Genomic DNA, 121896 nt, shown 5'->3' on the forward strand with positions numbered 1-121896 from the left:
ATCCATAAATTAACAGACCAATTTACGGATAGGAGTGGCATCAAGCTATTACAGAAATTCAAGTTTGATCAAAACAAGACTTGTGTAGCTAAGTTAGTGGATTTTTCCACGGAAATGTTTAACCAATCCCAGCTACAATCCACTGCACTAAATGCTAAATTACTGGTGATTGTGAGCGATGGAAGGGGTGTATTTTCCGAAGGAGAAACTTTCGTTAAACAAGCTGTACGTAGGGGGAAACTGTCCAATATATTTATGGTATTTGTGATTATAGACAATCCAGAAAATAAGAACTCTGTGTTAGATATAAGAATGCCCGTATTTAAAGATGGAAAACTTCAGGAAATTCAAAATTATATGGACGTATTTCCATTTTCGTTTTATATTATTTTAAGAGACATTAATTCTTTGCCTAGTGTTTTAAGTGACGCCTTGCGACAGTGGTTTGAAATTGTGTCAAATTTAGATAAGTAATGATTTTTGTTAATTTATTAATAAAGGATGTCTTTAATAAACAGTAGTTATCAATTACTCCTTGAGAAATCAAAACTCGGGAATATTTTGACAGATTCATTGTTGGAAACATGAAAACATAAAAATCGCTACCTAATTTATAATAATAACCACATACTATTCGCTCCGAGCGTTAAGAAAGTGTCAAAGCAAAATCGACCGACCTGCTCATGGTGGCGGTTGCTTGAATCTTTGTAAGGACGCTTTATTGTATGTTTAAATGGGACATTTTTGAAAAAAATGCCATATCACGTTATTTGTTGTGTTGTTCACTGTAAAAATACATGAAAAACTAGTGATGTGAACAGCCCCGGCGCTGGGGTATATCGTGCCCGCCTGCAGAACTTGCACAGGCGCCCTTCGGGTTTTTTAATTCAGGTATTTTGTGTAACACCTAACACCAACACAAAAAAAGCTCATTTTGGCGCCCCCCAAACAGAGGCGCCCGCCTGTAGTGCATCCCTTGCAGGCCCATTATCGCCGGTCCTGGATGTGAAATACTTTTATTTTCCTCATTCCAAAAAAAAAATTAGATCAAAGAATAAAATTAATTAACGCTGTTATAAGGATGAAGTGAGGTTAACTTTTTCTATATATACAAAGGATGTGGCAATGTACACATGATATAATAATATTTACGTTTTTATAAGTTTTGTACATATTACATACACTTTTTAGCTCTGATAAATCCGAATTGACTCCAAAAAGTACGGATACGGTATGTCCTATATAACCTCACTATCGCAAATTATGTCAATAAATCTTTATTAACGACAAAAAATATTTTTGTTGAACTATAAATGACATTATAAAAGAATGACTAATGAATTATAACAATTTGTATTCGTTTATTATCACTAGAAAATAAAATATTCAAGTTTAACAAAATAATCTCATAAAAGTCAATACTAAAACGTCCTTACAAAACCGACAGCGTGTCACGTGACTAAATTTCTGTAAATAGAGGGGAGACGCACGGAGCCAATAGACATAGACTATAATACATCCAACTCCGACAGAAAACTGGCAGCACGTTGCTACTAGCGCCTCTGCCGGCTAGAGTTGTTAACTACGTTTTCTCGACGTAAAAATAAAAATTTAATTTTGTTAATTTTCGGATAACTAGCTAATCTTGGTAAATTGTGTTTTTTGTATTTTTACACAAAACGTCTTATAAAATGGGTTCGGTAAAATGGATTCTCAGCAAATACCTAGGATGGCACCAAAATTAACTAAAAACTTTACTTTGCCCCCATTCACTCCGATGAGAGTGTGTTTAGCTGTAATTTCTTTTCACAAGAAGGCTAACCCAATACTGTATAGAAAATTTATTTTCTATTATTAGGGCTAAGGGTTTTAATAATAATACATCTGATAGTGTGAAATTTAGGTGTAACTCGCGATCTGCCATGGCAAATACATTATTGCAACCATCGACAGACAGCAACAGCAATATTGATTCTTGTACTTTTTTAATCCAAAAAAAAAAAGAATGCTCAAAAACCCAATTAAAGTATTGCTACATAATCCTATCGAGCATAGCACTAAAAACGACGAAGTGATGACAATTACGATGTGATCGAAAAAAGTTCTGATACGAAAGTGTTAGGATGGGTTTGCAGTCAATTGCCTCACGAAGAATGTCTAGAAATGCATTATGCAACTCTTTTAATAATTATGCTTTAGATATATACTTACAAGGTATATTTACTATTAATTAACCAGATTTAGCCATACGGCTCACACTCCCTCTAAGGGGAAAATTGACTCATCCCAGATACCTACGGTATCAAAAGGATTGAGCTCTGGTGGGACTCTTTCCATGTTATCGAGCCCTAGGTGACTTGGTATGCAGGTGTATCTCCCAAAAATTTTCGCACACTTCTGGCCGTCGCGAGTAGTACAGTTTTCTACATGGTCTTATAAAGGTGTTCATTTAGACCCAGCTTTTTTGTTTTTGAGGAGGGTGTTCGGAATGACTCCAATAGTAGACATAATAATGGGTTTTGTCTGGGTACTTTTCATTCTCCATTGTCTTCGTATTTGAATTTCCAGATCTCTGTAGGTGATCTTTTCAGTAAATTTACTACGTAGATTATTGTTGTTAGGTATCGCCACATCAATTACTGTTGTTTGTCTTGTTAATTTATTAACTAGTACGAGATTTGGTCTATTATGTGCCACTGTTTGGTCTGTGAGCACAGTGCGGTCCCAGTGTAGCTTGTAGTTGCCACCCTCAAGCATGCTCTCAGGAACTTATTGATAATATGGGAGATAATCCGTTTGGAGAAGTCCCAGTTTGATAGCTATCTCTTGATGAAGGATCTTTCCAACTAAGTCATGCCGTTCCTTGTAATCAGTTGCAGCAAATGCCTGGCAGCCCCCGGTAATATGTTGGATGGTTTCTTGGGCTTGACATCCATATCGGCATCTGTCGTTTTGAACCTAAGGGTCTTTGACGATATATTTCAGGTAATTTCTGGTTGGTATAACCTGATCCTGAATGGCCAGTAATGATCCCTCCGTTTCAGAGAACATCCTTCCTGATGTCAACCAATAGTTCGACGCTGTATTGTCGACATAGTCTTGGCTGACCTCATTGGGATGTCGCCCGTGTAGAGGTTTACCCATCCAGGTGCGCATTTTTCGTCTTTAGTGAGGTGGTTTATGCGCATTTCTGGTTCCCTCAGTTTGATCGGTTTGTGTCATCTACTGCGCAGATAGCGCGATGTAGAGTAGATGTCTCAGCCTGCATCTGAAAATAAGTTAGCAATTTGTTTGTCTAATTGCTCACCTATATCCATAAGTCCTCTTCCTCCTAAATTCCGTGGTAATGTCGTTCTTTCTACTGCACTTTTGGGGTGGTGTTTTTGTCCACTTAACAATGCCAAATGAGTAGCTAAGCGCGGAACATGCGTAGGTGTTTAGTGCCTTAAACAAATTTCTACTGTTAAGGTGTGAGCGAAGCAGCTGTTTTACCCTTCGTATAAACTCAGTAGTTATCTCTGTTTTCATTTGTTTATGGTCAATTTTCCGCGCGTGCTTTACTCCAAGATATTTGTACATATATCGTTTTCACCCATGACCTCGATGTTCTGGCCATTTGCATATCGAATCCTCCGGGCTGTACTTTTCCTCTGACTATATTTAAAATACGGCCCTTATCTAGTGCCGTAAATAAATCTATTATCTATTCTAATCTATTATCGTAATAAATCTATTAATTAATTATTAATAAACTGGTATATTTATCAATAAACGATAATAAATTAAATAAATATGTACAACATCGAATTAAAGTGCGCATGCGTTGTCGTGGGGTAAAAGTCACCGACAGTGTCCGCGAACTAACATATGGACACTGAAATTACAAAAATTCGCCAAAAATTGTCATATTTCGCCGCTACGGACGCTGGCATAGTTTCGTGTATTCCCACCATGATCACGCACGGAGCGAATAGTCCATGAAAAAATTACGGTATAAATTTTTTTGTAGAAGATCTACCTTTTTTAGAGATTATACTGTTTTTCAAGGGAAAAGCAATGGCTTTCATCAAAAAATGACGGATTAACATTTTATCGATATTTTACCATTTTTAATGTTTTTAAAATATGGCAAACATACAATAGATGCTAAATAGAAAAAAGAATGGAATAACCACATAAGCAGAATGGGAAAAACCCGTGTGGTCAAAATAGCAATAGATAAATCACCAATAAGAATCGGACGACCGCGCAAAAAATGGAATAACAACCTTACATAAAGGTATTAATCATAAAGAAGCAGAATTGCTTTTAAAGAGGAAGAATAACTCTCTGTTATATTAAAAATATAACAACACGATACAGTTTTATACCTATTTATTTACATATTTTAACTTTTCCGTAAATAATTATCTTAAAAACATCAATTTCTCTTCTTTCTTCCCTTTTTCGATTTTTTGCCCTTCTGTTTATTTTTCTTCTTTTCGGCTATCAACCTGGCTTTCACAATTTGATCGGACGATTTCATTTCAGATTTTCTTTGTTTCATCTTAACTTTTTCATTATGTTTTGCCCAATGTACATGAGGATTTCTAGGAGGACCTAAAATACGTAAAAGGATGTGTAAGTTGTTAGTTTTAAAAAATTTTATATTAATAATCTCACGTTTTTGAGTTGGAGCATCATCTTCGTTGCCATCGTCATCATCCTGGTCTATTTTCGTTTTTTCTTTCCATTGTTCATATCTATTACTCTTATACGTAGCTGATATCCAAACTCCTGATTCGGTTTTTATTTTACCGGCTCTAAAGTCCTACAAAAACAGATTGTTCATTTTAGCATACATATTTCTGACAAAATATCTCATAGGAGCACGAGTTATCAGTCTTTGTGTTTCAATTGGTAACAGAACCGCACTTTGCATTTCGATATCATTAAATCTCATCAGGTACTGATATCTGAATACAGACTCAAACCCAAAGGCCAACAAACGTCTCCTGAATATTTCCCACTCAAGTGGTAAGCGTATAAAGGTGCCATCTACTTCGATATCTATGAACGAAAACAACTAATTAATTACCATTATTATTACTCTTACCACTTGAGTAGGAAACTGAAAATATCAGGAGATCCTTGAGAATACTTACCGGTGCAGCAACCATCTTCTTCTTTTTCCTGTCCCATACCTTCAGTTGTTTACCCATTCTGATAGCTTCATTTGAATCGCCGACTAAATCTAATTGGGCGTTCATGGCTTCTTTTTGGAAATTGTTAATTGCTAAGCTGAAAAATTCACCAGATATAAGATAAAACTTTTATCAGACTACATGAATTGTCTATACTAAAATTGTCTGATGTAAATTAAAAAAAAAATCCACAAGGAATTTAGTAGTAATTTATTATATACATGATTTTTTGAAAAGCTGAAGAACAGAAAAGCTGTAGGTAAAGACGAAATACCAAACGAATTACTGCTATGTTGTATAGCAACAATAACAGAGCAGTAAACAACATTAATTAATAAAATTATAAAACACAATAAAATACCGGAAGAATGGAGAAGGAACGAACAAATTCTACTATTCAAAAAAGGAGATAACAAACAACCAGAAAACTACTAACTACCAGCTTATTAAATACTACCCTAAAACTTACAAACTAAAATTTTACAAGAACTCATGAATCAGAAGATTAGCGGATGAAAATAGGGTTTTCTTACTGAAAGATCATGTACAGATCCAATATTCGTCATAAAGCAAATTACTGAGAAATCACTAGAGTATACAGTCCCTGGCCATATTATTATGACCACCTATGAATTTTTACAAAAAATCAACTATTCCACTAGGTAAGTTTTGTTTAAAATATTATTTTTAAATTTAGTTTTGTTATGCAATGTTAATGTTATGCATTAACTATAATATATTTAATAATAAACAACAATAAAATATTTGAAAATATTACATATTTATATTTTTTTAATACTTTGTTGAACTTCTGACCTTAATCAGATGGAAAATATTTGGGAGCTTTTAAAACGAGAAATTTCCGATGAAAAGGTCACTAGCGAAATTGTTTTGATTAAAGAACTAATATTTTATTGAAACCAAATGACAAATTAAAGCAAAAAAAATTTAACTGCATTCAAAGTATGCCAAGACGGGTACTAGCGGTAATCAAAGTTAGAGGGGGCTCAGCAAAATATTTAAAAAATGCAATTATGCGATATTTTCAAATGGTTTATTGCTGTTTATTATTAAATGTATTATATTTGATAATAAACACCAATAAAACATTTAAAAATATCACATATTTTTATTTTTTCAATATTTTGTTGAGCCCCCTTTAACTTTGATTAGCGCTTGTATCCGTCTTGACATACCCTGAATGCAGCTAATTTTTTTTTGCTTTAATTTGTCATTGTGGTTTCAATGATATATTAGTTCTTTAATCAAAACAATTTCGTTAGTGACCTTTTCATAGGAAAATACTCGTTTTAAAAGCTCCCAAATATTTTCCATCTGATTAAGGTCAGAAGTTCAACAAAATATTAAAAAGTATATAAATATGTAATATTTTCAAATGTTTTATTGGTGTTTATTATTAAATATAATATAGTTAATGTATGACACTAACATTACATCACAAAATTTAACTTAAAAATCATATTTTAAACAAAACGTACCTAGTAGAATAGTTGATTTGTGTAAAAATTCATAGATGGTCATAATAATATGGCCAGGGACTGTAATAGACCTATAATAGCCCTATAATAGTATGTCTGATTGACTTGATGAATGTAAATTAGTAGTGGACGACCATATCTATAATCTAACAGGTAATGGATTGTAGATACTTGGGTGTGGAAATATCTAGCGACAGGCATCTGTGGCAAGAAACAAAACAGCAGGCAACGAAAGCAGCGAGAATATCTGGTTTCCTGAGGGATACAATCTGACGGATTAAATATATGAGCACCGAAAGCAAAGTCCCCATTAATAAAAACATGTGTTAAACCCGTACTGACATACGCAGCTGAGACAAGGGCCGAGACAACAAAGTCCCAACAAATAATGAGAACAACAGAGATGAAAACGTTAAGATCCATAAGAGGTATCACACTCAGAGATAGAATACGAAACTAAGACACATTGAGAGAGCTAAGTATGGTGGTACTCCACCCTCAGGAACGTCCCATGTTAGTTGGGGTAGTTACCTCCTATGATGGGGGTTGATGAAGCAGACACTATTTGTTAAACATGTTTTTATTCACCAACTCTAAATGCAACAGTAACTAGCTGGTGAGCTTGAGGTCTAAATATCGAATACGAATGATGAATAATGAATCACGAATAACGAATGATAAAAGAATGATCAGCGCTTCGTCTAAATCTATAAATAAACTTGTAAATGTTGTTATTTAGATTACTGACACGACTAGACCGTGAAATATTAATAACATCGAATAGCTGACAAAGCGTTCTTGAAAACTAGTGCACTATGTTGGGTAATCGGTGTCACCTAATTATTTTACAACAACCGGCGATGTTTGACTTTAAGATATTTAAAAGTTAAATGAATATGAATTGCTTTTATTTTGGATGCTGATATAATCCTGTAAGACGTAGTAAGATGAACAAGAACACGACGACGCATATGGAAAGACCACGTAGATCGGATGGACCCTGAACGTACGGCGAAATGAAAAACAAGACCGGTCACAGCCACAACACAAAGACTACTGAGAAGAATTAAAGGAAATACTCTGAGAGGTTGAGGTGAAGACACTGGAAGAAAATGTAACGTACAGTGTATAAACGAATGGACACTAAATAGAAAAAAAGGAATAACCACATAAGAAGAATAGAGAAGACCCGTGTGGTCAAAATAGCAGAGCAATCACTGATCGGCACAAGAAGTAAAAAATTGAAAAAGATTTTGGATTTATAAATAGAAACCAAAATCTCTTACCCTTCTTCCGTGTGTTGATCCGATGGGGCATACGGAATATAATTTTCATCTTTAACCTTGAGTTTTTTATTATTTTTATACAAACTCTCCATCTTCCTCTTTTTCGGCATAACCACAGTTGAAAAGGCGTCCGTAATGTCTTCGTTAGTGCTTTTTTGCAAAGTCTCCTCATTGTTGTTCGCTTCTAATAATTCAGCATGTTTCTTATGGGCTATTGATTGTTGGTGAACTGAAATTTTATTTTCGTGGAAAGCTCGTTTTTTCTTCATGGTAACGTACTCTTCGGATTTATTTTTACCGCAAATTTCAAATATTGTCTAAAAGAATTTATTATATAAGTTAATAATTTGTGTAGGCTCAGTGAAGATCAGAACAATTTTATACCGAATATTTTCGAAATAGCATGAAGGCAGAAAGATACCTATAATTTTTAAATAATAGATTGACAAATTTTTTTCATGACAATATCTTGATGACGACATTACTTGAAAGACAAGAAATAAGATACCAACATGTGGCAACACAGAGTGAGTCTCAATTATCTCTGAAACGGCTTGCATGATTTTTATACGTTTTAGTGAGTAAGGGTCTTGTGATGCAGCCGATATCATAATGGTATTTACATTGTTGTCAGATGTTCCGTTTTTCTGAAAATATAATGAATTTTCTTATTTAAAATAGAACACCCTGTATATATTGTTGTAAAATTTTATGGGAAAATTTTAGAAAATAAATTTATATCAGAGACCACGAGATCATAGATTTCCATCGCCCTGTATATGACCAAAAATTGTAAATATTAAAATTTTAGTTAGTAACCAGTGTTTTCGCGGAAGGTGAAATCGTTAAGTGATTGTTAATGTTTCTTTGAACGGATATACAATTATGCGGTAAAAATTAGAAAGTACATTTATTTCGCGTTGGAATCGACAATAGGACATTTATAAATGTTTTTCTTATAAGGTTAAGCGGTAAACAAATTTATTGAGTTTAGAATGTAAGGCTTTTTGTTTAGCATTTTGAAACAACGAAAAGTAATTTGGTATCTCCGAGAATTTAACAAAATGGAAAAGTTTTGTACAAAATAAATGGGTTCTTAAGAAATGAAAATAGGTATGTAGTGGGTAGACAGGATGTTTGTGAATGGCGGAGAATAATGGATGGAAGGGATGAGAGTGTTGAGTCTGATTTTGAGGAGAGAAAAAAATGATCTCTTTGTAATGAATATCTGGAGACAGCAGTCCAGTTTTTGAAAAGTGAGAAGTCAGTGTAAAGTGGTGAAATTGGCCTTTGCGAGCAGAATGAAGTTGAAACGAAATCGTTTACCGGTTTGAGAAGATAATTTTCCTGTGTCCGAGGAAGATTCCTGTTTCTGTCTAGAACGAGCAGCCGATTGGTATCTATTTGCACAAGATATCGAGCAGAGAGAAAACTGAGTCGAGAATTCGAGCAAGTCCTGTTTGTTTGTTTGTGAAGCAGTTTGGACGAGAGGGACCTTTCGCAACATCCTAAGAGTATGTGTGGGATAATCGTGGACGACGCAATCCGGGAAAAGAAATAGAGAAGAAACAAAAAGGTTAGTCAAATCATTTGTGAAACTGAGAGAGTTTGTTTATATCCACAGCATATTTGCTTAATTTTTGTATTGAACAGTTCTTTAACATAATTAGTCATTCCAAATTTTAAAGAAGAAATAAGTAATCAATTCAAAAAGAGAAAAGTAAATTTTACTAAATTTTGTAAGAATAAATAACGAATTATTTAAATATTTTTTTAACGGAGGAGATATCGGAATTAAAGCTTAATTTAGTAGATGAGAAATAGTTGCAACAAATTTAGATTTTAGCATATTTTCTAAATCATATGTTTATGGTATATTAGATAAATAAATAATATTTTTAACATTTATATGACATTGAGTGTGTTTAATTTCCCTGTTTTGTCCTGGATGGAGTAAGCAACTAGAGATACCAGAAGCCACAAACCAAAGGTAAAGCATCAACAATAAAATAGCCCTGAGAATAAAGTTTATTAGAAAATTTAATTTAAATTTGGTTTTGTTTTACATATAAGCAGTAATTAAAATAATTGAGTAATTAATTAAATTAAGAATCTGCTCATCAATCTCATAAAAGAGAGAAATACAGAGCATAACAATATATATATAATCTTTTCTATATCTAAATGCCGCAATTTCTGAGTTATTTGTTGAACATTTGTTGAAAACAATTTTTTAAAGAAATTTTAAAAATTTTTGGCCCGGGCAGATATTATTTTGAGGATTTTTTGGAACATTAGGAACAAAAAAGCTCTTTTGTACCTTTTCTCTACAGTTGATCATTTCCGAGTTATAAACAATTTAAAACTGAAAAAAAAAAACAATAATGACGAATTTCACGGACAAGAACACAAGTAAAAAATATTATTTTTGAAATTACGAAGAGTCTAAATTCAAGTTCAAACATTATTCTTATACATTGTATTACAATTATTATAAAATAGTTATTTATGTACCAAGTCAGTAAAGTGACTCTTTATCGAACGAGTCTTGATATTACGAGAAGAGCGAGGCGAGTAACAGACGAGTTCGATAAAGAGTCTTTATTGACGTGGTGCATACAAAATTTTATCGCCAACATAATTTGATTGGAAGTCAACTTGGAATTTGATTTTCGATGATTCGTACCTTAAAGTTGACTACGTAAAAGTTTGGGCTCTGTAATTATTTAAAAATAATATAAGATTTATAAAATAAATTGAATAAAAATCTGTCGTTTATTTAACTTCTTTAAAATCTCATTATAACACTATGTACACCATTTTTTAAATTTGATTATCTTCATTATTTCATAAAATTAATCATCTTTAATTTTAATAATCCCTGAATGAAAAACTGGAAAATGAAGTACTGAAAGCTGGATAATGCCAAAATATGTTTTATCTAAAATTTCACTTTCTACAATAATTTGATATTGGTTTTAACACTTACTTGCAATTTACAATTTAAGAACCTTTGAAATTTTAGTCATAATAATTGCATGACAGTGATGACAGATAACTTTTGCAAGATGGCCGCTTTCGATTTTTAATCGATAATTATCAATATTAAATAATGACTAAATCGGTAAAGTTCTAATTTATTTTATAAGAATATATTTACAAAATACTACAGAATGTCAGTTTTTGACATAAATTTAATTGATAATAACGCAAATTGTGTACAATATTTTTAATAATTAAAGTAAATAAATTTTAAGTTCACTCAAATTCTCGCCATTGATTATTGCCATCGACCACTTACATTCAAGCTGGGTTAATTTTATTAATCGCGGCAGGTAAAGTAAAATTCTTTTTTCAGTACAATAAAGTGTTACTTTACTGCCGCAAATGGCGGCAAATGAGTACAATAATGAATGACTTTAGTGACGGTTTTCGATAAAGGTATTTTTTTAATGTTTTTAGGTTGTCCAAAAAAATTTTATATTTAGCATCTTGAATAGTAATATGAGAGAAAGTCCTGGGATCCCCAGATACTCTTTCAATCAATACCCACCACAAATAACGTATAATATGCAATATTTTACTTCCTGCACTACATGCTATGCCAACAACTGTTTGGCAATTCGGTATGAAACAAAGAAAAATATTTATTTTTGCAAATTTATACTTTACCCCATTAGGTCTGTACTGCTTCATTTTATCTAAAAGATTTTCCCTCTCGTTCTCATCATCTTCTTCGACATTCTTGAAAATTGGATGCACCCAACACGAAGACAGTGGTAATTCCTTGATTCTTCTGTTACTGTCTGCTGAAGCATTGGGCCTAGATCTGATATATTGTTGGTAACCATTCTCCGACACTTTTTTTGTTGATGTCTAACAAAAAGAATAGTCATTGATTATATTATAGATTATGTATTGATATTATATTGGGGGGATAATAATATAATGTATGATTATATTATTATCCCACTACAGAATCACTATGTTCATATGTTAGTTAAAATCAAATTTTTATATAAAGGACACCGCACACATCTTATGGAAAATATAATGTCACTCAAATTCAATAAAATTTACATGAATAGATGCGTCCTGAAATTTCAATAATTTGATACCATTGACCATTGCGCCAATTCTGTATTTTGATTAACAAGAGCGTAAATTGATAAAAATAAATCTAAAATCAAATAGGAATGTACGTGTGTCAAAGAGAGAAAAAAGATCTTGTTATTCGCTTACTCCATAAATCTTTCTCGAGAGATAAGAGGCTTACTCTTATCTTTTCCTATTATTAATGATAATAAAGTAGGTATATTTTGGTTAGTTGTACCGCCTCTAATCGGCTTAAGCTAGTGGTGAATAGACTGTATTCAATAACCGCTAGACTAATATTATTTATGAGTGCCAGTTTTATGGACTTCAAAATGCGATTTCGATAAACTTTAATTACAATTAACGCACTAATTAAGCAAAATTCAGATTTGGCGCAATGGTATCAAATTATTGAAATTTCAGGACGAATCTATTCATGTAAATTTTATTTCATTTGAGTGACATTATATTTTCCATAAGATGTGTGCGGTGTCCTTTGATAATAGGTTGCCAGTCAAAAAATGGACGCAAATAGTTTTAATTAAATTAATAGTAATTCATTTAAAAAAAAAATCAATAGCGATAGAAAGAAAGCTAGCGCGTAACGCCACTGGTTTAACAAGGTTGACAACGTTTGATGTAGAATGCGAGTTGTTAAAGCAGTCATCTTGTCAAACCAGTGGTATTGCATGCTAGCTCTCTTTCATTTTATGTCCAGAGTGGTCCATAATGGTCCAAAAAATCTAAACAAATTTGTTCGGACCAAAAATAGTGATTTTTGCAATTTGTTTAAAAAAATTGTTTAAAAATTTGGACCACTTTTCGCGTGGGCGACTTCTTGAACCTTATTCTGGGATGTCTCACGAATGTGCAAAAAAATCTCATGGGAATATTTTTTCCAACAAACCCGGCCGTTTTCTCCTTGTCTAGATTGTATTATCCTATTCTGAAATTTATATAAAAATGTGATTTTAATTAACTAACTAGTGATTCATCTGCAGTGGGATCTCATACTATTATCTTTTTTGTTGAGAATTTATAGAATGTCATTCTTACCAAGTCAATATTATTATTATGCATGGCCAGTATGTGACTATGTTGTTCTTCAATAAGTGACTGAGGAATTCTTCCCACAGTTCCGTTCTTGTTTGAAGCGTTTGTTAAGGCAAGGGGACGTCCTAAAAATAAGTGTAAATCCAGAAGATAAGCAAATTCGTCTGGAGAAACCAAAGAATAGGCTGTTCCACTTCTCCCTGCTCTAGCACAGCGACCTGGAAAAATAGTATTTGTATATTTCTAACTGAAATGCCTAGTACACCAATAAGATTTAAGCCAGAAATTCGCTAGATGATCTAGTCATCATAGCCAAGAATTTTAAATTCCGAAAAAAATGTTATAAATCACAACAGAACATAATTTAAAACATGTATCAAAGATAAAAAAGTTTTGTTTGGCTTTCGTTTGGCCCCTAAAGACGATTAAAAATTCAAATTATACGAGCCAGCTTAAAACGCGTTAAAAGTAAACAGAATTTTAAATCAGATGTTATAAACGTCAGTAGAAAATTCATTTAAGTGACGTTACAAGTGTTTTTGATCATTTGAACTATTCATAGAAAACTTGTACTTTTACAAAATGGTTTTATTTTCCGTAGTAAACCTTCTTTCCTTTCCTTCAATAACTATATCAAACTCCAATGTCAACAAACTGGTATATATTATTACAATGACATACGATAAATGTTAATTGAATATAAATATTTTGCCTTTATTCCGCGACGAGGTATACCCAAGTAGGTGAAGGCCAATAAACTAAAGAAGAATAAGAAGAAGAATATACCTAATTATATCCATAAACGGAACCATATAGTTAAACTGTGTGACGTCACGGGTCGTTTGAACTATTTTAAAATACAGAAGACTTTAAATTTGTACTTCTAAGTTATTATGAGTTTTTGAAGCGTAAAATTTTGGAATCTCATTTTTATACAAAACTGAACATTATTATGTAATAAAAAAAGTGCAAGTTCCCTATTGCATAAACCAACACAAAACAAAATACATCACGATAGGAAATGACGACATAACAACTCAGAAATATCTAATAACACAGAAACAAAAATTTGAAACTGTATCCGCCTTGAACTATTTAAGAGTAATAATAGAGAAAACAGAAAAAAGAATTCTACAAGGCAAAAAAACATATGGAATGAATAGAAATCTGACCTTAATAAAGACCTTAATAAAACCTGTTGTTACATATTATGGGATGGAAACAACTACTATTAACAAGAAAGAGGAAGATAGCCTTATGAAATTTTAAAGAAAAATAATGAGAATTATACTGGGCCACAATGTAACAAGAAAGAGGGAAATAAGAATGAAAACCAATGCCGAAATTAAAGACAAATTAAAGGGAGGAATTATAGTCAGATAATAAAATCTCTTTGCTTAGAATGGATAGGACATATACAGGACGCCCACACTCAGATATGCTGAGAAGGATAACTAACTGGACACCATTATGACCTAGGTGTAGAGGAATGACTAGAAGAAGATAGCTTAATAATGTAGAAGATAATAAGAACGATGGAAAAAGACTAGAAAGTTCAGTGCAAGGAGAGGAAGGAATGGAAAAGAAGCGCGACACATCAGCAAAGACACACAGCAAACTATAAATGACATGGAGGGATAATCCACATCATCCAAAGTTAGGATTTTGAACGCCATGGCATTAGCTATAATTCATAGAGATTGTAATGCTTAATGAATGAAGCAATTACTGAATAAATTCTCTAGAGTTTTGTTGAAAAATTTGAATTTTTGTTATTCTTAAATGAATGAAGCAATTAATGAATAAATTCTCTAGAGTTTTGTTGAAAAATTTGAATTTTTGATATTCTTAAATAAATGTTTATTATTATTTTATGAATTCACTTTGTTAATGCTTAACTTCGTCTGTTCATCCTGTATTTGGAAAGGCCCTCAGTGGTATTAATGTAATATGTATAAAAGAAATCTTTTTCGTGATCACACCACTTGAAATTCACGAAAAAAAGCCTATGATCATAGATACATGTTAAGACATTTTTCTTACCTACACGATGTACAAATAGCTTGGATTTGGCAGGAAAATTAAAGTTTATGACATTATCCAATTGTGGTATGTCTATACCTCTAGCGGCCACATCAGTTACTATAAGTACTTTGACTTTACCCAAACCGAATTTTGCTGCGTGGATTTTTCTTGCTGAGGGGTCCAAATTTGAATATATGTATGTGTTACTTACTCCCATTTTGTCTAGTACCTGCAGACAAATCACAATTAAGAAATGATATACATAAATAAATTCAATAAACATGCAAAAGTTTATATTTTAATTATTAAAGATTTTTGCACTTTTATACAAATTATAAACAGGTTCAGACCAAACAAGAATTGAAAAAACCAAAGAAATATTAGAAATATTGCATAAAAACAACAAGAACAATTGCATAAAAAGTTTAGGACACTGAGAAAAGACAATAAAATATGTAGACCCAATATAAATAAAAAATTGATAGTCTTCTAGATTCTTCCACTTTTTCCGGTATTTCCCTTGTCCCCTTTAATCTTTTGTTCCCATTTCTTCTACGTCAGTCCGGACAGCATCAAACCAGTGCCCTCGTGGTCTCCCTCTTCTTTTCTTCCCCTGTTCCCCTGCTTGCAAAACTTTTATAACGTTTCTCTCTTTTGCCATTTGTAAAACATGACCCACCCATCCAACTCTCTGTGCCCTGATTTTCTGTGTTATTCTGGGTCTCTTGTACATCTCCATTACCTCTTGGTTTGTTCTTCTACATCATTCCCTGTTAGCCTCCTTTATATCACTAAAAATTTCTTAAGAGTTTCCTCTTCCAAATCTCTAGTTTTTTTTATTCCTTCTGATTCATATGACTCGTAACTTAGCCAACATAAGTTTATAAATATCTTTAAATGCAGTGAAGGTGTTAAAGTCTCTCCTGTAAAATTGTCTGTAAAATGACATAGATACAAGGTTTTCATACTAAGTCATCATTATGCTATACTACTACTTACCATATGCAAATATTCAACATGATGTTTGGTGGCCACAAAAACTACTGTTTGCTGATTAAGATCTATATGGCTCTTTAAAAGTACTAATAAAGCTGACAGTTTCTCTTCCGGTCTGACAGTGAAATACCAGCATACCAATTCTTCAGGTAATTTGGACTCAATATCTAATCTGAAAAATTTAACATTTAAGTATTACTTAGTAACAATGTTCTCGAATAAAGAGATAGGAGTGAATAAAACAGATAGAATCGGATAGAACATCACCATCGATGTTTAACTTTGAGCATGACAGACAACAAGAAAGAATCTTAGAACAACAATAACTGAAGACAATTACGGATCACAAGAAATATACAACAGGATACAAGCTGGCAGCAGATATCTTTATGCCCTTCAAACCCTTATAAAATCTAAACAACGAACAACACGTTCAAATATACAACTATATAAAACAATCATCCCGAACATCCTATTCCATAGGAATATCCCGAACCCAAGAAAGAAACAACTGGTTCGACCAAGACTGCAAAAAAATAACAGATGAGAAGAACGAGGCATTTAGGACCATGCAACAACGGAAAACTAGGACAACAATAGATAGATACAAAAACTTAAGGAGAGAGGAAAAACGCATACACCGAAAAAAGAAACGAGACTCGGAAAATGACATATTAGAACGGCTCGAAAGCCATATGAGTCACGGAGAAACAAAAAAGTTCTAGCATCAAATAAATATTATTAGAAAATAATTCAAACCGAGAATCAACTATTGTAATGATAAGGAAGGTAACTTACTTACCAACAAAGAGGATATCCTGTTACGATGGGTAGAGCACTTTAGAAAGTTACTGGAAGGGGAACCTACTAACAATATAGAGCTGGAATACCGAAATGAGGAACTCGTGGAACCCCCCTCGGTAGAAGAAGTGAAAATATCTATAGAAAAACTAAGAAACCACAAATCTCCAGGCAGCGATGGCATCCCAGCAGAGTTATTTAAGCACGGGGGAGATCAGCTCGCCAAGGTGATGCGAGAAATTGTGTGTAAAATTTGGTCTGAGGAGCAAATGCCTGAAGAATGGAGTTTAGGCTTAATATGCCCGTTACACAAAAAGGGAAACCAACTGGAATGCAATAATTACCGCGGAATAACTCTCCTAAATACAGCATACAAGATATTGTCAAACATTTTACACGAGAGATTGAAGCCCTAGACCGAAACGTTTCTAGGAGAATATCAGGCAGGATTCAGGCGCGGACGTTCAACCATTAACCAGATCTTTACACTACGACAGATCCTGGAAAAAGCGCAAGAGTTTAACATAGATATGTACCATATTTTTGTCGATTTTAAAGCTGCATATGACAGTGTCTTAAGACCAAGTCTCTACAACGCTATGAATGAGTTAGGAATTCCAAAAAAACTCATATGTATGATAAAAGTGACAATGGCGAAGATGATATCAGCAGTAAAAATTCAAAACGACTCGTCAACCCCATTTGAAATACATAGGGGTTCAGGCAGGGAGATGCGCTGGCGTGTCAACTTTTTAATGTAGCATTAGAAAAGGTCGTACGAGACGCTAATATAGATAGCAGGGGAACAATATTCAATAGATCTGTTCAAATTCTAGAATATGCAGACGACGTGGACATTATAACAAGAACCAGAGCGAGAACTGCGGAAATCCTAACCGAGCTAGTAGCAGCAGCAAAACGAATGGGGTTATATATAAATCGAAATAAAACCAAATTCATGGCGACTAACACAAACACAAGAGCTGGAAATGTTGACGCAGATCTAATCATCAATGACCAAAACTTCGAAGCGGTCAAAGAGTTCATATATCTAGGGACATCGGTTACCCCCAATAATAACACATCAGGGGAAATAAAAAGACGAATAATAATTGCAAACAGGTGTTATCATAGTCTATCAAAGTACTTAGCTAACAAACGTCTGTCTCAAAAAACTCATAGAAGGCTGTATAGAACATTGATAGTCCCCGTTCTCACATATGGATCAGAGGCATGGACGCTAACTAAAACAGATGAATCCGCTCTATCGATTTTTGAAAGAAAGGTGCTACGTAATATATTCGGAGCGGTCTGTGAGAACGGAATATGGAGGCGTAGATATAACGTTGAACTGCAGAATATCTACAAGCATACGTTTGGTGGAAAAGATATTATGACTATAATTAAGCGAAACCGCCTGCAGTGGACAGGACATGTAGCCCGGGCCCCTGAATCGAACATGATAAAAAAGATTCTAACAGCGCAACCCGTAGGAATGAGAAGACGGGGTAGACCAAAGCTGAGGTGGATGGACGGGATAACACAAGATGCCGAGAAGATCGGAGTCGGCAACTGGAAAATGCAAGCAAGGGACAGAACAGAATGGCGTAGAAAGCTTGAGAAGGTCGAGGCCCTCTAAGGGCTGTAGCACCAATATGATGATGCTGATAAAACAATCATACAACCTGTAGTAATGTATGGTAGCAAAACATGGACAATAACAAAAACAAATGAAGAGAAACTAGGTGTTTGGAAAAGAAAAATCCTAAAGAAGATCTTTGGGGCTGTGCTTGATGAAGCAACAAGACAATATAGGATAAGGACTAACAAAGAGCTCCTAGAACTATACTCAGAGGCCAACATTATAAAAGAAATAATATCCAGTAGATTCCAGAGGGCACGACAGCTCAGAAGACATTCTATTTTGTTTTATTTTATTTATCAACGGGCAAGCCCAATTACAATAATGTTAAACTCTAAAATCCTAACACTGACTATATCTACGGTTACAATATAACAAGTTAATCTGTATTATTATACAAAGCAATAGAAAAAGTTATCTATATCGAATGCAATACAAAAAGTTATCTATATCCACTACTCAAGTCAAGAGTACACAAAACCTGACGCAAGAATGAGCCAAAGGTTGCAAAGAAATCTATGTAATCATGTTGATTGGCTAGTCTGGCAGTTCTTGAAATGAAGTTGTTAAATCCATAGTTAGTGCGATGTATAGGGTAATGGAAACTAGCTACAGATCTGGTAGGTCTAGATGGAACATGTATATTAATTTTATTGAGCAAAAAAGAAGCAGCAGCTCTACCATGCAGAATATTGTAAAAAGTAATAAGATCTCTCTTCTTATGATGCATAGAGATGGGTGGCATATTTAATGTAGCAAGTAAATCTGCATCATTGTAGTTGTCCAAGATGTTTAATTTGAAAGCAATCTGTTTAAGGAATTTATGCTCAACACGACACAAGGTCTCAATATGCACACCATAAAAAGGTGACCATACACAGGATGCATACTCAAGATGGGGAAGGACAAGAAGAGAGCAATAAAGCGTCTTTAAGGCAGTAATCCCAGTAAAATCCTGTGTGCTTCTTCTGATAAAGCCAAGCATCTGAAATGCCTTGTTGACTACATTATTTAAGTGATCAGAAAATTGTAGAGTAGCATCCAAAGTAACACCAAGGTCCTTGATAAAAGGTACAGTATCTTGGCAATGCTGTCCAATCTTGTATTCAAAATGGATTGGGGATCTAGATCGAGAAAATGTAATGGCTTTGCATTTAGATGGATTCAGACTCATCCCATTTCTTGTACACCAGTCCAACAAATTGATTAACTCATATTGAAGTTTATCACAGTCATTGGGAGATTTATTCAGACAGCTCAATTTTAAGTCATCAGCAAACAGCAAAAAAAGGGAAGAAGAAAAACATTCCTGAATATCGTTTATAAAAATGTTAAACAGAAGAGGCCCAAGATGTGATCCTTGAGGAACGCCTGAAGGAACAAGAATTGATTTGGAAAGAAAATTGCCAATTTTTACTATCTGTCTACGATTAGACAAATAGCTGCCAAACCAAGAAATCAAAGGTTCATCAACACCGATCATTCTGAGCTTATGGAGCAACATACCATGAGACACCCTGTCGAACGCCTTGGAGAAATCAGTGTAAATTGTATCCACTTGATACCCCCTCTCAAGGGAGTCAAACAAAAAATCTACATATGTTAATAGGTTAAGCTCAGTAGATCTATGGGGTCTAAACCCAAATTGTTGATCGATAAGTTTAGACTCAAGTAAAGGAGTTAAAAAGTCACAAACCAGACTCTCAAACACTTTGGGTATCACACTAAGGACGCTAATAGGACGATAATTATTGACGAGAGATTTATCCCCGTCTTTAAATATAGGCTTAAGAAAACTTTCTTTCCAGTAATCTGGAAAAACACCAGTTTGAAGGGAACAATTAAATATGTAATTCCTTTAAGAACAAAGGAGGTATACCGTCAGTGCCTGGGCCCTTATTGATATCAAGAGAAGAGAGTTTGGTGTATATTTCTGATATTAAAATTTTATGATTAGTGATAAATGAGTATTGGATGAAGATAGTTCATGATTGGGCATATTGAGATTACTCTGAGAATAAACTGTGGAAAAATAATCAGCAAACAAATTTGCAATATCTTTGCCTGAGGTACAATATTTGTCGAGATATTTAAGCCCATTAGGAAAAGCACTATTTTTTCTTTTGTTATTAACAAAAGACCAGAATTTCTTGATATTAGAAGATATAGCTGTTTCAGTAGACTGAACATATTGTAAGTAGTATTCCTGAGTCAGATCCTTGCACAATTGTCTAACCCTAGAAAACTCCCAATAGTCATTCAAAGAACCAGTTGACTTATATTTTTTGAGTAATTTTTTCTTTAAGATGATAAAATTTTTTAGATCCTGAGAGAACCATATTGGGAATTTTCTGGCTGAAAACTTCTTCAATGGTACAAATTTATCTATAGCTATAAAAACAATTTCATAAAATATATTTAACATAGACTCGAGATTTGCGTTAATAAACAAAATGTCCCAATTAAACTGGTCTAGGAATAGGGAAATATTCTGATAGTTTGCAGACCTGAAATCTCTGTAGTAACCATACAACTCGAGTCCAGATTCATCATAAGTCAGGTTACATTTAACGACAGGAGGAACCAGAAAAAAGTCTGCTGGGTGGTCATTTGTCAAGAAAAGATCTAAGAGACTGTTGTGTATTGTAACATGATGATTACATTGGAAAAGGTTGTGGATTACGAAAGAACAGTCAGACTGGAAGAAGACCACGTGGATATTCTTAACTCCAGTGGCAAGATAATATAGCAGGAGATCTTAAAACTATGGGCGTGGAGTAGAGTAAGTAAGTTCTCAAATCAAATACCAAGAATCGTCTAGTATTCAATTCCTGAAAGATCTGGATAGATCTCGAGAACTTAAACTGAAGTAGTCAGTCAAAAACAAAAAGAAAAAAATATATATATTTCTAACAATTTTAAAGCTACTTGGTTCTCACCAAAGCCATAAATTTCAAAAAAAAAAATTTAAAAATAAAAATAATTAAAAAAATCAATAAAAAACTCCTATGCTTTACAACAATCTTCCTCGAGGCACTTATGAGTGGAAAGTTATGTTGCAAAATTTTTCATCAAATTATCACGAAAAAGGATAATATGTGAGATTTTTTCTATTGGCGCGACTGCTCCCCGGTTAATATACTCTGCCTTGGTACTAGGATGTCAGCAGCTATTTTTAGATCATATTAGTGGAGTTAATGAAGTTAGTTTTGTAAACAATATTTTTAGAGACCAAATAATAAAAAAAAGAATGTGTGTGTACTTTGTATGCATGTAAGAAGTTATACTTCTATTATATGATTTAAACGAAATTAATATACTTTTTATTTATATTTTATTTAAATATTAAACTAATTTATACTTACTACTTCTCAAACATTTTTATAAAAACAGTGCCAAAAATTAAAATAATAAAAGAATAAAACACACACAAACACATTACAAATGCCACAAATGATTTCTGAACATTAATTGTCAGAAATTTTTTTAACTAAATACATATTTTCTGAAAATAAAATTATATAATAAATATACTTACAATCATAAAATGTATAAAAAAAAATAAAAAAATAAAAGTTTTTATTGGGATTTGAACCAGCTATCAGCTCGGTTGGTATATTGGGGTTCATTTGCCTTAAACGCTTCGCCATGGAGGCAATGTGTCATTATGTGTGAAGATCGACTAACTAAATGGATTAAGCTTTTCACATTTTTGAATTAAATTAAATTATTTTGATTTTGAATTGAAATGATTTAGAATTGAAAAAATACAACAAAACATAGAGTAAGAAAACAATATATTAGGTGAACATTGATAGAAATTTTGATGGTAATCAAATTATGTAAATAAAAGTATTACATACTATGTATTTTGGTAGGTTCAAATAGGTAGGTACTTATGATACATTTACAATTATTATGTACCTGTTGTTTTTAAAAACTATTTAAATGTCACTACAATTATAAACTTTTTTGTTTCTGTTCTCACAACAATAAAACAAATATATTATACATTTGTTTACCTTCATATTGAACAATTATTTATTATTGACAGATCATTTCAACACCCAATCAGAGCCCGTATAATGACTAATACCATACTGTCCGTGTGCGCATGCTCGCAGATCAATATAAATTCACCCTCAATCTCAATCGCGCCTAAAGAAGTATAACTTTAAAAAACTACTACTAGTACTTAGTTAATGGTTTTAAAACCAACAATATTAAATATTGTTGGTTATTTTAAATCAACTTTAAAATGAATATGGTTCTTGGTCCACGAAAAAGTTCTCAATTCTTAGAAGTTCTCAATTCTTAGAAGTACTGAGTTCTCGATTTTTGAATATATTAAAGTATTAGTAAACATTTATAAAAACTAACCATACAACACATTTAAGAAGCACAAACCTTATTAGAACTGGATCATTTAAACCTGCTTTAGCAAATTCAACTAAAACCTTAGGTAATGTAGCTGAAAATAGAACTGTCTGTCTTGTATCTGGTAGTCTTCTAATGATTTCAGTCAACTGCTCTCCCAAACCCATTTCAAATAATCTATCTGCCTCATCGAATACTACATACTCCACGTTATTCAATTTTAAATCCATTTCTATACATACATGCAAAAATCTACCTGGAGTAGCAACAATAATATCTGGATTTCCATGTATTAACGAGAACTGATCATCCATTGAGTCTCCGCCTAGTATTACTGCTGCTTTTAGATCTGTAAAACGGCCCAGCTCTTTTATGAATTTCAAAGTCTAAAAAAAAATAAAAAATGAACTGTTTAATTTTATTCTTATAAGATTACTATCTATACAGTAATTGAATAATCTTTATTTACCTGTAGTGCCAGTTCTCTTGTAGGAGACATTACAAGAGCTCTAGCTCCTGTTTTCGCTGAACGTATTTTCAGTTTCTCAAATAGTGGTATTAAAAAAGCAGCTGTCTTACCACTACCTGTCCTAGCCATAGCTACAACATCCTTGCCTTCCATAATTACAGGTATAGTCTAAAAATCGACACACATTAGTACTGATGCAGATAATAATTCACATGTAGTAAACATTACTTTTCTTTGAATAGGTGTGGGCTGTTTGTAGCCCCTTTTTGTAATCCCTTTAAGAACATTGTAATTCAAATGCATAGACTGGAATCCTCCACCTTTTTGGTTTTTCTTCTTTTTGGCCGTATCATCCTGGATGTTAGTTTCCTTTATATTATTTGGATCGGAGAACCCCGGAATATCTGCCATTACTGCGAAATATACTGAAACAAGTTAATTAAAACACCGTTAAAGTAAAATATTTAGGTTTTGAAAATGTTGTTTTTAAAAGGTTTTTTTAGGTTAAATTATAACATAACCTCTAAATTTGACAGATCGCGACAGCATGGACTTTCTTTTTTTTTTCTAGAAATATGGATGTTAAAATGACGTAAAATATAGGTTATTTAAATATAATGGTAGGTGTTTTATTGTTTTAATTAATCCATTCAAAAATTAGATATCATTTAATACTTATTTTTCCTATCTAATCGCTGTGGCTGATGATTACATAGAAGCAGTCAAGGGTTCTGACAGTTAGCGCTTTAAAAAAGAAGTGCTTGTCAACGTCCAGTCCTTACGTCACATACGTCATTTTCTTAGGTGTACTTGGGTGACGTGTAGTGAAAAATAGAAAATAAGAAAAATAGTCAAAATGGGCAAAAGTGTACCATATTTCTCAATAGCAATATTTTTTATTCTCTTTGAAATCTCTTCGGCTTTATATTTCCATATTGGAGAAACTGAACGAAAATGTTTTATAGAAGAAATTCCAGATGAGACTAATGTCATAGGTAAAAAAATAATCCACTGCATTTTATTTTTCTAATTTTCCAGAGCAGATTTCAATTTTTTTATCAACTTATTGTGGCTCAGCTGTGAAAATTGGCTAGCTCTTTTAGGCAGTCTTATTTCTAAGTATGTAGCTCAAGTGTTTATATTTATTAGAATATCATTAGTACCTAAAGCATATGCAAAACAAAATATAATATTTGTTAATTGTTTTTAGTAAATTACAAGGTGGAACTGTACGATCCAAGAAGTGGAGGTTTCATGCCTTCTTCTACTGGTATTGGTATGCATGTGGAAGTCAGAGATCCTGATGATAAAATCATATTATCAAGAGTATACAGTGCAGAGGGCAAAATCTCCTTTACTTCCCATTTACCTGGTGAGCATGTCATTTGTATGTTCTCTAACAGCACAGCTTGGTTTAGTGGATCTCAACTAAGAGTTCACTTGGATATACAAGTTGGTGAACATGCCATTAATTACGGAGAAATCGTACAAAGGGAAAAACTTTCTGAATTACAATTAAGGGTCAGGCAGTTGATTGATCAAGTGGAACAGATCACAAAGGAACAAAATTACCAAAGGGTAAGGAATTTCACCCATTCTTGGACACAACTGCACATGCAGACACAAAGGAAAATTAGTGTCTGCATATGAAGATGTGTCCACAAATGTGTTAATTGTAGTAAATATAGTAATTATATGAATTACCATATGTTTACTAATGATTTTCTTTTCTGTTTAGTACCGTGAGGAGAGATTCAGACACACTAGCGAAAGTACAAACTCAAGAGTTCTTTGGTGGTCAATCACCCAAACTGCTGTGCTTCTAGTTATGGGAACCTGGCAAATGAGACACTTAAAAACCTTCTTCGAAGCCAAGAAACTTGTTTAAATTCTTAATTTCTTTGTTATTATTTTATTTAAATAAATTTTTTATAGAAATTTGTGTTATTATAGAAATAATAATCTAACGGATGTAGATACTTATTATAGGTCTAATATAGGTTCAGAGTTCAGACCACTTCTTGGTAGCTGCAAAAAACTAGAAAAGTACCAAAAGTAGCTTGAAAATGAACTCACAATAGAGGGAATTTTACAGTTAGCAAGTAGTGGGATTTAGCATGTAGAAGAACAATTAAGAAAGCAGCAAATGACATCTTAGAACCAGAATAACCCACTCCACACAACACAATGATTGGTTGGGTAGGTGATGAATGTGAAGATATCACTAAAAGAAAAAATTAAGCAAGAAGAACACAGGATAAGAAGTAAATGTATTAAAGAACTTCAGAAGGAGGAAAACATGTGCATTGAAGGAAAAAGCGGACCTTGGAAAACCAGATTATGCAAGAGCATCGATTGTTAAAGGGACAAAATGAAACTACAAAGTTCTAAATAAGATAAGAAAAGAATTTAAAGCATGGCTGAGGATGTGTAGGGGTAAAAACAGACATATAGTTAGTACCAGTGACACAGTACAAACTAGATGAGTCAAGTGCTTTTAAGAACTACTTGGTACCAAAGTAGGAAATGATGAGTCACCCCAAAGACCAAAAAATAACACCCTCCTTCAATATATGACCTCCTAGATCCTATAAAATAAAACCTCCTTCAATATTGGAAGTGAGAGATACAATCACATGCTTCAAAAATAACAAGTCCCCAGGAGTCAACTGTATCCCTACAGAGCTCATCAAACATGGGGTAACAGCATTGTTATACAGTAGAGCGTCGATAATCCAAACCCTGGTAAACCGAACGATCTCTGATCAGAACGCAAAAAAAAAAATATAAAATTAAAAAATATGATCACGGACCGAATTTTTGGATTTAACCCTCCGTTACTCGCACACGGTGTGGGAGACTGGGCCTGTAAATAAATTCCTGTAACTCTGCTTGTAGTGGGGATTTTGAATGGCTACTTCGTATACCTCTTCAGTGGTCAATCAACTGTGGGTAAAGTCAGTTCGCAGTGTAAAAAATAGTACTGTCTTTTTGTTATTACGCAACACGGTCCGTACACCGTGTGCGAGTATTTGTGCACCAATTTTTGTGTTTGGATCACACATCGATATTTTTAATTAGTAAGGTAATTTAAGATCTTTTCCTTATTTTCAATGTTTATAGATTAGTTTATTTATATTTATATATATAAATATATAACTTACCCAGAACCATCAGAATGAGGTTTAGGGAGATATGTGGTTTACCAACAGAACAAGTACCAGTCGTAACACCAGGAACTTCAGATCGCTGTGCTGTTTGTGATTGGAAGAAAAATAGAAAAACAAAGTTTTACTGCCAAATATGCTCAAAATATCTGTGTTTGGAACACCATTGTTCCATTGAATGTGACACCATTGTGTATTTCATGTTTTAAAAACGTTAATTAATTTTTATAACTTTTTTTGTTACTACAATTACTCTTTATTTTTAATTTTTTTGTGTATTGAATTAAGATCTAAAGTTCTTAGTAAACAAATTTAACCATATTCAATTTTTTTTCACTTCCAAAGTTTTTGTATATACATATAAATGGATAACAATGAAAATTATTAAATTTTTGATTAAAGTAATATAATGTGAACACAAACGCATATCTACAAAATTATATGATCATATATTCATTAAATAATTTAATCGTACACAATTTTGCAAAAAAAAATAATTTTAAAACACTGCTGACCCATATTTTTGGACCCGGTCTCCTGCACCGTGTGCGAGTATCCGATCACAAAAAGTTGACGCGAGTAACGAAAGGTTAATGACAATATGGGCAAAATATGACCGCGGATTTTTGTTTTATTTATGCAGAAAAACATACAATATATTTGTTTATTATGCAGGTGTTTTATTCCTTGTAACTAAAACGTATGTACATAATATATGTACTATGTTTATGAGCTTTGTATGTAGAGAGAGAGACATACTTTATTGATACAATGTACCAAAAGGCCATCGACCGAAGTCTTTCAGCCAATTTACACAAATAATAAACATTAATACAGTATATGTTTTTTGTTATAATTAATACAAGACAATAATTAAAAAAAAAATATTTGTATGTGGCGGTAATCACAATATCACTGACAATTAGTTACAATACAGATGATGATTTAAATAGAGTTGTTTATTGTCTTGATGTGTAGCTTTGTATGTATTTTGAACATATCGTCGGTATACTACGAAAACCAGGTAAATGTTGAAATACCGAAATCAAGAAAAAACGTTTTTAAAGTTTAGTGCTTTATTTTGAATTAAGCGGATCATTTGTGTTATGATATTCGATATGCTAGTGAAAGATGCATATATCAGAAATAATATTCTATCATTAGTTTGAAAAAGTTAAGAGACCTAGCTGATTAAACCTAAGTTTAAGATCCAGGTGCAATCACTTACCTGGTTTTACCTGTAAATCAAAATAAATCACACTGTATTAAAGATCACCTTTTTACTGAATATGGTAGATATACAGCAGTAGAAATATATTATTGTCCGACAAATATAAATGTGCGCTTAGTTGGTTTTACATGCAACAGAACTTTGATTTTTTATGGAATTAAGTAGCGATATATTGTTTTATTTGAAAATGAAAAGTTGGTTAGGTGTAACTTATTTGTTTATTACACAAATTATCTGCTGAATGGTAAGTTGTATCATTTATGGAGTTTTACCTGTATGTAGAGCATAAAAAGCTGAGAATTTTGGTATACTTAACTCAACATTTTAAAATTTGTCATTTATCTGGTTTTCGCAGTATACCGACGATATGTTTGATAATCCGAACAATTTGATAATCCGAACTACCCCTGTACCAATTAGTTCGGATTATCGACGCTCTACTGTACAGCATAATGGTCAAAATTTGGGAAGAACAAATGCCAAAGGAATCTTCTTCTTCAAGTGCCATCTCCACAACAGAGGTCGGCAATCATAATAGCTATTTGGACTTTGGAGACGGCTGCTCTGAAAAGTTCATTTGATGTTCATTCATACCATTCTCTCAGGTTGCTCAGCCACGATATTCTGCATCTCCCTATGCTTTTTTTCCTGGAATCTTTCCCTGCATAATGATTGGAGCAAATTGTATCTCTCTCCACGTGTAATATGTCTAAGATATTCCAATTTTCTGGTTTTGATTGTATTTAAGACTTCCATTTCTTTATTCATCTTTCTCAGAACCTCTTTGTTTGTGACATGTTCTGTCCATGATATTTTCGCCAAAGGAATAGTGTACTGTCATTTTATAGCCCCTGAACAAAAAGGGAGATTTGTTGAAATGTTAAATAAAAATGGAATGAACAAATAATGTTATTTTGGACTAAACCAACAGAAATTTAAACCAAATGAACAATATGTTATAGAACACTCATACTACCAGTGCTGACATTTGGGCCAGAAACATGAACCATTTGCTTGTCTTTGAAAGGAAGATACTAAGAAGAATCATTGGCACAATCTGTGAGAATGGTATTTGGAGAAGTCAATATAACTTCGAATTTTATTAGAGGTATAAAGAAATATTAAATGGGAGAGATGTAATATCTTCCACAAAAATATATGGACTGGACATAATGTGTCAAGAGCAAATGAAAATTGCTCACCCAGATGGACTCTATTAGTGGTACCAGTAGGAAATAGAAGTAGAGGTAAACTAAGATTGATGTGGACGAGGAAGATTGGCAATGATTAGTGATGAACAGAAACAACTGTGGAAGGTTGAGGTATAAAACCATTTAGAATAATATGTAGAGAACAAAATCAACTGTTGACAAAGAGACTAAACTATTATGAAAAAATTGGTAAATTTTAGTGCTAGGAATCTAGGATGCAATGCTGATGACAATTCCTTGTTTAATTCAAACAAACTGCATGTCCAAATACAGCATTGTGAATTTCTTACATTAAATTTAATAAAACTATCATGTTAAGCAAATCCCATACTTTTATTTAAATAAGTTGAAAATAAAGTTCTATCAGCAACCCCATATGGTTTTAAATCCGAAAAGTTTTTGTTTAACATCTCATTGAGTGTATCACAAGTACAATAATATAAGTAGCCACTATCTTGAAGCTGCCCTGCTAATTCTCTTTGATGATTATCCATTAAGTCTTCGTTAACTACAACTAACAGATGTTTTCCTTTCTTGAGCACTTCCAAACAAGTCCCTGCACCTGCATGACTAATTACCAAATCACTCTTTACTATTTCTGGTTCGAAATCTTCGAAGTATGAATCATATTTGATTACCAACTTGTCTTGGATTTCTATAATAAGAGACGTTCCTTCTTGCTTTATTGTGTGGGGTAAATCAATAACTGGTGGTTTGATGGCATCTTTTCCAGTTTGAATTTGAATATAATCATACCCTAAAGATATAAAAGAACGAATTACTTGCTCGTTAGTAATTGTATTAATTAGTTTTGGGAATTTTGTTGTTCCTACAGTTACAAATATTCTCTTTTTCATCTTATCTTTATCACAACAATCACAGTATTTTTTTTATCTTACTCAGTTCCAATGATGACCACAGTACATGACAGAATTGTACTGTGATGATGACTCAGTTCACATTTTTAGGTTATACACATCAACTTCTTCTTTGTAGTTTATTGCCATCCCTCCGCCCTCCAGCTGCTTTCGTATTTGGCCAGCTCTACACAGGAACTTCATGGGACACATTTTCAAATGATGTATTTTCACTCTCACTTGGAATTTGCTGCCGCATTTTTGCATTTATACAAAAATGCATCCACAAAATATTTTCTGTAAAACCGATCACTTGCTTTTCTCGTTTCCTGTGGGAGCAGAGGCGGATCCAGGGTGAGAGCGATCCCCCCTCAAACCAAGTGATTTATTTTTTAAAATTACATAATATATTAAACTTTATGCTAATCGGTCCTCTCTCTTAACTATGCTGGATACGCCGCGGTGGCGGGGCATTTTTTTACTTTCCTAATATTCCGGCTTGGTTTTTGTGACTATTTGCTATTTAATTCTCATTTTGCTTGTTTCCATTTTTGAACTTATACTACTTTAGACGCGATTGAGAGTAAAATTTCATAATACTGTGCGCATGCGTACACATACAGTATGCCGTTTAGGTGCTGAATCTTTCAAGTTATGTATAAATAATATATCAGTGCAACAAAAGGTGTGAAAAGAATATATTAGCGTTTTTAGTAAATGTATTATTTATTATAATTTTTGTGTCTTTGGATTTGTCTTCCTCGAGAATAAGATATTTTATAATAATAGTAAGTATATTTAAAGTAATTTTGTATTAAATTTGTCAGTATGTATCAGAAATCTTGTAACCTGTCAAAGCGAAACGGATATAGCTCAGTGGTCGAGCGTGTGATCGGAGATCAAGAGGTCCCGGGTTCAAATCCCGGACGATTCATATTTATTTTTTTGTATCGTTTTAATAAAATTTTTTTAAAAGTGGTAGGTAAAGAAAGTTAGTTTAATATTTAAATAAAATACAAATAACATGTTAAGTATATTAATTTCGTTGAAATCATAATAATAGAAGTATAACTTCTTACGTGCGTACTAAGTACACACGCATTTTTTTTCCTTTTGTATTTGTTTTTCATCTGTTCTGATTTTTATACATAGGTACTCGTTTCTTCTCTTCTTTTGCATTCTTCTTCATTAAACACTTTTTTAACTTGGGGAAAGATGGAACTGCATTGACGACCAGTAAAAAACTAAGAAACGTGAGTAATGGATTTCAGTGAAATGGAACTAGTGGAAGAATACTCAAACATCGAAACACTAGACCAGCAGTTCTCAAGCTGTGGTACATATTACATATTTGCGGTGGTACGCAAAAACACAGCCAAAATCAGCATTACTATTTAATTATAGTTAATGAGATTACCTCACTTGGGTGGTACCAAAAAACTCAAAAAAGGTTGAGAAACTAGACAAAATACCAATTTTAAAAAAATGTTACTTCAACAGAAGATGTAAGTAATAGAAGAAAAGACAAGTAACTAGAAGAGGTTTGTGAAGAAGCAAATTAATGTTAATGGCAAACTTAGCTTCAGCATCACAAATATCACCAGTACAAAATTCGGACAAAATAACATGGTTTTTTCCAGACCGAAAAGAATGCAACCAGATGGATCGTGTAGTTATGTATTTCAAAAAAATGGCTAATATTTATTTTACGGATATACCATTTTTATAAAAACAATGTCAACCTTTACAAATACAAGATATCTGATCATACTGCGGGCAAACACTTATTCACACCACAAGCTAAATGAAATAAACAGAAAACATAGTGAAAAAAAGGTGGAATCTAACTGGAACACCAAAACAAGCGTAATAGAGGCAACAGAGGAACAATAGAACAAAGGCAAAAGAATAATATACAGATTCGTAAAACTTTTTTAGAGATGTATAGGAAAAATTTAGATTCCTGTTGGGTTGAATGTAAGATCTCTATAATACCAGACACCTATTGTGTTTGCCCACATCATTTTTATGAGAATAACATTAATTTTTTCCATATTTATTTGCAGTGTGAAAATTTAAGAAGCTATTTTGAAAAAGCTATTCTGTTTATAGAAATAGAAACAGACTGTTTGACTTGTACACACTTCTATATAAATCAAAACAGGAACTGGTGTATGTTTTCAAAGACTGATAGTGTGTAAATAAATTTATTAAAATCAGCTGTGTACTTTCAGCATTTTTAATGCCATCATCAGAGCGATAGTCTTATAATGGAAACTACCTCAAATGAAGAGAAAACTTTGAACAAACACATTCTCATATTAAAAATTAACCCAGGGATCTAACCACTGGTCAGGGTAAAAACCCTTAAATGTATAAAATATTCACATGTATTTTAAAAAATGGCTACCATTTTTACAATCAGTAACAGCGGTTGATTGTAAAAATGGTAGCCATTTTAATACATTAAATGTGAATATTTTATACATTTAAGGGTTTTTACCCTGACCAGTGGTTAGATCCCTGGGTTAATTTTTAATATGAGAATGTGTTTGTTCAAAGTTTTCTCTTCATTTGAGGTAGTTACAATTATAAGATGATAGCTCTGATGATGGCATTAAAAATGCTGAAAGTACTTAATGATTTTAATAAATTTATTTACACACTATCAGTCTTTGAAAACATACACCAGCTCTCGTTTGGATTTATTCTGTTTATATATGTTTTGATTTACATTAGTCTTAATATACACCAAACTTTTTGTAAACTTTTAACCCAGTGCAATAATGAAGGAATACTATGAAAAAAAAAGTCAGAGTGTTATTTTAATTTATTCGTGTATTTTACTACACAATATTAAATTTAAGAACATTTTAAGATTCTTGATCTTGGAGTTTGGCCAAGTAGGACTTCTTTTTCTGTGCAACACGGTCCTTGCGTTCAGCCAAAGTAAGCTTCCTACGGTTCCATCTCTTTGCAGGTGCTGGAGCCTTTTCAGCCTTCTTTTCTAATTCAGGATTTGCACGAATGGCAGCATGGGCATTCTTGTACATATTTTCAATCTAAAACAAGCAAATTACAACAAACTAATTTAATTTTACAATCGTGAATGAAGCGACAGCAAATTTAACACCTTGGTTGCGTTATGAGATAAATATACCTCATATTGCACTAACGGTGGGCTGAGTCGTAAAGCATAGTGGCAAAGGTTCACTAGGGGACATGTATGTAAGTTTCTAAATATCTCTAAACGCGGCCAAGGTGTTAGGTAGAAGTTATACTGAAGATCTCAAGATTTTAAGGGAAATGTACCATGTTTTACATTAATTGTAGCAAAAGTGCTAAATTAAGAACAAAACATGAAATAATTACTGTAGTCCAATTGCGACACAGCTATCTTATTTAACTACAGAAAGCAGTAATTAAAATTGGACGTACAGACAACAACAAAAGTCAAGTAAGCAAGAAAGTCAAGTAAACAGAAGAGAATTATTAGACTTATCTTCAATATTCCTTTTGGGCATACTTGTAAGCAAGTTTTCATTAATAACAATATCTTACCGTTGCCTTCCATATATATCTTGAAATCCATATTGTATATTAAGCATAATTTACATTCATTCAAGAGAAATTCTGATTTACATGCATACTCAACTAGGAATGCCAATCAGTTTGTTACTGTTGGTCACAAACTATCCAAATTTGAGAAGTCCACAGATTATGTGGGGGTCAGGCTATATAATCATCTTCCAAATGAAGTTAGATCTTTGCATCCGGTGAAATTCAAAAGAATTGTGAAAAGTATACTATGTAAACATGCATTCTACAGTGTAGAAGGATACTTAGCAACTAGATTGCTGTTATGAGTTCTGTCTAATATTAATAATTTTCATATTTATCAATGTACATTATGTTAAATCTAAAATTTAAGTGTATGTATAGGTATTTGATTATGTGTCTGTGACTATATTGTGTTGTATATCTGACGTGTATATCCATCTTTATGATGGCAGCTGTAAAGCTATACCAATAAAGTATTCTATTCTATTCTATTCAAGTGAATTACCTGGTCAGCATTAATTCCCAGCTTAATGTATTGACTGAATTGCCTCTTGAATGCCTCTGGGTCTTCCTCCTCCAGTGATTTCATATAATCAGCAACATGGATGCCAAAAATGTGATTCCTGTGGACTTCAGCATTGAAGCTTTTGGATTCGCTGTCAAAACCAGGGAATCTTTTTGTAGAGTGGGGAATGTTTAAGCCTCCATCGACAGCTCCTTTCATGGCTCCAAAGACACGGGCGCCAGTACTGGTACGGTTTAAACCTGTGTCCAAGTAACACCTGAAATGAAGAGGCTTCAGTCAAGTTTGCTAGCAATAAATAAAGTTTGTTAAAATTTTTTGAGATAACAGACGAGAGCAGTTCTGCCTTAACTAAAAAGGAGCAAATAAATTTTTAAAGATTTTTTGTCTCCAACAGGGAGAAGTCATTTGTATGCATGTGTTAAATTTTACAATAGTCTACCATCTCATATACAACAGGAAACAAACTATAAAGCTTCTAAAAGAACGGTTTTTCAACACCTAGTTAACATTGAGCCCTATATTGTGGGCGAGTTCCTGGCCTACATTCTTGATCAGCAAATGTAATTTGTACTGTTTGTATATTTTAATCTGTGATTAATAATGTCATGGTATTTGCTCAATGTTAAAAATTTTTCTCTTGAGCACAAGAAATAGGCAAATAATACAGAATATATAAGTTGCAATATCTGAAATAAGATATGAAATTCGAAGATTGATAATACAGGGAAAAAGAGGAGACGAGTATGGGAAGAAAAAGACATGTCACAGTTTTAGACTTTAACCCTCGCAGGACCAACCTTTTAGTAGAAACAGTGAGGACCAAGGAGGGTCAATAAATGTCCACACATAAATTAATCAAAAACGTGCTTCTTTATTTAAACCAGCGGTTCTCAATCTTTTTGAGTCATGTACCACCAAAAACTTTTATTATTTTTGGTACCACCTAAAATACCTATCTAGCTAGGTGATCTAATTAACTATAATATTGGTGCTGATTTTGGTTGTTTTTGAGTTTTGTGTACCACCTGAAATAATGATATGTACCACCAGTGGAACATGTACCACAGATTGAGAACCACTGATTTAAACTAATTTAAAAATAACACTTTTGTAATATTATTCCTAGATGTTAATGGAACAGTGAAAAGATATGAATTTATAATTTATGAGTCTTCGGCTTCAGTGGAATTGGCATCATCGTAGGATACTGAAACATTTTTGACTTCTTGCTGTGCTTACCACATAAATAATTGCATTTTGAACAAACTATGGCTGCTTTGCCCATTTATTGGCCTTTTATTTTAGATTTTGCTAATTTTACACATGAATGATATCGTCCCTTTCCATTTTGGGATGGTGCTGAAGGTATTCAAGGGGATTATTTATAGTCCACTGTCAAGTTTTTATAAAAGTATGAGGAAATGAATTAAAATATAGAAATGCTAATTATGCCTAATACTAAATAGGGCAGTAGTACGCCGACAACTACTAATTATTTGAGATTTTTAGGAACAAAAATATTTAGAAAATCGGATTTAATGCAATGTTATGGATACTTTTTAACCCCTGCTTGGTCCTTCTAGGGTTAAGGGACAGATTTAATCGCAGTTCAATAAAAGTCTTCAGAGTAATGGTAGATGAGTGAAGATAGTGATGATAGCCAGCCTCTGATTGGGAGATCATACACTTGGAAGACCCAGACATAGCAAATGTATAGAGAGCAAAAATAGAAGTTACAAATAAGGACAGAAAACATAGAAGAACCAGCTATAGATGAAAACATGAGATACTTCAATGCAGAAATCAGTTGGAATAGTGGGTAAAAGCAGGGAAGAAAAATGCAGCATATCAAAAAACTATTGAAGCAGATTGTACATGGAGAAAAAAAAATATAGCTGCGTCAGAAGAAAAGCATCAACTTAAAGGGGGGAGGGGGTATAGTATTTTTGATTATTTTTTTCGATTTTTTTTATTGGCTTATTCGATTGTAAATATTTTCAAGAGTATACCATTAAAATTTCAAGTTAACTGAGCAAAATTGACGGAGATATGGATATATACAGAAAATTTCTTAGTACTATTGACAAAACTACATTTTTTTTAAAACGTGTTTTCGAAAAACAAGTTTTTTTTGAGGCGGTGTACATCATAACTCAAAAAGTAATGCACCAATCTTTCTGAAATTTTGCACACTTCTATTTTAGACATTTTGCTGGGTAGTGACGTCGAGTTTTTGCTTATTTTAACATTTGTTTTTTTTTTTCGATTTTTTCACTTTAAAGTTAACGATGAATTTAAAAATCAAGATAATCATAAAAACTCGACATCACTACCTCAAGAAACTCTTAAACTAAAATAATCTTTTTGGTTTATATGTTTAAAAATTATTCTGTCCGAAGATATAGTGTACACCACAAATCATCTTCTTTTTTGGATAGTGTACACCACAAATCATCTTTTTTGGATTGTCTACTTAAAAATGACGCCACTGCTTCATTGTTTAATATTTTTCAATAAAAATTTAACTGAATCATTTTCAAGTGTTGTTCTTTGAGGTTTAGTCCATTCTTTAACGGTAAAATATTGCAAAATCTCTAAATTTTAAAGAACCGCTTGGATTGACATGAAATTTGGCATACACATAGCTAACAAGTCAAAGAAAAAAAGTGATATTGTGCCGATATGTGCTTTTGCCCTGGGGTGGTTTACACCCCCTCTTGGGGGTGAAAAAATATTCGTCCAAAAAGTCAGGAAATGGATAAACTGGCTAATTATAAGTAACTTTTGTTCTATAGAGTTTTCTCTTTTTCAACAAAATAACCACGCTTTTAGACGGGTTTTCGCAAATAACTCAAATAGTAAGTATTTTGTCGAAAAAATATTCTTAGCAAAAATATAGCTTGTAACAAATTTAAAAAAATGGTGTATATATCACGTCTCTACACCTAGTAGAAGCAGAGTTATAGCAAATGAAAAATAGGTTCGTATTCGTCAAATTCCAAATGGAATACTTTAACGTAAAATACGTAAAATGGAGATTTTTGGTATCTCTAACAATTTTTAGGTTATTTTGAAAAAAAGCATATTTATCAAAAATTAAATTTTTAAAAATTTTACTATGAAACCAAATTTTTTCAAAAATAAGCACTTTGAATCAATAAAACTTACAGATCATATCGCCTAGTGAGAACAATAGTGGCGAAACTCGAAAATTAACGTTTTTGAGTTAAGTCCATCAATCGACATCTAAATATGCCCTCTTTTATGTGCAATATCGGCTAACAATTATTTAATTTCCTTATTACTAGAGGGCGCCTACAAGTCTTTATGGTATTGTGAAATTGTCAAGTATTTTGATGCATTAACGACAAAAGCACACCAAACTTTATATCAATACTGGCGAATCTGTAATTAGGCAGTGCCTACATGTATTTGAAATATTAGATATTTTATTAAAGATAGTAGTACAATGTGCAATAGTGGCGAATGAGCACTTTTGTCTGTGTGGTCATTTTTGCTTGTTTTTTTTTATAAAACTTCTTACAGAGAAACTCAGTTTCAATCGTTCTTAGGTACTTAGAAATAGCAAATCAAGAAAGCGTCTATCCACTTTGGATAAGTATTGTTTAATTCCACACTATCGAGAACCAATATTCATTTCTAAAAAGAAGTCTTACAAAATAAATCAATTCCTTCTACCCACAATAATTTCTTTAGTAGTTTGAAATACGAAACATACGTGAGTGAAATGATGAATTTAATTTTACTATTCATAGTTCTTTTGCTTACTTTTTATCTTTAATCATGTTTATCGTCTTCATAATTATTACTTAAGATCTTATTTTGTTATTTTTCTATTGTAATTTAGTTTCATTTTGCGCATAACTGGTGTGTACAATAAAATATTTTATTTGATGCGTTTAATTTATTTTTAAAAGTAAATTTTTTAATTATTTAAAACAGAAACTAAACTGTTGTAGTATAGTAGTATTAAAGTAGAGAGGCGAAACATCAAATTAAACATCTTCGATAATGCAATAATGGCGTAACGCAGAAAAAAAATCAAAAATAAATACAATATCCATCTTTTCTTCAAATAAAATTACTTCTACTAATTGGTTTACATATCTAGAAAGCACATTATTAGAAAATTTTTGCAAAATGATTACCTAGAAGTCAGTTATACTGTTTAGCAGTTTCATCAAAACTTCAAATACGATTATCTCTAAATGTTCCATTTTGAAGTTTCGTCACTAATGTTCTCACCAGGCGATATAAAGACAATATAAGTAAAATAATTTTTGGAGCGGTAACGATTAATTTTATTTAAGTTGCTAATTTAGGGGGTGGTCTTCCCTATTTTTTTTTTGCAAAAACAAAAGGGACCAACTTTATTTCGAGCGTAACTTGCTTAAATTTAATGCTAGAAACTTTTTGTAAAAACAGAAATAATGCTTTTTTTTAAATACTTTGTAATTAAATACAATATTAAAAAAAACGAGCCTGTAGCGCCATTAAGAAGAACAAAAAAATACACTTTCTTTAAATAAACTTTTTTATCCAATGCCTAGATTTTGTGTCATTTTGGAACTACTAATGAAATAAAAAATTTTAGTAGTTCCAAAATGACACAAAATGTAGGATCAGATAAAAAGTTTTTGAAGAAAGTGTATTTTTTAGTTCTTCTTAATGGCGGTACAGGCTCGTTTTTTTAATATTGTATTTAATTAGAGTAATTTCCACATATTAATATATTTTTCAAATTGGGCTCTGTACCGTCATTCTTTATTATATTACGAATACGTGTGCCAAATATCTCGAAAAAATATTCAAAATTGCAGCCACAATCTTGGAACGCGTTTTCGCTACCTGTTGATCGCTACTGTTTCCTCTTTAAGATATCCTTTTACCCATTTAATTTAACCCCACCACTTTCAAGGGAAAACGTTTTAAAATTATGCAAAAAAAGGCAGAATTAACTATACCCCCCCTTAAGGAGAGGGGTATGGCCAGAAACAAAATGTTCTGAATGTTTCTAACCTAAATCAATACAAAATACATTTTACATATCAATATCTATATATAAATATAACTTACACTACCAGATCACATTTTCAATAGATTCAAATTAGTTTGATCATATGTGAATTGACAAATATAAAGCCAGACTTGAATGTTGAGTGTTCACTTAGGCAACAGTGCGCAATTTACCCAAGCAAGCACCAATCCAAGATCTGACAGCGCCCCCAGTGTCTTAACTTCGGAGATCTTACGGGATCCGGTGTTTAACAACTGAGGTAAACCGTTGCCTATAATAATGTTACGAAAAGAATGTTTTGTCCTAAAAGCAAAATCCTTTATTGACATAATGTTCATATTAATATATTTAAAGCCGTACCAGCTATCTAAGATAACCATTAATGTTCAGCCTAGTTTTGGGGTGCTATTGTTTAAGATGTGGAATTCCATAAACAAGGGACCTACCTTTTTAAATGAAATGATTCCTTATTTATGCAATAGAACTTAGCTGAATATTAAGAGTCTCTTAGATATCTGGTATGGGTATATGTATACACATTTTCAAAATAGTTTTACCTGAATGCTCCTGGTCCTTGTTCAGCAGCTTCAACATTGTATTCGTCCCCAGTAACATCAGTGGTGCCACTGTATAAATTGTCAAGTCCCAATTTTTTGAGGAGCCTTCTGGCCAAAAGTAAACCAGTGGCATAGGCAGCAGCATAGTTGGTAAGACCAGTTTTGATTCCATATCTTGAATACAAAGATTAAATAAGTTAGAACTATAAAATATTCGAAACCAATTAAGTTATACTAACCTGGGCAATTCATGGGAGTAAGCAGCACATACAATCTTGTCTCCCTCAATACGGGAGTAAGCAATCTGACAAGTAATGTTCCTGTTGGAGATACGTACGATCAAACGGTACTTGGGAGTGTTGTATTTGTTCTTGTCTTGAACAATCAATCGTTTACGGGCATAGTAATCAGTTTTTCCTTGCCTACGCCTCTTGAATTTAACCTGGAACCTCTTGAAGTACTGTTTGTTCTTCACAACCTTTACGAAAGCCTAGAACATAAAAATTTCTTGTAAACTACAATCGATGGAACATGTCAGTATAAAAATCTTATAACATCCAACGTATATAAATAATGAAACAAATATTAATAACATATTTCCAAAGAGAATTATGTGCTGTATTATTTTTGAGATGTATTTTGTTTGGTACTTACCATGTTTTAAATGTATGTACAAATTTTATTCGTAACCTACGGTTCAACCTCCACCGCGGTTCACAAGAAAAAGATAGAATTGTCAATGTCAACTTCTCGCAAGCGCAATCTCTGATACAGGTACAGCAACTTTTCAGGTTAACCAACATTTAATTCCTAACAATACCTAAGTTGAAAATTATATTCAAAAATTGAAATTTTAGAGTACTATTATTATTATAATTTACACAATAGTATATTTAAGGAATTATTATTAAATACCAGAAAATTATATTATTTAAAAATCTAAATAGTTTCTTACAGAAAAAATGTACCTCATATGAAGGGGATAAAAATAGATTTGTCTATTATACCAAGTTTATTTTTTTTAGAAGCTAGATAAAATCGCTCCAAGCGTATGTTTTTAAAACAATAATCCAAATTATTTAAAGGTGTAAATTTTACTGTAAACAAAATATTTCAGTATGGAACTAGCTCTAAATGGAAAATTTGTTTTTTTCTTTTCTTCTCTTTATTTTTACTTGTATATTTCCTCTGTCACCATTCAGTTCTTCTTAAATTTATATATGGGATTTCTGTAATGTCGCATGTTTCTTGCGCTGCTTTTATTATGCTTTTTTCAGATTTTCCCATTGTTCCTCTATATTTGTGTTCCTTAAAGTAACTTCCTTTCTCTGTCTTTTAACAGAGGTTATCTAATTTTCTTGATAGATTTTTCTATATCTTTCTTCTTTTAGTTTATAGCTTTTTTATTTTTTTCAGTACCTTTCTTCTCCACTTTTCTTCATTTTCAGTCTCATGATTACTGTATAAGTAGGAAGTAGGTAGTGGTCGCTTCCAAATCTCTGCCTCTTCTTTGTGTCATGTACAGTGTACCTACTCTATGCCTTTTATCAGCGCTCACCAGAAAAAATCTCTTATTGATTTTTCGGTTCTCTTTTTTGCTATATACACTTGTATATTGTGTATGTACCTATTTATGTTTAAATTTCGTGTTTGTTATGACCAGCCTGTTTTCTCGACGTATACAGTGTACCTATCTATATTACCATAAGTAGATATATACCTAGACTCTATTTCGTTTTTCAATAATTTTATTTTCACTGTTAATAGTATGTACTAATTAGTATTCCCCTTCGTTGACAAAATTTTCTTCTACAATACCTTTTATCCTACGCCTGGTGCGACTTGCGACTATATTAGTCCCATTCTTTTTTCCCCTCCCTTTTGTGTCTACTTCTAACCAAAATGGCCAGTAGGTATCCTTTGTGTAATTTCTTGTATACTTGAAAATTCTACGCCACTGGCGGAATTGCTATTTTAGTGCAATTTTTTGATTCTCCAATACTTTCTACGTAAAAAGCATACTCTTCATTCGTAACGATAAAGCCATTAGTTTTTGAGATATTTGAAGCTAAAAACGAAGGAGCATAATACATTAATCAAAATAAGTGTGCCTTTTCATTTTTAACTTCAAATATCTCGAAAACTTATGACTTTATCGTTACGAATGAAGAGTATATTATGTGTATAGAAAGTATTGGAAAATCTAAAAATTATGCTAAAATATCAGTTTCATCAGTGGCGTAGAATTTGGGAAGGGTCAACCATTCACGTTCCCCTGTCATGCGCCTCTGGTATTAACCACAAACGGTTATTTAACATAATTTAGTAGGGTGTACAGTACCTACACTTTCTGCCAAGTATTATAAGGATGTCAAAGAGTTTTATAGTACCGGGCACACATAGTTCTTAAAGTTTTAAATAAAAAATAAATTATTTAAAAAAATATACTTTAAAATAATTTGACATATCCGTGTGATACTTAACAGAAAGTGTAGGCGATGTACACTCTACTAAATTATGTTAAATAATCTTTTCTGGCTACTACCAGAGGCGTACGACAGGGGAAAGTGAATGGTTGACCCATCCCAAATTCTACGCCACTGATGAAACTGATATTTTAGCATAATTTTTAGATTCTCCAGTACTTTCTATGCAAATAATACACTCTTCATTCGTAACGATAAAGTCATTAGTTTTCGAGGTATTTGAAGTTAAAAATTAAAAAGCATACTTATTTTGATTAATGTATTATGCTCCTTCGTTTTTAGCTTCAAATATCTCGAAAACTAATGGCTATATCGTTACGGATGAAGAGTATGCTTTTACATAGAAAGTATTGGAGAATAAAAAAATCGCACTAAAATAGCAATTCCGCCAGTGGCGTAGAATTTGGGAAGTGTCAACCATTCACGTTCCCCCGTCGTACGCCTCTGGTAGTAGCCAGAAACGTTTGTTTAATATAATTTAGTAGATTGTACAATACCAGCACCACTTACCAAATTTCGTGTTGTTACCCCATGCCTGTCAGAAAATATTCAAAAATAAATAAAATAAAAGTTTAACTTTAACACCCTGTATGTATTTAGGTTATTATCAACTTTTGTACTAAGGTAAGTTAGCATAAATCGACTTATTTTAAGCTCAGGAATCTAAAGTTAAGCTATGGCCCATTCTTTACCAAACACCCTGTATACAGGGTGTCTGCGTAACTTGGAACCATATGGGAAAATGTTTTAATATCAATTTTACGAAAAAAGTTATTCTTCATAAAGTGCTCTGCATAGTCTAAAACCTAAGGTGCAATCATCAGGTATCAAATTTTATCAATAATATACGAGGTATTATGTCCAAAAACATGAATTTCGCTCAGGAGTAAAGTGCCCTTATATTGCACAATATCGAAAATTGTTATTAAGAAAAGTCTTCTAATTGAAAAAAAAATTGAAAAATTTTCCTCAAATTACGGATACCCAACATCATTTACATTTAAGATAACTCCGTTAATATTATTTTGCGAAAAAAGTTATTCTTTATAAAAATGTCTGAATAGTCAAAAAACTAAGATGCAATCATAAGATATCATTTGTTTTTCAATTCTATACGAGGTTTTTTTTATGTAATTATGTTTATTTACAATCTACATCATTAAAAGAGTATTAAGTAAATGTGTTCCATGTTTTTGGGCATGAAGAAGAGACTTCCAATGATGTCTCATCTTATTCTATTTACGTTAAAGTTTTAAAATAGGTCCTGAGGCCAGGTTCTATCTAGTCTCCTTGTGACAGGACCATTATGGAATAATTCCCTTACTAACTCATTGTCATGGTGAATGGTATCTACGCTCGCTTTGTGATTCCGAGGCTCGATGGATTTCTTCTCTGATGAAAGGTATATTTAAGTCTTCGTGAACTGTTTGATTAGTTACATACCATGGTGCATCCACTATTGATCTTAGAACCTTAGACTGAAATCTTTGGATGATATTCAGAGATGTTAACTTTGCACAGCCCCAGAAGTGTAGTCCGTAGTACCAAATAGGTTTGAGTATTTGCTTTGTACAGAAGAATTTTGTTTTGGATGTTGAGTTTTAATCTGCGTCCAAGGAGCCAATACATTTGCCGAAATTTTAAGTCTAGTTGTCTTCTTTTAGTCTGTATATGTTTTTTCCAAGTAAGACGTTGGTCAAGGTGGAGGCCAAGGTATTTAGCGTCTGTTACTGTTGGTATTCGTAAATTTTCCATTCTTACAGGTGGGCATGTGTTGTGGCGGTTTGTAAACGTGATTTGAGATGATTTTGTTTTATTTACTTTTGTTCGCCATTTTGTGTACCATTCACTGAGTATGTCCAGATGATGTTGCATGCAGGTCTTGTGAGGCTTGTATGTGATCTTCATTTACCGCTAGTATTGCTACGTCATCAGCAAAGGAAGTGATCGTAGTATTATTATGAGACTTTGGTATACCGGCTGTGTAGAGTGAGAAAAGCAGCGGCCCGAGAACACTACCTTGCGGAACTCCGGAGTTAATAGGACAGAGGCTGGATTGTTGGTCTTTGAATTTTACTGAGAAATATCTATTTGATAAGTAGGATTTGATTAGGAGGAAATAGTTACTAGATAGTGCTAATTTTACTTTGTAAAGCAGACCTCTGTGCCAAACTTTGTCAAACGCTTGTGAGATATCTAGGAATACAGCGTTGCAGTATTTCTTGTCTTCGAGAGTTTTTGATATTTCATTTACTATTCGATGGACTTGTTGTGTAGTAGAGTGATTTTCCCGAAAACCAAACTGATGTTCTGGTAGTAATGTTAGGAATTCATGATCTGCGTATATTCTTTGTAGCAGCAATCTTTCAAAAACTTTACTGACGATTGGGAGTAGGCTGATGGGTCGATAAGATGTTACTTCATTGTGCGTTTTGCCTGGCTTAAGGATCATTCATTATGATTTCTGCAAATTTCCATATTTTTGGAAAGTGTGATAAACTTATCATGCGATTAAATATTACTGTTAGCATAATAATGGCCTTACGAGGAAGTTGTTTTAGTACTTGTGCCGAGATTAAGTCATAACCTGGAGCTTTTCGTGAGTTGAGTTTGGTTATTTCTTTCTTGACTTCTATAGGAGTAAAACTTTTGATTGGAAGGGACATTTGACATGCTGCGCTAATTAGTTCTTCCACTTCTTCATCAGGGTCTGGTGGCTCGGTTTGAAATACACTCGTAAGATGTTCAGCAAAGACGTCCGCTTTTTCTTTGTTGGAACGAGCCCATTCACCATTTGGTTTATGGAGGGGAGGAATAGTTGTGTATGGTTTTTTGAGTTTCTTAGTCGCTTTCCATAGCGTCTGATCATTTGCTGTAAGGTTTGTAATGTAATGTTCGAAGGTTTCGTTGTTTGCAGCTTTGATGGCTACTCCAAGTTGTCTACGTAGTCTATTGTATATATGTTGATCTATGTTGTTTCCAGATCTTTGCCAGTTTCTTCTCGCACGACGTTTTTCAGCAATGAGTTGCCGAATGTGTAGGGGAACATTTGTTGTATGTGTCGGTCTGCGTTCAGTTCGTGGTGTAGATTGCCATGCCGCTTCTTGCACAAGGGTGGTGAAATATTGAGCTGCTGTATCTATCTCGTCTGAAGATTTGATTCGCAAATTAAGATTAATGTTTTCTTCTAGGTAGTATTGAAAATCTGCCCAGTTGGTGTTTTTTGATGCTAGTCGAGGAGGGTGTGTGTTGTTTATAACTGTGGTACTCTTGTTCATAATAACTGGTGTATGATCAGATGAGAGGTCATAGCTGGATTCTATTAGACAGTTGTTTCTGGATTCTCCTTTGCTTATGTAAAAGTCTAGCACATCTGGAAGTTTTCTGGGGTCACTTGGCCAGTAAGTAGGGATTCCGTTGGTGTGGCAATCATAGTTGTTGTCGGTCATTGCTTTTAAAAGGTTACGACCTTTTGTTGTTATGAGTCTTGAGCCCCAATGTGTGTGTTTCGCATTCCAATCTCCCCCGGCTAGATTGTGGAGATTGCATGACGAGGTGGGCTGTAGATTGCACATATGTTAAAGTGCCATGGCGTTGCATTGACTTGAACAATTGCTGCTTGAATTTTTTCTGTTGTATATTTTGGCAATTCATGATGTGATATACAGCTTCGTATGATTATGGCCGAGCCACCATGAGCTGTACCATCGGGGTGAGGTGTACTGTATATGTAGTATAGAGCGGAATATTGAACGCAGTTAGATCAGTAAAGTGGGTTTCTGAAACAAGTAGTACATCGATTTTATTCTGGTTAAAGAAAGTGATTACTTCCTGCTTATGGTTTAGCAGGCCATTAGCGTTCCATGTGGCAATTCTAAGTATGTTTAACATTAACAATTCCTTCGGTTAATGACTTGTGTGAGTAAGTTTAATATCATACTATTTTGACTCATGAGTTGTGAGAACATGTTTTTGAACTCGTTAAGGAATGTTATTAGTTGTAGTTCTATGTTAGTTTTAGGTTCTTGGTCGTGGTTGATTTGATGTATTTTTTGATGTATAATTCTATACGAGGTATATCAAAAATATGAATTTCGCCCAAAAGTAAAATACCTTTATAGTTCACAATATTTCAAATAGAAGGGTGCCATTGCATATTGAAACGTAGTTTTTAATTCCGAACAACTTTTTATAATAACAAATTTCAATATTGTGAAAAATAAAGGTACTTTACTCTTCATTGAAATTCATATTTTTTCACATACCTCGTATAAAATTGACAAAATTTAATAAATTATAATTTTATTTTGGTTACGAGAATATGAAAAACTTTTTATAAAGGATAACTTTTTTCGTAAAATTAATAATAACGGAGCTATCATAAATAAAAATGATGTTGGGTGTCGTGATTTGAGGAAAATTTTGAAGAAAAAATTTTTTAATTAAAAGAGTGCAAATGCAGGTTATAACATAATTTTGAATTACAAACAACTTTTCTCAATGACAATTTTCGATATTGTGAAATATAAAGGACTTTACTCTTGAGCGAAATTCATATTTTTTGACATAACTCGTATACCATTGATAAAATGTTATATCTGATGATTTCTTCTTAGGTTTTAGACTATGCAGAGCATTTTATAAAGAATAACTTTTTTTCGTAAAATTGATATTAAAAAAGTTTCTCATATGGTTCCAAGTTACGCAGACACACTGTATATTAATATTTCTACTTTTTAACTTATCATTTCCTCAATCAGTTTTGCCTTCTTTCCCTATTACTACTTCTCATGTTTCATGTTTCCAATTTATTCTCTCCTTTCCATCCTCTCCATATCCTGTCTTTTGTATTCTTCTCTTTATCTCTTTTCATTCTTATTTGTTTTTTTATTTAGTGATTTTAAATTCTTGTACCTATTTTCACGTTGTTCATCATTGTATTTGATTCCTCTCCTTTATTTACTTTCAGTTACTTGCGTAATTTTTCCAAGGTTTATTCCGATTTGGACCATTTTTTCATTACTGTACTCCTATCTCCATTTCTTGTTTCCATTTATCTCTATCTTCATTCCTATCTTCGTAGAGTTACCTTTATCTTTTTCATCCTTTGCCATTTTTCTGATCTTTGTCTGTCCCCGCCTTCTTTCTTTATTAAAGTAGACTCTATGCAAATTTTTTGTCCTTGTATATAGGTATTTTGGTTTGTTTTTCTTCTTAAACCTTGTCTTCCCTATCCTTTATTTTAGCTAGGTACCTATATACAGGGTGTCCCGAAAAGATTGGTAATAAATTATACCACAGATTCTGGGGTCAAAAATAGGTTGAATGAACCTCATTTACCTATATACAATATAGTACACACAAAAAAAGTTACAGCCTTTTAAAGTTACAAAATGAAAATCGATTTTTTTTCATATATCGAAAACTCTTAGAGATTTTTTATTGAAAATGGACATGTAGAATACTTATGGCAGCAACATCTTAAAAAAAAATTAAAGTGAAATTTGTGTACCCCATAAAAATTTTATGGGGTTTTTGTTCCTTTAAACCCCCCAAAATTTTTTGGGTCTTTTGTGTACGTTCCAATTAAATTATTATTGTGGCACCATTACGTAAATACAATGTTTTTAAAACTTTTTGCCTCGTAGTGCTTTTTCGATAAGCTAGTGTTTATCGACATATTTTGAATATTTGTCTAATCCACCACATATTTGTATATGGTTAACTACGGTTATAGAGACCTGTTAATAATCTGAAAATGTATTTATAATTTACATTTTTAGGTATATTTTGAAAAAGAAGCCACATCTCGACAAAGGGTGGCTTATCAAAAAAAGACTGAGGCAAAAAAGTTTTAAAACCACTGTGTTTAACTAATGGTACCACAATAAAAGTTTAATTGGAATGTACACAAACATTTGGGGATTTTAAAGGAACAAACCCCCATACATTTTTTATGTAAATATATTAAAAAAGAAGCCGCATTTCGATAAAAACTGGCATATCGAAAAAATACTAAGAGGCAAAAAAGTTTTAAAAACGTTGTGTTTAACTAATGGTAGGTACCACAATAATGAATTAATTGGAATGTGCACAAAAGTTGGGGGGGGGGGGGGTTTAAGGGAACAAAACCCCCTTAAAATTTTTATGGGGTGGACCAACTTCACTATAATTTTGTTTTAAGATGTTCCTGCCATCAGAATGATACACGTCCATTTTTAATAAAAAATCTCTAATAGTTTTCGATATATTGAAAAAAATCGATTTTCATTTTGTAACTTCAAAGGGCTGTAACTTTTTTCATGACCACATTTGTGCTAAAGTAAGTTAGGTTTAGTCGAACTATTTTTGACCCCAGAATACGTGGTATAATTTATTACCAATCTTTTCGGGACACCCTGTATAATAATTTTTTCTCCAACTCCTCTCAGTTTGACCTACGACAGCTCCAGACTTGTTTCAATAAATTTCTCCAGTGTCTCTTTGACCGATTGAGTAGCGCTCCATAGCGCTTAGGTCTAGGTCCTCTGGTACTGTATTGTTCCTCCGTTTATCTTTCTCTAGCCGTTCTATTGTTTTATTTACCGTTTTGTTGATTATAAGATAGCTGGCGGAAAAATACAGGAATAAAGGAATAAACGCTCATATAGTAAGTATTGTCGAAGCGAAGATCGGTGGAATATGCGCATTTTATCAATGAAATTCGATATTTTTAAGATATTCCAGAAGCCGCTATAGATAAAATGTTTTAACGACCTATTCATCATTCAGAATAACTCAACGGATATTAGTACAGTTAAAATAATTAAGACGATAACCGGACAACATTGATTTAATGAATAAAATTTAGTTTTTTTTACTTTAATGACAAAAAAAGCAAGCTCATTAGCAGAACCCAATTAAAAATTATTTTGCACATCATATTTGAAACATTATTTGGTTGAAAAATCTCATTTTTGTTGCCAAAAAAATATATTAATTTGTTTGGACTAAATTACAGTTGTGCTTATCTTAAAAAGGATATGTTACTATCAACATTCGCACAGTGTTGCCAAACTGAATTTTGTTATTTTGGGTGTAAATTTTTTCCACGGATCTCCGAGGGTACTATACCTATTCATTGATCTTGAGAAAGCATATGATACAGTTCCTCGAGAGATTCTGTGGTGGGCACTCAATAAGAAAGGAGTACTAATTATTGAGAATAATTAAAGATAGTGAGAAACATGTATGAGGGAGTAACAACTAATGTTAGGACAGGTATGGGAGAGATTGATAATTTTCAAGTAAAAGTAGAGTTACATCAGGACTCGGTGCTTTGGAATGTTCTTATTGAATAAGGATACTTTTATCGTCAAACTTCATTTCTTGTGACACGAAATAAAATGTGTGACATGGTAAAACAGATTTACCTACCATGTTCAATGACACATCAGATTTTTTATGGAGTCCTGGGAAACAATATAATGATGTCCTCCCGTTTGAGGTTCATTAATGCCACGTCCATCATCGTAGTCTTAGTAAGAGATGAGGCCATGTTATGGATTCAAGTAAATAATTGACATTTTCTACCGATATTATCCTAAAAAATACAAAAGTGTGTCAAAATAACCACAATTTTTTAAGTATACCAGTACAATCCTGCCTTTTAAATTTTTTACCTACACACTTTCTTTAGATAAGTCCACTAAAACATCAACTAAATTCTATCTAATCGAGGAATTCTCATAAACATAAAGAAAAAATCCGATAAGTTTGCCCGTCTTAAAATTAAACCACAAGCATTGATTACCAGCTTGTTGTGAGTTCGGAGGTATTTAGTTAAGTTCGACAGAGCACGTTTAACTAACGGTTCAATGATGAAGTTAATGATTCTGAGCGTTGTCGTAGTTTGTTTAGTTTCCTCAGCTGAATGTAAAATCGAATTCAAATATCATAAGAATCCAGAATTAGAAGATGTTCTTAGATCATTAGAAGAGAAAGGAAGAAAGGTTTTGGAGACGCGTTTATACACGATCGGAAATTCTTCCAGTATAAGTAAGTTGAATAGATTTATTAATGCCTTTTGTCTGTTCGAAATCCTCGATCCTACAAAAACATATTTTCTTATACAGTCGAGCCCGCTCATTGGAATAGCCTTCGTGCCAAGCAAAAATATTCCTATAAACGGCATATTCTAATAACCGATCATTGGTGGCTACTAGAAAATAAGTGTACCTACCGAATAAATAGGTATACATAATAATAATCCTAGTACCTACCTATACAACTAAGTATGTATGTATTGAATAGTTTACACCCTCACAATTTTTACCTCGTTTGTGTAATGTGTAGTGTATGTGTTGAGTAAATGTCTTGTTACTTAGTAAAGTCGACTTCATTGTCTTTACTAAGTAACAAGACATTTACCTACTCAACACATAAACTACAGATTACACTATAATCTACCATGCCAATGCATGGTCTAAGTTGTCGAGGCATTTAAGCTAGGCAAATTAAAAAAAACACACACATTTTACCTCAAAGTGACGTTATCAGTGACAAACCCAAAATGGATTGATTAAATTTAAAAATTCGAAATACAATAAATCTATTTTACAAAATGTAACAAAATGGAACCTATAGAAAAAAGTTTTTTAAATGAAATTGAGTTTGGGAATTGCTCTTCTTTTTGCTCGTTCTTCAAAAGCATTCTAGGCATTTTGGACGTGTTTAATAGCTTTTTATTTTATTTTTCAATACCTACAAGCGAAATTTTTAATAATCACTTTGACATTTAGCAAATCCGTACGGCACTGCGATTTTACAGTATATAATACAATGTAAATATAAAGGTGTAAACTATTCAGTGACAGCAGCTGTAGATACATATGTATATGTGTTCACAAAGAGGGGATGGCATTAGATAAACATATGTATGTATATGGTTTTAGATCTTTTTATGTGAATAATACAGTGATGTAACTATTATATAATATACTTATTTTACTTATTAAAAAAACTAGTTACGTTATCTGTACAGGCATCCACTAATAAGTATGAAATATAAATATGCAATATGTAGATAGGTACATAATTAGATAGGTAGATAGGTAGATAGGTACATAATTAGATAGGTAATGTAGATAGGTTCTTATTAGAATAGTCTTATTATGTAGGTAGGTACATAAAAAATAATTATTTTTTTCGTGAAAAAATCGGTAATCTCCTGAATTTTTTTTACATAAATAAAATATTAGTCACTTGTTTCTCTAAACTATAATAATTAGAAAAATTGACATTGGATTAGCCCTCCAGAAAACTTCTTACAATATTACAAGCGGTTAGGACTTGCCAATTGGATTGAATTTCCACGAAATCGGAAAAACCTTCGTCTTCTGTCTCATCTGTGGCATCAGTATTAAGTTGTTTGTCTATTGATCTGTAGATCTTCAGTATCTTCGAAACTTTCGTTTGTTTTTTTCGTGGTTTCCTAATTTTCTACATACAGGTGATATAGTTTCTGTCCCTTTGAAAAAATTGTAAGTACTTAATAAAACAATTTTTTATTCAATTTTCGAAAATATTATGCAAACTTTTGTTCATCATTTGAATAGTAGAGAGAACTGAAATTTTTATTGCCATGTCATTTAGCTAAAGATGCCGTGTAATAAAAATCTATATTTCCTATAATTTGAGCACGTTTAACTAACGGTTCAATGATGAAGTTAATGATTCTGAGCGTTGTCGTAGTTTGTTTAGTTTCCTCAGCTGAGTGTAAAATTGAATTCAAATATCATAAGAATCCAGAATTAGAAGATGTTCTTAGATCATTAGAAGAGAAAGGAAGAAAGGTTTTGGAGACGCGTTTATACACGATCGGAAATTCTTCCAGCATAAGTAAGTTGAATAGATTTATTAATGCCTTTAGCCTGTTCGAACGAAATCCTCGATCTTACAAAAACATATTATCTTATACAGTCGAGCCCGCTCATTGGAATAGCCTTCGTGCCAAGCAAAAATATTCCTATAAACGGGATATTCTAATAACCGATCATTTGTGGCTAGTAGAAATAAGTGCACCGAATATACATAATATAATAATGATGATGTATTTATTGTATAGTTTACACCAGCACATAGGTATCTAGTACCTAGCCGATTTTTTTAATTTTTACCTCGTTTGTGTAATGTATAGTGTATGTGTTGAATTAATGTCTTGTTACTTAGTAAAGTGGACTTTATTGTCTTTACTAAGTAACAAGACACACATACACACACATTTTACCTCGAAGTGACATTACCAATGGCAGACCCAGAACAGATTGATTAATATTTAAAAAATCAAAAGAAAATAAATATATTTTACAAAATAGAAAGTATAGAAAGAATTTAAAAAAAAATTGAGTTACAATTGTTGACTTTGGGAATTGATCTTCTTTTTTGCGCGTCCTTTAAATGCATTCTATGCATTTGTGACCTGTTTAATAGCTTTTTATTTTATTTTTCAATACACGCGAAAATTTTTACAATCTCTTTAACATTTAGCAAATCCGTACGACACTGCGACTTAACAGTATTACTAGTTACACGTACAATGTAAAAATAAAGGTGTAAACTATTCAGTGACCGCAGCTGTAGATAGGCACATATGTATATGGTTTTGGAACTATTAGGTAGGTACCTACTTATTTTATTAAAAAAACAAATTATACTATCTGTGCATGCATAATACTTAAGCATGAAATGTATGCAATATTGTATGTACACAGGTACATAGTCTCTTATTAAAATACCTACATAAAAGAGAATTATTTTTTCGTAAAAAAAATTCTTAATCTTGTCCAGATTTTTTTTACATAAAATATTAGTCACTTGTTACTCTAAATTATAATAAATAGAAAAATTGACATTGGGTTAGCCCTCCAGAAAACTTTTTATAATATTACAAGCGGTCAGGGCTTGCCAGTTGGATGGAATTTCCACGGAATCGGAAAAATCCTCGTCTTCGGTCTCATCTGTGGCTTCAATATTGAGTTGGGTGATTTTATTGTTTGTCTGTAGATCTTCAGTATCTTCCAAAACCGATAAATTATCGTCAAAAGAAACAAATCTTGAAAAAGCTTCGTTTGTTTTTTTCGGGTTTTCCTCATATTCTACAGGTGATATAGTTTCTGCTTCTTTGAAAAAGTTGCAAAAATTTTATGCAATTTTCGAAAATATTATGCCCACTTTTGTTCATTATTTATGAATAGCGGAGAGAACTGAAATTTTTCTTGCCATGTGATTTACCTGAAGACGTCGTGTCATAAAAATCTATATTTGCTAAGCATAATTTGAGTAAGTTTGAGCACGTTTAGCTAAACGGTTAAATGATGAAGTTAGTGATTCTGTGTGTTGCCGTACTTTGTTTAGTTTCCTCAGCTGAGTGTTAAATTGAATTCAAATATCATAAGAATCCAGAATTAGAAGATGTTCTTAAGTCACTAGAAGAGAAAGGAAGAAAAGTTCTGGAGACGCGTTTATACACGATCGGAAATTCTTACAGTATACTTAAGCAAGTTGACTAGATATATTTATAATTCTTTTAACGCCTTTTCAAAATCCACGATTGTTCAAAAACATATTTTCTAACTATTATATAGGGTGTCCCAAAAGTAGCGGAACGGTCGAATATTTCGCGAACTAAACATCGGATCGAAAAACTGAAAAATACGTGTTCAATCCTGTTCAAAAATCTATCCAATGACACCAAACACCAATCCGCACTACACCCCCTGGAGGTGGGGTGGGGGGTAACTTTAAAATCTCAAATGGAAACCCCCAGTTTTTCTTACAAATTTGGATTCATTACGTAAAAATAGGCAACTTTTATTCAAGACATTTTTTCGAACTGTGGATAGATGGCGCTATAATTGGGAAAAACAATTTATCCTGATATTTACATAGAATAGAATAGAAATATGCTTATTGCCATGAAAAATTTTACAATTTTATCGACAAAGCTTATAAATAGTAAAAAAAAACAAAACAGTAACAATCCAATTTACTAAAATTACATAAATCGTCAATAAGTTAAATAAAATAAATAAATAAATCTAAGTTAAAACAGAAATAATCAATTGCAAAAATTTAAATAAATTGCAAATCCATAGTCTACCTAATAATTAATAAAAAAGGTTTAAAAGTTAAAAAGTTAAGCTGCTGCATATGACACCCAAATATAGATAAAAAATAATAAAAATACTACTTGTGCAAAGGGTACTGTAATTTCTTAGTTATTGACTAAAATAATCTTCTACTGAATAATATGGTCTTTCAGGCAGGTAGGCTTTTGTCAGTTTACGGAATTTGGGAAAAGATGGTGCAGATTTTAGTTGTAGGGGGAGATGGTTGTACATTTTTTTGCGGAATATAATATCGATTTCTTTACTAACTTCGAGGACGGGGTCGGCAAATAGACGTCAAACGTAGAATTTCTCGTGAAGTAGTGATGATTAGGTCTTGGTGGAAAGACATGTAGATGTTTACGAATTAAGCAAACAGTTTCTAAAATATACAAAGATGGAAGGGTTAAAATTCCGTGATCTTTGAAGTAACTTCTGCAGTGTGTTGTTCTTCTGAGGCCAAACAGATATCTTATAGCTCTTTTTTGTAATTTGAAAATAACATCGAATTGGGCAGCTGTACCAGAACCCCAAAAAGGAAGACCATAACGAAGATGTGACTCGAACAAAGAAAAATATGTTATTTTGGAAGATGCTAAATTGAGTTCATTCGAAACAGATCTTATAGCATAGCAGGCTGAAGAGAGTTTCTTCCGTAACAAATCGATATGGAGGGACCATTTAAGGTTGCTGTCTAAAAAAATGCCAAGAAATTTTACAGAATCAACGGTACTGATCTATCTGTTATTAAGAGGTAAGGGTTGAAGAGCTCCTTTATAAGACAATGCTACTGTTTTATCTACGTTAAACGAGAGTAAATTTGAGTCAGACCAGGTTTTTATTGTAAGTAGATCAGAAGTTATAGTAGCATGAAGAGTTGCAATATTTGAGTTGCTCCAAGTGATACTGCAAAAAGAAAAATGTTTCCATCGATTTTTAAATTAGTGATGTCATTAATAAAGATAAGGAAAAGTAGAGGACCCAATACTGAACCTTGAGGTACCCCACATACAATGTTTTTGAGACTAGAGTCTTTATCATTTGCTCTAACTAGTTGTTTCCTATCTTCCAAGTAAGATTGGAACCAATCTAAAGAAATGCCTCGAATTCCGTAGAAATTTAGTTTTTTTATCAAAATGTTGTGATTTACACAATCAAAAGCTTTGGCATAGTCACAAAAAACGGTGGCAGTGTAAAGATTATTGTTCAGTGCTTGATAAACCTCATGTAGTACAGAAAACATGGCATCAGTGGTGCATTTATTATTTAAAAAGCCGAACTGATTTTGTGATAAAATGTTGTTTTCAACTAGAAAGGACATAAGTCGGGCTTTTATGAGTCTCTCAATAATTTTGATAAGCTTATCTAAGAATTCACTGAAATCCACAGAGAACGGCAGTTCTCACCAGTGGCGCACAACACCCCTACATGCGACACTATATATACACGAAATTTTCGATTTTCTAAACCTGACTGAATTAAAAACTGGGCCAAATCCCATCTTAAAGTTTAGGAAAAGACTCGTCCATCCATATGTTACTTCTCCATTTTGGTCCAAGGGTGTGGATTTTACGGCCCTTCCCATTTAAAGCCTGTTTTTCGTTCTCGTCCCCAAAACTCCCAAAAATTTCAAAAATTTAAGCCCGACATTTGCGGCTTCTGATAGCACAGATCATTACCTTTCCAACGCATGTTTAATTTTGAAAATCGGTTATACCATTCAAAAGTTATCGAGCTCAGAAATATGACTCAATTTTTATTTAAAAAATGGAAAATGTTTGTGGATATGTATGTATGTATGTATGTATGTATGTGTGTGGAAAAGTTAAACCGATCTGAATTTGTTTTTCTGTGTTTCAAGAGGGTGTGAGGGCCGATTCAGAACCGGTCTAATTTTTGACTTCTGACTACCCGTAAGTCAGCTAGAGGGCTAGGTAGATACAAAATAGCATATTTTTTGGGCGTATATATCTAAGGTTCAACGAAAGACAGGAAAACCGCAAATACACCAAATCAATAGGGATGAGTTAAGCTTTCAAATAGCGCCTAAGCGATCAAGCTGAGACATACACACTGCTCACCATAGCCAAAAAACTGAAAAATTAAACTTTGAAAATTTTGGTTTTTCGACAATTACTCAAAATTTCAACCTACGAATTGCGCCAATAACTGAGCGTTTATAGAAGGACTCAGGACGCGTCTAGTGGTGTATACCTTATATCTGGAAAAATTCGAATTTTTAAGTTATAGGCTTTATAAATATGATCAAATCTATTTCTTATGGGAAAAACGGTTTTTCAAGCTCAATAATTTCTATAATACGTTCAGTTATCATACTCGATCTTGGACGCATCAGATACTACTTGTCAATACGTTTCAAATTCATGTTTAGTGATCAACATCAGGTAAGCCGTTCAGAAGTTATAGAGATCCAAAAGTATAATTAGTCCAGGAACTGAAATTTTTCACTTCGCAATTTTTACAGAATGGATAGATTTGCTTGAAAATTTGACAATAAGTAGTGGATAGTCCAAGGATCAAAATCTATATGATGCCGAAAGACGCTTTTACCATGGGGTGGTTGCCACCTCATCTCGAGGGTGGAATTTTTTTTTATATTTTGACCGCAAATGCTGGTAAAAATATTAATTATAAGCAAAAAATGTTCATTATAAATTTTTTTGATAAAATTAATAGTTTTCGATTTATTAGTTATCGAAGCTGTTAGTTTTATATCGAAAAGATTACCAGATAACGGCAGTTCTCGCCAGTGGCGCAGAAATACACCCCCTACACGCGACACTATTATATACACGAAATTTTCAATTTTCTAAATCTGACTGAATTGAAAATTGTGCCAACTCCCATCTTCAAGTTCAGAAAAAGACTCACCCATTCATATGTCATTCATATGAATGGGTGCCATTCACATATTCATATATCAACCATCCATTTTGGTCCAAGGGTGTCGATTTTACGGCCCTTTCTATTTAGGGTCTGTTTTTCGTTCTGGTCCCCAAAACTCCCAAAAACTTCGAAAATTTAAGTCCGACCTTTGCGGCTTCTAACAGTACTGATCATTACCTTTCCAACGCATGTCTAATTTTGAACATTACCAGAGAACGGCAGTTCTCGCCAGTGGCGCACACCCACACCCCCCTATACGCGATATTATATATACACAAAATTTTCGATTTTCTAAATCTGACTGAATTGAAAATTGGGCCAACTCCCATCTTAAAGTTCAGAAAAAGACTTACCCATTTATATGTCAACCATAGATTTTGGTCCAAGGGTGTAGATTTTAAGGCCCTTCTTATTTAGGGTCTGTTTTTCGTTCTCGTCCCCAAAACTCCCAAAAAGTTTAAAAATTTAAGTCCAACCTTTATGGCTTCTAATAGAACTGATCATTACCTTTTCAACGCATGTCTAATTTTGAAAATCGGTTATACCATTCAAAAGTTATAGAGCTTAGAAATGTGACTCAATTTGCATTTAAAAAAGGGAAAATGTTTGTGGATATGTATGTATGTGTGTTTGAAAGTTAAACCGATTTTATATTTTTTCTGTGTTTACAGAGGGGGTCAGGGCCGATTTAGAACCGGTGTAGTTTATGACTTTTGACCACCCATAAGCCAGCTATAGGACTTGGTAGGTACAAAACGGCATATTTTTTTGGGGTATATATATTCGGATCAAGAAGAGGTAGGAGAACCGCAAATACACCAAATCAATAGTGTTGACTTAAGCTTTCAAATGGTGTTTAAGCCGTCAGGATCAGACATACACACGGCTCAGTATAGCCGAAAAACTGAAAAACTAAACTTTGGGTTTTTCGACAATTACTCAACATTTCAACCTACGAATTGCGCCAATAACTTAGCGTTTGTAGAAGGACTCAAGACGAATCTAACGGTGTATACCTCATATCCGGGAAAATTCAAATTTTTAGGTTATAGGCTTCATAAATATGATAAAATCTATTTCATGTGAGAAAAACGGTTTCTCAAGCTCAATAATTCCTATAACAGCTTCAGTTATCATACTTGACCTTAGATCCATCAGATACTACTGGTCAATACGTTTCAAACTCATGTTTACTGATCAAAATCGGTTAAGCCGTTTAGAAGTTATTAAGATACAAAAGTATAATCCAATTAACGATTATTCCCCAAATGGTTTATGTAGTTGTAGTGGTTACGACGCTAAATTTGATCTGGCAACGGGCAATCCGACTTTATTTACCGGCCATCTCAATATATTTTTTTTTCAATCTATTTCGAATAGAAAAAAATCTAGTGTACATTCGATGGACACTAGATCATTTGGGAGATAATGCAACAAAGGTGACCATTTATAAAGCTTGACGTGTAATACAGGAACATTGCATTTAACTTCATACATTTAATTTATAAATAACTTTGAAAAACTCCTGATACAAGAATAAAAAACCGCTAAACGCCGTAAAAATGAGTGGCGCATAAAATATTCCATCTACAAAAGATCTGATATGAATGTTACGTGGCGCGAAAATGGATTTTCATTTTATGCAAAACAAAATTCTAGTTTTATTTTAAAATATTTTTCCATAATATTTGCTAAATTTGAAGTAAACGCGCCACAAAAGAGTTTCAAAATTCAAATAAAATTTGAATATTATTAATTATTATTAATATAATTAATTCAAAATAAAAATTGAGTCATATTTCTGAGCTCGATAACTTTTGAATGGTATAACCGATTTTCAAAATTAAACATGCGTTGGAAAGGTAATGATCTGTGCTATCAGAAGCCGCAAATGTCGGGCTTAAATTTTTGAAATTTTTGGGAGTTTTGGGGACGAGAACGAAAAACAGGCGTTAAATGGGAAGGGCCGTAAAATCCACACCCTTGGACCAAAATGGAGAAGTAACATATGGATGGACGAGTCTTTTCCTAAACTTTAAGATGGGATTTGGCCCAGTTTTTAATTCAGTCAGGTTTAGAAAATCGAAAATTTCGTGTATATATGGTGTCGCATGTAGGGGTGTTGTGCGCCACTGGTGAGAACTGCCGTTCTCTGTGGATGTAATCAGTAGAAAAAGAATTTAGAAGAACATTATAATAATTTCATGTTTTCAAAACTAAATGACCGAACTCAATAAAAAATTAAATAATAAATTGGGAGAAAAATATCATAGTCAAGATAGAAGTATCTTGTCACTACTTCTTCAGAGACGACAAACCAAACAATCAGTGGTGTCATGGCAAAATTAGCAGTGCCGGAACGCACTTTCCTTAACTTTTTTACAAGAAAAATATTACTCTGTTTTTTAAATAGAATCGATTTTTAAATAGGAGTAAAAACTTGCTTCGAATGTTTTATTTAAAAAAATATGAAATAGAAAGATGGGTTATTAATGAGAATGTATAGATGGAAAAGTCTCTATTCTATTTGAAAAACCTCAAACTTTTAAAACAAAAGGTTTAGTATGAAGAAAAAGATTATTTAAATGACAAATAGTTTAAATAACGTCCAATACTATTATGACACTTTACAATACTTTTCTCTGAATTTTCATGATTTTAACGATTATAAGAGAGCTTTTTTTGCAAAAAACTTTTGAAAACTACTATATGAATGAATGAAGACGCGTTATTTCAACCCCGTTATAGGCCTAAGCCTCTTCAGGGTACCTGGTAGGAGTGGTAGGTAACCTTTCGAACACATAGGGACGGTATTAAAGTAGCGTATACGCTATGAGCCCGTAGGTAGAGGGGATAATTAGAAATTCGCGAGCGCCATTAGTGACAAGTCTGTAAGCTTTTACTGGAAATTTGACATAAATGTCAAAGTGATTAATTTAAAACATTGAAATTAAAAACATTAATAGGAAATAATATTAGTTGGTCAAAGCTGTGGTGTATATTTTTACCTTAAATATACTTACGTTTTAAATACTGAATTTAAGTTTTTTTAGTACTTCGTAATATGTAATTATAAATTATCTAAGCGCCATCTACACGATCAATATGAAAGTATCCGAAGTAAGAAATTAATATTTCATTAATAGAACGTTAAAATGATTAGCAAACTCTTTAAAAAATCGATTACAATTTAATTACTTTTTTGCGTTGTAAATATTAAGCGATAACAATAATTAAATAATAAATTTAAAAATTACCGGTGAAAGTTGCATTAGTAATCCGCTAGGAGCGACACCAGCGAAGCTCAGAGCGGAACGCTGTGAGCTCGTACGTAGAGGGGATTTTTACAAATTCGCGAGCGCCAGTAGTGGCAAGTCTGTAAACGTTTACCGGAAATTTGACATAAATGTCAAAGTGATTAATTTAAGATTAAAATTAAAAGCATAAATTTAAAAAAATATTAGTTGGTCAAAGCTGTGGTATATATTTTTACCTTAAATATACTTACGTTTTAAATACTGAATTTAAGTTTTTTTAATGTTCCGTAATATGTAATTATAAATTAATCTATTAATCTTAGCGCCATCTACACGATAATTGTGAAAGTATCCGAAGTAAGAAATTCATATTTTATCAATAGAACGTCAAAATGATTAGCAAAATCTTAAAAAAATGGATTACAATTTAATCACTTTTTTGCGTTGTAAATATTAAGTGATAACAATTAAATAATAAATTTAAAAATTACCGGTGAAAGTTGAATTAGTAATCCGCTAGGAGCGCCACTGGCGAAGCTCAGAGCGTATTAATTTATAATCAAGTATTTAAATGGGAAATAAGTAATAATAATAACAATTAGTAAATCAGTAACATCTCGAGTTAGTACATATTTAGTATTTTAGTATTATTTAAAATTTAAAATATCAAGTCAGAATTTGGTATTAGTTTTGAGAGTAAACTAAATTTAAACCCAAATACTTACAATGTCGAGATAGTATCACGAGGTTTTTCCTGGTTTTCCCTCGTGATTTACTATAGAATCTCTAACGCGAGAATTTCATTGCCACCGTTGCATTTGGTTGTCTTTTTAAAGACAGATCACATGCTATGATTTTTTGTGGCGGATATTCTTGAGTTGGGATTGATTTCATGTAATCGAATGAACTATCTTTTAGTAAAGTCGTCCCAGGAACGCAACTCATCAATATTGGCAATATCATTTTAAAGTCGTCTACTTTAAAATGTATAATACGTGTCTGAATTGCCGATATAAATGAGTCAGATTAAAAAAATTATTAGAAGAATTTTTTACTAAGCAACAACATTTTTGTTTATTTAGTATTATTTTGTATTTTGACAACGACACCCAACTTGGGCGTCGAAACGTTAATAAAATCATTTTTAGGTAAAATTGTGGCTTATTTCCCATTCAGAACGTATTAATTTATAATTACATATTAGGGAACATTAAAAAAACTTAAATTCAGTATTTAAAACGTAAGTATATTTATGGTAAAAATATATACCACAGCTTTGACCAACTAATATTTTTTAAAATTAATGTTTTTAATTTTAATTTTAAATTAATATATTAATATTATGTGACACATGACAGAAGCTCGAAACAAATGACTGTGAATGAGAAGCCCTATGCTTTCAGTTTTTCGACTGTATGCATTAAATAAGTTCCCTTATAGTATATTAAGTATGGAGAACGGTAAGGGTTTTATACCGATCGAAGACAATTGTTTGGAGGAGGAGCGGAGCGACGACTCCAATTATTGTCTGAGATCGGTTACCCTTAACGTTCGACATGCTTATAACGTTTTTTGCACGATTGATACCATTATAAATTATAAAATTAAACATTTTCGTCATATTGATGTGATATTGATTAGTTTCATTCATTTTATCAAGATAGATACTTTGGTTGTTAGGTAGTAACTAGGGTGCATAACAACAATGGAGAATTGAGTTTTTATTTAGTTGTCAATAATTTTAAGTACAATTTTGATTATTATAAATTAAAATATGAGCGAAAGTGAATTTGAAGAAATTGAACGGGCTTGGGAAGAAGGGTGTTCCGCAGTTATTCCCGAAAAATCCAAAATCCGTTATCAAAATACCTACCAAAGTTTTAAAAAATGGTGCGCAGGCAAGAATTTAAGAATCGAAGAAAAGACTCTATTGGCATATTTCGTTCAAAAACATATGCAGTTGAAAGCTCCTGGAAGCCTCTGGGCAGAATATTCAATGATTAAATCCACCATTTTTCTTTATGATGGCATAGATATTTCCAAGTTTTCAACTTTGATCGCGTATTTGAAGAGAAAAAATGTTGGCTATAGGCCTAAGAAAGCGAGCATTTTTACACGGGAGCAATTTGAAAAATTTCTGATGGAAGCACCGGATGAAGAATTTCTAGTTCACAAGGTAATATAAGCTAGTTTAGGTAAAAGAAATACTCTAATGAAGATTTTTTCATAATTTGTAGGTCGCAATGATATTGGGAATATCTGGTGCCTGTAGAAGAGAATAATTATATAATATTACTATGAATGACATCCAACAAACCGATGGTTTAATGATTGTAAAAGTACCCAATACAAAAACGAACATCCAGCGTACTTTTACAGTCGTTAATAAACCAGACGATAAAATTCCATATTTAGAAATTCTGCAAATTAAAATTAAGAGATTTTTTAACTCGACGGTAAGTGAATTACTTACCATCGAGTTGGAGTACTTACCGTCGAGTTGGATTACTTACCGTCGAGTTGCAAGTAAATGTCACCTACTGACGTAAAATCTGTCACGGTAAACAGTCAAAAATGATCAATCGTGCAAAAATTTTTATAACTAGCGTGTTTATTGGGCTAAATTGGGCGGTCTGTGATTTAAGTTTCATGTCAGCTAATATACACACACCGGCAACATTAGCCGAACACCTTAAAAATGGGACATGTTTGATGTCTTGAATTTCCTAAACCACTGGTCCGATTTGAGTGATTCTTTTAGTATGTTATAGCCTTATTATTTAAGAATATCGTTGCCATAATATTGTTGCTAAACAGGTAAATATCATTTTATACCGGGTGTACCAATCATACTGTGTTTTTTTTTCTTAAAGTTTGGAACACCCTGTGGAATTTTCTAGCAAATGTAAAATATTAAAATTAATACTAGATTGTAGACTTAGGCTTTCTTAACATTTTCCTTTTTGATTCATTTACTTATGTGAGATAATAAAAAAGTTATGTGCGTTAACAACTATCCATGTTTTTCATCAATAAATCCTCATAGTAGGGGAGGAAAGTATACTAAATTTGCAGTTACTCGAGCGTTATGGGGACCTATTGGATTGTGAAGAGTATGTGCTAAAATCAGAAAAAGGTTAAGTTAAATTTTCCATAAAGTGGGGGACTTTTAATTTTTTAATTTAATTTTCCATTTGAAACAATCATTTTTCTCAGATTTTAGCGCTATCTATCCATAATTCGAAAAAATGTGTCGAATAAAAGTTGCTTATTTTTACGTAAAGAATCCAAATCTGCAATAAAAATTGGGGGATCATATTTAAGACTTTAAATTAAATCCCCCACCCCACCTCCGTGGGGGCTCGTGACACCCCACGGAGAGGGGTGGGGTAAATTAAAAATTTTAAATACGAACCCTGCGATATTTCGCGAAATGAACATCAGATCGTAAAACTGCAAAATACACCTATCAATATTTTTCAAAAATCTACCGAATGGCACCAAACACGACCCCCCATGGAGGTGGGGTGGGGGTTTACTTTAAAATCTTAAATATGAGCCCCCAATTTTTATTGCAGATTTGGATCCTTGACGTAAAAATAAGCAAGTTTTATTCGCAACATTTTTTCCAATTATTGATAGATGGCGCTATAATCGGAAAAAACAATAGGTGGAAATGGAAAATTAAATTAAAAAATGGAGAGTCCCACACTTTATGGAAAACTTAACTTAACTTTTGTTGGTTTTATCACCCACTCTTCACAATCCAATAGGTCCCCATAACGCTCGAGTAACTGCAAATTTAGCATACGGTCCTCCCCTACTATGAGGATTTTTATTGATAAAAAGCATGGCTAGTTGTTAAAGCACATAACTTTTTTATTTTCCAACATAAGCAAATGAATCAAAAAAGAAAATGTTAAGAAAGCCTAAGTCTACAATCGAGTTTTAATTTTAATACTTTATATATGCTAGAATATTCCACAGGGTGTTCCGAACTTTAAGAAAAAAACACAGTATGATTGTAACACCCGGTATAAAATGATATTTACCTGTCTAGCAACAATATTATTACACCGATATTCTTAACTAATAAGGCTATAACATACTAAAAGAATCAATCAAATCGGACAACAGGTTTAGGAAATTCGAGACATCAAACATATCCCATTTTTAAGGTGTTCGGCTAATTTTGCCGGTGTGTGTATTTTTATATTTCTACAATTTTTTTTTCTAATTTTGGACCTTGCTGGGAGGGCGGAGGGGAATTTCCCCATTTTCCCTCCCAGTAGATCCGCCACTGTCATTTAAAAATTACGTTATCTGTGCATGCATACAGTATGAAATGTATGCAATATGTAGACAGGTAGATACATATTTTCTTATTAAAATACATACAACAGAATTACAATAGGTGCTTATTTTTTCTTGAAAAAAAGTCAGCCTCAAATTATTATTTATTACATAAAATATATTAAATGAAAGGTGACTCGTGTAAAATACCAGCTTTTTGAATATTTTATGTAAAAAGATTTTTTCTACGGACAATATTTTTAAAGTTATTCTAAATGTTTATAAACTACAAATTTGGCATTATGATTTTTGACTGTGTATTACAGTTGAGTCCGCGAGTCTTTACCCGTGCGTCATCATTTAAAGCATACGAAATAAGTCGGAAATTTACTAAATGCAACGGCAAGTGGATATTATTCCGATCACGGGTTATAGTATAAAATTTGACGTTATCAAATAAATAGAACGTCAAATTTAAGTTTTGCTTTAAAATTTTGGTGCAAAATTACAGCTACATTTGAAGTATCTTAATAAATTATTTTATTATCATTGATTAATAAATAAATAAACAATTTATAAAAGAATTCAATAACATATTTTTTTTGTTATTTTATTCAGTTTGGCGGTACCTTAAACACAAGCATTCAACTGTGTCAACAATGAGGTTAGCTTTGTACGTTGTCAAAATTTATCGTAAAATAACATAAACTTATTACAAAATTTCTAACTCCAATATAAAATTAGTTGTGAAAACAACTGTTTGTATACTATAAAAAACTTCAAAATGCAAAAATTCGACAAAATAACAGAAAAAAATTCAACAAACTGACAGCAACAAAAGTAAACAAACCAAAACGTCATAAATTGTACTTAAAATATGTGAAGACATCCCCGATCGTCTTTCTTTGTATCTATCTCTTTTCAATGCACTGAGTCTAAATCGTTCGTAAAAATAACATGTGTTTTTACTTAATAACAGACGGCAGCTGGTTTGTCATTAATTTCATGCGTGGAAGAGAATGATGCTAAATAAAAAGTATGTGTTTTATTTCGCCAGGTATTAATGACGCACGGGTAAAGACTCGCGGACTCTACTGTAGATAATTTTTTATCTTTTTTAATACATTCTGTTAGTATCACTCTACTACTTTCATTTGGTATACGCAAAATTGCGTATCTTCATTATTTTCTGTCTTATCGTATTGCAAAATAAAGGTCTCTGGGATAAACAAATATAATAACTTTTAAACTAATTAATATATCGGTCTCAAATTTTGAGGGTTTTTGTCCTTTAGGCAATACCCAACTTTTGTTGAAACACTAAAGTTCTAAGTTAGTTTTAGTTAAAGTTATTAACAAATAACGATTTTCACTTATTCTGCGGTTTGTAAAGCAACAAATTAACTTTTTAACTTTCAAAACTCGGCATTATGAAGGTTCTTCAATGTTCTAAAAAATTAAATTTTGTAATTTTATGCCAACTATTTAGTTTTTGAATGGAGTGCAAAAAATCGAAAAAATCGCGTTTTTGCACTAAATAATTAAAAACGGATGCGATCTCTAGGCAGGAAAAAGGTAGGTTTTCCTCCAGCACATTGCTGATTGAGTACCTAACTAATACTTAGTAGGTTAATTGTTATAAAAAGCTTGTGCTGCGATTATAAATTATCTATGGGATTATAAATTAAGGATTATCCATTGTATGTTATTTTTGCCACCATGTGGATTCTAGCAAACCCATGATAAATAGTAATCAGTGGAATCGTAAGAGTACTCACAACAAAAATGATAAAAGTTGGTTTTAACAGGAAAGCCAGCCGCAGTCCATTGTTGATAATATCTCACTATTTTTATCTACGCGTAAATAATTACCGCTATCCGAAATACAGCGTGTATTTCGAACATACACAAGTTATTTTTGCTTTCTAAATAAACGTAGGTATATTGTTAATAAAATACACTCACCGGCACAAAATTCCGCCACTAAAAATGTTTGATTAAGTTTGACAATTGATAACTGTATTATTTGTACTCCGATTTTGTTTGTTATTATTCCGGTAACAAAAAAATTTTGCTTAGATGGCATTATACCAGGCTGAATGGAAGCGTTGTATTTTCTCCTAACTTTAAAAAATTCTGTCGAAAAATTGAAGAGCTTATTTTGTTTCATAGTCCTTTCTTATTACCCCGGAGGCGTCACTAAGATTTTGTTTTTGCAATTATCCGAATATCTCTTTTCCTGTAAGAGCTGCGTAATTTTTTGTAAATAAAAACACTGATTGACTCATAAACATAACTATCTTAAATATAGCTTGGATTGATAAGATTAGAATGGCCCGCATGCAGCCCAGATCTCAATCCTATCGCGCATTTATGTGATAAATTGAAAATAGCTATTCGCCGTCATCCTAGTCCTCCAGAAAATTTGGTATAGTTATGGCCCTGGTAGGGGAAGATCTACCTATTCCCCATGCAAGGATAACACATTTTATTTGTTCGATGCCAAACAAGAGGTGGACTTACCCTCTATTGGATTGTTTTGTTTTGTTGTTAATTTTGTTTTGTGTTGTTTTAGTGCGTTTGAAATTTTTAATGAAATAAACATTCAAAGCAGTGTTTTTATTTACAGCTTTTACAAAGAAAGAGAAAATAGATATTCGGATAATTTAAAAAACAAAATCTTAGGGATACCTCCAAGATACTACGAACTGAGTATGAAATAAAATCAGCCCATCAATTTTTCCACAGAATTTTTGAAGTTATACTTCTTTAGGCGCGATTGGGAGTGAATTTTTATTTTATTGGGCGCATGCGCACACCGACATTATGATATTAGTCGTTATACGGGCTCTGATTGGGTGTTGAAATGATCTGTCAATAATTGTTCAATATGGAGGTTATGGGTAAACAAAAATGTTGTATATTATATTAGTTTTTATTGTTGTGAGGACAGAAATAAAATCAAATTTATAATTGTAGTGACTTTTTAAATAGTTTTGAAAAGCCACAGGTACGTAATTCTAAATGTTTCAGTTGTATTGCAATAAAAAATTATCTTCATACCTATTTGGAAAATGAAAAAAAAAATAATGTACTTACCTATTAGTAGGCAATGCTTTAATTTACATAATCTGATTACAAACAAACTTTCTACAAATCTTCATCTAATATATAGTTTTCTTACTCTATATTTTGTTGTATTTTAATTCGACGAAAATCAAACTAATAATTTGATTAAATTCATATAAATAAACAAAATGTCAAAAAGTTTATGGTGTAAACGTTCAGTTTGTGTATATTCCCACACGACTTATACGCGAAGGTGGCGCAGTGGGAAATCGCTTTGACTTTCGTACGGCGAGATAGACGGGAAGCGGGTTCGAGCCCCAATGAGAGTTATTATTTTTTTTATTTTTTTTATACATTTTATGATTTTAAGTATATTATTATATAATTTTTTTCAGAAAATACGTATAATTTTTGGCAACAATTATTGTTCAGAAACCATTTGTGGCATTTTTCAATGTGTCTGTGTGTGTTTTATTCTTTTATTTTTTTTAATTTTTGGTATTGTTTTAATAAAAATTTTTGGAAAGTAGTAGAGAAACTGTTTAAAGTATATTGATTTCGTTGAAATCATATAATAGAAGTATAACTTCTTACGTGCGTACTAAGTACACACATTCTTTTTTTTAAGTTAGGAGAAAATATAACTCTTCCATTCACCCCCATGTAATGCTATCATAAACAAAAATTTTTTCAAAAATTAATAACCATTTTCCATTTCGTTGCAAAACGAAAATACAGCCGCATTATATTCTAGTCCAGTAGTCGGCAAACTTATTAACCAAAGAGCCAAATATGAACATTACAAGAACAATTTTGGGAGCCAAATCTGCTTGTTCAGTAAAATTTTATTACACTAAATAAGTAGTAGGTACTCTAAATAAAACTAGAGGGCCCAGCCGGTTAAGATAGTGAAAAATTTCCCCACCGATATTCCAAAAATAAAAATACCATGTTCTACATGCAAAATTGTTTGACCAAAAATTTTTTTGGACCCCACCAATAAGGCCCCAAAAAATTAAAACGTGATTTTTCGTTTTTGGCGATATCTTTGGTTCTAATCATCGTCGAAACTTTTATTTTCTTTTGTGTTGTATAGTTTTTATTTCTTACAACATGGTATTTTTTACAAAATTTTTGGCGCAAAATTCAATTTTTTTTGAAATTTTATGTAGAACCGAAAAGGGAAAAACAGCAAACGTTTTTTCAGTTGATCGTAAAAATCAGGAATACTATTCCAAGCATTAAAATGATCATATCTTCCTTCTCCAGGTTATTCAAAATTCAAACCACTTATTGTGTTGTGAACGAAGATCACATTTTTTCTTGTCCAATATTTCCAATTCAACATACAGACAGTCGAATTTAGAGCGCCATACTTCCTTGTTTTTTAAATCCAGCAATAATTGTATATCAATGCTACCAATGTCAATTTGAAAACGAGAAAATTTCAATTTGGTTATCCTAGCATTAAGAGGATTTTTGAGAAATGCTAAAGTTTGTAAATGCTCATTTATCAAAATATGATGTAATTTTTTTCCTACCAAGTTTTTTTTAAATGAAAATATTATTGCGCTTTCCGCGAATATCTGTGCCAGAGCCGCATTTAAGGAATCACAGATAGTCGAGGAAATGAAGCTGAAAAAATGGTAAAACCTCGCAATTTTTTCGTCCAGCATCGATTTGTACAAACATTTGGGATTAGACTCATTACACTCTCTAGTTCATTTTCTATATTGAGCTGTTGTACGCTTTTGGTTTTTTAAGGGTGAAAACTACCCCTAATTTTAAAAAATTATAAAATAACATTTTAAACTTTAATATTGTCAAAATTTGGTTCCTATTAGTTGCATAATGATTGTTTATGCTTTAAGGTATACTATCATAATATTTCCACCCTTAAAATCACCCTTGTAGGAGCTATATAAAAAAAATTTACTTATCCTAAAAGAATAATTTCGGATTGCATCGATTCGGACTGTACTTCATATTCTATATCATGATTAAGGGCGTTGATTATTTTTAGGGGTGTAAACTACCCCTTATTGTCAAAAATTATATAAAAACATTGTAAACTTTAATATGGGTAAAATTTGTTTTGATTGGTTAAAATAATGATTGTTTTATCCTTTAGGATATAATATCATAATATCTTTAACCCTTAAAAACCACCCTTAATAACATTACAGTTTTTATAAGTAGATATTTTAATAGATCTATACAGAAAAAAGAGTAGAACTAAAGAATTACAAAAACATTTATTTACACAAAAATACGAATTTACAAATATATACAAATACAAATAGTTTTTTAGTCATCTTCCAGTATACCAACCGATTCTGTGGTATTATACATACATTGAAAATTATCCATTAGCGGACTATCCAAATTGTTCGAAAAAAAAAATTTGTTTTATAAACATAGCTCCTTCATTTTTGGCGATAAAAAGTTTTTTCAGAAATGACTTTGTAGGATTTTTAAAGAGTTATAAGACTGTGTAAACTAAATTCTGTAAGATCCCTTAGTTTTTAATTAGGGTGGGTTTAAAAGGCTCGAATAAGGGGGTGTTTGCTAGTAAATAGAGGTTTTAAACAGCTATATCTCGCTAACTGTTTACTGTAATGAAAATCTATGTACAAGGGAATTTTAGTTATTTAAAAAGCTACAATTTAGTGATCCATGATTTTTTTCGTATCTTCAGTATTTTCGGAGATATTTTGAAGTAAATGGTGAAAAATGGGAAATTCCAAAAAATTAATTTTTCTTTAAACTCCAATTTTTCTAAAATTAGGCCCTTTAAATAGGTAAAACTTCTTAGTAGTATTGATAATATAAATATAAAAAGAACTACAGAAAGGTGAAGACCAATTTTTAATTAGGAGGGTAGTTAGGGGGTTGTTTTCACTGATTTTCTCATAGAGAAAAGCAGGTACCGACCTTTCTTTGATCAGAAGTCGCTTAATTTTCAGGATAGAAACTTTTTATTATTATTATTTTTTGAGAGACTCAGCTGTATAATTGAAAAAAGGTTTTTTTAAGTTTTCTTCGAAAAATGCGTTTTTCCGTTATTTTACTTTGAATATTTCAAATTATGCATTTGACGGAAAAAGCTAATTTTAACATGCCCTATCTTGGTTTTTATTGGTCTTAAAGATATTACAAAAAAAGAATTTGATTTGTGTTACAAAAAGATACAATTTTGATATCTACAGTTTTTTTGATTAAATGCATATTTTTCGAGGTATTCTCAAAAAACCCTCTACAAGAGTTGATTTTTTCATGGAAAAACTGTTACTTTCAAGAGAGAATAACTCGAAGAATATTAGTTTTACGAATAAAATGTAAAAAACATTTTTTTCTTAGAATCACTTTTTACATCGATTTACATAGTTAAAATGTAATAAAAAATTGCCGCCCCTGAGATGGGGTGGCAACCACCCCCCAAGGTTTTAGCGTACAGCGGCATGATATAGAAAATGATCCTTGGACTATTCCCTATCTTCTGTGAAAATTTCAAGTAAATCCATGCTGGACGAAAAAATTGCGAGCCAAAATGCTTCATTTCCTCGACTAAGAGCCACATGCGGCTATGGAGCCGCACTTTGCCGACCACTGTTCTAGTCCAATCAGAGAGTGCAGCAAGCATCTCTACCGGTTTCGAAAGTTATTAGTCTCTCATCAGGAGGCACATATGTTGCTCTCTCTGATCCAATCAAAACAAACCCCGGTGTGCAGTCACGGATTGCAACGAACTAAATGGCAGGGATGCCCTAGCGGCAACTGCAACTGCGGCAAGACTAAGTTTTCAATCTAATGGCATATAAAAGAACATGTTACTCTACATCCCCCCTGATTGAAAACAATGGGAACCTTCTCTGGTTACACCTCCGAGGTTTCTAAAATTTGCAAGCCATAACGGATGCTGAGACTAAGGAAGATGAGGGAATTTTACAATTTATAATTCACGTCCCATCTTTACCGCGTTGAGTAGATTGTCCCTGGCAATTTGAATTTCATGACCTAAGTATTTATATAGTTAATTTTAAACAATAAGTCTATATTGTATATTTTAAACAATAATAAACGTTTTATATGAGTTTAAAATTGATACCAAACTAGTTTAATTTTTTCTTTTAGCAAATCCAGTACCTTTGTGGGTCTTGGAACTAACTGCGGCGAACAAGTCACAATATGGCGTTCCAAATGTGAAATTGGTTGGCAATATGCACGGGAATGAAGCTGGAGGAAGGGAGATTTTATTACACTTTATAGAGGTAATATATACGTATATTACATACTTAATACACTTTATATTTATGTCTGGCAAATGTTGTTAACCTGTGATGGAATGCGAAAGTGATATTGGAGCCTGAAGCCACATGGTAGATACTTTAATATATATCGGTCTTTTTATTGATACAATTTTGATCTTTATGTTTAATGGAGATGATTTAAAAAATTGAAATTGATTTGAAAGATCAAAATTGTATCAATTATAACACCAATATCAATGATCTCTCCAATATATACCACAACTTAATAAATTGACTTATGTACTAAATAAATATGCATTGTAATTTTTAATATAAATTTTGTTGCATATTTATATACGTCATTATCAAAAGTAGTTGAATTTTTTTATAAAATTAAATATTTTTGTAGTATTTGATAGATCAATACAGCCAAAAGAATGCAACAGTGAGATGGCTTCTTGAAAACACCAAAATCCACGTAATTCCAACATTAAATCCCGACGGATTTGCTAGTGCTGGCAGTGCTGTTTGTGAAGCAACTACAGGCAGATACGTTGTAGTCGATGGTAGCAAAATCGATTTAAACAGAGACTTTCCCAACTACTTTATGGACAGTCCCGATCAAGAACAAGCATTGGAGACGAAAGCAATAATCAGATTAATGAACGAGACTAAATTTATATTGTCTGCAGCACTTCACGAAGGCGCCCTAGTTGCCAACTACCCTTACGATCTCAATCCTGGTGAGTATCTTCGAATTTTTGTACAAAACTAATAGCCCAGTAAATTAACGTGAAATACGGCGATATTGTGGAATACAGAGTCTGAGTCCCCTAATTTATAAGTTCACCAATAATGTAAACCTCATCACAAAGGTTATTACTTTGGCATAGTAACGAAAATTTTGAACCTGCATACCTACACAAATATAATTTAAACGAGGACGTTATTGCAACACTATTTGGCAGTTTATTTAATTTACAGGAAGTTGAATAAAGTCTTAATGAAACTATTAATCGATATATTTCGCTATTATACACAGTGAAACTATAAAAATATTAGGGAGTTAAAATTAATGTGAGATTACAACTTAAGGAATTAATTTGTGATTGAACAATTGTTTGTTTAATATTCATGTATCTCTTTTCAGAACATTATGAGAGGGAATTTGTAACACCAGATGACGACGTATTCAAATTTTTAGCAAAGACTTATTCAGACAACCATCCACAGATGCACAAAGAAGTAAACTGTTCTGGTGTCACAGCAAAATTTGAACATGGTATCGTAAACGGAGCTGAATGGTATCAATTTGTAGGTAAATATTCAATATTTCTCACTGAATAGATAATTAGAGTTAAATTAACATAAGAAAATCATTTAGGCTAGCGCACATCCCAAAAAGATAGTTATGTGTATAATAAAGCTTAAATGTTCCTATCCGCGGGTAGCGGATAGCGACAGCTAACCAGGGAAAGCGAATCAATCTCTGCCCTCCGCAGATTCCAGAAGTTTTCTGACCCGGGTAACTAGTACCTGCTTAGGGTCCCTTGTCCAGGGTCACGGATGAAGACCACAACGGTATCCACGGCGGAGAAGAATATCTTCGGTACGGTGTGTATGGCGGAGATGGCGACCCCCGATTTTAGGGTTCGTATAAAATAAACATGCAGCGACTGACCCAGAGTGGGCGGCTGCAAACAGCGACGGACCCAGAATGGGCGGCTGAACAAGAGGCCCTCCAAATGGGGGTTGTGGCGTTCAGGATTAAACAACCGAACACACGTTAAGACCAAAGGAATTATGAAGAAAAAATGGCAAAATGAAAAGTCGCGGAAATATCCCCAGGTGGTAATCCCCACACCTATCTAAGAGGGATCCCCAACCGATACGGGGGGGGGGCAATTTTGCTATAGATCTTCAGAGTCCAGTTGAAAACGTCAGCAAGGCAAAACAAAAGAAGAAACAGAGAAGAATCAAGATGGAATATTCAAGGATGGAACACAAAATACAAGGAACTCTTAATAGAAATCAGAAAGATGAATGTCGACATCGACATATTAACTATAAGTGAAACTAAGAAAAAGGGAAATGGCATAGAGGAAATCGGAGGTATAATACACATATGGAGTGGAGTTGATAAAGATAAAAGAGCAAAAGCAGGAGTAGGAATTCTTATTAAGAAAAAGTATAAAAGGAACATCAAATCGTGGGAGCCCATAAATGAAAGAATTATAAAAGTTCATATGACCTTATTCGGAAGAGATACAGTGGTATTAGGAGTGTATGTTCCAACAGATGACAGTAACATCAAGGAAAAGGAAAACTTCATGGATACGCTACAAAGCGAAATCATAAAGGTCAAAAAAGGGAAGAAATAATCATCGCAGGAGATCAGCGCGTTGGGAAAAAAGAAAATGACCAAACAATTGGAAGATTTGGAGAAGACGTTGGAAACGACAATGCAGAAAGACTCACAGAACTATGTGAGATGAACGGCCTCAGAATCACCAACGGCTTTTTTTGAACATAAAGACATTAATAAGTACACATGGACTCAAGAAACAAGAAACCTTAAGTCGATAATAGATTACGTCATACTGAAGAAAGAAACCACAATGCGAATAAGACACGTAAGAGTACAAAGAGGAGCAGAATGTGGCAGCGACCATAGACTACTGATAGCAAGATTAGAACTACCATGGGTACACCAAAGTGCACAGAGTAACCAACAACCACCTAAAGAACTACCAACAGAAAAAACACTGAAGATACACTTACTTCAGGACGACTACATAAGAAACTTGTACCAAAGAAGATTAGATCAGAAGCTAGTGGAATTTCGTTTTGAGGAGAATATCAAAAGTACATACGAACACATAAGAGAAAGCATAATACAAGCAGGTCTGGAAGCGCTAGGAGAAATAGAAAATACAAGAGATAAAAATTACAAATGGGAGTTTCACGAATACACCTTAGAGAAAATAAAAGAAAAAAAAAAAAGAACTATACCATAAATACCTAAGCACAAAAGATCCACAAGACCTCCGCAAATATAGAGATAAGAACAGAGAAGTTAGGGCTATTACACGAAAGAAAAAACGAACAATGGGAAATGTCATGTAGAAGTATAGAACAGAATATGGGAGGAACAAGAAGTTCAGAAGCCTGGAAAATTGTGAAATCATTACGAACTAACAGGAAAGAGAAAACTTTTATACAATACATACAAGACGACGAGTGGGAGAACCACTATAAAATCTACTGATAGAGCAAAGACCAGAATTCAGCAACGATGGAGACGAACAAAAAACGTTCTTTTAAAAATAAAAACCGCGTTTTTTGTTTTTTTTTTCGCCTTTTGATACAATTTTATACATGGTGATTAAAAAAAGGTAACACCGTCACTAGGATAGGTAAAAAACTGAAAAACAATTGGGGTTTGCTTAATAAAAAATTTTTGTAATGTCATCCATTTTCAAGATACAGGGCGTCGAAAAAAACAAAAATGTTACACATTTTTTACGATTTTGCCGAAACTACTCGCAACATTGTAATAAAATTTATTTAGCAGATTTTAAGAGGTAGTTATTGTGCATTTTTGACATACAAATAAGAATTTTATATTCATCGTTGGCGCGCATGGGGGTAATGGTCTGAATTTTTTAAAGAAAAAAAGATATTATGCTACTGAAATATTTCAAATTAACAATCATTTTTGAATTCCTCGTTCCATTTGTGACAAAAAATCTATATTCCCATTTTTTCATACGACGCGCAATTTTTATGCAAGAAATAAAACATCTTAACCCTTACAAAGTATTCGAACTACATACTATGTTAAGTTTCAATACATCTACATTATACTCGTAACTCCAATATAATAACATCCATATAAAAACTTAATTAAAATACTTTGGAAGTATTAATATATTTTATTTTTTGCATGAAAACTGCGTGTCGTATGAAAAAAAAGGGAAGATATATTTTTTGTCACAAATGGAACGAACAATCCAAAAAAGATTGTTAATTTGAAATATGTCAGTGATGTACTATCTTTTTTTCTTTAAAAAGTTGAGACCATTACCCGTATGCGCGCCAATTAAAAATACAAAATTCTTAATTGTATGTCAAAGCATGCACAATAACTACCTCTTAAAACCTGCCAAATTTTATTACAATTTTCGGCAAAAGTTATAAATGTGTAAAATTTTGTTTTCTTCAACGCCCTGTATCTTGAAAATGGATGGCATTACAAAAATTTTTTATTAAGCAAACCCCAATTGTTTTTCAGTTTTTTACCTATCCTAGTGACGGTGTTACCTTTTTGTGAACACCCTGTATAAAATTGTATCAAAAGCGAAAAAATGCGGTTTTTTAATTTTAAAAGTACGTTTCACCCATTTTAAAAATCTGAAAAAATTCAGGGTAATACATTATGCAAAAATACACGTTATAAATTTTTTTCGTGAAAACCAATGTCTCAGATATTTTTTTATACTCATTTAAAATTTTAAAATCGTCCTAAAATTTAAATTTCCCGCCAAAAAAAAATTTTTCGGACAAAACTTTTTGAAACTTACAACTTTTTTATTTAAAGTTTTTCGCTAGCTCTCGATGCTGTTGAGATAAAAAATAAAAACATAAAAATCCTAATTAGGCTCTAGGTGGGTCACGTGGGGGGGGGGGGGGGGGGGGTAAAAATTTCAGAAAGTGAGTTTCTCTATATGTGCTAAACGGTGACCTGTCTAGAATTCGAATCGAGTTGGGGGCATTTTTCATCATCTTACCCGGCTAGGCCCTTTCTCGATAAATTTCAATTGGTTTGTTGTTTTTAGCCAATAAGAACCGTATTATCGCATCTCACAACGCGGGTTTTTGATTGCGGCACACATTTCAAACAGCTGTTGTAAAATAACTAGAAGAGACGGTGACTTCGCGCCAGCATGGCTGGACAGCTACTGAACAGAGGAACGCCACGATGCTAAGATGGTCGCGCTAGCCCCGCCCTTAGCGGCTACAGATCAAAACGTAAAGAACTTTCTGGGTAGCCCTCGTATTAGCAAACATAAATTGTATCATCCAAATGTCATTATGAAGGGGTGTGCAAGTCTCTTCTCTCTCTCTTGTCGTTTCCCCATTACTGAGGATCGTGATTTCTTCCAATATTCCTGACAATGTTTCTCCATCGGTCTCTATCTTCAGCTGCTCTAAGAGCTTCGCAGAATGAGTTTCCAGCTGAATTCTTTATTTGGTCGGACCATCTAGTTGGTGCTCGTCCTCTTGATCTTCTCCCCGGAACGTTTCCAGAAACAATTAATCTCTCCAAACTGTCGTCACCTCTGCGAACCACGTGACCAAAGAATTGCAGTATTCGTTGCAGACATATTGCGGACAGCCTTTTTTGAATCTTGAGTTGGTTTAGAATGGAAACTTTTGTCCTATGAGCTGTCCAAGGTATGCGCAGCATTCTTCTCCAGCACCACATCTCAAAGGCATCAATTTTTTGGCGCTCATATGCGCGAAGAGTCCAAGTCTCTGCTCCGTATAGAAATATTGAGAATACAAGGGCATTCACCAGTCTCATCTTGATATTTTGAGAGATAGATCTGTCTTTCCAAACTTTAGTTAGGCGACTCATCGCATTTTTTGCCATACTAATACGTCTCCGAACTTCTGCTTCACAGTTACCATCGTTAGTTATACTAGACCCGAGAGAGACAAAGGTGTTTACGATCTGGTATTCTTGTAACATGTTAGTCAGTTAAATAGTGTCGAATCTGTCGACCACCATTATTTTTGTCTTAACTTTATTTATTTTTAGACCAACTTTATTGCTTTCGTACTCAACTCTTCGCAGGAGATCAAACATTTCTTGCTCGTTTGCTGCTATAAGTATAGTGTCATCAGCAAATCTTAAATTGGAGATTTTCCTACCAGTTACTGTTATTCCACCGGCCCATCCTTCTAAAACCATCCTCATGACATGTTCACCATAAATGTTAAATAAGTCAGGTGACAACACGCATCCTTGTCTAACACCTCTCTCGGTCTTGAATTGGTTTGAGAACTTCTGATCTAGTCGTACTGTCACCATATTAGACTGGTACAGATTTTTAATAAGTGTCACCAGGTGCATTGGTGCGCCCATTTCTATTAAAATTGACCACAGATTTATCCAGCTTGCGCAATCAAATGCCTTTTGGTAGTCAACGAAGCATATTATCATAGGTACTTGAAATTCTCTACATTTTTCAATTAGTTGTCTCAGGTTCAGGATTTGTTCCCTTGTACCTTTACCCTTTACAAACCCCGCTTGTTCCTGAGGTATTTGGTAACGTAGATAGGTTTTTAATCTGTTTTTGATGATGTGTAAGTGTGCAAGTCTCTTAGGCTGGGTTAAATACTAATACTTACTTGCTTGATGGAAAGCTGATGTTGGTTCAACCATCATTCTTCGTATTTTATGTTGCAGGTGGTATGGGAGACTACAACTACAATTACCATGGATGTATGGAAGTTACTTTGGAATTATCCTGTTGCAAATACCCTCCAAAAGAAAATCTTCCACAATTATGGGACGATAATAGAGAGGTATACCCATTCAACTAATTTTCTTTTATAGATAACCTGATCTTTTAAAAAAATCTTGCAAGCAAGTATAAAACTTCTTGTGTATTGCAATGTTTATTTTAACTTATTTAAAGTGTTTTAACACTAACAACACTAACATACGAAAAATGTGTAACGGTTATTTATTTAACAGTACAAATTTATAATAATATAAAATACAATGCTGCGAAGGTTCAGTGGCGTAGCCAGGAATTGGCTTTGGAGGGCCCACCGGGGGGTCTGGAGGGTAAAGTAAACCCCCGGAAAATTTTTGAAAATTAGACCTTGAAATAGGCGTTTGGGACTCATTTAAGCATCAAAATCTTAGGTTACAAATAACTTTATTATAGTTTTCAATTCCTCTCGAAAAGGAAAAATCAACGACATTTTATTTTGTTGATTAAAACTTTAGGAAAGATGTAAAGTTGTATGTTAATGATCCTTGAGTCATAATTTGATTGATGCTGTCATGCTGTATACTCTACCACTTTCTTATTGAAAAATACTCATATTTTAACAGATCAAAACCCATAAGTATTACAAGTAATGTTCATAGAAAGGTTTCAAAACTCAATACAATTTTTTATCCGTTCATAACATTTATTATGTGCACAAAATTAGCAAGTTTACTTTCAATACAATCCTGAATTGGTAATACATATGAAGATGTGCCCTACTAATGGAACTGCAACCTTCTTGGAGTTCTTGTGTATTGGCAGATGATTTCTTCTGTCTTCACTTGCAAATCTCGATGTATGGATAAGAGTGCAAGGGAAGTGAGCCTTTCTTCGCCTATTGAATTTCTTAAATAGGTCTTCAGTCTTTTCAGTGTTGAAAATGATCTGGAAAATTAAAAAAAGGTGGAATCTTTTGAACTTTAAAGTGAGGTAATGAGTAATATTACTGACAAGCTGTCTAGTATTATTAAAAATTGTTACAACTTCAATAAATTACAATGAAGAAAACATATTACTAGAACAACTAAAAAGAACGATATTAACTATTTATAGTTCAAAGTAAACTCATCAAAGTTTATAGGAAATATTGTATAATAATTTACCTTTCAACTGATGCTGTTGTGACAGGGAGGACTGCCAATATACCAAGCAGAATCTTCATGTTAGGAAAAGCATCATCTTCGTCCTTCAAAGCCTTTAGCACTGAAGTAGCAGTTTTAGGCGTAACCTGGGAAATCTTCCAGTGGCTTTTCCATAACTCCCACTCCGCATTCAAGATGTCCCGGTTTGTGTGGACCAAATCGGATTGGTAAAAATCCAAGGCAGGCTCCAGATCAGTGAACTGCCTTTATTGGATATAGCAAGGAAGTACACTGTCTAGGCCAATTAACACATCTTTGTGGCTGGTGAATCTTTCGGTCAGTGAAGATGATATTTCGTCAATATACGGGTAAAATATAGATCTCCTGTAATACTCCTCTGGGTTGTTGGCTTCTATATACGTTCGATCTAAATCTTTGTGTGCCTACGACTCTCGGGGTTTTTGGTTTGATACCAAGTTTCTCTCCCATATCTTCAGCTCTCCTATACAGTTGTAAGAACTCTTTGTCGCCTTCTTTTCTCATTTCGGAAAATCTTTGTTGTACCAACTCAATCTTGAGCATATAACTCAATAACCTCAAAACAAACCAGAAAGGCGTGAGAGCGAAAAAATCTTAGCAGCCTAGTGGCTGCTGACAGTCGGTCCCATGAACAGTGTTGCCAACCTTTACCTTCTAGAGAAGAAAATATACCCAGTACCGACACACTGTTACTTTATAATAACTGCAACTCTTTATTTATGAATGCAATAATACGTGTACACTGTTAAATAAGATGTGTGAAGCACGTTGTTTTACGTACAAGATTTAATACAACTAAACCGTAAGTCAATACCCGTAAAACTTAGTTTTTTATGATTTCTACAATGTTTAAAATTTTATAAATTTCGGGGGGGGGGGCGGCCCCCTTGGGCCCCTTCCCTGGCTACGCCACTGCGAAGGTTTATCAGGGTCGTAGCAAGGCTAGCGTAGCAGTGTATTAACTTTATGGCTTAATTAATTATTATTATCCCGATTATTTATAGCGTTCTTCGCCTTCCGGTTCTCAGTTTCCAGCTTCGTCGGTTGTTCCATTCGCCAGGATGAAGATTCCTTTCCGACATTGCCTTCTGAATGCCGCCTAGCCATGATTGTTTCGGCCTTCCTCTCTTCCTACTTTCCCTTGGCGTCCATTTTAGAATTTGTTTTGGAAGTCTGTCGTCGTCCATTCTATCTACATGGCCATACCAGATCAGTTGTCTCCTTTGAATTTCGTCTATGATGGTTGACTTGACTTCTATTATATTTCTGATTTGGTTATTTTCTATTATTTCAAGCCTTGATTTTCTAGCCGATCTTCTCCAGAAGTCCGTTTCCAATGCAAGTAGGCGTCATTCCAGGGATTTAGTAAGTTGATATGTTTCGCACCCATAGAGCACTATACTTTTAAAGATGGAGTTAAAGATAATATGTTTTCTTTGATTAGATAGTTCTTTTGACCATAGCATTGTAGACCAGTAAGGATCTGCGAAAAAACGTCTATTTTTGGATGTGAGAGGTGGCATTCGGATGTTTGTAGATAAAGTTAGGTGACACCTTCAGTAATAATAATTGACTTATGCTCCTTCTCAAATATGCCCGGAACATTAATAAAAAAATTAAAATATTTAAAAATTTCGAAAAACATCGATTTTTTTCTACTTTCTTTGCTTATTTATAACTTTAAAACTATTCGTTTTGGAACAAAGTCGTACAGCAATAAAATAAAGATAATTGAATTTTGTATGATATACGACTGGTAAAAAATGTCTTAAGGTATTTCCTTTTCTGCAATATAGCAATAAATACAAAATAAGGGGGCAAAATAAGTCTGTTGTTATTCAATATTTTTAACCACTTTGGTGGCACTTAGAACCTTAGTAATTCGCTTAGGAAATTCTTTGTAACATACTTAAATCATGTACCAAATTTCATTAAAATCGACCTAATAAATTTTGCATAATAAATTTGCAATCTAAATGTTTTTAAAAAAGTTCAAATTTTTTAAAATCTTTCTGAACAAAAAGTAGACCATTTAAAAGTTGGCTAATTTTTTTACATATAAAGAGGTGCTCTACCTATCTAATACACTTTACAGAATTAAAATCGGATTATTTAAGGGGCCCCAGCAATGTTTTAAATTTATAAACAATTTTTTGGCTTATAAACGAATAGCTTTGTTTAATAATAAAAAAATTAATTTTTAGCAATGCAAATAATTAAAACCGGTATAATTTGACTTAAACTTTCGAATGCTGTCAGCAGAATTGCTATTTTATTTTTTAATCAAACGTTATTCGCGTTCAAAAATTGCAATTTCTCGATTTTTTGAAAGTTCCACCGCGTTTATCTCGAAAACTATGCATCCTACGAAAAAACTTGTAAGAATATTTTTTGCTTAGAATTACCCAAGAAATACAAAAAAATGTTTTATTTTGCGAAAAATCGATTTTATGTAATTCCTCAAGTTCTTTGTTTATAACAATCTGATCGACATCCGGATCAACTGTTACCCAAAAAATTCGTATTCTACGGGTCAAAATACATAAAAAAACTTGGGTAAGTCCATCTAAATAAAGGAGCCCGTAGCACCCCCTCCTGGCCACAGCACTAATTTGTTTATAAGCCAAAAAATTGTTTATAATTTTAAAACATTGCTGAGGCTGCTTAAATAATCCGATTTCAATTCTGTGTGCTGAGTGTTTCAAGTGCATTAGATAGGTGGAGTACTTCTTTATATGTAAAAAAATTGACAAATCTTTGTATGTTCTAGTTTTTGTTGTGCAAGATTTTAAAAAATTTTAATTTTTTAAAAAAAGTTTAGATTGCAAAATTATTATGCAAAATATAGTAAGTCAATTTTAATGAAATTTGGTGTACAGTTTTAGCACATTACAAAAATTGTCTAAGCGAATTAGGAAGGTTCCAAGTGTAACCTAAGTGATGGAAAATCATTGAATAAGGACAGGCTTGTTTTGCCCCCTTATTTTATATTTATTGCTATTTTGAAGCAAGGATGATAAATTAAGACATTTTTAACCAATCGCATCTGATAGAAAATTTAATTATCTTTGTTTTATTTCTATAGGACTTTGTTCTAAAATGAATAGTTTTTAAGTTATAAGCAAAAAAGTAGAAAATAAAAAACGAAATTTTTTGAAATTTTTAAATACTTTATTTTTTTTTATTAATGTTCCGGGTATATTTGAGAAGGAGCATAAATCAATTATTATTAACGAAGTTATCATCTAACTTTATCCGCAAAAATCTGAATGCCACCTCTCACATCCACCTAATAACAGATCCTTACTGGTCTATTGGGTTTAGGCATCCAATCACCCTTTTTCCTTTCACGATCCTTTGCTCTATCTCTTTTTCGGTGCGCCCACTCTTGTTGATTGTTGTTCCCAAATATGCATATTCCTCACAGTTCTTGATTGTTTCTTGTTCATTAACTATTAGATCTTCTACTCCAGTCCCGATGCATAAGTATTGCGTTTTGTTTCTATTTACAGAAAGGCCCCACTCTTCATATGTTTGAAATACCCGTCTCGTCATGAATTCTAAATCTTCCTTATCCGCTGCTACTACGACTTGGTCATCCGCGAAATAGAGTAGATATACAATGTGTCAAGTTGAATTCCCATCCCTGAACAAGATCGTCTCCAGTATTTTAGTGCTTCATTTAAATAGATCTTAAATAGTACTGGGGAGAGGCTACATCCTTGTCGTAATCCTTTTGTTACTGGAAATTCTTCTGATAAGGTGTTGTTTAGTTTGATTTTTGATGTGGCTTTATTGTATAGTTGTTTGACCGCGGCGATGATCGTGTTATTTAAGGAAGATCGTTCAAGAGATTGCCACAGCTTTCTCACAGGAATCGTGGCATATGCTTTTGTGAGATCCACAAATAAAAGATGTATTTCCTGGCTTCTTGCAACTTTCTCTTCATTAAGTTGTGTTATGGTAAATATGTGGTCTACGCAAGATCTTCCAGCTCTAAAACCTGCTTGCTGTTTATTTCATGGCTTAATTTGCTGACATTAAATAATTTTTCACTGATATTTCAAATCTGCCTTCTTTATTGTCTAATAAATAAATAAATAAATAAAATATTAATTTTATTTCAGTCACTTTTGGCGTATTGTATGCAAGCCAATAGAGGAGTAACAGGAAGAATAGTGGATTTCGATACACGTAAACCTATAGAAGCTACATTAAAGATAGAAGGTAGGGATACGGTAAAGGTATTCCAGGAGTACAAACAAATATATTTTAAAAGTTGGAGTAAAACTGGAGAATTTTGGAGGCTTTTGTTACCTGGGACTTATGTATTAAAAGTAAGTAATGTTTACATTTACAATAAACTACATAATATTTAATATTTTCTATTTTTGACCTATTGAGTGTTATACTGTTTTCTCCAAGAATTGTTTTTACCACTTCTTCTTAAAGTACAGTGGAACCTCGATAACTCGGATTAATGTGGACCGCGGTCGATCCGGGTTATCGAGAATCTGGTAAAAATTAATAAAATACGGTATACTTACAGATAAACTCAGTTAGAATTGAAATAACATGAAAAATATGTATATAAATATACACAGTACCTACACATCTAAATTACTAAAAACACGCAAACACAAACCTAAACAAACGGAAGCGAACAATACAATACTGTATTCATACAGTCACAATCGGAACGATGTTTTGTTATTATGTATTAAGAACAGTGAAAACTAAGGCCATTGATTAAAAAAGAATTTTTTAAATAGTCTTTCTTAAACAATGCTAACACAGTTTGAAATAAAAAATAAAGGAATACTACAGACAGGTACCTGTTGTTTCTGCCGGCTTGTGCCATGAGTCATTTTTACTATCGTCAATGGCGGATCCAGCAACCTTGCAAGGAGGGGGCAATGAAATAAAAATTTTCTAGTCACTCGCGTACACAGGATTCTTTTTCGGTATGGGCTGTTACTTTATTTTTCTTCATGTACCATGTGCTTAACGTTGGTTACTATCATAGCTACTTTAATTTTATTCACTGCCACCCTAAATCAACCACGAAGTGCTTTTTCGTCCTGGACTGCGTTTGCCTTCTATTTTCACTTGCATAATATTTTGTAGCAACCTATATTTGAAACTTCTCATCACATGTCCAAAATACTCGACTTTTCTCTTCTTGATGCCTTCTATAATCTCAGTAGTCTTGCTGAGACGTTCTAGTATTGTGGAGTTTCGAATCTTCTTCACCCAAGATACTTTTAAAATTCTTCTATAAAACCACCTTTCGAAAGCCTCAAGGCGATTTAGGTAAGTAGTTCGATTTCATTCACAGTCCAAGACTCGATACCATACAGTAAGACTCAGAACATGTACTTTGGAGAAGAAATTCTGTTTTATGTTTCATTTCGTTATTCAGTTGTCAACAGGACACAAAACTCACTATTTATTTTCAATCGTAATTATCTCTTTCTTAAAAAAAGGCGACACCAGGCGAAGTCTCAAGGAGGGGGCAATTGACTCCATTGACCCCCCCTTGGATCCGCGCCTGACTATCGTATAGTTCAAATTACACAAATACACATTATCTCTCAAATATTATATTACATACATACATTTTTATTGTTGAAATGTTTGTCTGATGAAAATCGGTCCAGGTTAGCCGGACTTCAGGGTTATCGGGGGCCGACTTATCGGAGTTCCACTGTACTCTCTCCTCAATGGAGGTTAGTTACTAAAATTGCAAACTCTTCTCTGTCTTCAGCTGTTTGTAATATCTGTTCAAAATTCTCGGGTCCTGCCCTGTCCATTCTCGGGTATTTCTTAGCCACCACAGTCTTTTCTTTCCTAGTCTCCTCTTTCCCTCAATATTTCCTTTCACTATTAGTTGAGCATTTTTATAATTTTTACCGTGTTGAAAAGTTCTCGTTCCTTGCTTATACTATGCAGCACTGCTTCGTATGCGGTATGCGATGTTCATGAAATTTTGAGGATTATCCGAAAGATTCACATTTCAAGGGCCTCCAATTTATTTACGGTTGATAATTTACGGGTCCACGTCTTAACTGTACAAAGCAGATTTTTAATTTTTTCGAAAGATTTTCTGGCACTTCTATTTTCGATTTTATTTCTAGATCAGGATTTAGGCTGCCATTGATCCAACTTAAATCTATTACTTAGTTAGTTAGAAGTTACTTAAATCTATTCACCTGTTCTAAAACGTGCCCGTTTATTTTGCAAGGTTGAGGTACATTTTGGTTTTTTTCTTATTGACATCACTTTGGTTTTCTTAATGTTTTTCTATGGTTTCTTAATGGTTTCCTAATTTTTTGCCCACAGGTCGAGTTATAGTGTATAGATTTTTGCGATAATACTACTACCTGTGGCACACCAGTCTCCATGGTTCCAACATCGAATAGCGTTGGCCCTATTCGAACTCTGAACCTCCTGTCAGCTATGAATGATGGGAGAAGACATATGTCATCGACATCGCCTCACTATAACCATATTGGGTTATTTTATACAGCAGGCCGTCCTGAACCCCACTCTTAATTTACGATTTAAAGAACATACAAAGGAGAGGATATCTTGATCCCGCATATACCAATGATGCCAGTGAACTTACCATTTGATTTTAAGTATCTCAAATTTCTCGTGCACGTGGCTTTTGCAATGACGATAAAGAAATCGTAAGGCCAATTGCTGGAAGTTTGCGGAATGAACTTGGAGTTTCTCTAAATTGAGCGAGGACAATTAGATGTCGCGTTGTCACGCGTCGGAAAATCGTCATCGTTGTATATGTACACATATTTAAAAAGCGTTAGGTTGATTAAACTTTGTTCGTACAGAATGATTTGAGTAGTTTTTTGTTGTCCGTCAATTTTTAGTTATTGAACTTAAACACATTATGTAATTCTAAGGTGGTAAGGAGCTTGCTGGTTCAGCTAGTATTTCATTTAATTAAAAAAAATTATGCAAGTCTGAACATATTTTTTATATTCCAGATTGAAGCAGAAGGTTACTATCCGACAACCAAGAGGTTTGAAGTAAAAGACTATAAACCTTTCCCACAACTCACCTTTTTGAACATATCCCTCCTACGCAATACAGTACCCACAACGACCCATGTTCCTCCTAAGGAGAAAACGAGTTCGATTCCAATCATAAACCTGACATCACGTTTTAGTGATAAGGGAGATGTGGTAGTAACGTCAGTCCAAGAATCTAAAGTCGCACTTGCTGCGGTTCAGAATAAATACAGCATCATATTGCTGGTGAATCTGGTTGTTCTGTTGGTTCATCTAACGTGAATAACGAACTGTTAAGCCGGGGTCCGATAGAGTGTGGCGTGGTACTCTTCATCAGTTTAGGTAGGCAAAGAGAAATGGAGAATATATAACAGTGAACAGAATAACAGAAAATAGAGCAATATTTACTTTTTGATAAGTTCGGTCGGACCATTCCGATGGAGATTTTCCCCTCGAGTATCGAGAATACATCACCAGTGTTGGCTGTAGTAATTTTAGTAAGTTGGTTAATTCATACACAACGTCGTTAGACCACTCCATAGTAAAATTACCACGGCACTGACCATACCAGTCCCTAGCTGAGTTGGAATAAGGGTCTGCATCAGCTTCTGACTTCCTTTATTCTTCTTCTTCAGGTGCCATCTCCGCTACAGAAGTTGGTAATCATCACAGCTATTTTAATTTTTGAGGCAGTAGCTCTAAATAGTTGTTTTGAGCTGCATCCAAACCATTCTGTCAGGTTCTTCAGCCATGAAATTCGTTTTCTTCCGATGCTTCTTCTGCCATCTATCTTTCCGTGCATTATGAGTCGTAAGATGCCATACTTCTCGACCCGCATCACATGTCCGAAATACTGTAGCTTTCTTTCTTTAATTGTAAGTTCAACTTGCTTCTCTTTACCTATTCTTCTCAGTATTTCATTGTTCGTAACTCTATCTACCAGGAAACTCTCATAATTCTTCTATAGGTCCACATTTCAAAGGCGTTAAGTCATCTCATTGTCTCTACATTTAACGTTCACGATTCCACTTCATAGTATAGTACACTGTATACGTAACATTTTGTTAGGCAAGAGCTAATGTTAAATCTTTGCTACATAGGACCTTTTTCATTTTCATAAAATGAGAACGTGCTTTTTCGATTCTGACTTTGATTTCTGCAGTGTAGTCATTATTTTCTGTTATAAGTGTTCCAGGATAAAATGTACTTTTTTACTCTTTCGATCTGCTGGCCCTTTACTATCAATATTTCGTTAGTATTATGGTTGTTTTTACTAATTTTCATAAACTTTGTCTTTTTGATATTGAGAGAGAGTCCGTACTCCCTACTACACCTTACTATTTTACTCATGAGTCTTTCCAGGTCTTGTAAAGACCTATTATTACTGTATCACCTGCATATCTGATGTTGTTAACTAAGACTCCATTTACTCTTATGCCGATTATTTCATCTTCAAGAATTTCTTGCATTACCTCTTCAGAATAAGCGTTAAATAATAGAGGTGATAGTATGCAGCCTTGCCTGACTCCTCTCTTTATTTCCATTTCTTCAGATATTTCTTTTTCAATTATTACTATTGCTCGCTGATTGACTTCCTTTAAACTGTGTTAATTTACCGATAAACGATGGGAAACTTCGCGCCGATCCACTCCGGCCATAAATAGAGGGTTTGGTCTTAGCCTAAGGATAGTAAATAACAATTTTTTTTTTATTTAGAAAGACAAAGTCGCATCCACCCGAAGGTTATTAGCGACATTTCTGTAACATTTGTAACAATATTAAATCAAAAATTGGTAAAAATGAATTACAATTTGTATACGATTAAATCTTTGGATCAATAATTGGATTCCACGCACTAACACTTTATTTTTGAAATGAACTTTTAGATCGCTAGCGACACTCCGACACTCTCTTTCTGATGCATCATTAGTGATAGCGTTACGCGCACTAGTATCTGCTTGTTCATATTTCCTTCAATGCCTATGTGGGATGGTATCCACAGGAAGTGGATTCTTCTGAAACTTTCTTCAGCTTCCATTAGTTCGGCCTTGGTGCTTTTCTCAATGGGGTGTTTATGGTATATATTTTGCATAGCTTTGACTGTGCTAAGGGAGTCGGAAAGGACTGGGCAACACGGCAAGGGAGGTTTTTAATATATACATAGTTTGATGGCTTTAAACAAACCAAAGAGCATCTGCAGTATAGATGCTGGAATTCAGAGACAGATGTAGGAGCATAACAAGGCGATGAAAAATTCCATCAATATTCTTTTGGAGTAGAAACTTGAATCTTAATGTTGGCTTAATTGAGATGTGTCACTTTCCCAGTCTGACGCCTCACTGCCAAGATAACTATTAATTTTTTTCTTTGTAGAAGTGAATTTTCGTTTTATGGATCTTTCCTTTAAATGGGGGTAAACTAGACTGAGCATATGGGACAAAGCTGATAGGTCTGTGGTATATTCTTGAATTGTGGTTATAGGATCTGTTGATCCCGTGATATTCATTAGGAGGATGTTAAGTTGATCAAAGTTTAGAGGGAAAGGTAGAGGGTGATTTTCTATGAAGTTTTTAGCAGAGTCAAGTAAGAGAGAAAATGAGCATTCAGAAGTGCTTGCTGAACTAATTTTAGCTTTTTTAGATTTTGCTTGGACTTTAGGTGGTGGAAAAATGTTACATTCTTTTGAAGATGGATCTGCTTCAGGTGAAATAATTTCATCAAAGTTACGTTTTGGTTGATTAATTATGTGACTGTCCTTATTTGATGCATCTTCTTTGTTCGGTATCTCCGGGACATTGAAAATAGACATTTGTTCAAACTGAGAAGGGTTTGTATCATTTGGTGCTTGCAAAGATATATTTGTTGCGCTGGATACCGATGCTTCATTGTTTTGGTGGGGGTTTAGTTGAGCTAGTGGTTCGGAGCACTGTGATGCAATGTGACCTGGCTTCTTGCATCTAAAGCAAATTAAACTGTCTTGAGAGATGAATATTCTATATATCGTGTTGTCAAAAACAAGAGTAAATGACTCTGGTAGTGTTAGACTGTGAGGACTGATATAGATTTGTCTTCGAAAACTAAGGATGTGATTGAACTCAGGCATAGAAGTACTAATTTTGAGGAATGTCATGGGGGAGACAGGAACTATGCCGATTTTTTGTAACTCATTGATTAGCAAGTCGTGCGATATTGAAGGACATACGCCGGAGAGCACAAGTCGTTCCGCTGGTGTAACTAACCTTCTTGCTCTGACAATTTCACCTTATATTTCTATTTGACCATAATTATTCATAAAATCATCCACTATTTGTTTATTGGATAAATACATACAGATTATTAGATAATCTAGAAGAGAAGATTATATTTTTCGGTTGAATTATATTTCCAAGTGGGAGAAGGTAGTCTTGAAGTTTGGTGTTTTCTAAGGCACAAAAGATAATTGCTTGGGACTTTAAAGGAAATTGCACTCTCGACGCTGCCAAAGAGTATGACTGTGATGCGTTTATTTGACTTTGATGGTCTTGTATTGTAGAACTGTTGTGGGATTCCATGTTTGAATTCATTTCGATAAACGTTAAGTGAAAAGTAAGTCCGACCCTGTACACCTGCTAAAACAGGTGTATCAGTCTTTACTAAAAGCGGTTGTTTTGCTGGTAAAACTGGATTTGTGTATTGACAACAATAACAAATAATTGCAATTTGCTGACTTTAATGCTAATTTTACTGGATATTATGTAAAGAGTTTGTACACTTACAGTTTATTTCAATATATCACTGAGATTCACATTTTATAACTTATGTTAAACTTTGTTAATATTAAAAATATTCGGAGCCCACATTGAATACAACATTATAGTTATCGATGCAGGATCGGTCTCCAATAACAAATTTTGAGGCAAATACTGCAATTTTCACTTTGTGTTGATTCCCGTCTTTAGTTTTGATCTTTTTCTATTACATATTTTCTGTTTCTCTTGGCTTGCCATGCCACATACTGTTGGATCTCAGCTTTATGTAGTACAAATGATTGAAATGAAGATTTTTGATGATACTCATCGAAACAGTTCAGGGGTTTATAAAGAGACTTTTAAGCGAAAAGTGCCGTTGTAGTTTGAAGTTGTTGACTTATTTTTAAATATAGGATATTTTCAGGGAAGTAAGTTTTTCTGGGGACTTTAAATAATCCAGGTATTTAACGAGTTTTTAGTTAATATACAGGGTGTGGCATTAGTGTGAGTAAGTCGAATTACTGATTTGTCGTAAGAGATATGAACAAAATTGTTAAGGTAAAAGTTGGGGTATAGATAGGACCATACTTTAAAAATATTTTCAAATATAGAGGGCCAGCCATACTGACAGGGTGGAACATACTGTTCTTTTTTTATTTGAACATCTCTCATCTCTCCTCGTTTTTTAATATAAGGTTTTACCCTGTTAAACGAGGAAATTTAAAAGATAATTACGTTTTTTTATTAAGTGGGGGTATGGTTTGAAATATTTAATTTCTTTTATTATTTCAAATAAAAGTGCATACTTTTAAGAATACTCTCTGAAAATTTCAGATTGATCGGAGTAAAATTACCAGAGATACAGCGTGTTGAATATCTCTACCTTCGACTCGCTTTGCCGCGACTTCGCGCCGGCAAGCTTGAGCGTAGTGAGAAACGTTAAACAACTGTTCGCCTTCTCTTTTGTAGATTACTCCGCGATTCAAAAAACATATTCCAATGTGCATCACTTTACGATTTGGCAGACAAATAAGAAGATAAAGATGCACTTGTCAAAACTTTTAACGGATTTTTTTCAAAAGTGCTTTTTTAAATGCGGTGGACATTGTAACTGAAAAACTACTTGACCCATCTACCTGAAATTTTGCATATATTTTCTTTAGACATTTCATGAGGTAACAACGTCGAGATATTTTTCGTTTTGTGCCTATTTTTTGTTCAACAATCAAAAATCTGTTGATTTTCACAAAATTTTTACCAAAAATTTCGTATTTTTGGTTTCTGAGTGATACCAAAAATTCAAAAATAATTAAAAATAAAAAAAACTCGACGTTGTTACTCGTGAAACTCATAAGCTAATTAAATACCTAATTTTGAATTTTTTGTTTCGTATAATCCAGTGACGAGTTCTGATGCCCACCGCAAAATCCATTTTTTTTGAGCTGCCTGTCAAAATTTGTCACCAATGGCTTATTTTTTAATATTTAGGATTGCATTTTTTTTAAATATTCTTTGAATTGTACTTAATATGTTTATTTAATTTATAAAATAATTCTACCATTGCTTCGAAAAAAATTCACAAAAATGTGCTTGATATGTTTATTTCAAAACATGCCCCCCTTAATTTCGTAGCAATTTTAACACCCTATAAAATTGTAGAGATTTAACATCAAAACATCTATTCATATATTTAGTTTTTAAAAAATGACTAGAATCTTTTATAAAAGGTATATTTGTTAAAATTCCCTAAAAAGGGCTACATCACAGAACTAGTTTTCGATTGGATGACCGATCATCATCAGTGCTGACGTGATTCTAACATGCTAACCACCAAAATACAAAAATATATGGGTAAAAACAAAAATATATGGCCACTTGCTATCATCTAGTCAACATGTGAACAAGTCAATTTTGGGCTCAAATGGTACCTCGAGCATAATACATGGGATATTTTGTACATCCATGTTTAAGTTCACGAATTTTATCTATATTTCCATGACGGATCAATTTTAAAGGGTTTTTACCCATATATTTTTTATTTTTGTGGTTAGCATGTTAGAATCACGTCAGCACTGATGATGATTGGTCATCCGATCGAAAACTAGTTTTGTGATTTAGCCGTTTTTAGGGAATTTTAACAAATATACCGTTTATAAAGGATTCTAGTCGTTTTTTGTAATATATGGTATGCAGCCAACTACAGGAAAACTTTTTCTTCGTGGATATTTTATTTTGGTATACAGGGTTGGTCGAAACATGGAATGAGTATTTTCTGAGTTTTCTTAAATGGAACACCTTGTATTTTACTTTTAGTATTGTAAAGAAGCTAATTGCTTTAATTTGTGAGTTATTCGTGATTCTTTGAGGTTAGCCGTGAAGCGCGAGATCTCAATTTCTTTATCGCACAGGGCCGCAACCAGACGTATATGACTCACAACAATATTAACTAAATAAACTTGTTAGATAGGTACTCGGATTATTAAAAATCCATATATTTTTTTAATAATATCCCCAAACTACTTACTTTATGTTACACTTATATTAAAATACTACCAATTGTTTATGTTAGTACCTATTAAAAAAATAAATACAATGATCTGTTTTTTCTTTATTTATTAGTATTTGAAATAGTACACAGTACTTACAGTATTTTCCTATTTTAGGAAATATTTTCCATTGTTTAATAGATTCCCTAACTAAGCATTACAAAACAAGCCATGGAGGAACGCCATAATTAGAGTAGGCTATGAAATTTATGTATACCGTTATATTGAAGTTACATCTTTTGCAATTTGCATTGTGAACAATCATACTCATTATCATTATCACGGTGTTACAGTCCTTAAATAGCATCAACTTGGGCGATTGATTAGGAGTCTTTGGGCAAACATGTAACTATAATAAATCTTACAGCCTAAGTCAACATACAACTGTGTTCCAGACTGAAGTTTTTGCTTTGGTGGCCTGCATTGATGAAATCATTGATGAACACCCTAAAGCTAAGAGAATCAACATTTACAAAGATATCCAATCGGCTATTCTGTCTGTAAGGAACCCACTCACCAAATCAAAACTGGTGAGAAACTGCAAAGATATCCCCCTCAACAACCTGGCAAAAGACAATAAAGTGTCTTTAATATGGGTCATGAAGGGGTGCATGTGAACGAACGAGCAGATATGTTAGCACAACAAGGCTCGAGAAAAACTTTTGAAGGACCAGAACCTTTCTGTGGCATCACTAAAGATGCTACGAAAAACGAGGTTCAGAAATGTTTGATAAAGAATCATCAAAAGAAATGGAGAGCAACTCAAGGGCAAATCCAGACTAAGAAAATAATCAGCAATATTGATAAAAAACTCTCGGACAGTTTGATGAACCTCAAAATAAACGAGAGATCAAAACGGTCACTGAAATGGTGACTATACATTGCCGTTTAAGAAATCACCTATACAAACTATGTAAGGTGAATGAACCATAGGGCAGAAAGTGCAAAATGGAAGAAGAGACTGTCATACATATACTGTGCCATTGCACTGTGCTAGGTGTATGGCTAGGCGATAAAAGTACCAATAGAAAAACTGTTGGCCTTCGTTGAGGCCACAGAACTTATTAGAGTTTCAGGAAAAAACAAGGTATTGTACAAAGGTCTTATCACCAAATGCCTGAGACTAACGAGTCTCGCCTGAGTTAAGAAGAAAAAGAAGAAGAAGCATCGACTTTATCAAACTTTCTGCTTTTAGGTTTTCCAGGTTTCGACAACACCGATCTTGTCAGTATCTTGTATAACGCCGTCTATCCACTTTAGCTTTGGTCGGCTCCGTCTTCTTACTCCCTTTCATCATCAACGGTGCTACAGCCCTATGAAAGAGCCTCGACCTTCCCAAGTCTATTACGCCAGTCAGTCCTATCCATTGCCAACCGTTGCCAGTTTGCTGCGCCTATTTTTCTCCCATCCTCATCTACACCATCCTTCCATCTAAGTTTTGGCCTACCCCTATTTCTACTTCCCACTGGTTGTGACATAAGGATTCTTCTAGGAGGGTTGTTATGCTGTGATCTTGCTAGATGTCCTACCCATCTTAGTCTTCCTATTCTTATAAGAGATACTACGTGTTTACCACCAAATATATGTTTATATCTGTGGTATACCTCATAGTTGTACCTCCTCCTCCAAATACCATTTTTACAGATGCCACCGAATATTCCTCTCAGGATCCTTCGTTCAAATATAAGCAGAAGGTTTTCATCTGCCTTGGAGATGGTCCATGTCTTCGATCCATATATGTCAACACTGGTTGTATAAGGGTTTTGTATATGGTTATTTTTGTTTTTTGGCTTAAGTTTCTGCTTCTCATATGTCTACTCAGTCCAAAATAGCATTTGTTCGCTAGGATTATCCTTCGCTTGATTTATTCCGTCATGAAGTTCTCCTTGGTGATCAGGGAGCCTAAGTATGTGAATTTGTCCACCACTTTATCCACCGTGAATTGGTGACCGAAGTTTTTGGCACTATTTTTGGATGTTGATACCAACATCTTAGTTTTCTCCTCGTTTACTTTCAGGCCCATATTTTTTTAGGCATTTGAGAAGGTGGTATACATTTCTTCTAGTTTGCGTGTTGTGCGGGCAACTAGGTCCACGTCATCTGCATATGCCAAAATTTGGGATGATTTATTAAAAATATTTCCTCTGTTGTCTATTCGTGCATCTCTGACCGCCTTTTCCAGAGCTATGTTGAAGAGGAGACACGCCAGCGCATCTCCCTGTCGCAGCCCTTCTTACTCCCTTTATGGATAGGTATTCCTGTGATTAAAACATGCTCTTTCCATAACCATGTGTTTGGCAACTGCCATACTAATAAGTCTTTATTTTCATTAGTAACATCGTGAGGGCTGTATTTACCAATACAATTTTGGTAGTACCTATACCTCTTTTCCTATAAGGATGTTCATGTTCCCGGTGATTATTTTAATATCATTTAAATGATTATCATCTGCTTTTTAGAGGTCTTCATAAAATTGATCATTCACATCTTCGTCTTTTTTCTGGGTTGGCGCATGCGCAGGAGGAGCGCTCAACATCAGTCAGCAAAAAACTTGGACCATTGCTTTATCATCACATATTAGATAACTTCTTCCAAAGTTTTAAGTATTTAAGTATTTCCAAAATTTAAGTAATTTAAGGAAGCATAAAGAAAGATGACAATCAACCCTACATTTTGAAATCGATTATTGGCACTCGTTGTTATTTTTGTTTTTTGTCAAACATTATTAAATGATATTGAACAAAATCATATAAATCATATAATATTTTTTTACCATTTTTGGAAAATCATTTTTGAAAAAAAAATATCATTTTTGGAAAGGACCGGAGTAGCTCAGGCGGTAGGATGTCTGACCTCCATGCAGGTAGACCGGGGTTCGAATCCCAGCGCCGGTGAGATCGAACAGCTAGACACTTTTAAAAATGTCTATAGGCCCCAGGTCGACTCTGAATAAAATGAGTACCTTGGGTTAAACCAGGGGTAATAATAGGCCGTTGAAGCGTAGCATTGGTCCTGCTACCTTCCTTGTATAAGGTAGAGTCTAAGAGCTAGCAACGTTTTCGAGAAAGTATTTTAAGACAGCTGATTCTTTCATATATTATTCCCTATGCTTCCTCGACGAACACCGTACCGGCCATATGGCTGCTGATACAGGTTGCGTTCATTACTGCGCAGCACACCTGTACAGGTAAGTACAAAATCAGGGTGATTGATTAGTGTGATAAAGCTTAGTAGATCCGCTGTAGTAATAGATAGCAATTAAAGTTAATAACAAAAATTGTAGCAAACTTTGAGCTTCACATTACAAGATTAGTTAAAATGTTACAGGGTGTTCGATAACATAGTGGCAAACCAAACTTTTGTTTTTTTAAATAGAACACCCCATATTTTATTTTATATTCGAAATCTTCTTAACTTCCCCATCACAAAAATATAAAGGTTTGTTATGTTATAGAGGGAATTTACAAAGTTATAACTAGGGAGCGGATTTTATGCTAAATGCATATTGCATGCATATTTCGCATATTTGAGAACTTTACTAAATTTTCAATATTTTTAAAGAAACATGCATATTTTGTGCCTATTAACAAAAGTCCAAAAAAAATTTAAATTTTTTAATTTGACACAAAATATTTCCCGCACAGGCCGTCGTATCTACTAATTCGAGAACTACCTGAAGAGGACGGCTCATTCACTGCCTTTTATTTTTTCTTAGAAAATACCCGATCTTTACACAAAGTACTTATAGTGCTTATAGTAACCCGTTATAAAATGATTGTAGGATGTTAAAATGATGAAGTTTATCCAGAAATTCGAATTTTATTTACTTTTATTATATTTAGCAGGTACTTATAATTCTGGTGATTCTTTTAAATCCTCTATTGTTCAGAGAATTTACACCTTTAACCATAGTTTTACGATTTTCTAACGGAAAATAACAAGTTATTTTATATACGCCCCAATTACTTCTATTGATGTTGAAAGGAGTTTTTAAGTTATAAAAATATTTTATCTTATTAAAGAATATATTTCCTCGTAAATAATTTGGAAAAACACATTGTAGTGAATTATAATCGAAGATAATAATATATTTATAGTGATAGTGTTGTTTTATTTTAAATAGGTAACTATTGGTAGTAGTCCAGAAAGCCACTGCGCATCCGCTAGGAAAAATATTCTAATTCGGATTTTTTGCACAATCTTACTCAAAAAGGACTCCTTTTAACAAATTTACATGTTGCCAGGACCAAAAGGTGGTCAAAAATATTTTAAACGTTTTTTTTTGTTTTTTTCCTAAAATTATTTTTTTTGCATGGAAAAAAGATTTTTTTAGGTTTTTTGGATCATTCCAAACAGAAAAGGTCTTTAGTGACTTTTCTCTAAAGTTGATAGTTTTTGACATATAAGCGATTAAAAATTGAAAAATTGCGAAATCGGCCATTTTTAACCCTCAAAAACTATATGAAAAACTGAAAATTTGAATGTTGCCAAGGTAGGTAGACATTCTTTAAACATCAATTGATGAAACCCCGAAGAGTTTTTTGCAATACAATATTCCAAACTCCTTTGTTTTTTAATTGCTTATCAAGCGTGCGCGACACTATTTTCCACCGACAGTGTGGTGCAAATGAAAGGAATAAATTCGTTATTTCGTAAAGCGGCAACTTTAAGGAACAATCCCGAAACAGGTCGATTTTTATTTTTAAGTTATGATATTGTGGCATATATGGTATACTAGTGACGTCATCCGTCTGGGCGTGATGACGTAATCGATGATTTTTTTAAATGAGAATAGGGGTCGTGTGGTAGCTCATTTAAAAGGTTCTCCAATTCTCTATTCAGTAATGTAAACATTTACACAATTATTTATACAGCGTGTCCTTCTACTTCTTTTTTTGTCAAATAATTTAATTTAATAAAAATTTTTTGGACACCCTGTATAAATAATTATGTAAATGTTTAGATTACTGAATATAGAATTAAAGAACCTTTCAAATGAGCTAGCACGTGACCCCTATTCTCATTTAAAAAAATCATCGATTACGCCACGTCCAGATGGATGACGTCACTGGTATACCATATATGCCACAATATCATAACTTAAAAATAAAAATCGACCTGTTTCGGGATTTTTCCTTAAAGTCGCCGGTTTAGGAAATAACCAATTTATTCCTTTCATTTGCACCATACTGTCGGTGGAAAATAGTGTCGCGCACGCTTGATTAGCAATTAAAAAACAAAGGATTTTGGAATATTGTATTGCAAAAAACTCTTCGGAGTTTCATCAATCGATGTTTAAAGAATGTCTACCCACCTTGGCAACATTCAAATTTTCAGTTTTTCATATAGTTTTTGAGGGTTAAAAATGGCCGATTTCGCAATTTTTAAATTTTTAATCGCTTATATGTCAAAAACTATCAACTTTAGAGAAAAGTCACTAAATACCTTTTCTGTTTGAAATGATCTAAAAAACCTAAAAAAAACTTTTTTCCATGCAAAAAAAATAATTTTAGGAAAAAAACAAAAAAAAAACGTTTAAAAAATTTTTGACCGCCTTTTGGTCCTGGCAACATGCAAATTTGTTAAAAGGAGTCCTTTTTGAGTAAGATTGTGCAAAAAATCCGAATTAGAATATTTTTTCTAGCGGATCCGCAGTGGCTTTCTGGACTATAGCAGTTTTTGTAAAAACTGTTAATAAATTGCATATATTATATTAAAAAAAAATGATTTTATTTGAAAGATAATAAATAAGATTGCAGCCCCCCTATAAAAGAACCCCTTAGAATAGAATAGAACAGAAAATTTGTGGTTTCTCGAAATGCGCATTTTTTGAATTTTTGTGCATATCTTGCGCATATTTCGTAATTTTTTACCGCATATATATGCGCATATTTCATCAAAATTGATCGCATATAAATCCGATCCCTAGTTATAACCAATGTTCTATGAAAATCGTAATAAGTTCAGCTCCCTGTATAAATAAAAATAAGCAAAACAGCAATGGTTTATTGGTGCCATATTTTTTTATTGATTGTCAAAATTTATTAAAATGGTTAATATTGCTAATTTTCTTTATATTGAATACAGGGTGAGTCAAAACGCAAGTACATTATTTTCTCAATAATTTTAAATAGAACACCCTAATTAATAACTTGCTCTGAAAAATGAAAATATCTCGAAAACTAACAAATTTAGGCATAGGGAATATTATAAAAAAATTAAAGTACGGTAACGATACTTTTCGATATTGATATAAAATACTGGGTGTTCTATTTAAAATTTCTGAGAAAAAATGTCTTTGCGTTTTGACTCACCCTGTATTCGATATAAGGAAAATTAGCAATATCAATGATTATTAAAAATTTTCACAATCAACAAAAAAATATGGCACCAATAAACCATTGCTGTTGTGCTTATTTTTATTTATACAGGGAGCTGAACTTGTTACAATTTTCATAAAAAATTGGTTATAACTTTGTAAAAGTCTTATATAACATAACAAACCTTTATATTCTGTGATGGGGAAGTTAAGAGGATTTCGAATATAAAATAAAATATAGGGTGTTCCATTTAAAAAAACATAAGTTTGGTTTGCCACATGTTATCGAACACCCTGTAACATTCTAACTAATTTCGTAATGTGAAGCTGAAAGTTGGCTTCAATTTTTGTTATTAACTTTTATTGCTATCTATTACTGTAGCGGATCTACTGAGCTTTATCACACTCATCAATCACCCTGTATATTGAATTTAAATTATTTCAGGACAAAACATTTTTTTGTCATTACTTTTTAAACCACAGAAAGGTCTGGCAATTATAGTTCATATTTCTAAAAATGTTTAAAAAGTAATGACAAAATAATTTTTCGTCTTACAATAATTTTAAATTCGATATATTTACCTGTACAAGTGTGATGCGCAGTAATGAACGCAACCTGTATCAGTAGCCAGATGTCCGGTACGGTGTTCGAGGAAGCATAGGGAATAATATATTAAAGAACCAGTTGTCTTAAAATACTTTTTTTTTCGACGTTGAGTAGGCCCTAGATGTAGCAGACTACTCTGCCATAATCTCAAAGCCACGTTAGCGGTATAAAACGGGAGACTATTATTCTGCTTTGACTTCTGCTTTGTTTCGTAGTTCTAACACCAAATTTTTCACATACTACTCTAATTAAAATTTTTCTCTAGGACTCCATACATACTAACAATCATTCAAACCTAATACATCTATCACAGATAAATTATACTAACAGACAAATTTTTTTCAATCTTTCTTCAACAATCTTTCTCCCCGAACCATTAGTTTCCATGACATTGAAACGAAATTTTAGAAAATCACGGCTTATCTTGACGGAATGGTAGGGGAGCCCAAGCGGGGATTTTTGCAGTTACTCGAGCGCGTCAGATTAGCATATGGGGAGAAACCTGGTACTCTGCAGATGTACCTCTACCATATATTGGCTCTTAACACAGGGGAGTTCGTTAAGGGGGGCCCGAAAAAAAAAATCTATCCTTAAAAGAACTCGAAATTGTCAGATTAAGATACGGTAAGTTAAGTACATGCAAAAGAGTGTATATTTCAAAAATCTGACGATTTGAGCCGGGCGTAAGGAAATGGGTAAGTCCCAAATTTTCACAAGAAAAAAGCGAATAATTCGCGAAATGATTGACAGATCGAAAAACTAAAAAATATGTGCTCAATATTTTTTAAAAATCTATCGAATTATATCAAACACGACTTCCCACGGAGAGGGGTGGGGGGTAAATTTAATATTTTAAATACGAATCCCAGGATATTTCGCGAAATGAACATTAGATCGAAAAACTGTAAAATACACTTATTCATTATTTTTGAAAAATCTATCGAATGGCACCAAACACGACCCCCCATGGACGTGGGGTGGGGGGTTACTTTAAAATCTTAAATAGAAGCCCTCATTTTTTATTACAGATTTGGATTCTTTACGTAAAAATAAGTAACTTTTATTCGAAACATTTTTTCAAATTATGGATAGATGGCGTTATAATCGAAAAAAACGATTGTTGGAAATGGAAAATTAAATTAAACAATGGCAAGCGCCCACTAAAATGGAAAACTTTGCTTAACTTTTTTTGGTTTTAGGACCTACTCTTCACAACCCAATAGGTCCCCAAAGCGCTCGAGTGACTGCACATTTAGCATACTTTGCTCCCCTACCAGAAGCATCCCGAACTGAATGCATTGGCATAAACGAAAAATAAGGCGCAAACTATCAGGTACAGGTTTTCCCGCACATAATTTCCTGTACATTTTTGACTACAATGTATGGATATCATCAGTTGTTGAGGTGTGTTTGAGATGTTGTTTGTCTGCGTCATCGTTTGAATTGCTTCTGTACTGGTAGTGGTCGGTTCAGTTGTTGAAACGGTAGTTGTAGAAATTGACGAGTTTAACATAAATATTGATAAATGTGTTAATTTGGGCAGATCTGTTTTATAATCTAGTACTGTGAAGTTTTGAATTTGAGGGTAGTAGCCATCAGCTTCCACCTAAAAAATACAAATGTTTTAGTTTTTGCTGTACAGCAATGCCTGAATACATGATTGCTTTATTATACATTAAATATAGAAGAATATAGAATAACTATATCTTCTAGTGTGATACTTTCCATATATGAAGATGGAGATGATGGAAAAAAGTGGAAATGGCAATAAAACCAGGAAAAATGACCCTTAAAAACTGAAATATAAACAATGGGAACCAAATACAAGACGGACAAGCCGATGAATAGGGACAAGAATTTGGTATCACAAATACAAAAACCAGTAAGAGTTAAAAAGGAAAACAAAAGATAGGATAGAGAATGTGGAGAAAAGAAAGATTAAATTGGAAATATGGAACGTGAGAAGTAATAAGGAAAAGGAGACAGGATTAGTTGAGGAAATGATAATCCATAAAATAAAAATACTGGGAATAACTGAAGCAAAGATAAAAGGAAAATGCTTAAAAAATACACAAAAGATGCTGGCTATTTTGGTCTGGAATAGACACAAGGGAGAGGTAAAGGGCAAACAGGAGTGGGATTAATAATCGCAGAAAATAGGTTAAAATATATTGTAGAAGAAAATTATGCCAACGAGAGAATACTAAGAGCATAGGCGCCCATACCCATGGGCAGGGGGGCCGTGGAACCCCCTAGCATTTCGGATGCTGTAAACTATATATTGTTATCCGTGTCCATAGTGTAAAAAATGTAATATACAAAATCTTCACGTCTGCCCCCCCTATGAAAATTTTCATATGGGCGCCCATGACTAAGAGGGAAAATAAAATTAATGAAAGATGAAACCTGGTCAGTAATAATAGTAGTAAAATTAGTAAGTGTGATTCTAATAATTTCAGAATCAAACTGTAATAAGACTAGAATCTTCTTCTTCTTTAGGTGCCGTGTCTGTATTCAGACGTTGGCCGTCATCATGTTTACAATTTCTTGAAATCTCTCTCTATCGGCTGCTGCGCGAAATAATTCTTCTACTGTGCAGCCACACCATTGTCTAATATTACGCAGCCACGAAAGTTTTTTTCGACCAATCCATCTCTTTCCCTCCACTTTTCCTTATATTATAAGGCGAAGCAGATGGTATTTAGGTCCTCTAATTATATGGCCGAAGTATTCTGTTTTTCTCCTCTTTATGATGCTTATGAGCAGACGTTCTGAATTCAGCATTTGAAGAACATCTTCATTGGAAGTGTGCGAAACCCACGATATCTTTAGGATTCGTCGATAGCACCACAATTCGAATGCTTCTATTTTGTTTAGCATTGTGGTTTTTAACGCCCATGTCTCACAACCATGCAATAGAATAGACGACACACAACATTTCAGCACCTTCTTTTGAATAGTCATCGACAGGTTTCTGTTACATAAAACTGGTTTCCAGGTCATAAAAGCCTTCCGTGATATTTCGATCCTAGTTATTATCTCTTCATCAGAGTCGCAATTTACATTTAACCAGCTGCCTAGGTTATAAGACTAGAATAACCTACTTAAAAAATAACTACTGTAACGGGTTTTAGAGAAACTGTTTCTTCTAAGTGTTGTCGAATATTAAGAAATTCTGTATACGAAAGAGCAAAAGACTATAAAATAAACAAAAATTACTACATACCTGAACTTGATAATCACCTGGCAGCAATATTCGCCAATATTCTCCAGTTTTTTTGTAATTCCTAAACTCCATATCTCTGCCAACAATTTTCATCGTTGCTTCTATTGGTTTTTTGGTATCTTGGTCCAGAACTTGTCCTGTTACTCCTCTATTCGCCTGCGTGACATACTGGAGTAAAGCCTAGAAATACAAAAGCACGTATTATGTAGTTTGAAGTATGTATTTCTACATATGTAAATATCTTTCAGTTTGAAGTATATATGTTACAGTTCAAGTTGATTATCCAGTTGGAGTTGACTCCAACTAGTTGGAGTCAACTCTAACGGCTGGTTTCAGTAAAAGTTGATTATGAATATAAAATGAAGATTTATATTCAACATTTACTAGTAAAAGTAGACTCCAACTAGGAAAAGTATACTCTTCCCAATGCCATTTAGTAAAAGTTGATTCTGATTCACACAAACAGCCGATTCTAGAAATTAAATGTTACTGAATATGTTCAAATTAGTCTAGGCTGTATCGTCGCCCCGTTAGGTAAATCGATAATTGTTTCACTTCGAGTAATTTTTTTAGATCATTTGGGTTATTCTGAGCAAAAAAAGGCATTTTGTGATTTTTCTCTAAAATTGATTGTTGTCGAGTTATACGCGATTTAAAATTTGAAAAATGCGAAAATAGCCATTTTCAAGGCTTAATAACTCGGTTAATATCCATTATTATGAAAGTCAGAAAGTGACCAAATCAAAGTTTATAGCTCCCTCTACAAGATCCAGCAGAAATTTTTTGTCACTATTTTATTACTAAGCTTTATCTATAATTATTAACAATGAGCGCTAAGTGCGTATTAGGTGGTCGTCAATGGTGAGTGCTAAAGAGATGCACCATTCCGGCCGTCCAATGGTGAATCTCACTCGCACTCACATTGACGGCCGCCTCAATACACGCTTAGCGCTCATTGTTGATAATTAAAAATAATATCTTATTAATGAAATAATGGCAAAAATTTCTTCAGGATCTTATAGAGGTAGCTTTAATCTTTGATTTTTTTTGGTTTCTGACTTCACTAAAATCATTCATTATTGTACTGATTTGCCCTCATTTTCGGCAGTCAAGTAACACATTGTTGTACCGTAAAATGGGGTGTAGTTGACCGTTTTTCAACTTCAACTAAAGATATTTTCTAGATAACGAAATAAAATGTATCATATATTTTTGCAAATTATGTGTATAAGTCTTAACTTTAATTTTAGTAGATAAAACAACGGGTATTTTAAAAAACCAAACTTGGAAAAAATAATTTGCTTCTTTGGTCAACTTCACCCCAAACGGGGTGAAGTTGACTGTCTATGGTTTTAGTTAATAAAAATTATTTTTAGTTAAATGGGAGGAAGATAAACAAACTAAAATGATTTTAAATTATAATAAACATTTTAATCAACTTTTTATTACATAAAGAAAGTTACTTATTTAAAATTATATGCAGAAAAGTCCAAAACAAAACACAGCTCGCCCCTTCGGCAAATTTTTGGCGCATTTAATACTTTTTTTATGTTACTTAGAGGAACATTGTCTTCGTCAAGAATATTAGGCCATATAACTTTTCCCAATTTTGAGAGTTTTAGGAAATTAACATTAGCTTCATCCTCTTTAATCGCTGAAATTTGTCCTACAAAATATTCCTCTTAGTTTGATATTCTATTACAACCCATAAATTTGCTTCTGTATTATTAATGTGAAAGTATTCTGTTTCCTCAGCAATATTACTTTGAATGTCTACAAATGCATGGTCTTCTTCTTATCCTTATGCTTATACACCCTTAGCCTTTAACAAATTTATTTCGATAAGTAGGTAATTATTTTTAAAAATATTTTACGCGTCAGCTCCCGTCCGCATTTCAAACTACATACGACTAAAGCAGCGTCGATTCAATGTAGGTTCTGCAAGTTTTGACCCGGCGGCGGTCAACTTCACCCCAAATTTAAGATTGTAACGAAACTTAAAAAATTCATTCAAAATTAGTAACTGGTATTTTTATCTACAGTTAATAATTCGTTGAAATATTACCAACTATTTTTAGTATAATGATTTTTATAACAAAGTTTAAGCATTTTCTTACAAATTAAGTTAATAATTTCGAGGCCGCGTTTTTGGTATATACAAGAAAAAAAACTCTTAATTTTTACATAAAATATGTTCAACATACATTTACAATGAACAGAATTAGCATAAAATTTACTAATATTAATAATAAAAAAAAAGAATGTGTGTGTACTTTGTACGCACGTAAGAAGTTATACTTCTATTATATGATTTAAACGAAATTAATATACTTTTTACTTGTATTTTATTTAAATATTAAACTAATTTATACTTACTACTTCTCAAACATTTTTATTAAAACAGTGCCAAAAATTAAAATAATAAAAGACTAAAACACACACAAACACATTAAAAATGCCACAAATGATTTCTGAACATTAATTGTCGGAAATTTTTTTAACTAAATACGTATTTTGTGAAAATAAAATTATATAATAAATATACTTACAATCCTAAAATGTATAAAAAAATAAAAGTTTTTAATGGGATTCGAACCAGCTATCAGCGCGGTTGGTATATTGGGGTTCATTCACCTTAAACGATTCGCCACGCAGGCAATGTGTCATTATGTGCGAAGATCGACTAACTAAACGGATTAAGCTTTTGATATTTTTGAATTAAATTAAATTATTTTGATTTTGAATTGAAATGATTTAGAATTGAAAAAATACAACAAAACATAGAGTAAGAAAACAATATATTAGGTGAACATTGATAGAAATTCTGATGGTAATCAAATTATGTAAATAAAAGTATTACATACTATGTATTTTGGTAGGTTCAAGTAGGTAGGTACCTATGATACATTTACAATTATTACGTACCTGTTGCTTTTAAAAACTATTTAAATGTTACTACAATTATAAACTTTTTTGTTTCTGTCCTCACAACAATAGAACTAATATATTATACATTTGTTTACCTTCATATTGAACAATTATTTATTATTGACAGATCATTTCAACACCCAATCAGAGCCCGTATAACGACTAATACCATACTGTCGGTGTGCGCATGCGCGCAGATCAATATAAATTCACCCTCCATCTCAATCGCGCCTAAAGAAATATAACTTCAAAAACAATAAGCATGTTGGAATCATTTTCGAACTTTTCAGTCAAATTCACCCCAGCGGTCAACTACACCCCATTTTACGGTATTGAAAGAAGAATGTTACTTTACCTGCCGCGATTATTAATCAAATTAACCGAGATTGAATGTAAGTGGTCAATGGCAGCAATCGATTATTTATTTGAGTGAAATTAAAATTTATTTATTTTAATTATTAAAAATATTGAACAAAATGTATCTTATTATTAATAAAATTTATGTCAAAAAGTAAAATTCTGTAGTGTTTCGCAATTATATTCATACAAAATAGATTGTCGCTTCAGACACACTTTAAACCCTTCATGTACTGCTATCTATATTTACAATTTTCACACAATAAAACCTTTACATACATAATATGAGATAGAGTAGATAAAAATTATTTTTGTGAATTTGGTTAACAAAAATTGGTTAAACAATTTTTCGACCGCGGTACCGCGTGACACCCTGTGTATTTGTTATAAGGATTGTTATACGGAAGTATTTCTTTGAATAAGTTTGTGCAAAAAATCGAATCAGAATAATTTATCTAACACGGGCGACGTTACAGACTATACTAATAAGTAGTTGAAACGGTCAAAACAAAGAAACTCACACTCATCAAAAATGCACTTAAGATTCTCGATCCAGATAATGCACTTAAATATCATCAAAAATGCACTTAAGATACTGAATCGATCCAGGAAGAGTCAACTCCAACTAGTAAAAGTTGATTTAAATTTTTAAAATCAACTTTTACTGCTCGTTTCAGTTGGAGTTGACTCCAACTAGTTGGAGTCAACTCTAACTGAGAATCAACTTGAACTGTAACATATACATATAGTTCAGTGATAGTAGATAATAAAAAATATGAAAATTTTTTTTAAGAAACGCTTTTCTTTGTTTACAAGTGACTAAAATTGAAAATATAAAAAAATCAACTAAAAAGCAAAAAATAATAAAACTTGAAAAAGTCTAACACATTCGTCAAAGAAAAGCGTGGCGCGTCTTCATCGAATAAACGGTTTTCGCCCCACGCTTTTCTTTAACGAATGTGTTAGATTTTTTCATTTTTTTTTTATTTTTTGATTTTTTGTTGGTTTTTTTATATTTGTAATTTTAGTCACTCGTAACTAAAAAAAGCGTTTCTTAAAAATTTTTTTTAAGAAACGTAAACAATTAACTCTCTCTTTCTCCCTCTTCAATGTCTCTACAGACCAAATAGTGCCTTGACCTCCTCCAAACATACATAGATAATCATTCGTCTTCTACCTTTGGTATGGAGGGAGGTGTGTCTAGACTTTGATTAATTTTCTCCATTCTTTTCTCTTCTTCGCCAATTGTGTTGTTCCTTGTCAAGATTTATCTCTCCCATGTCGCTGTTCCACTCTTTTATTGGTCTTATCGTTCTGTTTTTCCTATCGGTTTAGCCGCTCATACACTTTTCACTTGCCTGTTAATGTTCATCCGTGTTGTATAACCCAACCATGCTAATTTTTTCTCCTTCTCCTTTTCCTCTTCCTTTCAACATTTCTGAACTAACTTCATCGCTCCTAGGAGATTTACCAGTCTTTTTCTGACTAATGCTTCCTCTAGTTCTCTTCTGTATAGCTTGTGTTTCCTTAGCGTTTTTCTCTCATCGGCCAATTAAGTACGTAGTTTTCATTTTATTTCAGTTTGGCAACATTATGTGAAGACCAAGTCTTCTCAGATATTAACAGAACCGTAATTTGGTCCAGACAAATTAATATTTGTCTATATTAGAGAAATTGGTAGGAAGAAATATTCATGGCTCCGAACATTTATACCAAACATTGATACCACCACTTTTATGCGCATTCTGACCGAATTCCGTTTCTACTATACATTCACATCTCATCTCATCACATCTTGCAAAATATACGTAGTTTATAATAATAAAAGTTGTTTACACATTACCTAAGTTTGTTTACTTACATTTTTGTTATCTAACCAAATTCCCTCAAGTTCTCCGATATCGGGATATTTACAGCAGGAAATCTCAAATCGGACTTCCATACAGCCGCGAAATATATAATTATAATCGGTCATATCGGCTGGAACAATAAAGAAAAACCTATGTAAGTAATTATGCACTTTGATAAAGAAGACTTGGATGATAATGCGGCCATGTGCTACCGCGCGATATAAATTAACTGAGTGCAATTATACATTCAACTACTTAATATTCCCAATACTGACCTATGGATGTGAATCTTGGACCCTGAGAAATTCAGAAATAAGAAAGATAGACGCCACTGAAATGTTCTGTTGAAGATGAATGCTACGAATTCCTTGGACCACCCATAGAACAAATAATTCAATTTTAAGAGAGCTAAAAGTTAGCCAACGACTCTCTAGTAAAGTCCATCTCCAACAATTAAAATACTTTTGTCATGTTATGAGAGCAAACACAGAAAAGACTCATTATACAAGGAAAGGTGGAAGGCCGAAGATCACGAGGAAGATCAAATTACAGAAATATACAAAAGACCTATGCATGAGTTAAAAGAAATGACCAGAGATATTTATCTGCTGTAGAGATTAGAAACAGTCTTCAACACGTCAGTAACGTAAAAATGCTAGTGGACGGACCGTTAGAAGACAGTTAAATGAGGCTAATTTGAATGAACATCAAACAAAATGCTAATAATGAACATCATGAAGACAAGATTTATGAGAATATCCAAAACTCAAAGAAATAACGAGAATCTCCTCATAAACGGAACCATTGTCGAACGAGTAGACCAATATGCATATCTTGGAACAATAATCAACTCCACACATGATTACATCCAGGAGATTAAAATTAGAATAGAAAAGGCTAGAGCGAATTTTAACAAAATGAGAAAAGTGCTCTGCACAAGAGATCTAAAGCTAGAGCTAAGAGTAAGGTTGACTAGGTGCTATGTTTTCTCGACTCTGTTTTACGGAATGGAAGCTTGGACCTTGAATGCGGCATCAATGAAAAAACTGGAATCATTCGAGTTGTGGTATATAGAAGAATTCTGAAAATATCATGGACAGAACACGTCACAAACAAAGAGGTTCTGAGAAAGATGAATAAAGAAATGGAAGTTTTAAATACCATCAAAACAAGAAAATTGGAATATCTCGGACATATTATAGGTGGAGAGAGATACAACTTGCTCCAATTGATTATACAAAGAAAGATTCAAGGAAAAGAGAAGCATAGGAAGACGTAGAATATTGTGGTTGCGCAACCTGAGAGAATGGTACGGATGTACATCAAATGAACTTTTCAGAGCAGCCGTCTCCAAAATGCAAACAGCATCTTCCTCGTCACTTGTCCCAACTTTGACAGAATCGATTTTGTAGGTTCGAATTCCTCTTAAAACGACCCATAACTGTAACGATAAACTCCAATCATATAACAAAATTAATGCAGTGTAAAAACGCATAAGGGTGAGATGGCATACCTATGCCATCTAATCCACCTACTTACTACTCCATCTTAGGCAACATTGCAATCAGACCTTTTTTTAAACCCAATTTATCTTAAGCACATTTTTAAGATAAAAATCGATGCAGGCGTGATAGGCATAAGGTAAAAAAACATCACAAAATTTAAAAACTTAACTTAGGTGTAAAAACTCGCGAATTATAATGTGATACAAAAAAAGCAAATAAATATATTGTCCTACTTATTAAACATTCCAAAGGCTACTGCTGTCAAAATAAACTAACTGAAAACTGTCACACTAGGCACCAAATTTGAAATAGTTTAAGAAAAACGCGTGATATGCCATCTCAGCCAGTATGCCGTCTCAGGCATATCTCCCCTACGTTGACGTTCAGAATAGAAAAAAATGTCAACAAGCACCTCATCCCACAACAAGGAGGATTTAGAGTCAGCAAATCTTGCACCGGTCACTTCCTCGCACTAACAGAATAAACTGAAGAGGGCTTTGAAGAAAAAATTATAACAGGGGCTGCTTTCGACACTCTCAATGACCACCATCTGGGTACGGTCGTATATTCCTTACTGCAAAAACAGACGTTTTTTCGTTATGCTGGAGGGCAAAGTAAGTAGGTGGTGAGTTCAAAAGAACGGCCTCCCACAAGGAAGTGTTTTAGCACCAATGTTCTTCAATATTTTCTCTATGCTGACTATCTTGCAATATGTGCTCAAGGAAATAGCTTTGAAGAAGTGGAGGAGAAACTCGAAACTGACTTAAAAACAATGACATAGTACTATCTGCTGCAGAATTCTCTGAGACACAATCCCTCAAAACCCAAGTCTGCTCCTTCCACCTTCGCGCAAAGGAAGCCAAGCGAAAACTTCAAATTGCGTGAAATGGTAATATACTAGCTAGAACACACAGACCAACCCATATATCTTGGAGTAACTGGACCGGCCCCTCACCTACAGACAATATTGCATAAAAACGAGAGGGACAGTAACAACTAGGAACAGCTAACTCAGAATGCTAACGGGAAGTAAATGGGCGCATGTCCTGGCGTTTTAAGAACAACGGCACAGGCATTGTGTTTCTCAACTGCTGAATATGCGTGAAATTTATTGGGGTTGGAACAGAACAGGGACATATTATACTGCATGATTGCAATAATTATTTTGCTATAACACTGTATACTAAAATTTTGTTTCAAAATTCATTTGATATGAAAAAAAATATCACCACCAAATGACCAAAAAGAAGCTCTTACCATCGTGATTATGCCAGGCAGCTCCATTGATTATTCCTCCGTCAAAATGTAGACTGGACGAAGGGCAGGTTAACCCTTTATGCATTACTGGGTGGTTATTTGAGTATGTTTTAGCGAGAAATTGAAATACATCATCGTCTGGAGTTGGATTTACGAACCTTGTTTCATCTGCAATAAAAAAATCTAATTTGAAGACATCAGGTATAAAATGAAAAATATCCAATTAGTAAACAGAGCCAATTTGTCACACCCAATGGCCTACTATACGTATTTAAATTGCAAGGAGACGGATGATCATGTAAACCTCCAATCGCACGTATTACTGAGAATAGTCCTTTTAAGCAATATTGATTTAAATTATATGTTGTTATATAATTGATGTTGAAATCTTTTTTTTAAATCTAGAAAGAGTAGTCGCAAAGATTTAATACTAACAATAATACCATGCTGAAAGAGCATTAATGACTATTTCTAATTATATTTATATTTAGATTATATTTATATTTATAAAAATAACAAACCCAAGTTAAAAATCGAACATTTGGCCTGGCGTTTGTCGGTCAGTGACGTAGGCGTAGAAGAGAGAGAGACGCGCTTGTTCATGCGCGTGGCTTTATCTCTGGTTGTCGTAGTATCATGGATACCCCTGTAGTTTTCGCATACTCCCTGTCTCCCTTCTTATGAATGGGAAATACTATTGCTTCTCTCCATACCTCCGGCATTTTCTCTCGCTCTCAGATTTTCGTCAGCAGGCTACAGGTTACATTAAAATATCATTAGTACAGGTAAAAAACTTACTTTTGTTGCAATAGGGATAAATCGCTACCACAAAACTGCCGAAGAAGCTTCCCGATAGAATAAATTTGACATCTTCCATCCATTTCATCACGGCCAACGTTTCTGTTGCGTGTTCCAAAACTTCGTTGGTGTGGAAATAATCAGGGAAGTTGCTACTGATGATTATTTCGTCGTCTGAAACTCCCACACCAGGACATGATGAACAACCGTAACAGAAAAACTTGTTAGCTACGGCAAAACCGTCGGGATTGAGACTGGGTAGGATGTGGATTTTTGTGTTGTCTAGGAGCCATGTCACCATGTCGTTATCTCCGTATTCTTCTATCAAAAACTGAAAAATTATAAACAGTCGAAATTAGCTGTACCTATATAAAAATTAGATATTCTTTTATTTACGCAATATCCAATAGGTCTGGATCCTGCGTATGAAAAAAAAGTTGATTAATAGCAAGCTGAAAATTTGTTAATAGCTTAAGGGTGTCTAGTCGGACAAACTTTGATATATGGGAACACTGGAACAGGGGAAGTTTTATTTGTGGAACAGGTTAAAAATTTGGAACGGTCAGACCACGAAAACGGCACATGTATTTTGTCCGACAGAACAGACTTAAACTCTCCAAACAGAGATTAAACTCTCATGCAAAAATCAGACTGCTATTTATCACCTGTCATAATTCCTGTCATTTGACATATTCTACGTGTTCCACTCATTAATATGCCCATTTGGTGATAAATTGCAGTCTGATTTTTGCATGAGCGTTTAATCTCTGTTCGGAGAGTTTAAGTCTGTTCTGTCGGACAAAATACATGTGCCGTTTTCGTGGTCTGACCGTTCCAAATTTTTAACCTGTTCCACAATTAAAACTTTCCCTGTTCCAGTGTTCCCACATATCAAAGTTTGTCCGACTAGTCACCCTTAAACTATTAACAAATTTTCAGCTTGCTATTAATCAACTTTTTTTCCATACGCGGGATCCAGACTTACAAGTGCTATATTGTGCAATCCCTTTTATGATTATGTAGAAAAAATTCGAACCATACTTCTGTATTTTTTATCGTTCTATTTTTACTAAAAGGCGTTAATAGTCAATGATAAAAGCATCTTATTGCTTTGATTTAAATTAACTAATAATTCTAATTTTATGCTTCAAATTTTATTAGAAGATAATAATAATATCGTTAATTTTCCCCTTGTAACGTTTTCCTATAAAGTGTCCATTCTTTATAGTAACAAGACAAACTCTCTAGTCCTTAGTAACGATAATATCACGCGCTTTCTACGTATCCATTTTTGGTTCCCGATGTTGTACTTTAAAAATCGTTTAAACTCACCTCAATAAAATGTAAAAGAACTTCACGTCCCGCAGGTTCTGTACCATGAATATTTCCCACCAACTTCACATTTGGTACTCCCATGCGATCTTCTGGTGCCGCTGTCAGCTCCAAAACCCATATCGGAGAAGGTGGAATACCTGCAATAAAGAATAAAACTATTAAAAGGAAAGTAATTTTGGAAAACTTTGAAGGTTGCAGAAACAGAGGTTGCTCACCTACTCCATGGACAGGTCAAGTGAAGAAAGACAATAGCAATAGATATACTTTTATTCCCTTTATTAATTCTTCTAGTGCTTTCTTATTTATTATCTCTGAATTTACATTGAACAGATTAGGTGACAGGACATAGCCCTGTCTGACTTATACCTTAAGATGTATTTCTTCTGAAAAAACATTGTCCTCTTTTAGCATAGCTTTCTGATTATCATACAGAGCGCTAATGATCCTGATTACATATCTCTCATGTCTAAATTTTTGTTTTCAAGTAATTTGATAAGGCTGACCTTATCAAAAGCTGTGTTGTAACCAAGAAAACACACGTAAACTGGCTAATTAATATCCATGCACCTTTGCATAAGCACATTTAAAGCGAACAGGGCTTTTCTAGGCCCCAGTACATTTCAAATCCCTCACATGTCTTCTGTTAATTCCATTAGATTTCCGTTTAGTGGCTTTTCTTTGTGTTCCCTTTTAGTGGTGTCTTTTTTATATCTTATTTATTTATTTTTATTCATTGTGAGGAATAAGAAATGTGTTCCTAAAGTCTATATTTTTTTCTCTCCATTTAACTTCGTGTCCATTTTCTTTTCTGTGTTAGTTTCCCTTTGATTTATTTGTATTTTCACTATTTTTGTCTATTTCTCTTTAAATTTTCTCGCTTGTTTCCTAATTTCTCTTTAATTTTTTTTTCTATTTAGTAGTTACGTCGTTGATGATGTAAATTTACTCATTTTCTTTTCCCTTCAATATGCTTTTGTTCAGCTATTATAGATATTAGGATGAGAAATTTTTAATAGATCGGTCATATGTTTAGGAAACCAATCAACAAAGAAAGCTAAGAAATAAAAACCTAAAACGTACAGTAAAGCTTAACATTTACAAGGCTTTAATAAGACAGGTTTTGGGGCAGATATGTGAAGCTGAAACATAACTTTATCCCAAAACGTAAAGAGGCTACGTTGTATTTTTGAGAGAAAAATACTTTGAATCATTTTTGGAGCCTTACATGAAAATGTTCTATGGAGTGATATTCCAAAGTTTGAATTATAGGTACCAGCTATACACAGATCCAGATGTTGTGAAATTTATTAAGGTGCTGAGACTAAGATGGTCCAGACATATTGCTAGTAGGTATGTTAGACAATGAGTACACGAAGAGATCGCAATCCCCAAACCAGGATCCAGAAGAAGAATGAAGGATGATCACGTAGAAGAAGGGTTGATGATCTGGAAGAAGACTTTAAGATTCTAAGGGTCAGAAGATGGAGGGAAGTTCCTAGAAATCAATAGACCAGCTAGTTCTATTTATTTGTACTACATTTTAACATAGGCACGATTTATACATTTATACACAAGTGATCATCATTCAAGGCTTTAATGCCACCTTGTAGGTCAAGGTCATACATGGAAATTTACAATGTTAAGGTAAAACAGAATGATTTAGTACAATTTTTATACAAGTTTAAATTAACAAATTAACATAATACAATGACAAAATGTGTTCACGATAAAAAACAATCGGTCATTTATATTATCATATTTATATTAGAATTAATTAAGAGCTAAAAGTCCAGTACCTACTAAATGGTTTAGATTTGATAATTTATCGCTTATCGAACTTTGGTTGATAAAAGCTTAACAACAAAAACGTAAATAGATTTTTGTAGATTACAAACAAATGAAAATTTCGATCACTAATTTTGTCATTAAATAAATAAATATTTAATTGGCCTAGTTGTCGAGGTACTTTATGTAAATAAATAAAAAATAAATGTACGATGAAAGAAGACAAAAGATTTAACGTTAGTCGGACAAGAAAAATATCACACTTAAGAATACTGCATTTAATATAAATGTTGGTCCAAAGCACAACGGAATAGAAAAAGATGCTGACTATTTAAAAGTTAATCGTGACTGACCTTATAGATTCGTGTTTCATGTCACATTGAATGTGTCAGTTCCTCCATATAGTGTCCTAAAGCATTCTACTGATCTATTCTATTATAGTATAAGTCCTAGGTACTTTATTTCCATTATTTGTTCAATGCTAACTCTATCGACTTCAAGTTTACATCTTATTGATTCTTTACTTATTACCTATCTATTACCTACTACAGTCGAACCCGCTTATTAGAATACTGTCTTAAGGAATATCCCGGTTAATAGAATATAATTTGAGGTCCCGAAACGTTTCTAGTAGCCACCAATGATCGGTTATTAGAATATCCCGGTTACAGGAATACTTTTGATTTGCACGAAGGCTATTCCAATAAACGGGTTCGACTGTATTATCCTTGTTTTCTGAGTGAAGCCGTCATATTAAATTCTTTTGCTTTTGTATTATATCTGTGAATTAGTCTTTGAAGGCTATCTGCATCTTGGGCGATCAATATTGCAGTGGTGGCTCGCACCACTTTAAGAAGGTAGTGCCAGAACTCGGGCAGTCGCCAAAATTTTTAGTGACGGATTCACGGTATTGTCAAAAAAGGTATACTTACAACAAAAACTGAAAAAATATATGCGCGGATACTTTTATCTTATGTTTATTGATCTGAGGTGCCAAGCAATTGTCCAACATTGATAAAAAACAGTTCCGTAAATTAATTAATAATAAAAACCTTTTAACCTACCACCAGCATTTACTGCTGATAGTGCTTGAAGTTTGTTATTAAGATTTAGTCTCTATTTACCAATTTATAAAAATAATACTATTTCATTATTCACACACATGCACAAATTTTTGTAATGTCACTTTTAAAGTTTACGATATATGAAGTCCATTCTTCTATTTTTTGGTTGCAAAGTTTTTAATGCCTTTATTATTAAAATTATCAATACAATTTACAAAATGCTTTTCTGCAGATAGCATACCTAAAGCACTATGTTTTAACATCGAAAAACAGCGTTCTGCTTCAGATGTTGATATAGGAATGGTAACTAAAATACTTAAAAGTTTAATAGTTTCTTCAAATGTGCTTTTTAAGCCTTCCCTCTACTCTACAATAAAACCGATAGCGAAACAGCCCCAGAGGTAGTACTTAATTCGTCTCGCCAATACAGTACACACATCTAATTCAGTTTTAAATCGAGTTTTGTTTAAAAATTAAAATTGTCTCCATGTTTCATTAAGAAATGGTTCGGAGAACTGATGCTTATAAGCAGCAAACTTTCTCCGACATAAATAAATTAGAAGCAACTAAATGTCCGGAGAAGACCTTGAATAATATGAACCTTTAAGTCGTTGTCTAATTCGGCACTAAAATTGACCAGCTCCTTAAATATGCCTCTATTTTCTGAATTTTCTTTTTCGTCGTGACCTCTTAAAGCTAACTCGAAAGCTCCACAAAACCTTATAACATTTGTAGTTTTTTTAAAATATTTAAAAAAAAATATTCTTAAAAATTTAAATTTCTTAAAAAATTTTTTAAGATACTAATCTTCATTGTCAATTAATAAATTAAACTTAAGAAATAATCAAAATATTATTTATACTACACACTACACCCACGATCATGATGCTCTAAAAGTTTAATTATAAATACAAAACTTTTTAACAGAAAATATACATAATAAAAGCGACAAACCAGCACGTAAAGAAACTCAACCTCGTGCCCGGCACAAAGATTCACATTTATATACAGTGAGCACGTAAAGGTTGGAATAAATTCATTTTCTCGAGAATGGACGATTTTGGAAAAAAATCCTTAAACGGGTCGATTTTTATTTTTAAATTACGACTTTTTGGCATATACATCATACTAGTGACGTCACACTTCTGGGCGTGATGACGTCATCGATGATTTTTTTTTAAATAGGAATAGGGGGCGTGTGATAGCTCATTTGAAAGGTAATTTAATTCTTTATTCAGTAATATAAACATTTACATAATTATTTATACAGGGTGTCAAAAAAATGCATGTAATTTATTTAGTCCAAAATACATTTTACTGCTCTCAGAAAACAGAAAAAATGTTTGAAAAATAATCATTGCTTTTTGCTTAAATTAAATATTCAAACTGTCAAGACGAAGGTGGGTGGCGGCTTTAATACTGAATTTAAGCAAAAAACAATATTTATTTGTCAAATAAACATTATTTCTTGTTTTCTGATAGCAGTCAAACGTATTTTGAGTTAAATAAATTACACACACTCTTCTTTTTATGTCAATAAATTTAATTAAAAAAATTTTTTTGGACACCCTGTATAAATATTTATGTTAATGTTTATAGTACTGAATAGAGAATTCAATTACCTTTCAAATGAACTATAACACGACCCCTATTCTCATTTAAAAAAATTATAGATGACGTCATCACGCCCAGATGGGTGACGTCACTAGTATGATACATATGCCAAAAAGTCGCAATTTAAAAATAAAGATATACCTGTTTCGGGATTTTTTTCCAAAATCGTCCATTCTCGAGATAATGAATTTATTCCAACCTTTACGTGCTCACTGTATATAAATATGTACTAATAGTCCAATATAGCTCTTTCTGTGTCACTTAAATAGAATGCTCGTAACTTTTTCTCTCTTTTAGTCGTGTCAGTACTGACTTTGGCACAAAGGAGAGATTCTCCTGTCGAATAATCTCCGCTGTGGCAGGGATTGTATTACGCCCATAGTTGCCATATTTTATATAATTTATGAAGATCAAGAGAAATACACACAAAAAAATTAATAGGAATTAAAAAGTTTTAAAGATAAAAAATATGTTTCTGCATAGTTAGCGAGGTAGTGCCATGGCTCTATGGCACTACCTCACGGTCGCCACTGCAATATTACATGGTCTGCGTAACAGAGAATTTTAATTTTATTGTTGACCATTCTGTGTTCTCTTCCTTTATTGACGCTCTTTACGACTTCACGATGGTTTTTATGATTAGATTGAATAGCATATAGCTTAGTGAATCCCTCTGTTTTATTCCATTGCTTGTATCTATAGGTTCTAGAACTTGTCCATCTATACCGATTTCCATCTTGTTGTTTTGATAGATGTTTTCAATTATTTTTATAATATCTAGCGAGATCTCCTTACAAGAGATGTATTACATCTTTAAGTCTTACTATTGCATTTGTAATCTGTTTTAAAAAACTTTACTGCTCACCTGTTAAGTTTTTGAGCTGATTTTTTCGTTCTTTCAAAATTATTTTACTTTTAACTTTCAGGGTAGTATTTAGCAAATTGACACCTCTGTGGTTTTCTGATGCACAGAAATATTCCACGAGAGCAAAGTATTCCGTCACCATTATCAATGAAAGACTAAAATCAATTCTCTTACCACAAATTTCCCAAGAACAACGCAGATTCGTCCAAGGTAGGGGAACAAGAGAACACATTCTTAATATTCGTCAAATTATAGAAAAATATATACATGAGCGTTTATTGTAAAACAAATTTGTGCTTTGTTGATTATTCCAAGACCTTCAATAACCTAAAATGGGATACAATGTGGCATATACTTAGAGAAATGAGTACGCTAGAATATCTATTCTGTTCGGAAATGTTGAAATGTGGAGTTCGGCAGGGATGTATAATATAGCCGTTATATTCAATATACAGTGAACATATTACGCGTTAAGTTTTCAGAAATGGCAAGGTGAATCAAGTATAGAAGGCAGAAAAATTAAAATCGTGATATGCTGATGGACCTGGAATGGATGGAACTGGAACAAATTATGAATAAGCTGGACATGGTGAGTATGGAATTTAGTTTTGCAAATAAATACACAAAAAACCAAAATAATGATAGGTAGGCTCCGACATCTCTAACAGGGGAGAGTCCTAAGATGAACTCAGTGGACGCATCACAATGACCAGAACACTGGCGTTAAAAAAAGAATGTGTGTGTACTCTTTACGCACGTAAGAAGTTATACTTCTATTATATGATTTCAGCGAAATAAAATATTTTTAACAATTTATTTTTATTTTATTAAATATTAAACTGAGTTTAAAGACGGCGGCAGATATGCGGTATTTGCCAAATACCGAACAAATGCTTGCTATTTGCCTATTAGTGTGGAGGAGTTGCTTGCTATTTGGCATTGACCAATTTTAGTGCTTGTCGAATATTTGTCGTGTTCCCGTACGTTGTCGGTCTTTTCAACACTTTAAAGTAAACAAATATTCGCCTTGGTGAATGTCGAATATGTGGTGCAAGGTGCTTGCCGTTTAACTAACACTTTCATGAGCACTCAAATATTTGATATTTAGCAAGCACTTGTTCAGTAATTGCCAAATGTCGCATATCTGGCGCCGCCTTAATAGTAACTTACCACTTTCCAAAAATCCAAAAATAAAAAAAAATACAGCAATTGTCCGCATTTGAACCCGGGACCTCTCGATTCGTAGTCGAATGCTGTACGAACGAGGCTACGAAGGCATTGTTTTGACGGTTTCTCGGACATTATGACAAACCACGGTAACAAATTGACGAAGTGAAGTATTAAATAAAAATGTTTTAATAATACGTATTACCTTACTCCCGAGGAAGACAAATCCAAAGACACAAAAATTTTAATAAATATATTTACTAAAAACACTAATATATTTTTTCTACACCTTTTTTGGACTGACACATATAACTTAAAAGATTTAGGAACGAACAACATACTGTCTCTGTGCGCATGCGCGCAGAATAATAAAAATTCACTCCCTATCGCGCCTAAAGAAGTATAACTTCAAAAACACAAAATTGTCTACGTCTTGTTTGAGCAATAATATTTCTTATCGTCACCTACGCTTCGGTAACTTGGATCATCAATCATCACAAAAGCAGATTCAAAGGGTAAAATGCCATTTAAAATGCGGGTCTACCGTAGAATGTTGCGCATACCATGGGCGGCATATCGCACAAACAATTCAATACCAGAAGAATTTAACATAAAATCTAAACTCATCACAATTATCAATAAAAATATACTAAGATATTTTGGACATATAACTAGAAGAACAGACAAAATATCTAGATAAAGGTCTCCACTACGATGATCGGACCAAATAAAGAACATGACTGGTTACTCATTTTCCGAAGCAAAACACAGAAGAGAAAGATGATTGGAGAGAAAAGTCAAACAAATGAAAATTCTCCTTACGAAGAAGAAAAAATAGATTTTTGAGATATCAGAAAAAGCTACCCCCATAACGTATCTTTATTGAAATATTGAAGGCAAAACACAATAATTTGCATTTTTAATTTAGTTTTATATCGTAGTGGATTTGACTTAGCCTAGTTTTCTTAGTAGCTAGTTATCTGCTAGAACCAATTACGTAGGAATAGGAAATTGAAATAAAATGATTGATAAGTCCCAGACGTGACATTGGACGTATCAGGTAAATAAACAGTTATTTCTTACAGATTACATATTATAAAAATCTGCAATGCCACTATTTGAAACACAAATATATTATGTATATTCAATTACATCTTGTTTTGCATACCTTAATTTTGGGAATAAAAACAGTTAAAATAAAAATTTGGGCAATTTGAGGCAAGAAAGGTCAGAAAAGATATTATTATAATATTGCTAATATTACTAGTAACAACGGTTTAAAATACAAAGTACGGGCATGGTACGGGCGTGTAATGCGGATGAATGATAAACGATGACCAAAACAGGTCTTAAACTATGTTCCATGGAATAGAAGAAGAAGAGGAAGACTATCATTAGAATGGAGAGAAGAAATCAGAAGAATAATGAGAGATAGAGCCATAAATGAGGAAGAATGGATCGAAAACCTGTAGATCGAAATGCAGGTGAACCTAAGTCAGGCTATAGGACCCCTGAAGATATTACAAAGTTCTAGTGAATTTCAATTTTAAGCAGTACATTAGCAGTTTACCTACTAGCTCAATAATGATTTTTGTTTTGCAAATATAAACTTACCACTTTTGGGCCTTCCTGAAGTATTCCCTATACTGTACAAATTTTTCCTTAACCGAAAACCGTTACCACCAAAAGAAAACCTTTGTAGTATACTCCTTAACTCTTCGTTGGAGTGATAATTAAAGTCCAAGGGATCCGCAACAACGAGCGAACACGAGATAAAAACCAAAACCGATAACTTTAAGAAAAATGCTACCATATTTGAAATCTTGTATGTACCAAACACTAATTAATCACTTGCGGTAAGTCATTTACTAACGCTGATAACGAATGTTTGATTCGATGTTTTTTGATATATTTCCCTCCCCCACGCGGTGTTACACCTGCGTGTTAAGAAACTTGTGATTTGGTTCGTTATCGGGTTATATATTTATAAGAAATTGTTTTATTTGCAATGATTCAATTATTTCTACAAGCTAATTAACTAAAAATGATATAAGAGTGTAAAACTATGAGGGTTATTCGATAACTACGCATCTGCTCCCTCAACAGACTATTGTCGCTTTTTTTCAAAAATGCCCATTCTGTTTACTGATTTTTAAGTTAATATCTAAGTTCCAAGCGATTATTTCCATACAAGCAATTTTTTTTTGCTTGGATGGTGGAAACCCCGGACAAACAAGTGAAG

General features: G+C 33.2%; 7 protein-coding genes across 7 annotated transcripts in view; 3 read left to right on the plus strand and 4 right to left on the minus strand.

Annotated features, from left to right (window-relative positions):
• LOC114325220 (midasin) overlaps positions 1–515 on the plus strand; it is a 700017-nt gene extending 699502 nt beyond the window's left edge. Inside the window, exon 40 of the mRNA XM_050656603.1 lies at positions 1–515. This exon is cut by the window's left edge and continues 807 nt beyond it. Coding sequence (XP_050512560.1) covers positions 1–474 — 474 coding nt within the window. The 3' untranslated portion in view covers positions 475–515.
• Positions 516–4357: 3842 nt separating this feature from the next.
• Positions 4358–23947, minus strand: LOC114325224 (ATP-dependent RNA helicase DDX54). Its single transcript, XM_028273222.2, has 11 exons — positions 23655–23947; positions 23427–23594; positions 22988–23343; positions 16141–16309; positions 15160–15370; positions 13120–13334; positions 11641–11844; positions 7969–8285; positions 5145–5280; positions 4663–4810; positions 4358–4599 (listed from the first exon to the last, which is right to left on the minus strand). The coding sequence occupies exons 1-11, from the start codon at positions 23835–23837 to the stop codon at positions 4421–4423; spliced, it is 2286 nt and encodes a 761-aa protein (XP_028129023.2). The 5' UTR covers positions 23838–23947; the 3' UTR covers positions 4358–4420.
• A 247-nt stretch (positions 23948–24194) lies between these two features.
• Positions 24195–25364, plus strand: LOC114325227 (transmembrane emp24 domain-containing protein eca). Its single transcript, XM_028273225.2, has 3 exons — positions 24195–24421; positions 24637–25004; positions 25165–25364. The coding sequence occupies exons 1-3, from the start codon at positions 24283–24285 to the stop codon at positions 25312–25314; spliced, it is 657 nt and encodes a 218-aa protein (XP_028129026.1). The 5' UTR covers positions 24195–24282; the 3' UTR covers positions 25315–25364.
• Positions 25365–26843: 1479 nt separating this feature from the next.
• On the minus strand, positions 26844–30246 carry LOC114325228 (UDP-N-acetylglucosamine transferase subunit ALG13 homolog). The gene has a single exon (XM_028273227.2). It carries the CDS (start codon positions 29890–29892, stop codon positions 29350–29352), a length of 543 nt encoding a protein of 180 aa, XP_028129028.2. The 5' UTR covers positions 29893–30246; the 3' UTR covers positions 26844–29349.
• A 2461-nt stretch (positions 30247–32707) lies between these two features.
• Positions 32708–40580, minus strand: LOC114325226 (60S ribosomal protein L5). The gene is made up of 6 exons (XM_028273224.2): positions 40543–40580; positions 40229–40394; positions 39814–40064; positions 39575–39748; positions 33959–34235; positions 32708–32954 (listed from the first exon to the last, which is right to left on the minus strand). Exons 2-6 carry the CDS (start codon positions 40229–40231, stop codon positions 32766–32768), a joined length of 894 nt encoding a protein of 297 aa, XP_028129025.1. The 5' UTR covers positions 40232–40394; positions 40543–40580; the 3' UTR covers positions 32708–32765.
• A 9242-nt stretch (positions 40581–49822) lies between these two features.
• On the plus strand, positions 49823–93033 carry LOC114325229 (carboxypeptidase D-like). The gene is made up of 7 exons (XM_050656606.1): positions 49823–50097; positions 71867–72003; positions 72392–72725; positions 73133–73300; positions 78458–78576; positions 83800–84009; positions 86680–93033. The coding sequence occupies exons 1-7, from the start codon at positions 49917–49919 to the stop codon at positions 86983–86985; spliced, it is 1455 nt and encodes a 484-aa protein (XP_050512563.1). The 5' UTR covers positions 49823–49916; the 3' UTR covers positions 86986–93033.
• Positions 93034–101173: 8140 nt separating this feature from the next.
• LOC114325232 (carboxypeptidase M-like) lies at positions 101174–121544 on the minus strand. Its single transcript, XM_050657120.1, has 7 exons — positions 121269–121544; positions 113157–113296; positions 111825–112155; positions 111027–111194; positions 108276–108394; positions 103130–103309; positions 101174–101509 (listed from the first exon to the last, which is right to left on the minus strand). Exons 1-7 carry the CDS (start codon positions 121465–121467, stop codon positions 101174–101176), a joined length of 1473 nt encoding a protein of 490 aa, XP_050513077.1. The 5' UTR covers positions 121468–121544.
• Positions 121545–121896: the final 352 nt, after the last annotated feature.

The sequence above is a fragment of the Diabrotica virgifera genome, chromosome 7 (genome assembly GCF_917563875.1).
Source record: "Diabrotica virgifera virgifera chromosome 7, PGI_DIABVI_V3a".
In the NCBI taxonomy this organism is placed as follows: domain Eukaryota; kingdom Metazoa; phylum Arthropoda; class Insecta; order Coleoptera; family Chrysomelidae; genus Diabrotica; species Diabrotica virgifera.

Bases quoted from the DNA above. Each gene is read 5' to 3' on its own strand.
- LOC114325224 (XM_028273222.2), bottom strand. From the start codon at position 23,837: ATGGCAGATATTCCGGGGTTCTCCGATCCAAATAATATAAAGGAAACT. The intron at 23,595-23,654 runs GTAATGTTTACT...GTCGATTTTTAG, and splicing joins CCACACCTATTCAAAGAAAA to ACTATACCTGTAATTATGGA. The intron at 8,286-11,640 runs GTAAAGTATAAA...AAATTCTTTTAG, and splicing joins AGCAGTACAGACCTAATGGG to ACAATATTTGAAATTTGCGG.
- LOC114325228 (XM_028273227.2), bottom strand. From the start codon at position 29,892: ATGAAAAAGAGAATATTTGTAACTGTAGGAACAACAAAATTCCCAAAA.
- LOC114325229 (XM_050656606.1), top strand. From the start codon at position 49,917: ATGATGAAGTTAATGATTCTGAGCGTTGTCGTAGTTTGTTTAGTTTCC. The intron at 72,726-73,132 runs GTGAGTATCTTC...ATCTCTTTTCAG, and splicing joins CCCTTACGATCTCAATCCTG to AACATTATGAGAGGGAATTT. The intron at 84,010-86,679 runs GTAAGTAATGTT...TTTATATTCCAG, and splicing joins CTGGGACTTATGTATTAAAA to ATTGAAGCAGAAGGTTACTA.
- LOC114325226 (XM_028273224.2), bottom strand. The intron at 34,236-39,574 runs GTAAAACTATTT...TCTTCATTTCAG, and splicing joins CAAGGACCAGGAGCATTCAG to GTGTTACTTGGACACAGGTT. The intron at 32,955-33,958 runs GTAATTCACTTG...TGCTTGTTTTAG, and splicing joins TGGGAATTAATGCTGACCAG to ATTGAAAATATGTACAAGAA.
- LOC114325232 (XM_050657120.1), bottom strand. From the start codon at position 121,467: ATGGTAGCATTTTTCTTAAAGTTATCGGTTTTGGTTTTTATCTCGTGT. The intron at 113,297-121,268 runs GTAAGTTTATAT...TCTTTATTGCAG, and splicing joins TTCAGGAAGGCCCAAAAGTG to GTATTCCACCTTCTCCGATA. The intron at 111,195-111,824 runs GTAAGTTTTTTA...TTTTTATTGCAG, and splicing joins TTATCCCTATTGCAACAAAA to ATGAAACAAGGTTCGTAAAT.
- LOC114325227 (XM_028273225.2), top strand. From the start codon at position 24,283: ATGGGCAAAAGTGTACCATATTTCTCAATAGCAATATTTTTTATTCTC. The intron at 24,422-24,636 runs GTAAAAAAATAA...AATTGTTTTTAG, and splicing joins AGATGAGACTAATGTCATAG to TAAATTACAAGGTGGAACTG. The intron at 25,005-25,164 runs GTAAGGAATTTC...TTTTCTGTTTAG, and splicing joins AGGAACAAAATTACCAAAGG to TACCGTGAGGAGAGATTCAG.